Below are 144,179 nucleotides of genomic sequence, written 5' to 3'. Positions count from 1 at the left end.
CTCGAATTGATTCAAATGATCCGCGAAGCAGCTCCGAACTCCCGAACTGATTCAAATGATTTGCGATCCCCAAACTGACTCAAATGATTCGCGAACCCGCTCCGAACTCCCAAACTGACTCAAATGATTCGCGAACCCGCTACGAACTCCTTAACTGACTCAAATGATTCGCGAACCCGCTCCGATTTCTCGAACTGACTCAAATGATTCGCGAACCCGCTCCGAACTCCCAAACTGACTCAAATGATTCGCGATCCCGCTCCGAACTCCCAAACTGGTTCAAATGATTCACGCTCCATACTCAGAACTAGGAAGAATTAGGAAGCTTTGTGAAGGGCGCTCTGAAAAGCAGTAGTGAAGGCAAAGGATTCAAACCTCTATTAAAACAGATGTCCAAATGAACGTACAGGTACGCTAAAAGCATGTTCTGGGCGCACGGAGAGGTGGTGGTATGCTCAAGAGCTATATTTGGAAGTGGCGGTACTGAGTACTGGTGCTTACCGGCCCACTTAAAAGTAGTGCATGTTACATACTTTACTAGTTATTTAAGCTTAAATTAAAAAATAAATACATAAATATATACAACATTTTCAACATTGATAATAATAGGAAATGTTTCTTGAACAGCAAATCAGCATTTCAAAATGTTTTCTGAAGGATCATGTGACACTGAAGACTGGAGAAAATGATGCTGAAAATTAAGCTTTGTTGTCACAGAAATGTATCACATTTTTAAAAAGATTAAAATAGCTATTTTACATTTTATTAATATTTCACAGTATTACTGTTTTACTGCATTGTTATTCAAATAAATGCAGCCTTTGTGAACATAAGAGACTTTTTTTTTCAAAAACATAAAAAAAAAACATTACCAAATACCCCAACTTTTGAAAAGTAGTGTGTGTTACATATTTTCAGTCTAAGTTATTAGTTAACTAGTTACATTATTAGATCATATAATATCACAAGGCAAGCTGCCCACCCATAGCAGAGCTGGCCACTAGTCTGAGAGGTCTCTGCTTGGCTTTCTCTTTCTTAGTCACCAAGTCAACCTGCAAGAAAAGACACGTGATAAATCATGCAGTTACACCTTCAGCACATTCTGCACTTCTGAAATATGAGATTACATATAAAATAAAGAATTGAGATAAAAATACAAACTTTAGCCTCCTTAGCAGTATTTGCCATGTTAACAAACATTTGACAAAAAACTCGCACTCGGTCCCAGTCCAAGGTGAGGGGGCTGTCCTTGCCTTTAAAAACCTGTGTGCACAAAAGTAGAATATGCAGGAATTAAAAAAATATAGTGCAATATAATAAACAGCTGTTCTTTAAAAGAATTTGTAAAACTTGATTTTGCAATTTCAGCAGTAAAGGCCAGAACTGACCTTGGCCTGTACGACCCAGTATACGCTTCAGGTTTGAAGGACTGGATCTTGTCATGCAGTTCCACACAGAATCCCAGAGTGAGAGTCTGACAGGGACCGGACGAGATCAAGGAGGAGTCCAAATTCCCATATTTCCCTTGGAAGTATTGGTCTGGAAACTAAAATTTAGAGATAATGGTGTGAACACCCTATCATCTTTTATTGGAACAGTTTGACAAATGCACTACTGAGTTAAGTAAGATTTCTTTTTTTGAATGAAATTATTTTCATTCTGCAAAAACATTAAACAAAAGTGACAGTAAAAATATCTATAAAGTATACATGTGACCCTGGACCACAATTAAGTGTTCATTTTTCGAAATGGAGATTTATACATCATCTGGAAGCTGAATAAATAAGCTTTCCATTGATGTACAGTTTAATAGGACAATATTTGGCTGTGATACAACTATCTGAAAATCTGGAATCTGATGGCGCAAAAAAACAAATTGTCCAAATGAAGTCCTTAGCAATGCATATTACTAATCAAAAATGATTTTTTTATATATACATTTCTGGTAGGAAATGTACAAAATATCTTAAAGCAACATGGTCTTTACTTAATATTCTAATGATTTTTGACATAAAAGAAAAATCGATAATTTTGACCCATACAATATATTTTTGGCTATCGCTACAAACATGCCCGTGTAACTTAAGACTGGTTTTGTGGTCCAGGTTCACATATGTATTATTCAACAAAGAATCCTGAAAAAATGTATCCACAAAAATATTAAGCAGCACAACTGTTTTCAACAATGTTAATAATACACGTATCTTGACCACCTAATTACCATATTAAAATGATTTCTGAAAGATAATGTGAAACCATCTTCACTGAAAATTCAGATGTGCTATCACTTGAAGTAATTAGATTTTAAAATATATCAAACTAATACAGATATAATAATATAATAAAGATTATATATATATATATAAAGTTGTAATAATATTTTGTGATATTACTGCTTTTATTATATTATTATAACTTGGAAAAACCTTTTCAAAAACATTTAAAAAATCCTACCAACCCCAAACTTTTCAACAGTTGTGTATATTGCACACAACAAGATTGTATTGTAATGGTTTGAATAAATGGTTTGAATAAAAAATCCCAGTTGTTATACTTTCCTGCAAAACATTAAGGATGGGGAATAATACAACAAGTCAAGTTTGCATTGTCTTGCAGATACAGTTACAGATTTTGCCTGCATTTTCAAAGCAGTCCAACTGAAGACAAAATACTTGCCGATAAAGTCCAGACTCATGTTATGTCCACACACTGACGTCATCTTCAACCTCACATTTTGGCCAACGAAGCTTCCTGTGTACTCATGGACTGAACACGCTCCATTCAGGCCTTTTCGCGTCGAACAGCTACCTGTAAGTGAAAGGCAAAAAAAGAGAGAAGTGTTCAAGTATTTCTTCGGTTTCAGGTCCCACTGATTTTCATAGCATGGAAATAAGTGTGATAAATAAGAAAATAAGTCACTGAGACCATCATTCTTCAAAATATTTTCTTTTGTGTTCAGCAGAAGAAAGAAATGCATACAAGTTTGTGATGACATGAGGGTTTTGTGACATTTTAACATTCGGCAAAACATTTTAACCTAAAAATCATGCAAACATAAGCATACACTTTGCTTACTGCATTGATTGCATTGCATTCAGACTTTATCCTTAGCTTCAAACATCATTCTTCACACCTAGAACCACATCTCTAATGTCTGCAAAAGCAACTAATGTGATCACGTAAGCTTGACTTCTGCAGTAAGCGCTCCGTCAGAAACTTCGATGGTCGACACTGACAAACCAGCAGACTAAAAGCAGTCTAATTAGTGCTGGCATTGAGCGATCCATCATAAAGTAAAATGAGAAAGCTAAGAACAGATTATGCATTATTCTTTTTCTATTTTGTGCTCTACCAGAGTTAAACCTGAATGACGCCATCGGTCCTCATCAGGTAATGAGATGCTGTCCCAAGGCTGAAATCTGATGAAGGAGTTCATTGTGAATGAGATGATGATGATGATGATGTCCTCTCTGGCTCACGCTACAGATTTTTGGAGGTCTCCATTGAGATGGTGGTACATAAATATAGACCCAAAAGGAGGGGAAGGACACACTTGGACTGGAAGCTTTACCCTCTACAGGCACGGCAAGCCTCCAGCCTCTCGCTGCACTCCTCACCTCCGTTTCTCCAGCATGCAACATCTACAGGTTAGTATCCAACACCATTCTCACATGAACTGCCTCGCAAGATCAGCTAGGACCCAGAACTAGAGAACTGCAGCTACTTGGACTGAATCACTTTCTACTTCTGATACAGCCGAATACAGACAATAACTATCCTTCAAAACATTTGGGGTTGGTAAGGTTTCCTTATGTTTTTGAAAGAAGTCTTCTATGCTTACCAAGGATGCATTTATTCAAAAAAATGCATTAAAAACAGTAATACTGAGAAACATTATTACAATTGAAAATAACTGTTTTTTATTTTAATATACATTCAATGTAATTTATTTCTGTGATGCAAAGCTAAAATTTCAGCATCATTACTCCAGTCTTCAGTATCACATGATCTTTCAGAAATCATTCTAATATACCGATTCGGAGCTCAAGAAAACATGTTGAAAACAACTGTGTGAAAACCATCATTTAATCTTTTGATGATGTTAAAATGTTCAAAAGTACTGCGTTTATTTAATATAATTTTTTTTTCTAACATGACAAATGTCTTTAATGTCATTTTTTATCAATTTAATGATTCCTTGCCGAAAGTATGAACTTCTAAAAAAAGAAAAAAAAGACCCTACATTTTTTTAAAGCTAGTGTGCAAATAAATCTAAATAATACATAAATAATGCATATATATATAAATTCACCAAAAAACATTGAGAAATTGAGAAACCTTGAAAATTAAATTAACCAAAAGTGTCTTGGCTGATCACTAAACTAAAACAGATGGGGATCCAAACCTGAAAGTAAGCCGACACTTTAGATAAAATCCGTTTTTAGTATTTATTAGAAATTTGTTTAAAAATAAATAAATAAATAAAAATGTCTGAGATGCAAACCTCAAATAAATATAACTGAGAGCCCAGGACAAATTTTTAGTAAATATAGACTAAGGGACACAATGAATCTATAACTATTCTTTAACTTGAATGATGCCAATGTACACTGCTGAAGAGTGTCTGTGAATGTAGTTGTTATATTTTGGCATTAGCATTAAATTGGCCGCAATCCATAAAGGGGTCTACAACTAAAAGACTGAAGATGACATGAGCATGACATTATTAGTTTGTACCCGTCATCCAAAGCACACCAATGATAATGATGGTTTGTTGCCTACTTCTCATTCTCTCGCTCAGATTCTAGGACTCCTGAGCATTTTTGTGCTGGTCTTGAACCCCAGCCAGTGCAGTCCGATCATGACCCAGTGTGTGGAGCACACCTACTGCTCCTCCACGCTGAAAGAGTACCACACACAGCTCATCAGCCTGCCCAGCAGAATCAACGAGCGCAGCGTCGCTGCATGGAGCTACGAGTGAGTACAGCTGATTTTTAAGGCTTTTTTTAAAATATGGATTTACAGAAATTAATAGAAAAGACATTTTGATGCCAATTAGGACAATTTCAGACCATCAAATTCTGAATATATATATATATATATATATATATATATATATATATATAACTTATTTATTTATTTTTTGCACTAATAACAGTGAGAACATCGACCTGGACCGTGTGCCACAGGTCATCTATGAAGCAAACTGCCTGAACGGTCATTCCTGTAAGGGGGTCGACAGCTCTTTCAGTCTGGAGAGCATCCCCATTGCAATCAAAATGCCTTTTCTCCGAAAAAACCCAAGATGCCCAACTTATGCACTGGAATTTGAGGATGTGAACATCGCCTGTATATGTGCTACATCCAGACAGAATTAGCGCTGGGTCTAACAATCAAGCATTCTAACAATTCAACTATTATAATAGCGTCACTTAAATGTAATCTCAACCACAAAGAAGTCTACTGAATAACAATGCTTATCATCTTAAACAAACACCACCACAATGCATACTACAATATAGATGTCTTGAGTTGCTAAATGCTTGTAAATGTGATTAAATAAACTAGTTTTGTAACAAAATCCTCTTTCTCTCATTCAAGAAACAAATGTGTCTCCAATTAAAATGTATTAATTGAATTTACTGGTTAAAAGCGAGGTTGGCAAAAATCAAGCTCTGTGATTGTTGCCATCAAGGCCCCAGCGGATTTAATACAGATGTTTTTGTTATGTCCATCCATAACTTCTTTTTGGCTATCAGTCTGTAATAGTTTTTCTTTAATGACAATGAAACAGATCAAGTCTGGCCCTTTTTGGACTTCCCTCAAATGTCACTGGTTTACCTGGAAAAACTGCAAGACGTTTGCCTTCTTAACATTATTAGCTAGACGCCGCATTCTCCTGCTGTGGAAACAAATATTCCCTTCATCTTTCGATGACTGGATGAGAGATGTCATGAGCTTCATTCATTTGGAAAAAAAATGAGGTGTACGTTAAAGTGCAACATTGGTATATTTTCTGAGATCTGAGATCCCTTCATTATTTTTCTTTCTGAATATGTCAGTAATACTTCTTCTTAGAGTGTGTCAATCTAAGCATTAAGATTTTAACATGACCGTGGCCTGAATCTGGTTAGGAGTGTGTGATTTCAAGTGTGGATACTTATGTATGTATATGCATATTCATTAAAGCTGTAAAGTTTTGTTTGTGGAGGTAATATATGCATACTTTTGATAAACGGTCGAAACGTCTAAACTGTAATGCTCTGATATATATTCTATACTCGACAAATTAGGCTTGATGTTCTTTGTTTTATAATATGTATTGGTTTTTTTACGTTTTATTTAGTTATAATTTAATATTTTTTTCTTTTTTTCTCTTGTGGTGGTGGGTGCATGGGGAAAAACTATTTTGTCATGATTCTCCTGTAACTGTATTCGATTATTATTGTAAAAGTTCAATAAACAAGATTTTAAAAAAAAGAAAAGAAAAATAAACAAATGTTTCAGTCCTCATCGCTGCTGGGTTTACTTATCAGTCACAAACATCAACGCACCCTGACAATGAAATAACAAAAGAAGATATCTTACTTCAAAGTTAATAGCTAAAAATAAAAATAGAGTTATTAGACAAACAATCGACAGATGGACACACCTGCTGCAGGCACTTTTTGCGGCTTGTTCCTGTTTTTGTTTTTTCAAAATAAAAGCCCTGATTGTTCTAAGAAACATTTAACTAAATGTAAAATAGTGATTTAAAAAAGAAAGTAAAGGTAATTTTTTAAATAATAACAACAAATTAATAAGAAACAATATAAAATATACAAATAACAAAATAATATTAAATATATTGACAAGTTTGATGTTTATTCAAAAATCTATTATATTATATTATATTATATTATATTAATTCGTTCTTGCATTCATTCATTCATTCATTAATTTAATAATGTATTTATCTATTTACATATACATATAAATATATCTATTATGAGTAGGCTTAAATGTATATAAATTAATATTATAAATACACAGAAAATGTGAAGATGTTTTGTTTTAAAATAATCAATTACTGGCAACTGTCTTTTTGTTAAAAGGTTTAGTCAAAAAATTATACTTCATGCAAGTTTATCACAAATACATAAGATAAATTACTCATACAATGGTAATAAAAATAAAAAAAATTAATTAAATATTAATAGCATCACAGAATCTCATCTCATTTCCAGTCTCCACATGACATGGTAAATACATTGCACCCCGAAGGCAGATTAAAATAAAACTTTCACAAAAAAAACTGCTAGCTGTCTGTCACAATTTCCCACTCGCATCACTCCATTTATCCACATCACTCCAGTGAATATTTGGCAACAAATTGTCCAAGAAATAAAAACTTTAACACAAGCTGTCACAAAAGGAAACCTTTTAAAATTAAGAAGAATCTAATTTATAAAATATTAAATACCAAATCCACATCACATAATCCATGTGCAGTAAAAATTCGATTTCGATTTGGTATTTTAGTCGTATTTAATAATACAATAATTAGAAAACACAAAATAAAAATTTAATTAAATAACAAAAATTGTAAAATTAAAATATTACTATAAAATCATAATTCTGGCATATTGATTAAAAAAACATGAATAAAAAAATACATGTATAAATTATAACAAACCAAATAAACCATTATCATAACCTAAATTATTGCCTTGATATATGATATATCAGTTTCATAGCTGTAAGATACGTAGTATACAATACACCAAGATGTCTAGCAGAAATTAAGGATAGATAAATGTTATTTTATTTTATTTTATTTTATTTTATTTTATTTTATTTTATTTTATTTTATTTTATTTTATTTTATTTTATTTTATTTTATTTTATTTTATTAGGCAGGCAGGCAGGCAGTATTGACGCATGCAATTACGTTCAATGGCCACTAGGTGCCGACGTAACATTACGAGAATCTCTTGATCCCTCCAACAGATTGTTGCAGCATCTGAGTTCAGCTCACTGACAGCAACTGTTCATGTGAAATCCTGCCAATTAGAAAATACAGAACAGGACAGTTCAGTTTGTTCAGCCAGTTTGTTTAGTCCACTGTCCAATGCCGAATTGCTAAATTATAAGAATGAGTGGAAAAAAGGGGAAGATCGTTAATAAAAAAATAAAAAATAGGGGAAAGACAAGTCAGTGCACTGCGTTGCATTGCTAAAAATCAGCATGTGTCTGTGACCCCACAGATGGCAGAGGGAGGGTGGAAGTGAGTTTGTCTCCTTTAGGAGTGATCAATTAAACCCATCCAACCCACAATGACTGCCTCCTCCAGTATTGACTCATTCGGACTGTCTCGCACACACACACACACACACACACACACATACAGACACACACACAGATTACTGACACACATAAACCAAAGAAATTTAGATCCAGATTCTCTTCGTCATGGTTTTATTATGCAAAACCAGAACATATATGGTCATAGAGTACTTGGACCATCAATCCGCAAAGAGTTTTACATGTCCATGTGTGTGTGACACTGATACCATGAGATGAGTCATAGTTTCTATGACTGACCACTTTTCATCAGCACTCTTTGCCTTTTTCTGTCTCTTTCATCCTCTCTTACTCATAGACAGACACATAAACACATCTAAAGCAAGAAAAAAGCAGTGTATAAGACCAAGAGCACATGCACCACATTGAAGGAGGAGGACCATAAGGCAGTAGACAAAGAGAGAGACAAGTGAATGATTACAGGGCCTAGGGTGGATGAAATTACAGACATGGATGAACAAACTGCACTTATTTCTTTGCTGTTTTTTCTCTTTCTCTTTAACACTCATTCGCTTTTTCACATGAAATTAAAGAGGTTTTGATGGATTCCCTTTCAAATGTCTGATATAAACACCACAGTACTGTATATGTTGGATGAAAGTTTGAGGGAAGGAGGAATTGACTGGCAGGATGGGGGAAAAGATCTTAACCATTAAAAGTGTTGCCAGTAAAGATGGCTGACTCACTCACTTGATCTAATGTAACTGGCCAGAGATCTGAAGACTGTAACAGCCAAGATTTAACTTGTTGTCTTGTTTTTCTCCATGTCATTTTTCATCATTATCTTATTTTATTTATTTATTTAATCATTTATTTTTCAGGATCTTTTTCTACAAATGTGCAATAAAATAACTAAACTGTGTTTTCTTGCATGCTAAACTTCACAAATTCTTTGTCACCCTATAATGTGTCTTATTAGATTTCTAAGGCATCTGAATGATCAGTATGATCAAAACTTTGCTGAAAACCAATTGCACACAATCTATACCTGCTTTTTTAAATCTGATTGATAATTCAACCTTTTTTTGGTATTACCCTTTTAGTATCTTGAGCTCTTGGCACACTTTTTGTTGAGAAATCTTAAAAATAAGAGTAAATTATATTGTTAGTAATATTTCATGATGAATGCTTACTGGGCTGAAGCAATGTAGGTTTGTTTGATTTTTTTTAATATTGAAAAATCATGTTAAAATCAATATCTAATATAATCCATCAGGCTTTTGAGGAGCATTTAATTGTTCATCATAGCATTGCATTGCTTTACATGTTTTGCCCCCACAATATATATTACATCGCTTTGATCATAAAACTAAGCATTTTAATAACATTTTCTTTAAATATAACCAAGACATTTTATTTGGAGATATAAAGTGATACTGATATTTATATGCATTTTTTACAGTTCTGTTATGAATATCTCATTAATTTACTTACAAGCTAAGAATTTCATCTGCAACCACTTTTGCACCAAATTAGATATTTTTGGATCTCTACATAAATGGAAGGATTTTTTTCCTCTTCAGGTGTGAGCTCCATATTCTTATTATATTGTACTATATGATTCATGAAACCCTGATCTATTAAATATGATACAAACAATAATACACATATGCATTTTCTTTCTAAATATTTTGTCATAGGTTCAATGAAATGTTTTGGTTTTAAAAAATTAGATTCCAACTAGTATTTCATATGTAAGACTTAATAGTGTTAATATCTGGGTTGTTTCTCTTAGACAGCAAATGAATCTAAACAGAGAGCAAACTGAGAATTATTTCTATGTTTCAACAATCTGGTCAACAATAGATGCAAAGGTTTATAATCAAAATCAAGGGAGCTTAATATGACACTTCTTGTTTAATACTTCCAAAACCATGTAATCTATTAATTACTTGTTATATACATTTTTATTTCTACACATGAATTTTAGGAGAAAAATATTGAAAGCTAAATAAAACACGAGGGATATCTCCATTGACTCTCCTGAACAATACAATTGTACTCTGGGTTTTTGCAATACATTTAAACATAAAGGACCTAGAATCTAAAATGATTTGCTTTTGAATCGTTCCAAACACAAAATCTATCAGCTGGTTTAACATCACAATATGCTTTATTTCCGATAGTTTAGTCTCAACTCAAATTCTACTTGACTAAACTGTACTCAAAGTGCTTTGAACGGATGCTGTTTGAAAGAAAACTTTTTAGATTAGTGATGATTAAATATGAACAGGTTTATTCCCAATACATATAAGAAATGATTTATGCACATACATTAAATTATAACATTTGAAGTCTTTGCTTTGGTGCATATATGTACAATTCAAATATTTAAGAGAAGACACATTCTTAAAAATAACAGACACAAAAGGGTGTTTTCTCATTAGTGTCATGGAAGAACCATTTTTGGTTCCTCCAAAGAACCTTTCAGTGAACAGTTCTTAAAAGTAACATTTTATCAATTTATAAAGAACCTTTTGTAGGATGAAAAGGTTCTTCATGGAATGACTTGGTGCACCTTTATTTTTAAGACATGGCTTTTGCTAACATGTTGTGTCTTAATCATCTAATAATTTAAGTTCTGTTGTTCAGTTAATCAATATGGATACTGTTTCAGAGATCAGGTTAATAGTTCTACTCTTGATCATCATCATCATCTTTTCCTCTCTTTTATCACTCTTCTTCTCCCCTCCTACTCTCCTCTTCACATGTCTGAGATATGCAGGGAGTGAAGCATTCTGTCCCTCTTCTGTGAGGAAGATGAGGAGTGTGAAAGGTGTGATGAAGAGGAAGGTGGGGAAAGCAATTCCTCTGAGAAAGAAGTTGAAGAGGAAAGCTGTATTTTTTTAACAAATCTGGAATTGTATTGCTTTTCGAAACATAGATATTGAGCTAGGATACTGAATGTAAATATCAGTTTACACTCTAAGTTATATATATATATAATTACACATTACTATAATAATCTTCAAGAAAACGTCACATTTGTAAAAAGTGACAGCAAAGATGTTTCTAATGTTACAAAAGATTTATATTTCAAATAAATGCTACTTTCCGTTCATTAAAAATCAGTGGTTTCCACAAAAATTATAACCAAGCCGCAAAACTGTTTGAAATATTGATAATAATAAAAAATATTCCTTGAGCATCAAATCAGAATATTAGAATGATTTCTGAAAGAATCATGTGACACTGAAGACTGGAGGAATGATGCTGAAAATTCAGCTTTTCCACCAGAGGAATAATCACATTTTAAAACATAAAATATAAAACAGTTATTTTAACATAAATATGAACTTCTAACATGAACATTGCCAGATCATCTGATCAGTGAACAATATTATCATGAAGTGTAAATGACAAAAAATAATTAGCATTTAACATTTCCATAAATAAACAGAAAATCACATGAAGTTTTTGGGTTAAAGAGTGCCACTCTTTGTGTGTTTGTGTGTGTGTGTGTATATATATATATATAAATGGGCACAAAAAATTTGGAAATGAGCACTGCATGTGTAGCTCACCATATCTTCCTGATTCTTCTGATTGTAGATATCAAAACCACCACAAATGTTGAAAAAGGAAAGGGAGCTTTAGCTGAAAGCTTTAAAAAGAAAATTAAGATATGATTTACTTTCGATAGGCTTACAAACTTTTTAAGTGTCAACTATATTCATGTTTAATGTTTAAATGCCACCTTGTCCTCTTTCCCTGTCTGTTTCTCCTTCATCCTTCACTCGGTCTTGGTTGGGAACCTGGCATTCCTTTATTGTTTGAACAGGGTCCTCACATCAAGGCCATGCCTTCAGCTAGGGGCTGTTACCCTCTGACCTTTCCTGCATTAGGTATGTGCAGCGAGACCTCAAAGAGCTGGAATCCGTCTGAAGTCAAACCTGTGTGCTGACACACAAGGGAAGTACACACACACACACATCATGGAGGACCACCGAGGGGCTGGGAACATGTTGAAAACAACATGTTCAGGAACGCTGTTCATCACACACATGCAGAAAAACAAGGGACCTCCTCCATGTGCTGAACTCACCACCTCAAACAAAAACACTGTGATGGACGCTGGTTTTTGTTGCATTTTATGAAAATAAAATTGTTGTTGACCTTTTTCGATCAACATGCATGATCGGATTTTTTTTTTTTTTTACTATTTTCTCAACTGGAACAGGAGACCACAGTGGGACAGCCTCTGTCCGGCACCCATCCATCATGAGACACTTGATTAAAAACAATGATTAATTCCTCACAGCTCATTGGTTTCTCTTTGCTATCACTGTGGTTTTGTAATCATCCTCTTGCACACATCATAAAGGGGTTTTTGGTATTTAGAAATGAAAAATATTCTGTTATCTTACTGTCATTTAGATCCTAAATTATTGTTTGATATTAAAAAAATGTAATTATGTATTTCTAAGGAAGAATCAGGCATGCTTTATTCACTTAAAAATGAAGATAGTTTTTTCCTTTACATGGAAAGCATCACTAATCTTTTCCCATATATATACTCCAGTTGTTTCTGCATTAAAATGTATTTTTAATGAACTGCAATATTCTTTAAACATTCTCAGGAAGGTTGTGTTTGGATTTAAAATAACACATCATAGGTTTTTCAGATCAGCAACATTTTTTTTAAACACCAGTAGATGGTTTTCTAAAGAACTAGAGAATTTAAATATGATTTGTGGAACTAAAAAACTGTTCTCCTCCTATATGTATTTTGTTTCTAATTGATTGTAACTTTTACTTTTGGCATTTAACCTAAACATGAAAAGGTTAAGAAAAAAAAAATCACTGACATTTTTCACTGAGCAGAGTGAAAGTGTTCAAGTGTTCAAAGCTACTGTAATATTGCCAAGAAAGAAAATATTAATGATAATCAATACAAATTATGAAAGGAATATCAATTCTTGTAATTACTGAGATCTTAATCATTACAGAAATGGCCAAATTTTAACTAAAGTTCCTTTGTAACAAATAATTTGTTCTCATTTGGTCTCCTAACAATTAGTTTAACTTTTTGAAAGAATTATTTAAACAATTATCCAAGTCTATAAGGCTGTGAAATGTTTGAACATTAAAATAATGTTGTTATGAAAACAAATGAATGTGAAACAATTATTAACATTTAACAAATAATATATGCTTTTCTTCAATAAATAAAATAGAAAAATTGTTGTGGAAGGACACTTTATTAATTAATTTCTATTTTATTCGTTTAAACATCATTTTCAAAACACTTACATTTAGTAATTCGATCAAATAAAACTGTTGTCGCTTGCACAAACATTATTTTTCGTTTTTGTAACGATAGAACAAGCTAATTTAAATGGATTTGTTAAAACAGGCGGGTAGACAGACACTTAAACAACAGCCCGAAGATATTTGTCTAATTAAGAACTTAAACGTTTTATCGATGTTGCTGTTATTTGTACAATTTAAAGCGATTTTCCGTTAACAGCAGAGTTAGGCTATTTTTTAACTTCCCTCTACAAGCTTAAAAAGCATACATTTCCCTGTTAGATCACACATCACCCGCCAAAACACCTGGATCAACTAATAAACAGTCACATATCAACGAAAAAATCAGTTGCTTTTAAACGTGATGTCGAAAAACTAAAGCGCTCTTGAGTTTCAGAGATGTGACAACAAATGAGCACTTTACATAGACACGCCTCTCCACACACACACACACACACACACGCACCGAGCGCGCGCGCACTGAGGAATGTCAGACATCTCTGTGACCTTTAATCGCTTTTAAAGATGAGCTCCAATAGTTTTAAATGAATGAACCGTCAGTTTTACGTCTCAATAGGGCTCATTCATAAATTTAGCTGTTAAAAGACAAAGAGTAGAAATAACTTCATAACGTGGATGTTTGTAAAATCCATAGGTGAAGTTAACAAAGGCAACAAAGGTAAGCACATTCATAAAAATCATAATAACTTCAACTTTGAAGTAGAAATAGTAAATTAAATTATTGGTGTTATTTTTGTTTACAACAATATAATTAATAAAACAAACAAGCAAATGTTTTCCTTTTGATGTTAGCTACATTGTTTTTTGTGTAATATAATTTGAAATGTTATATGTATTGGTCATTATAGACAGTTTTAATGACTTGTAAACATGACAAAAAAGGGAATACAGTGGATGACTTATTGGTGTTAAATAGTTTTAAATTATATTTGACAGGAAATGACAATCTGAGATCCTGTCAAATAAATTATAGAAACATTTTTAGGCAAGGTTATGTTTGAATTTATTAAGATGCATATAGATGAATTAAATTCAATAATAACAATAATTATCATATTTATTTTTTGCTCTTTAATGTGAAAGTTTGACGAGTTAAATTATAAGAAAATGTAATGCTTTAATCCAAGTTAATTTGCTTTTTGGCTTTAGATATTTTTTAATCTTAGAAATTAAATCAGTTTCAAAGTTTTAAAAAGAAAATAAATTAATCATTATTACTATAAAATAAAAAAGAAAACAGACCAAGCACAAGTAAACACCAAATAATCCATTAAATGCATTGATCCAACAATGACCAATCAGCTCTTCTGTGACGTCACCAAACGGCAGTCTTTTGTTCATTCTGCTGATTCTTGGTCTGCTAGGCAGGAACACTGATACCGAGGCTGAAGGCTGAATGGCAGGTATGTAGTGGGATCTGGGTGGTGTGTATGGTGCGGAGCAGTGGCCTGGCGCCACATGGATATATGCACGAAACCTGAGACCCTGTGCAGTGGCTCTGAACTCTGACATCTGGGAATTCCGTGGATGTTGACCTTTGAGGGCCAGAGGTCACCTGGGGGTCCACCAGTTTCCTTTTTGAGAAGGGGAGAGCGAGCAAGATGGAGATCAAGGGGCAGGTGTGGGGGGGGGGGAACCATAAGAGAGGTCATTGACTAGTCTGAAGAGAGGAAAGAGGAAGGTTGATGATGCCTGAGCTCACATCTGGCAATAATGGTGGATATCTTATTATTTACATTTCCATTCAAGAAAGCATTTCCGGCACCTTGGTGAAAAGAGAGATTGAGTGTCCTGTGAGACAAACATTGGGAGTGTTCCCAGTCATTTATGAAGAGTTGATTCACAGTGTGTTTGTTCATTTTTTGACAGCAACAAACGTGAGGCAGATGGCAAAGATTTTTACAACGATTTAAAAAAAATAATTTTTAATGTAACATCAAGTAACAGTGATGATATATATATATATATATATATATATATATATATATATATATATATATATAGTGACCAATGTAATGCTTAATGTTAATGTTAGTTCATTTATTAACTGAAGTAACTAATGGGACTGAATTTCTGATAAAAGCATGTTTTTTTCTTTGACTTTTTCCCTCATTATTCTACTTTTCGATGCTGCTTAGAAATCATGCAATCCATGAATGTTAAAAAACAAGAACAAAAACAATTCATGCTTGAACAAATAAAAGTACATTTTTCCACACAGCTAAAAAAAACAAGTAAACATTCCTCAAGATTTTTTAATGCCAAATTTGTATTTATCCATAGCTATAAATACTAAGAATATAAAAATTTCTGTTTCAAGTATTGGATGTCGTAATTGCATTTACATACAATGTTGTCAAAGCATTACACACAAAATTACTAATGATGAAAAATACAGTTTAACGAATACCAATAATTAAATCATATTAACAACAATAATGGATGGTCTTTGATTATATACAGTACACTGACGAGGCAGTATTTTTTTAATACTGAAAATAAAATAAAAAATTAAAGAGGAATGATGCATGAGAGTTTACAGAGGTAGTGAAAGTGCATGACATGCTCCTGCATTAATGTGTCTGTGTTTGCATGTCACTCAACTCTAAAAAGCTCTCCAGTTCCTGCTATAACACTTTACAGTGTACAGAAGGCTCTATGCCACCCACCCAGCTGGAATGTCATGCATGCAATTAGGAGAGATTGTAGCAGGAGCTGGGGGGCTGGTACGGGATGGGATGGGGGCTGGGGCTACACTAAGGAGCTGGAGACTGCCTGAAGAGTCAGAGAGAGGGGGTGGAGAGAAAGGAAAAGGTGGAAGGGGCCTTCAGAAAAACAAGCGAGGTGAAGAGAGGCTTGAACACACCGGCTTCTCACAACCTCACAGTTCCTTCCCCTCACAGTCATCAATACCCATCAATAGCTATTGGCATCGAGTCAATAGCCCCCACACAGGAAAGATAGATAGAGAGAGAGAGAGAGAGAGAGAGAGAGGAGATAGAAGAGAGAGGGCAGCTACATGCTACATTAACAAACAGAAGGAAATGTATGAATCAATGAAAAAACAGAAAAAAACTAAAATCAAGTGAATGTTTGAGTCATTTCACCAAAATAGAAACAACTGCTAAACCTACTCCATTATATATTTAACACTTAAGATTAGCAAGCAAAGAGGAATGCATTGCAAAAAAATTACATAGATGTAGACTACAGATTCAATTAAATAAATGCTTCAATTAAATTAAACATTAAATTAAATAAATAATAAAAGTTTTTTAATTAAATACTTTTTCAATATCAGTTATATTTCAGTGAGTTGGATAAGTCTCCCTTGCACAATGCTTTGCAAATATGTTTTAAATAGTGAGATGTTTTTGCACAGGCACACATTCATTTTGCACATAAAATGAGATCCAGCATAAACCCGAAACCTATTTTTATTTTTAATATTATAATTATTTAATCATTAAATAAAAACACAGTGATCTATACGAGTTGGTTGACACATATTCACATTTCTGAAAACTGTACACAAATCAGGACTTTTAACTGTTTGTTTTGAACTGTTCACTTCTTAATTCACAGATTCTGATTGTGAGATTTATTCTAATCACACTATTTATATTTCATGTAATCCCAGTTAAATTCACAGACTACCCCTCTAAAATACAACAAGAGTTTGATTTATTTGTGATGATTTACAAGATTTGTTCTAAAACATTTGTGCGGTTAATATTGTTTTCTTTATCATTAACAGCTAAACTGCTGTTCACATGAAACACAAACATACTGTACATACATCTAGAAAGATGCATCAAAATGTTTCATTGTTTTATTACAAACATTTTATTTGATGTCAAATATTTAGTTCTAGCAAAATCCTACAGCTTTAAAAATGTTTTTGAACATACAGTAAAGTGTAAAGTGTATAACAACTTACACCACTGCAATTAAAAAAAGACAAATGCACCATGAGATTTTGTTACAAATGTTTACAAATGTTAAATGAGTGTAAACAACTGTATGCAATTGGTTTTGAGCTTAACTAAGATAAGTACAGTAAATGTATATTTAAAATAATCTGTCTGTATAAAAATTATCTTGGATCGATGTATTTGTAACATTTTGATTATAAAACATTAATAACAAAGCCGTGTGAAAGAACAAAGTATGCGCAAATTAAGCTAACTTTTATCAAACACATATGAGAGTTTACTCCATTTGCTGTGATGTGGGCGTGACCAACAGGGTTTGGGACGCGTCACGTGGTAATTAAAGAGGCGGAGATTTTCTATCTTTCCCCTCATTCTCTAACCGATGTAACAAGGATTGGATGAATAAGAATATTTTATTCATCTTTAGGAATATACACAGAACCAACATAAACGTAAAGTTTTTTTTTATGTTAAACTTGCAAATTTTTTTTTTAATATTAAAGCGAAATATTAATAGCAGAATAGATCAAATGCGTCAGTGATTTGTAGGCTATAATAAAATACTTAATTTTATTAAAATATCACAATTTATAAAAGAAAATCTATGGGCTTACGTTTTTCTTTACACGTTGTATTATTTCTCATTTAAACGTGCATAAATAATGTAATAAAACATTTAAAAATTACAATGCGTAAAAGTAGTTAGGCTAGTCGTGTAAACTCCTGATCGTGCGCATGTGTGTTTTGAAAGTTTGAGCGCGTGGCATTCCTCATTCCGCCTCGAGATCACACTGACACAAAGGGCAGCACGTGCATCATGAACAAAACAAGAACACAGGCTATATATTAACCATTGCATGCGAGCTCGGAGAAGAAAGTTAATGGTTCGTTGACAATTGTGAAGTGCATGTTATTTTGCTAATGGGTTCACGGCCAAAGGGTTGATGTTTCGTGATTTATGTTCCCAGCAAACAAACAACGTTCCTCTGACGTTAAGGGTAAATGTATTTTCAAAACCATTTCCTCACATTCTAAGGACATTCTTTTTTATTTGTAAGCCTTCGAAAAACACTCATCTTTTAATAAAGTGCATCATCCTTATCATGGCCTGCGTGTTCTGCTTCTTATTTGCTCTACAAACACACATTGCACTGAGAAGGTATAGCAGGATATAGGAACCTTTCATGTGAGTGTGTGTGTGTGTGTGTGTTATAGAAGGAGGGAGAGGAGGGTGTCCCTCTTGATACGTCCGCTGCATACTGAATTCACGCTCTGCTTTGGATCAAACGCTCTCTGCCGATTAGCTACACAATCAGCTCCCTGCAGTAAACGGGGGAGAGTAAGACAGAGAGAGGCGGCTCTTTTCCGCCGGACAATGCCATTATTTAAGCTCCATTGGTCAGGAATGCCGGATTTTACAGACCGCTGCCCTCCTCTAGGCGTCAACCAAAGGGCCTCCACTGAGGGCCCCCCTTTCCTCTCTCTCTCCTCGGGTCACCATATCTGTCCCGGAGACCTATAGCTTTCTCACTGCATTCCACAGTTGCTTCTCTAGCTGGCATCTCTGGGAGGCTATAAAAACCAGCAGGGCCGTCAAATTCTTACAAAGCTCATTACAGAGAAAACTAGAATCTGTTTTCATTTTCAAACTATTGATATAAAGCTTAAATAAGTTATATTAAATATATAGGCTAATAATTACATATTTAATTTGACTGAAAAAACTAATAGGAAACATACAAATATAAGGCTCTTCAATGAACACAAAAAAAAGGCAACATTTGAATTAACTAAGTCACATTTAACATTACTGATCCAACCTATATACCAATTTATAACAACAAAACATTTGTATGAGTTAAATCAGGTAGAATTTATTATTAACTATTGGTAACAATTGCGTGTTACCACTTTACAGTGTACTAAAATATAAAAGATTTGTCATAAAAAATATCATTATGGGTTTATTCTAGTGCGAATAATATGCAACCTTTTTTTCCTGCTTTGAAGTGGAAAAGCGTTCCCAGTCAAAGAATCCTCAATAAAAGCCAATGGAATGTCTATAATAATTTGTACATTAATTAAGATTCACTGAGCCACATAGGATTATTCTGGATAAATTACGAATAGATATAATGAAAAAAAAAAAAATCAATTTTTGTGTTTTATTAGTTCTTCGAGTTTGTGCAGGATCTTGTTTTATTCTTACACGATTCTCATTAATTATTATAGTTCTATTATGATAGTTCTAGTAATAGCTACAATTGGTTTTAAACGATGATTAAATTCCATTAGAATTATTTTAGGATTTTGACTAGTTAAAAGTATACAGTCAACAAAACGTTTCTAAAATGGACCTTTATTATTTTTCTTCCTGTGGCATGGAATTTAATAACAGTTTTCATGTAATCTGCTACTTTAAAACTACAAATTCATGTAGTGTTTCAATCTAGCATAAAAGGAAATTTGTGAATGGAGAGCAGAATTTGTGTGTTCATTGTTAAACTAAAACTATACGGTGACGTTTCCCTCCAAGTAGCCTATCGCGGGGTTCACAAGACAGTTAAATGCCTTTGACTTCAACCAATGGTTCTTCAAGCGGCAAAGACTAGCGCAGAAACGCGCCAATCGCGAAGACGCATGCAAATGAGGAATTTGCTTCAGCAAGAGCTGAATGTCAACTAGTCAAAGATGGAGTCTTGAGCAAGGAGGGCCATTGGCTTGCCATGGATAAATTACGGTTTTGATTTTTTAGACCAAGAGGGGAAAGAATGCGCGAGCGTGACGGGATGGCACTGTGTTACGCGGGATGAATGCGAAGATATTTGAAGAAAATTGCGCTTCTTGCCTTGCAACCCTTCGGTCCAACTTTTTCTCTTTTTGTCGGTGTCTTCTGCTTTCAAGGATTGTCCCTCCCTTGGCCAGGTACCATTCATGAAATTTAGGGGTTCCTCTTTCTGTTCGCAAGTAGCATCCGGGTGATTTGATGGAAATGGCGGGAGCTCAGGGGCAAAAACGACAACGTTGAGTCGGCTTGGGTGGGGAGAACGACGAATGGGGTGCCATAGAAGCCCCTTAACATGGCTGTAGTTAGAAATGTGAAGCGCGCGCTGGTGAGGATATCAAGAGGGCATCGCGCTTGAGAAGTCTTGTCTGTCAGGCTGTCATTCAGTCCGAGGGAACAAGCTCCTTTCTTTCTTTTCTTTTGTCATAAGTGTTGATCTGTTGCAGCCACCTGGTTGGTTATTTAGTCCGAGGAATCCATGTAAAGCATCTAACTTCACCATGTTCTCAAGAAGCCAATGATTAACTGGCAAAAGGGTGTTGGAAGCCTAGTCCGTATTTTCCACGTGTTTTTCTACACGGTCTAAATCAGTAACTGTAAGATAATAGGCTAGATTTGGGAAATAAAAGATTTTGCGAGCTCAAGTGAAATAGAGAAGTAGCTAGAAACACGATGTGCCACTTTCTTTCTCTTTTTTTCTTTCTTCTTCTTTTTTTTATATGCAGCTCCAAGTCTATATAAACGAAACAAAAATGTGCCGTTTCTAATTGCAAGAGTGTTATTTTGTTGCAAATGCTTTGTTTGTGGATAAATTCCTGAGTGCATTGAAATTCAAGCTTTTTTGTATGTGCGTTTACACTGCCATTGTTGTTTCGAAAAATATTCAGGGTAGCAGCAATTTCTATAAATAATTTAATGTCCGTAATTAATGCGTAAAAATGTACTGGTCGATTGCACGAGGTTGTGCATAAATGTGTGTGTTTTTAGCTCCTCGTTAAAGTATGATTTGTACAGTTCGGTTTGATATTTACATTTCAGCCAAAATATAAAGGTTTGTTTTAGGAAAAATTAAAACCTTCCGTGTTTTTTCCCCACCAAGTGTCCAAAAGCACTGATAATGTATGCATTGAAAATAACAACCTTACGGAGCCTCCGCCCCCTCACCTTGTCCCCTAACCAGGGGGTTTCAAATTGCCACTTTGGCAAAGGGGACAAGAATAATACGTATTAAACGAAGGTTTCTCATAGCCTACTGTATCGCGGAATGTGCTCTTTGCCCTATTTTTTCCTCTTCCTTCGTATCACACTCAAAGCAGTGTGTTCGTCGCTATTTGCTGCTGAAATTGTATGAAAAACATGCTGCTAAATATAAATGTTCATTTGGAGATTGTGCCACGTCTTGCTTAGTTTTAATTACATGCGTGTTTTCTCCCTCAGCTTAAGCTTTAATAACAGACAGTATACCCCAGTTGGAAGGTTTGGAGATTTTTAATTTGGTATAATTATTTATGCCCTCCAGTATCTTTATTTTTCTTAAATGTACCCTTCACGTAGGATTTATAAATTACATCAACTCTTATAATTACATCGCGTTAAGTTGATTATGGTCATCACCATTTTGACCAGTACATGGTCTAATATTTACATTAAAATTCCTGTTATTTTGGGGGATTGCACTCTGTGTGGAGCACGTGTCATTTTGATTAATCAGTTCAAAATATAAACCATTATTTCACACCCTGTGTTCAGTTTCTTTACTGTTGTTGTCCAGGGCCCTTTTTCTGTTGTACTACTGTGCAGTCAGATGAGCAGTGCAATATTAAAAGGGCATTGGATGACAAAAAAAAAAAAGAGGAAAGAAAGAGAAAAAGTAACCTTTACCCTCCCTCTATAAGTTTTCAAGTTCTCCCACCCTCAGTTCACTATATAACTTGTGCATCCGTATAAATTTCATGATTGATATAACAGGTGTAATGAATTTATTCTATAAAGGCGTATTATGGCGTTGCTACTCAACTATAAAGAATTATAAGACGACAGATGCTGACGCGCTCCAGTAAAATAAAATAAAGCGTAATGAGTTTAAGTTACCTATTAAAGCAAAAGTGTGGTTAGCGAAAACTTAGTCTACCTGTTTAGTCTTATATAGGCTATTGCTCTTTAATTAGCCTAAATTCACTTGCCTATATGCAACTATGACGGATGATTTCGCTCTGCTGGATTGAAGGCCTGTTCAAATGTGGCCCATGCATTGTGGCCTGTGCTAAAGTCAGTTGCTTTGACGATGTTGCACTACTGAACCATCTACTCAAGCAGTGCAATAGTATTGTCATTGCATACGGCTTTCGCCTACTCACCCACAAGAGCCTTTAAACATTGCTGTGGCGAGCGGTAGGCTAAATGGTTAAGGGCGTTCAACTACTATTTCAAATGGCGAAAATGGAGGTTCACACGAGTCTAGACCACCTAGATGTAGGGCCCAGATGTGTGCACGGTGTTGGATTCATTCCATGCACAACAGCATTGTTGTAGAGCACGCACCAGGCGTGTGAACCACAGATTTTTGACCTAAGGTATATCTGTGATACCAGGTTTTTCCACTTATTTGAAAATGCCCACAGACCACGCCTCCTTCGAAAGAACATTTTGTACGACGGAGGTCGTTTTCGTTTGCATTGAAAACCACGTGTTCGATTAAGTAACACTCCAACAATGCTTTGAAGTGAGTTTCTCAACCTTTTGCATATTTCGGGAACTTCTGTATGAGGCCTGCCCGCAGAGAGGTGCAGAAAAGCACGAGCGGACACAAGTAATCATCTAAACGCCATTTTGTATGTTTTTGTCCATTCCTAAATGTCACTATTATTATAGCTATTATTATTATTATATTATATATATTATAAAGTGTGATGGTCATTTTGCTGTTTTTAAATATACACCCTCCGTATGTTTGTTGTCAATAGGAACGTGTTGAATTTTCCTTATTTTCTTTTATTATCAGAAACACACACACACACACACACACACACACATACATATTAGGCTACTTATTTTGGGCTAAGATGCATTTATATTGCTTATGTAGGCTCAATAATTGTATCCTGCATTTTATTCTTTATGATTAAATAAGCCTATATAATTAAAATCTTTCTCGCAGGTAAAGTTTGTTTATTGTTTAATCGTTTTTCCTAATTCTTCTTAAATTGTAAATTTAAGCTATTCATTTTAAATTTAGTGCCAAAGCCATTTTTTTCTTACGCTTGAATATATAATGTATTAATCACTATTGTGGGAATTAAAGTGTTTGATGCAAAGTGCCACCAGTGCTTCCATCTCCTTGTAACTCTCCACTGAACAGAGCTGGTAGGTGTGTGACCATATATTTAGATTTTTATTTCTAATGAAGGAGCTCTTCCAGAAGGCAGAAGGAAGGGATGATTCTCTTGTTTGAGTCAGATCGGTGGGGGATGGGACTATTTGTAAGGAATGTAGGGGGCAGGTCCCTTTCCAAGATGGGAGGAGAGGGAGGGAATGTGAGGAGGGGAGGTCGCACGTATGACATTTACTCTGCAAGTCAAAATCTGCAAGGTTATGCAATTTGAACTTTTTGGTTGTCTCATCAAAGGAATGGACATCTGGCCAAACGAAGTGTAATCTATTGGTTGCTATTGTTGTACGTAGGCAGGTTGGTGTGTGTGTGAATACACTTTGCGCAATACACGCAGACTTTGCGAGTCAGTGTCGTGAAGCATAGTTTTGAATCAAATATTTTACACGCAATTAATACAAAATAGCCTACATCTTATATGACAAACGCGTTTTTAACTCTGGAATTATTTCAGTATTATCCTTATGATTGTTTTTGTGTGTGACTTAAATAGTCTAAATCTTGGTAGTGTAATTCCTGAAATTGTAAGAAAAATATATAAATATTAATATATAGTAAAAATCTAAAATTGTTAGAGCGAGAGAGATGAAAAAATAAAATTGGCCTAAGTAGTCAGTAGTCAGTCATAATATTTTATTATTATTGCTTTAATATTTATAAGTAGGCTATACGCGTTCTAACAAACATTCCGGAATTATTTTGTTATCGTGTGTCAGGAAAAACAAAGAACCATTGAAGACCATTAAGACTTGACTGTGTCGAGGTTTTAGGTAATAATAATAATAATTATTTATGAAAACGCACGCTTTATTCAAAAGAAATAGGTTAGGCCTTAAGTCCTAAGACAACTTTGTGATATTCATGACTTAAAAAAATAAAATCGTATTATTATTTGTTTTAAATTCATGTGGATTCACAGTAGCCTAAGGAATGTATTTAATAACTTTAAATTAAATTAAATAATTGTTTAAGCCACTGGACCTTTGCAAGTCTTTTGTAAAAAAATAAAATTAAAAATAAATAAAAGGAATGTTAACTTGGAACTCGGCACACGTGTTTTAAACTAGACCTATAAAAAGACTTCTCCTTTTCATCATCTCGAGCATTTGTTATTGACCCATGTATGTAGAGGCTCCACAGTGGAAGGTAAGCTTGAGACTCACAGGTCTGAACTGAGGAATGTTGCGCTATACCGCAACGCGCATGCGCAGCGCATTCATAGGGCACTATAGCATACTGAGGCCTACAGATTCTCTGTTCCCGTGATCTCGGTTCAGCTTTGGGCACATGAGGAGTGGTAAGTTTGCATTCATCTGCAGATTTGGTAGCGCGTTCTATATTCTTATGTAGAACCAATATAGATAAAATTGCCATACCCTAATTCATATTGAACTCGTATTTGCATAGGCCTACTACATTACTCAACAACGCGTAATGTTCTTCTACAAGACCACTATTGGTCAGTGTGCTCAGCTGATACACTACACCGGTCGTCTTATATCTTTTAGTGCGTCGTATTCTCGTCCTCTTGTCATGATTCAACATTTTCACTGTAAGTTCAATGCATGAAACCTGATTGGTAAAATGTTTAACGTGTTTTATTCACGAGGGGGACAAGTAAGATCATGCATGTGAATTCAATGTGAAATTCCCTAAGGAAGAAAAAAAAATCCTGTTGGAGCATGTCGTTAACTCCAAGGCAGAAGCTGGTATGCTTGGAATTGCAGAGCACCAAGACTTCTTTTGGACGCAGATAACCAAAGGGCCTACAATATGCTTTCCACTCAGTGCTTCTCATATTTGAATGCCTGAGTCAGTCCATTTGCGTGGTTTTGAAAGAATGCGTCTTTATTGATAGCATGCATGTATTGTTATTAGAAGATGATTGTTTTTAAGTAGCCCATTTAAAATGCCAGATGTGCTACAAATGATGTTTTTGAAAAAATGTCACATGGTTTATGATTCTAAATGTTCATGATGTTCCTTTACAAATGCGGATTAAATTATATGTTTGATTTAAAGATGAAATCATTCAAACTCAACCAACCTCAATAGTTTGCTCTATTGAACATAACATTTTATATTAAATGTTTTGTTTCGCAGGAAATCAACTAAACTGAATTCTGCTTAAAATTAATTTTGAAAACCGCATTTTGCCCTTCACTTTGGTTTGTTTGTAGGCTCTTCCTTGCTGAGAAGGGTCAGATGTCACAAAGAGGTTTGCATATCATGTGTTGTAGGATCCATTTTCAGTCTCACCATTCAGGGATTTAAACCTCTAGTTATTTTTGCACAGGCATGTTTTTTTTTTTTTTTTTAATCATGATAAATGCATCTTGCAGGCAAGACCCTATCAATATTGCCTCTGCTTTTTTCACAGTTTATGGAGTAGTGCAATATTGCTTATAGGGTCTTGACTTTAAGGGTAATCTGCAATTTCAGGAACATTCAGGGATTTGATTGTCCTTTGTCATTTTTATTAAAATGTGCAATGGTGTTATTCTAAGAATTGAAAATCTGTGAATCTTTTTATGGAGAAAGAATGGGGTGGCTGCTTTAAACCATTTCATTTGAAATGCAATAAATAACACCTGTTTTACATTAAAACGAAATGGCCCACAAATATTTTGGTGTGGTTGTAGATATAGCTTGCTTTTAGCTGTGCAAACAGCTATTACATTTAAACCTTTCCTAATATGAATTATAAAATTAAGTCATGGGAACAAGCTGTCCTTTGCACAGTCGAACAATGACACATTTTAAACAATAGTAATAGACCCAGGCTAGTTTATTCAGCAATTTATTCAGATACTCTTTTTGTTGACAACTGTAAAACAGCATTTCTGTCAACTCCATGGATATGGAGGGAAATATTTCTGCTTTTGATAATGCAAATTTTTCCTCAACATGCTCTCATATAGTCTTCCTCAACATCGTCTCAACTTTACAAGTCATTAGAGAAATAAATGACTACAGCACTGTCATTTCAATAGACTTAAAATTTGAGCTCTGAAACAACAATTTTAACTTCCTTTGTTTCTTTATTGACCATAAACAGTTTTTACCTGAATTTGTATTTGCAAATTGTGATTTTTGAAATACTATTGACAGCTGAACATTTTAACCGAATATCCTTTATTATAATGTACAATATGTTGGTCAAGCAGTTCAACATTAAATCAATGTTAAGCAAGTTAATTCAACATCTCATAATGCATTTTGTATGAAAATCTAGCTATCTAGATGTGGTTTCAAATAGTTGTAATTTTGTTCATATCATCATAATCCCATGATCAATAGCTTAACCTTGAGTTAATTGTATGTGGTATGTGGTAATATGGAAGCTGTATAGAGGTCTGAGAAATGGATCATGAAAGGCATAAGAAAACATTTCTTGTGATGGTCAGTGATTGACAGGTGTGTTTCTAAAGGCTGTTGAATGAGGGTTTTATTTTTTAGACCAACTGAAATGGCTGGAAAGCATTTGGCTATTTAGAAATGATAAAAATGTAGTGTAATATGATGTAGAACAACAACATACTGTTTGTGTGAGCATGTTCCTGGTCCCATTGTTTTTTCAGTTGCCTGACACTCTTTCCCTGTTGCACTACTGTGGGAGCTGCAGCTAGCAGTGCAATAATGAAAGGGCATCAGTCCACTGAACCAGACCACCAAACACACACCTATCCCTTCTTTACCCCAAACTACATGCTTCATGCTTCAACCAGATGAGCCGCAGAGCACTAATCTGTCCATATACCTTCATTAAGTGGTGGTTTGTATTTACATTCTTTTATTTAGCAGATGCCTTTATCGACTTTCAAGAGATTTTGGATCCAAATGAGGAATACAAGTGATTTTTGTTTTGGAAAATATTTCATTTGCTCTGTAGGCCTACTTAATCAGTCTTCAATAAAAGCAAAATGCAGTAAGCAAATCGTGTATTTTTATTATTATTATTATTATTGCTGTTAATTGCAGAAAAAAATGTATTTTGCCTGCTTTAGAAATTAAATGTAATTTTATTCTATATTGTTTTAAGTGTAGGAGTAAAATGTCATTGTATTTTCAGATAGGATGCTGTCCATAAATTGTATTTTCATTAATAATTTAACTTTTATAGGTTATTGTAAGAGATTTTTATTAGATTTATAGAAGTCTCATGCAGTAGCTCTGGTTTCTTGGCCATATTTAAGATTATTTATTAGGTTTATAGCTTTGTTCTGATTTTGAATCTCCAAATGCTTGTTGAAAATAATTATCTATCTATCTATCTATCTATCTATCTATCTTGAAGGTCCTACATGCCAAAAACTATAACTATAACTAAATTCTGCCCACACCTGAAGACAATAATGTGCTGTTTACTGTATATTCATGTGCCAGCATCTCTTTAAAAGCACGCACTCTTTAAAATCGAATGGAGTCTGACTGGTTGTCAATGTTTTATGCTTCATCAGCTGGAAAAACAAATGTTCTGAAAAGGATTCCAATGATATCATTCCTCTGGGCTATTATAGTATGGACTTTGCTATTCTTTAATACTTACAACTATTAAAACTAAATATTGTTATCTTTATAGTTATCGTCCTTGCTGTGAATGTTCCTTATTTTTTTGCATTATTTAACTGCTATTGTGACCAATTTATGTCTTTCTGTGTTTCTTAAATTGCCATGGGGACAATTTTGCATTCAAGGTGACTTTCTGAAGGCATATTTCAGATCCAGTCGCTCTGTTCACAGAAGGGTTCACACTATATTTCGAGGTCAGACACTTCGGTTTGCTGGTCACTCTCAACAATATTCGGCCCTCGATCGCATTTATGATGTAACCTTAATGCTTGTTTTCTCTTGAGTACGATGTTTTTTCACAGCTCTTCACTTGACCCTATGAGGACACGTGTTTTCATGACTACCCCATCTATGTGGATTCTCAGTTCAGCTATTAATTTGATTATGAATAGTGCAAAAGAAAGCTTTTAAGCTATTTACCCCATGTGACACTATAGGATCGCTTAGTGCAGTATGTGTCTCACATATGGTGACAGACCTGATGGGTAATACTGACAACCAGTTATCAGGTCTTTTTTAATAGCCTATGTTGCGTAGCAATAATTAATGTTGACAAACAGCTGCAATAAATGTGTAGAATCGACAAAGAAGGCACATTCGGTTCAGTTGTAGTTGATCTACATAGCCTTGCTTGGCACAAAAGGCCTATATGAAGAGAATAACACCAAGTGTCTTTGATACAGATGCAGCTCAGTTTAGATGAAAATACATTTTTGTACGATATTAAATGAGTCGCTATCAGATGATGTTCATAATTAGTACGCAAACCCTGTGTTATGTCGCCATCTTCTGGGAAGACAAAAAAACAAAAGTAGGTTTGACTTCAACTCACTGCCTCTGTGCGTTTTACCTCTCAAAGGAAGATAAAAATAGTTTATAAAACAGTTTATTAAAATTAAGTTTAAAATTAGTACACGTGTGTGAAACTTAAAATGAGCATTAGTATTAAAATTAAAATAACATTTGTTAAATATGTTTGACAACTCTTAATTTCATTTTAAATAGCGCTTAAGATATGCTAGTTCATGTAAATTGAAGTTTAAATAAGCAATATGAAAATGTATTTAACACACAATAAAACTTCATATGTTTAATCTACAAGTTTAATTGTCTGCTAATTACCCTAATATGTTGAGCATCATGTATTAATGATCCATAATGTTATTATAAGTCGGTCTTACCAGTTGTTTTACATGATTTTTCATTCATTGGTCTCTTCAATTATTTACTGGCTTCTGCTTCAACAGGTAAAGTGGGACATTGCTATTTATCTAATCGGTTTAATCATCATTATGTGCATTTTTCCATTTCTCAAATCCAAATCATCCTAAAATAGAGAGGGAGGTTATAAAAGAGATCCCATAGTGCGAACTACGGGGGAGCTAGGGGGAGCTCGGCTCCCCTTAATAAGACATGGGCTCCCCTGAAAACGAGAAATCTGAAATTTTGGGGGGTCTCAAAAAATACTGACAATGTGAATATTTTTAACTGCAATTTCAGTTTTGTAATGTGATTATGATGGCAAAAATATTATTCATTCATGCATGACGGCGATTAAAACCTAATTAACTTCAATAAAGATTACAGAAGGTGTGGGGGCGCTGCGCTGCAAATTCCACATGTTAGTATGTCATAGGTTCGTAGAAAAAATAAACGTTGGAGGCCATTTATCGTGCGCAAAGTCCTTCCATTATGCAGTTATAGCATCATAGCTAGGGCAAAAAGAAAACAAGGTAGTTCAATTAATTTTGGTTTTATTAAGAAATTGTGTAGTGATGACGCACGACTGATTCACCTGCTGCAAGCACTGGTAAACCTCAAGCCAAGCCCACTGTGAAAACGCATGAAGCTGAAGAAAAGTAATCTCTGGGATCCTAACCCCTCTTGCTTTCTTGCTTCGAGTCCTCTCTCGCGTTAAACTGGAACAGCCAGCAGTGGAGAGAATGGAAGAGCCAATATACATGGCTGTGTGTTAAGGATGGAAGCTTGGGGTGCATCACTTTGTAACGCGTTGTGTCAGGAGGGGGAAAAAATATGGGTAGCTCACAAAGTTATTAGGCCAGACAAAACTCACCGTCCCATGTTCCACCGTCCACAGCGTAACCAAAACAAAACAAACAAGATTAAAACAAAATGATTTCCAAACAGAGATTACCCGCATACATGGGGGATTCGAGTCGCGCTTGTATACATTATCATACAGAGTGCATACCGTTTTACAGGGAGCGCGCAGCTCTTAAAGGGGCCACATTTTTTTCCACTCGTTACAACTTGTAAGGACGCAAAAAACCTTCTTCTGTCTGAAAAGGTACCTGGCACGCACTTGTCTGAGGAGTGGATTAATGATTAATGCTCAGAATCAGTCGCGAAAAAATATATATAAATACAGGGACAGCATTGCACACAAGATGGCCATTGAAGTGGCATTGACTAAGCAAAAGGCGATTCTGCCAAATAAAGTAACTGAGGTGAATTCTAAATTAACGGAGGAGACCGCAACATCATTCAAGGCTGTCTTCCTGACCTATCAATTTGTGTCGATAAAGTATAATAGGGCATATTGTAGCTGTTATGTATCTTTGTAAGTCATTATATGTCCTTTTTTGAGGCACTCGTGTCGATAATGTATAATAGTGCATACACTTGTAGCTGTTGTAAGTCCTTATTTGAGGCATGCGCCTGTGCACGACCTCTAACCCCCCCCCCCCCCCCCCCAAAAAAAAAAAGTGGGCTCCCCCTAAGGACACGGTATAGTTCGAACACTGAGAGATCCTTTGGTTTTGACATCTTTCAGAGAGGCGAGTCATATTACAGCTCTATAACAGTATCATGTTTGATTTGATAGCAGTGCTGGGAAAGTCAAACTACAAAACCTACTGAGGCAAAAAAGTATTTGAATATAGAAATTTCTAAACAGTAAAAGGATAGTCACGGTATCAGTCAAGGAAGTTTAATCAGTGCAGTTTGAAAATGTACATAACTTCTTCAGTAAAAAAAAAAGGATTCCGTGATTTACGTGTTTGATTAAGCATTTTAAGTCTATTGTTTTCCGTTGCTGTTTACATTGTGTCATATCTACGAGGCTAAAACCTTTAGAACAACTTATTAAGAGTATCCCTCTTTAACTGTTTTCATTCAGTGAATAGCTACTACAGTAAAACCATAATAAATGAATATGACATCTGATTCAAACTGCGTAAGCTTACAGAATCTTGCATTTTGTTGAAATTTAATGACAGGGTTATTGTAAAAATATGTTTGGCGGAAACTGTGCTTACAATGGTGAATTTTTGTAAAGATTTGACTAAAACCAACCTGCCAATTTATATTAAGAGTAAATATATAAATAATACAGCATTAGATCGTTAGTAAGCTGTTTACTTGTTTTATAAAAAAAAAAAAATAATTAACTGTACGTTTAACAAAATACATTCTTAAAAACTGCAGTTTTCATTTGATTATATCAGTGTTCAGCGTTTCATTATTCCAATATAAAACGGTTAGTCATTTATTCTCACTGTGCATTATTACACATATTGTTTACAGTCCTAGACACATTACTGTCTATGCACATTTCACAGTGATTGTTCTTTCGTTTCAATATTCACGCACTATGTGCCAAACAGTAGCTGAATGCTGCCCCCGTTTGGATGCAATGTGTCATCTTTCATTTTCCAGAAAAGCGAGAGGAGCAGAAATAATCACTGTGAGAGGTGAATGCATTTGTAATTTTAGAGTGATCTTTAAACTCTAGACAGTGTGGAGTATTTATTGACTTTGATTCATAAATCTGGGCATCACAACAAAGCGTCTGCTTGTTAGTCATTTTTTTTTTTTAATGACATGGTTCTTTAAAACATATTACTTGTTCTAACTGAAATTAAAATGTACCTACAGTATGTTTTCAAAAAACTTTATTTTTGATTTCACCAAATTATGTACATATTGTGTCATATACAGTATGAGGTGGAAAACAACTATTGGGAATTACAGTAAAAGAAAACTTCAACCAAAACAAACGGTCATTTCATATTTCCCCCCACTGAATTCAGAAAGATTACAGGATTTCACAGGTGCAGAAACACTATTTTATAGTACAATGCCATTTGTTCCAGTAGTAATCCAGTCTAAATATAAATAATACAAAATACTCAGTTTTGAAGCCCAAAATCCTGGTATGTCATGTAATTTTATTCCCTTATGTACAAACAAACACATTCCAATCATACGAAATCTTGTCAAACAAACCGTTTTGCCTTTTTGTCCATTTTGTGAGTGGCTTTCGTCTCAAAAATTATTTGACCAATAAAACTTTATAGAAACTGAAGGTGTATATATAGAGAGGGTTTCACAGCATGTGTGAGTGGAGTTCTCAGTCGCTCTCACTACAATAATGAAGCGGCATCATCAGAGCTCATCATGACGCACTGGATCACTGCTGGGCTGAATAAAAACCCCCTCCATCACCTTCCAGTAGTTATGCTGATTGGGTGAAGGCATTCCATGGACCTCACGCTGGCCTCTGATTGGCTGACCATACTGCTCTCCGGTTACACTGAGGAAAACATCGGTGCCGACATGTTTGAATCGCACCGCGTCATCACGTTCCCAGTATGTTGCACTGCACTGCACACTCCATACGTCTAAATCATCTCCTTCTCCATTTTCACCAAACGCACTCACTTCCTGCAAACATAAAACAAATCAGCATGATGATATCATTCAAATCCGGCCCGTTACAGTCACCAGAACATGAAGGGTAAGACAGAAGAGGACCTACTTGGTGGTTAGACAGTGGGGAGCTGAAGTGATGTGAGTGTAGGTTGCGTCCGGTCTTCATGTGTGTAATCCGGATGGCCTGTCCGCATCGAATAGGCTCCCCTCGCTGACAAACTTTGTCTGGTTTCCCACGGATACGCCAGTAGCTGTTGGCATCATCGGCCGAATCCACACCGGTTACTGATTGCTGGCCACTTCCTGCAGGATATCATGCAAACAATGTTTAATTTCAGCATATATCATCTTCAACCTCATATTCATTTACTACTGTATTTATATAGTACTCTAAAATATTCAAAGAATATCATAATACCTTAATAGCCCATAGTACAATATATATATATATATATATATGTAAATAATGATTTAATATTGTTATAATTAGTCATATTAATAGCATCATATCAAAAATCAATATGTGTAAATAATGATTTAATATTGTTATAATTAGTCATATTAATAGCATCATATCAAAAATCAATTATACAAACATTTTTCCTAAAGAACTGCTAAAATATCTGGTTATTATTATTATCATTTATTTTCTTATGTGTTCTGGGTATTATTTTGTTTCTTCTGAAGTTCTTTTGGTCATTTAAACACAGACAATTACACAACAATTTTACCTAAACAACTGCTAAAACATCTAGATTCATTTAGTGAAATATCAATTTATCATCATCACTATTTTGGTCTACTTCTGTATAGACACATATAGATGATTAAACAAATATTTTAACTAAGCAATACCTTAAAAATCTGGATGACCAAGTTAAATATCACTTATCAATATTACGTTATTATTAGTTGCAGTGATTTCTATTATATATATATATTATTTTATTTAGGCTGGAATTATTTTGGTCAGTTTTTGTGTAGATATACAGATAATTGTACAAACATGTTTTGTTTGTACAATTATCTGTATATCTACACAAAAACTGACCAAAATAATTCCAGCCTAAATAAAATAATATATATATATAATAGAAATCACTGCAACTAATAATAACGTAATATTGATAAGTGATATTTAAGTTAAAATATACAAGTTAAATATAATTTTGTTATTATCAATAAAAATGATAACAACTATTCAGGGTTATTTTGGTCAGTTTCTGTATAGATATACATATATTCACATACTTGAATGTCTATTGTTAGACACAGATACAGTTCATTTTACAGATATTAGTAATAAATGTTAATCAAAATTCTAAAACATGCAAAAATGAAAAGCAAACACACACACACACACACACACACACACACACACACACACACATATACATATATATATATATATATATATATATATATATATATATATATATATATATAACAAAACCATGTAAGGAATTCACGCCACTCGAATGAATACCACAAGTATTACCATTTTACATTTTGTAGTGCACCTGTCATGATTCCTTGGATCGTTCAGGTAAACATAATACATCCTAACCAACAGAAATTAAGCCCCCGGGAATGAATGAGAGTCTATAATTGGCTAACGGACAGATAAATACTTTACTGTTTAGAAATATCACCAGTTGTTAGCTTCTTGGCTAATGCATGAATGCACCAGCTGCTACGACACAATGTTTTCAATATAAATCCATCAAAGACTACAATCGAAGATTAATCTGATTAATTAAACAACAGCATTCTCTGAGAGCTTCGCTGATCAAATTGCTATAGTTTATAGATTATAGTTAATGTCACGTCACTCTACCTGATCCGTATTTGACATCATGCGAGTGCAGTCTGACGCTGTGCCGAGTGTTCATCAGTTTGACCAGAGAGCCACACGTCACATAGCTGGAGTCCAGATCACGAGCGCCGCACCGGGCACACATCAAACACACTAAAACCAAATCCACAAAGACAGATATAATTCGAAATGGTCCCATTGTTACAGCTCGCGTCTGTGTACATCACAGAAAGATGGATACGGAGAGCCCCATTCAAACGCGGACACACTTTCTAGCCAATCGCATCATGACAAGTCCGAATCCAAGGAAGTGATCCACGCGCACACACGGAAAGCAGTGATTGGACGAGGACGCTGTGATGTCACGTCATGTTAATGAACGTCTATATGTGTGTGTGTGTGTGTGTGTGTGTGTGTATTACGTTAATAAAAAAATGTATTAAAAAAACATGAACGAACAAACACAAAATTATCAAACAGTAAATCAAACCACTGTTTTTTCACTGTTTTTTCACTGTTTTTTTTAATTTATTTTTTATTAAAATTAATTGCATAACATTTCAGTATATTTACATGGCAACCTGCACAGTTCAACCTTCGGTTAAAATCGTCCTCATATTTACTTTATTTATTTACCTTATTTATTATGTTTACCGTATTTAATTTATTTATTATTTTCACTTTATAATTTCCTTTTGATTAGCCAAGAAAGTGTAGTGCTAATTTAACACTTCTTTTGAAACTAACAAAGTAGAGGGAAATTGGACTTTAGCCTCTAAACGCCATAAATAGATACTGAGAAATAGTGACAACATTACATGTGACAGCTTGCCCAGGCCTCCACTATAACTTAATAAAGAATTAATGTTAACTTAGTGTTTCTCACTACTATTTGTAGCATTCTTTCATCGGGAGCAGCTTATGCAGGATGATGCATTCCTGTGTTTAACAAATGCTGATATATATATATATATATATATATATATATATATATATAGCAGAACAAGACATGCTTCTGGGGTTAAATAGTTTTAAAGGGAATGTATCAAATTTCTAAATGACATTAAATACCACTGTTTCCAGTAAACTGTGATGCTACAGTGTTATTCTAACACATAATGTAAGTGATGCCAGGCATATTATTGCTACTTCAGTGGCTGAAGTTGAAAAAACTTGAACATGTGCAAACAAAGATCATAAACATGATACTCTATGATGTTTTCCTTATTCCTAAACGAGGTTATGTGTCTTGGGAAAACATTCAGTAGCCTCAATAGACACGTAAGCAAAGTCACACCTGCTGCCAGAAGTCTGTGTACAAGGATAACATTCAGCTTAAATTCATAACATTGACAACAGCAAAATCATGGTTCTGGTGAGTATGCCTATAACCTTGTTTATTATTATTGTTTATTAATTATTATCTGATTAAAAATTCTATAAATGTTTATAACTTGTATCTATAACTTTTCTAAAACACCACACTGTAATCATTTCATTCAGTCTCTATTATTCCTAAAGTGTTTAGAAGCATATACTGTGTTTTTGCTTGCCAACATCTTTGAAAAAAAATCTAATTAATCATTTTATTAACAAATAAGAACACGATTCGATGGTATGCACTGATCATCTGGTATAAATATCTATATTTTTTCAATAAATAAAAACATCAAATATCCACTTAAAACATATATTTATAATTTAAAAATAGACTTTGACATAAATCAGGAAGAGAAACGTCTCATTTGTAAGTCGCTTTGTAATGTAAATGGAATGTAAGAAACTTTAAAATGGAATAGGCCTGTTTGTACATGTTTGTACATTCACATCCAGTAGAGGGCGCTACAACTCCGGAAAAGGAAATTGCAGTAATGTCATTGCCTTCAGTCATTCTATCCGCATAGTTGGTTACAATGTAATAAGAAACAATGTCAAAAACCTCGCTATAAAATGGGTAAGCGATTACTACATTATTACTGCTGACTAGGAGTATATCACAAAAAAGAATTAGTAAGACATCTTTGTGTTTCTTAATAATAGATCAAGCGGAGTAAATATATAACCGCTATGTTATCGAGCTGATTGTATAAAATATGTGATGGACAGAGAGTGGCAGCTGCTCATGTTTTATTAACGAGCCGGTGATTTCGCGGGAAGCGGCTCAGAATCGCGTTTCCTGTTGTGTGGATGACACTTTTCTGTCTGTCTTCATATTGATTTATTTTTTATTTTTAATATATAAATGAATTACAGCAAAGTTAGAAATGTTTATCTTAACAATTAGACGCAGTACTAAACAATTGACCTTTTTAATAAAATAGAGTTTAATAAATAGAGATGTTATGTTAGTAAATATATGGTAATAAAATATTTAAATAATCTATTTTCTAATTTTATCAATTTTGCATTAATAAAATGTAATAAAATGTATAACATGTAGTCTAATGATCCTTAAGTAATTATTAAGTCAAAATAGAATTAATTAAAATTCTGGTCAGCATAAAAATAAACATTATTAATAAATCAGCAATTATTTTTTAGGGAGGAAAGGCTTAGCTTCACAATTAGATCTACAGCCTAAAACAAAGATGAAAAAAGTGCCTTTTTAAGATAAGGTAAATCTTCATATAATGCCATAATTAGCATGAATTATTATTATTTATAATGATTCGTATTTTGTAGTGGAGTCTAAAGATCCTCATTATCTAAAAACAGGAAAAAAAAATAAAAAAAAATAACCAGTATTAATCCAAAAAAAAAAAAAAAAGAAAAGAAAAAAGCTATGGGTCAACCTCTAATCTAGTATTTTTGTCTTTCATCAGCAGGGCGAGGAGAAGATGCCTCAACCCAAGGTGAAGCTGGTGGTGACAGGAGATGATTTTGGGTACTGCGAGAGAAGAAATCAAGGGATTGTGGACTGCTTTAAAGCTGGTGGGATCTCTAACGTCTCTCTTCTGGTCAATGCAGTCTCAGCGGAGCACGCGGCAGACCTGGCCAAAAGGTACCAGAGCTGATTTTCTAACTACTTTTAATTTCATGCACAAATTTGATATCAAAGCTTGAGTGTCTTACATTTAAACATACTGTTTCAACACCCTCCCGTATGAAATGTAAGCCTTTTGAAACCTATTGCCAAAGATAAGACAAGGCCTAACTCTTTGCTAAGAAAAATAATAATAATTTAGTTAAACATGATTTACTAAAATAACAATAAAAAATTGACATAATAATAATAAAAAAAGAAAATCCAGAAACACAAAATAAAATGACTTAATCACAGTAAATAAAAAAATCTGATTTAAATTAGTACTAAAATCTCTAATAGTATCTCAGTGATATTAAAATAACAGTGCTTCTCACACACAGGAATCACATCCCCATTGGGCTCCATGCGAATCTTTCAGAGGGTCTTCCAGTGTCTCGGGATCTAAAGGGCTCCACGCTCCTCAACAAGGATGGATTCTTCCATGGCAAGATGGGCTTCCGGGAAGTTTTGCAGTGTGGTCATCTCAAGATGTCAGAGGTACACAGGAACACACACTCATAAAGACCAACAGAAAGTCACACGGGAGTGAATTCAAACCATAAAGCGTGTTTACATCACACTGTATAGGACTGTATTCATGTTATATGTGACCCTGGACCACAAAACCAGCCATAAGGGTACATTTTTAGAAATTGAGATTTATACATCAGATGAAAACTGAATAAATAAATAATTTATGTATGGTTTATTAGGATCTGACAATATTTGGCAGGGATACTAATATTTGAAAATCTGGAATTTGAGGGAGCAAAAAAAAATCAAATACTGAGAAAATCACCTTTAAAGATGTCTAAATGAAGGTCTTAGCAATGCATATTACTAATCAAAAATTAAGTTTGAATATATTTACAGTAGAAAATGTACAAAATATCTTCATGGAACATGATCTTTACTTAATATCGTAATGATTTTGGCATTCAAATTTTGACCCATACAATGTATTGTTGGACATTGCTACAAATATGACTTAAGACTGTTTTTTTGTGCTCCAGGGCCACATATATAGTAGTGTCAAAGGTTGCTTAAAGTAGAACATGAAAGGATTTTATTATCTTGCTTATAAGAGGGGATATGACATTATGTACTGCATTATCTGCAGCTGGTAAAATACATACCATTGTATAAATCCTCTAAATTAGAAAGAGTGACAACCAGGTGAATGGTGTTATGCACATACTTTACTAAAATGAAAAGTGTAAAGGTGTTGTATCTGATTTTTTGTTACATTTTGTTTGAAGTTCACTGTTAGTCAAGAGTGTTTTCACTAAAAGCAGATTTTACGTAACCATTTTTACCTTTTTCTTCTTTCTTTTATTAGAATTAAAAATGTAAAGGGGTTGTATCATAATTGTTCTCTTTTTCTTTTAACACACTAATTTTAGTTGAGTGTTTACACCAAAAACAGATCCAATATACTTTTACATAACGATTTTCCACCATCTCTCGAACCCTTTTTTTTTTTTTTATAAGTTGTTTAATAAAGCTTAGTTTCACTATATGGTCTTCATGGACTGTGGAGGAAGTTTTCATTGTTTTTGTTTTAAATTAACCTCTTTTATTTGCAAAGATCAAGAAGTAGTTTTCATTATGTGACTTCTTTAAATACATTGTATGAAACCTTTTTAAAGTTGTAGACTTCAGAACTAAGCACAGCGAACAGGTTTGTCTGGTTCTGTCATGCTGTTTGCTTAAGTTGTGTTTTCTGTTTAAAAGGTGGAGGCAGAGCTCAGAGCCCAGGTAAATCGATTTTGTGAACTTATTGGCCACGAACCCTATCATATGGACGGCCACCAGCATGTGCACGTGGTGCCAGGTAACAGTGGGTTCTTTTGAACGCGCCTTTTCACCAAATAACCAACAATTCATGTGCACTACTGTTCAAAAGTTTTTTATTGGGAAATAATTTGTAAAAATGTTTTTGATATCACTCACTAACGAAGGCTGTGTTTATGTAACCAAACTACTGTTAATATTGTGAAATATTATTACAATTTAAAATGTTTTCAATTTTAATATATATATTAAAATGTAATTTATTCCTGTGATGCAAAGCAGAATCACATGATCCTGCAGAAATCTGTCTAATATGCTGATACATTACACTCACCCATATACTCAAGAAACATTTATTATAATAACAATGTTAGAAATTAGTTGTGCTGCTTAATATGTTTGTGAACTATGATTCTATTATTAATAGAAAGTTCAAAATAACAGCATTTTTTGCAACATTATATATGTCTTCGCTGTTACTTTTGATCAATTTAATCTATTCTTGCTGAATAAAAATAATAGTATCTTTCAAAAAAAGATTCCTTTTTACCATGCATTTCAGAGGTGCGAGAGGTGTTCGCCCAGGTTCTCTCCGATTTTGGGATCACCTACACACGGGTCCCCATAGAACCCGGTCTTAAATTTTGCACCTTCCTCCCGCCACATCTGCGAGACTTCAATGCACAGGTTGAAAAAGATGCCCTTGAATCTATGGAGGTCTTTCATCGCTATGGAATTAGGTTTGTGAAGCAACATTTTAAATGATCAGCACCTGGTTGACAAGTAGAACGTTTTTACAAAATGTTAAAATATTGACTTCATTTACAATGTCATGTGTACTCATCAGAGCAGGTTTAGTTACATTTGAATGGTCTATAAATATGAATTCTGTCCTTAAAATACATTAGGTGCAGTATGTACACAACATGCATTAAATGTATTTTCCATTTTTGCTTGATGAAATACTTGTTTTGTATGTCCTCTCAGATGGCCTGATGTATACCTGGGCCTGAGCACCATGGGTAAAAACATGTCTGTCCCCAACCTGAAACGTGCTTTGGGCTTCACGCTGGACACTTCACTAGATGATGCTGTGTCCTCTTCATTGATACAGTGCAATGATGCTGTGACTGACTCCTATCGTCCGGTTACAGCAGAGCTTATGGTGCATCCAGGATATCCGAGTCAGCCTCACCAGGGCGGATGTGGAGAAGGACCAGATGACTTCTCACAGTCTGCAGACCGACTACATGAGCTTAACACTTTGAGTGACCCTTTTGTTCTTAACTACTACAGGCAACAGGGGATCCACCTCTGCGCCTTTAAAGACTTTTAAACCCTTAGGCCAGAGTATTTAAGGTTTGGCACACTGAATGTCTTCTGCTTTAAGGAAACAATATCTTACCCAAGCCAAGCACTTATATGACTAATTGAGGTATGGGTTAAGGCAGAAAATCAGAATTCGAAAGCCCATATAAAATGTGTTTTGAAGCTGCTTCTTCAAGAAGAGCTTAAACAACTGAATTATACTTATTCTTCAACAGGAACACAAGATACGATTAGATTGACCTCTTTTTAAATTTCTCAACTAGACTTTTTATTTAAATTTTAATGCAGCTAGCCATTTCAACACAGAGAGCTGTATCCTTATACTAGGAAACTGCAATTTTATCTGGACTTGTTTCTAAAAATGTTGCCTCATTTGTGCAAGTTTCTCTAAAAAGCCATATATTAATATTGTATAGAACTGTAAAATCCAACAACAACGCCATATTTAAGACTTTATCGTACTAGATGAAGATTTGAACTCAACTGAACATGTAGCAATTACTTTATTTAAAAATCAAAGGTATTTTTGGGTACAATGTTTTTAATGAATATATTTATTATTTTTTTATGAACCTGAAAAAAAAACAAAAACAAAAAAAACCTACTCTGGATTTCTTTCTGAAATGTAAAAATAACTTTGGAACAAGTATTACGATGGTTGAAGTGATTTAAGTTTAAAAAAATTATTAGATAATTATTATACGAGCACAGCAAATTTGCTGCCCAATATTTTGTGTGTAAAATAGGCCTACTAGTAAACACTTGTAACGATATTCAAACCGAACCAAAAAACACGTAGGCCAAAAGTCGGCCTACACCAATCACAGTATGTACCACGATACTCTCTTGATATCCCACCCCCTGCGTATGTTTTGGCACATATAACCATAAGTAATGTTGTCCAATGACTTGTTCGCATTATTTTTTTTTTAAGGGAATACCTTTTTGGTGAACTTTACAAAGCAACTAATTTTAAAAAGTCATGTGTTAATGCATTAATTAACATGGACCGAGAGCAATTATTACTATTATGAAGTTAAAAGTGAATCTTGTGTTCTTTAGCATTGCTGGTGTCATGCCATGAGCTCTACCCCCACAGCAAACAGAACCGAACCATGGATCCAAAACCATGATATGAACCGCATTGGTATATCGTTACACCTCTAGTAAACACTAGAACATGCTTAAACCAACCAGTTGCATCATAGGAGTACATTTGTACACGGAGCACCCATCCTATTGAAACATTCATTCAGAACTAGGTCAAAATAGCCTTTATTTGGAGAGTTCACCGTTTTGTCACATATTAGGTTTGACCGGTTTATAACCTGTATGTTAAATTCAGGCTATTATGACATTTCAGAATAAGCTGCAATTGAAGCAACAGTTTGGGGTTTAAGTAGTAGTCCTCATAAATATATTACTAATGCTAATATATTAAGGTTTAAAAATTAAAAAAATCACTAAATGTTCAAGCTCAGATTTGATTCCACACACAAATCCATAATGCGGTTTTAAAACAGGGAATTCCAGAAAAGCAACTGGATTGGTTCATTTTAATATGAAAACTCTAATCAAAAGTGAATTTAGCCAATGTTTGAGTATGCCTGGTCGTCCTTTTTTTTTTTTTTTTTTTTTTTGGTACACAGTGTGGAGCATTTTTAAAGTCTGATACTGGATGAAAATAAATTTTCAACAATAGATGAAAACACTGGGGCTTATTTGAGGCGTGTTTGCAAGAGACTTCACCCAAATCCATAAGCAAATATTACTGAAATATCTCGAACTAGAGAAAGCCCGCAGAACCTCTTTGCATCATAAAGAGTGGAGTAAAATACCACTTAAGATGCATTTTGAAAGTTTAAAATGATATACTTCATAAAGAAACTGTAGAGAATGTTCTAGAAAACTCACGGTCAACTACTGCGTTTATTCTGTGTCGGGAGAAAATGGGAATAATAATTCTCAGTAGCATACATCTCTGTAAATCTAGGGGCGGTTTCCATGATGAAACCCAAATAATCAACAATATACAAGAATTTCCTATGAAACATGTTAAAAGAGATGTTTAAAATTAGCCATCATGGAATTTACGTTCACTCACACAAAGAGCATTGTTTTCATTCTTCCCATTTTCATTTGTGAAACAAATATATTTTATACAAATATCTGCTCCTAAGCCACCTTTGTTACTGACTTTACAGTGGTTTTTGCCAATTCGAGGCTTGGTAAAGGGCTGAAAGTAGCCTGTCCTTTAGACATCCCGTGCAACCCAACAAGTGCAGTTAAAATAAAAAGGTTATATGAAATAATCTGTCACTGTCGTCGAAATCCTCCAGCTCTGTAACCTCAATTTCTCCTTAATATCTCCTTTTTGTTTTGTAGAAATCAAAGAGCACAAATGTAAGAAGAGGGAACAACAACAACAACAACATAATATACATGATAAATAACAATCCATCTTTGTTTTAAATGAACTGTCACTTCCAAAAGTAATTTCTGAAAGTTTTGTGTAATAATGCAATGATTCATTTTCTCATTACAAAAGGGTTAAACAGCATTCGTCAATGAAACGCCCTGTACAATTTTTCCAACTTCTTTTTTCTTAAGTTAGCCTCTAACCAAATTTTGATGCTTTCAAACTTGAGAAAGAAAAATAAACAAGTTAGTAAGGGCCTCAAGCTAACACCAGAAACTCAGATCGGATGTCCTCGCGGCGTCCTGCTTCAAGACGGAGGCTGCAGCTGCGCTGTACTTCTCCAGCTCGACTAGAGTGACACGTGGAAAGGAGAGGAGAAGGAGGGAAAGCGGGCAGGAGGGAGGGATAGAGGATATGGTTTGGGAGTCGGGAGGAAGGTAGTAGAGCGAGGGGAAGAGGATCAGAGGAGTAGGAGGGGTCTGGGGCTACACACTTGTCTTGTATTGTTAGTCCACTGGCCGCTTTTCGCCGTGTTTCTTTGTAAACTCTTCTGCATTCTTAAAGAATTTTTTACGGTCTTTTGAGTATTCTTCTGCTAGGTCGGCCCTCAGAGGGTGTTCTGGCTGTGGGTCATTCACCAGGGCAATGAGCGACTGAATTACTGTGAGAAGAAAGGGAAAAGAATGCACATTAACATTGGTTACAACAACAACAAAAAAAGTATTTATTAACTATTTTATATATACACACACATATACTGTTCTTAAAACAGTTGATTAATTTTTTTTTCTTATAGTTCTAAAACTCTTTTAAGATTTAAACTCTATAGTTTAGTGAGAGAACTATATAGAGAACTATAATATAATATGGATTATTAGTTTATCCCCCTATTTTAATTTTAAAGTTTTAGTTATTGTGTGTTGTCTTTTTGTCAATTTAGTGGTTTTATTACATATTCTTTTTACATTTTTGTTTTCATTAATTTACTTTAATTTTAAATAAATCTTTATTTCAGTTATTTTAGTACATTAAGAGAAATGTTGCACTGGCAACTAGCGGAGTGAAAATATTATGTTTTATTTCAGTTAACATTTGTTTTATTTTAAGTAATAAAAATTGTGTTTTTACACACTGTAAAAAAGTGTTTTTACAATTTTAGTAAAATATAATAACCCTCGCCTTCATATTTATGAATAATCTTTAGTATCATATCATATTTAGTATCAATTAGATACTATTGTAGTTTTTATTAGTAAGAAGTAAATGACCATCATCTTTATAAAACAAAAAACAAACAGAAAAAAAAAGATTAATCAAAATAAACCTGAATAAAAAAAATTTAAGATGTTGCCTACTATATAAATAGATGCACAATAAATACAAACATCCTCACAAAGCATTTGTTCGTGATTTCATGGTGTGTTTCTCCACCAGGATCAACCGAGCTTTAGCAGGCTGACTCATGTGGCAGTTTCAGGCATACTGCAACAACTGCAGCGCATCTCACCTTGGTCAGTTTTGGTGGCTGGTTTCCAGTTCTCTGCACTAATGACAGGCAGGCAGACCTGTCCCTTCTCGTCAATGTTGGGGTGGTAGATCTTCGTTTTGAACGTGATCTTGGGTGGTTTGAAAGGGTATTCTGCAGGGAAAATGATCTCGATCCTGAACGCCCCTTTATCGTATGGAGGGTTGTCCTGTGGGAGAATAAGGTAAATGAGGTGAGCCCAGCTCAGTCTATAATGTACATGATTACAAAAATAAATAAATGATGAAATCAGGACAGAAGTCTGAATGCATGAGGTATAAGAACACATAAAGCTGATGCATTGATATAGTGTAGGTCTAAATGCAGTCTAGCTTTAAAGTCCACAAGAAATCAGCTCAAAATTAAAATTCAAGCAATGTACAGAGGTGCCCAAATTGTTTACTACAAAGTGCTTGAATGAAAGCTGTCGACTGAAAGTAAATGTTGCACTTTATTCGACAGCAATGTTTTAAAACAACTATGGAAAAAATCACCTGTTCTCTATATTTGCAAAATTGCTAATTAATTTTAAAATGTAGAAAAAAAAAGATATCCTAAAGCTGTTAAAACATACCATTTCTTGTCATTATACTTTACACATATGCAAATCACATGTAAACAATTCATAAAAAGATGTATGAGCATTTACTAAACACCTACTGGAACAATGAGGCCTTGCCATGTCAATATGTTTGATTCATCAACTTGAATGTTACGGAAGTTTTTCATCCCAGATTTGCGGATTTCTTCAAGCTCCTGATAAAAAGGGTTAGAAACAAGGATGCATTAGACACTATTACTGGGTTCGCAACTTCTGCTAATCAAATAGAAACGTTGAGATATAGAGATATTATGCTAAGACAGTCTCTCCTAATCTCACAATGGCCATTAATTAGGCAACAAACAAAGCACAAACAAGTAACAGTTAACATCATAGGCCAAGACCTCCTATGTATGTTTATCATGGACAAGACATCATTCCCAAATGTAATGTGAGCCAGGTCTTGACCTAAGGAGTTGGAGAAATGATCCCCTGCTCAGCAGCTTACTGTAAATAACTGACCTGAAGTACAAGCGTGCGTGCATTAACAACAACAACAAACCACACCTTAAATATCTGAAGTGTAAGCAGCTTCATATTCAATAATTGCCCTAACATGTGCGGTTTACGAATAATATTTAGTCTTACATAGGAACTATGCAACTAATTTGATTATTCTGTCAATTATTCATTTTATTAATCAGATTAAAAAAATTAAAAGTTAATATAATAATTTTATAATCAAATTTGTTGACTACTTATTGCAATAAGTCAAATCAAACATCAGCAACTACATGTTCACTGTAGTATAGTAAAGGGGTGTTTTAGTGCCCTGTAAGAATAACCCATTTCCTTCAATCTCCACTGAGAGCTGTCTGACATTTACAGCCATTCTTATCAAACAAGGAAGTAAACTCCTTAAAATGAACACTGTGACATACAATATGTCCACTAACTGTACATAAACACCCTAAAACCTAAAATATACGACAGTTCAGAGAAGCTAAGCTACAAAAAGCATTGGTCAGACACATCTAACGTTAGGTGTCTAAACCCAGGTTATTCATGAGTTGTGAATGAAGAGACTTCGACAAGACGGAAGTTTAGAAAAACGAAAGCTTGTTGAAGACATACTTACGGTTTCGTTTTATTATTATTTTTTATCAAGGGCGTAACTACAGCTAATCACCTGAAACTAACGAAACCGTTTAAGTAGTACTCTACTTATTTGTTTTATTTAAAGCTTAAAATGTAAAAATAAATGCGTATATTTCATAGATGCGGCTGGTTTGGTTCGTTGGGGTCATAGCTAACGTCATTGCAGCGGGGATGAAACAACATTATTCGCTTAAAAACATCGATTAGTTATTGTAACAGTCGATTAATTTATAGTTTTTGTATTCCGATTTGTTTGAATCAACCGAATCCGCTGTGACGGAACTCGTCGTATTATACTCCTGTACGTTAAAGTAGATTTCTGTCATTTACTCTGTGTCAACGAAATATAAAACACTGCAGCCTACTGTAACGTGTCCTTTGACCATGTATCTCTCCGATCTGGACCCAAAAACCCTGTTCAAGCGTCCCGCGGCCTCCACCGGCGCTTTATCTCCTTCATGTTTGGAAACGCGAAGCTAGCCGAGTCATCGAGAGAGTGAGAACTGCTCGAACCAACGCCTATATAGCACTAGCGAACGATCAAATCGCCTTTTCTAGGAGCTAAACTTTATGTTTAAACCCTCATCGCGTCGTCGTGTGTGGTTTTTCTTTTTGCGATATAAAAAGTATACGGTTTGGACGTCTACCTTGTGTAGTCTCCTGCTCGCCGCCATCTTGAATCTTTCAACTACTACCAGAATGCACCGCGCGGCGCACATATGAGCTCGTCCGCGTTCTTAAAACTTCGGATGATCTGGGATCAGATTTAATATTCGCGCGCAACCGACGCAACAGGCGAAACGGGAGCGCGTACAATGATCTCAGGTCAGAGCCCTTGGGTACTTTCCATTACAAAACGAAACAAAAATGCCACTGTGAATGGAATTGATTCTCCCTTGATTAATCAAAACATAATTTAATTAGCCTTTATTTTTTAACGTTACGTATCTCGAAAATGTATTAACCTAAATTAACGACTAAATATAACGGTTTCAGTAAACTTCGGAATGTAGGTGTGCCCATAGCATGCAATAAACGTCCTTGGCAAAAAGTAAGTGAGTCTTCCGGATTTCTGTTTCCGTACTAGTTATAATAACCACACGATGTCACTCCAGAGTAAGGAATAATGCTTACTGTTAAGTGGATATTTGATGCAGATATTTATGTAATTTAAGAGTAATCCATCATTAAGCATTTTTAAGTTAAATATAAGAGAACAATAGGGGCCTTTTTCACTGGAGGAACTGTTGGGTTATGGACTTTTATTTTTGTCAGAAGTGCCGGTTTGAAGTTAAAACTCCTTAATAATGAATCTGAAATGGGTCTCAGAGGGTTTCTGCTCAGAGGGAACATGATTGCTAACAAGCACATCGTATACTTTGGAAAGAAATCAACTGGTCTATTATCTCCAGATAGAATAACTAAAATGAATGCGCTTGCCATAACGCCTGTGGACCTCTTGAATGAAACATGAGCGCAATGGATTTCTATGTTAAGTCCTATTTAACTATGTAAAAAAAGTCTTAAGTAATTGCATTAAATGTAAACTATAAAACATTTTCTTTTAATTTTAAATAGCATCCAGTTAGATGTATGGAAACATTACATTGAGTTTGCACTTAAGTATTTTTTTTTTAAAGTACATTCTTTTCATACTAAAGTGCATTTCTTTTTTTACAAGGTTACCGTCACTGTACTGTCCCAATCAAACAACAACTCAAACCAGCCTTAGATGGTTTATTGGTCTCCACACCTGGTGAGCATTTCCCAAAAGCATTGTGTGGGCTGTTTGTGTGCTTTTGAAATTGTTTATGCATTTGGGGTTTTGTCAGTTTGTTTATTTGTTTAATCTTTTCTCGTCACAGGAGCCCATACTACATCGCCATGCTTCCAGATATAAAGTGGACTTGCATGCTCCCGTGGTTTCCTGTAAACCACATGACTGAAACAACTTGTTCAGACTTGCTTCCCCTCCAGCAATTTCAGGTAAAGATGGGACGTTACAGATGGGAAGCACTAACTGTCTTGTTCCCACTTTTGCTGTATTTAGCTTTCAAAAATCTTCACTGGCTTTACTTAATACATTAATCCATGATTATTATGTCAAACTAATGCTTTACATTTCAAGGTGAGGCACTTTAGTAAAAGACTTTGACGTGAATGACTCTGATAACAGGCATAAACACAAGTATGCAATTGCATAGAAAAAAACTGTCAAAATACATAATTGATGCATATGATCTAACCTAAATATTGATAACAATAGCTGTATTTTCCCTTTATTGCATGACCTGCTTCATGCAGTTTTGGACTTGTAACTAGGTCAATTATTTCTTATACAGCTTAAAATCTTAAAGATGAGCTTCAGAGCACCATTGTAGCAAAGTAGGTTAGAGCTTCTTCTTCTTGTTGTTGTTCTTCCGCTCTGGAAGTCTATGGCTCCCCATTGAACCGCTTCTGGGAAAGTTATGAAATTTGGCACACTGATAGAGGACAGTCTCAACATTAACCACAACAAATTTGGTGTCTTTAATTCAAACTCTCTAGCGCCACCACTTGTCCAAATTTGCAGTCATGTTTATGCTAATAACTTTTGAACCATAAGGTCTAGAAGAAAAATCCTTTTCCCTCTGATTCCTAGGCTAATGCAGAGTTGAATGGACTCATTTGACTCTTTCGTCAAATTGGCTCAGATCATCTTCAGACCATGCTGGTAAAAAGTTATCAAAAGCTTTTTGATAGACCCATCAGTTCTCGAACACCGCACAAACAAATTTGACAAAAAGCTTGCCAAATCGGAGGTTATGTCTTTCCAATGTTTTGTTGTATTCAGACCAAACTTGGTGTGTGTTATGATAAACTTGACCTGACGTTACTTGCAGAGTTCTGCCTCAGTGCCACCTAGTGGTCTGGAGACTTGTCTAGTTAGATTTAGAGCAGCATACTGAGTGAAAAAATATAAAAAAATTTGTCAATTTGTTTTATATTTTATGAACGTATTGACCTGTCGCTTTTAAACTCTGTATGTGTCATCAGCACATTAAAAAACTCACTCAGAAATTGCTGGTAAAATTCACAAACAATCAGCAGAAACAGCAGTGTTTAAAAAAAAAAAACTAGTTGTGTTATATAACTTTCTCAAAACAATGTTGGGGCTCCCTGGAACACTTAAACTAGTTAAAAAAATATATTTTTATATATTTTGCCCACTAAATTTGTTTCACTCAACACCCTCTCTCATTTCCTTTGTTTTAAAATAATTTAAAATAAACATTTCATGCCTGAAGTTCAAGGCTTTCTCAACAAAATCAATATAGGGGTTTTCTATTGAACCTTTGTGGTTTGTAAGTGGTCATTGTTGGCTTTATTACTCTGAGATTACTGGAAGGTTTGCCACTTCCTCCGACATTGTGCAACTGAGAAACCAAGGGTATTTTCCCCCAATGAATGTACTTTTAAATTAATTGTTCTGCAGATAAAACTGCACATACATTTGTCCATTTTTGGGTTAATGCCTTAAGAATTTTTTACTTAACAAAAGTATTACCTGCTCTTGATCTTGTGAAATGTGTGATCGCATCATTGATTACTCTTGAAAAACTTAAAGATCAAGTAGACAACGAAAGAAAAATATCCAAACTTTTTCAGACTACTGTAGTTTGCACACACGCAGCCCACTGGTTCGGCTACATCATATAGTTTATCAGTAATAAGGAAAATCTGGCTCTGATCTTCAGTGGCACAAGACAGATTCTCAGATCTTTCTTTACTGCACATAGAGAACGATTTGACTGAAAAATATCAGAAGAGAAGAGATAGTAAAAGAAATATAGTGGCATCTACAGTTGCGGGTATACAGCTGTACCATGAGGAGATTTGCCCCAAAAACATTTCGCAGTTACTAGAGGCCTGTATGTCCAATGTTTTGTTGACTGAGCCAGCCATGCCATTAATTATGAATTTATCAGTCTTTTGCATGCAAAAGTCAAATTCTGCTTATTAATATTATGCCAAATATAAGCAGAAGATCAAGCTATATGCACTTTCATGACATCGGGTCAGCCTACAACAATTAATTTATTGGTTATTTTACTAATTGGAATACAATGAATTCATGACAATGTTTTACATTCAAGCTACCAATAAAATTTAAAGTGAAAAGTACTTTAAAAGCATCTGGAAAGCAATAAAGTAATATTTAAAGCTGTTTTTAAAGCATTTGCTGCATGGATAAAAAAATAGGCTAATAAATAATTCCTCATATCAGACACAAATTGTGTTGCAGCAAGTCTTAAGCAGTCTGTGGCACTTCTCAGGTGTTATGAGAGCCCAGGTTGCTCTGATAGTGGCCTTCAGCTTTTCTGCAGCTTTTCTTTGTGACGAGGTGGCCGAGTGGTTAAGGCGATGGACTGCTAATCCATTGTGCTCTGCACGCGTGGGTTCGAATCCCATCCTCGTCGTTCCTTGCTCTGCTCGTTCATCTGCTCTGCACATTGGGGAAGTCGTGGCCTAATGGTTAGAGGGTTGGACTCCCAATCGAAGGGTTGTGAGTTCTAATCTCGGGCCGGACGGAATTGTGGGTGGGGGTAGTGCATGTACAGTTCTCTCTCCACCTTCAATACCACGACTTAGGTGCCCTTGAGCAAGGCATCGAACCCCCAACTGCTCCCCGGGCGCCGCAGCATAAATGGCTGCCCACTGCTCCGGGTGTGTGCTCACAGTGTGTGTGTGTGTGTTCACTGCTCTGTGTGTGTGCATTTCGGATGGGTTAAATGCAGAGCAAAAATTCTGAGTATGGGTCACCATACTTGGCTGAATGTCACTTCACTTTCACTTTCACACTTTGCATTGTTGTGTCTGGCATATCGCATCTTCTTCTTTCCAGTACCCCACAGATTTTCTATGGGGTTAAGGTCAGGCGAGTTTGCTGGCCAATTAAGAACAGGAATACCATGGTCCTTAAACCAGGTACTGGAAGCTTTGGCACTGTGCGCAGGTGCCAAGTACTACTGGAAAATGAAATCTGCATCACCATAACGTTGCTCAGCAGCAGGAAGCATGAAGTGCTCTAAAACTTCCTAGGATACAGCTGCGTTGACCTTGGACCTCAGAAAACACAGTGGACCAACACCAGCAGATGACATGGCACCACAAACAATCACTGACTGTGGAAACTTTACACTGGACCTCAAGCAACGTGGATTGTGTGCCTCTCCTCTCTTCCTCCAGACTCTGGGACCCTGATTTCCAAAGGAAATTCAAAATTTACTTTCATCAGAGAACATAACTTTGGACAACTCAGCAGCAGTCCAGTCCTTTTGAAGCAAGACGCTTCTGACACTGTCTGCTGTTCTTTAAATAAATTTACGGAAGAGGGAGTTGAATGAGGTGGTGAGCAGACCAATGCTGCACAAAGTGACTTGAGCAGGTCACAGTTTGTTAGTGGGTGGAGGTAGTGGAAGGACCTGGGGATGTAGGAGCTTCCTGACAGCCTGATGAATGAAGCTGTCCTTCAGTCTGCTGGTCCTGACCTGGAACTGTGCACATTGCAGGTGCCACTCAGTTCATCAGGATGCTCTTGATGGTGGCTCCATAGAAGGTGCACATGGTGGGGGCCAGGGCTCTGGCTCTTCTCAGTTTGCAGAGGAAGCAGAGACGCTGCTGTGCTTTCTTGGCCAGTGCTGCTGTATTGTCAGTTCAGGAGAGGTCCTCTGTGATGTGCACACCCAGGAACTTTGTGCTACTCATAGTCACACTAGCAATCTGGTTAAAGTGCACTCTACTGAAGTCAACAACAATTTCCTTCATCTTCTCTATATTCAGAGAGAAACTGTTGTCACTGCACCGACCCAGCCAGGTGGCTCACCTTGCTCTTGTAGTTTTTCTCATCTCCGTTGCTAATGAGACCCACTACAGTTCTCCAGCTTCCTGTCATCCACATAATTAATGAAGAGGTTGGAGTTGTGTGACGGTGTGCAGTTGTGTGTCAGCAGATTGAAGAGGATGGGACTCAGCAGCACACATCCTTGGGGGTCCTCAGTGTTCAGTGTGATGATGCTGCATGTGTGCTGAGTGGACGGCAATGGCGATGGTGTCATCTGTCGAGCGGTTGGAACGATATGCAAACTGGAAGGGAGGTGGGGGGCAGACTTGATATGATGCATGACTAGCCGTTCAAAGCATTTCATGAGAATAGGAGTAAGTGCAACTGGATGGTAGTCACTGAAGCTGGATGGACGGCTTCTTCGGGACTGGAATGATGGTGGAAGCTTTGAAGCATGTTGGGACAACAGCCTCATCTCCAGCTCTAAATGCAGCGTTCCGCATCTTCAGGAGACCTCCCTTGTCAACCACGGCTTCTGGTTGGCCCAGAAAGTGACGGTCTTTGTGACTGTTGCATCATCAGTACACTTGTTGATGTAGGCAGTGACGGTCTCTGAGTACTCTTGGAGGTCTGTAGTGTTACTGTATGTGGCAGCCTGCTTAAACATTCCAGTCAGTGGTGTCAAAACAGTCTCGAAGTGCCTCTGCCTACCCTTCCGGCCAAAATTGTATTTTGTTTGTTTGATTTGGCGACTTTAACAAGTGGTCTGTATGCAGGCATCAGCATGACAGCAATGTGGTCTGAGGCACCAAGGTGGTGGAGGGGAAGGGCCTTGTAAGCTTATCTCTGTGTGGTGTAAACAAAGTCCAGAGTGTTGTTTCCCCATGTTTGAAAGTTTATGTGTTGGTGTATTTTCGGGAATACACTCTTTAAGTCTGCATGGTTGAAATCCCCAAGCATCAGGGTGGGCTGTCTGCTGCTCACTATTTCATGAGAATCTGCTGCTGGCTGCTTGGCTTGGTCCTTACATAAAAAAAACAAAAAAAACAATTACATTTAACAAACAAAATATGCTCAGAGCAATTATCCAAATTAACTTTCTAAAAAAAACAAAACGTAATATAATCACTTTTCCATTACATGTAAAACTGAACTATTTTAGTGAAATGACATACAGCCAAGTATGGTGACCCATACCCAGAATTCGTGCTCTGCATTTAACCCATCCAAAGTACACACACATGGAGCAGTGGGCAGCCATTTATGCTGCAGCACCTGGGGAGCAGTTTGGGGTACAGTGCCTTGTGCACAGACCCACACTGCACCAGCGCACCAACTACGAGGAAGCCGAGGACCAAACCGCCTCACATCGACGCCATTTCACCACCCAACCCTTAATAAAATCCACCATTCGGGGAACTTACCTTCATCCTCGAGTTGTGTCCTTCTTCACCCCGCCACAGCATCATTCATCTGTGAGCATGCTCTTGATATATGTATTTTACCATTTTGTTGAGTTTGAAACATGTGACACATTCATTCTGCTATCACTGATAAATTGGTCCCCCATAAAAAGAAAAAAGAAAAAAGATAATTACCTACAGGCGTACCTGGTCATCTACACTATTTGGAAAAAGAGGCAGCTTTTCTGTGATGGGTATGCTTTTAATTTTTTTATGTATTTTTAATGTTGAATAAATGTTATATAAATATATTAAATGTAGAACATATAAAAAAGTGTTTGTGGCTTGTCTGCCAGTGCACCCCAAGCATTAAAGTGAAACTCCACCTATGAGTACAATGCGCCAATATTTGCTCTATTGTGTTTCATGAATGAGGCCTTTTAACTGTTTTCTCATGCATGTGCTTTACATTAAGATATGATACCATTAGGGCAAAAACTGTAACCTTCCAGTGCAAATTACAGTTTACCTGTAAGATGCATGGTTTGCAATACCTATTATTTATAAGAGCAAAGAAAAATAGAGATGCAAATAAGTGATTGTAGTATAGTTATATGAAGTAAATTCCTCTGCAAAAAAAGAAAAAATGTAAAAATGTAAAATTTGGACCAAGTCAAAATTTTATTAATATTTAGCCTGTAATGGTGCATATTTTAAGTTAGATAGGTCAATGTAATTCCATTCAGTATTGATGGCTTCAAACAGATAGGAGTTAAAAAAAATATCTCCCAGTTAGTTGGAGTTTATGTGAGACCAAATATTCTTATTTGGTTCAAATCTGGACGCTGACCAGGCCAAAACACAAGCCTGATGGACTTGTTTTGAAGCCATGCCTTGGTTATCTTTGCAGCATTGGCAGGAGCATTTTCTTGTTGAAAAATAACATCCGATCGTTTTTTTTTTAGACAACAAATTTTCAATTGTGATAAGCCAGCTATTCTGCAGTATTCTTTTATGTTCCAAAGCATTATTTGACTATTGTGGTAGGTGCATTCAGATCTTCAAAGACACCGCTCTGCCTCTTCACCATGCAACTTTGTGTTTTATTGTGATGCATGTCTTTGATAGTTTGTTAAACAGAGATAGTGTGTTTTGCTTAATTCTTAATTGATCCCTTAACCTATGAATAAATCCATTAAAAGATTATATAGAAGTATAAGGAATTGAAAATCTTTTGATGCAGATGTGTTTTTATTTTTATTTTATTCTATTTCTTTATGTTTACTATAAAATCTCTAGCACTTTTTTGGTTCTTTCTAACATGAATATGATTGACATGAATAGACTATTGGCACGAATAGACTGTTGTTTTTGGAAAGCGACGGTAAATTAGAGCGGGAAAGGATAACATCGTGCCAAGTTATGCTTTTTAAAAAAAGAAACTGAGTTGTGCATAATTGGTTGGAGGGCTGTGCTTCTGAAAATCATCCAAATAATAATATCTTTACAATAGTTATGCTCTTTGTGTTGTTATGTGCTTCACGGAAAAGCACACACCCTTGAATCTGTGCCAAGCTTTCTGATACCAAAAGTCATTCAAACTATTCATTTTTAAGGTAATGACTTGTGTTGAAAAGGAAAGTTTGGAAAGGTCTAGAATAGATTATGCAAATTATTTCTGTCCCCGCTAAAGAGATTTTAGACAAATTCAGGGAAATTAATTTTGTCCATCAGTCAAATGGGTTTAAAAATGTTGAGCCCATTGAAAATCTGGGATTAAAAAATATAAAATGTGATTTAAAAATAAGCAGAATGTTTTGGTATATGAATCATTATAGATCAAATTATGACTAGCTAAATATACAGATAATTATGTCTATATAGGAATATGCAAAAACTAAGATATTGGAAAAAAAAATCAGTTCGCTCAAATTGTTAAACTGAAAAAAAAAACTAGTAATCTAGTAGCAGAAATCATATAAAATAATTTTTATAGTTTCTTTAGAGAAAAACGAAAGTTGTGTGCACCAAACCGTTATGCAATTTAAGAAAGACGTAAATATTTCTCTGAGAGTTCAGCAGAATTTGTGTGTCCGGTCGTTTATGAGCTGCGATAAATTGATGATCAGGTCATGCAGCCCTGCGGACAATTATACGGGAATAAGCGGGGAGAAAAGCCAGTAAAGAATGTGGGAATGATAAATAGTTTTGAAACTGATGCATTTACAAGATAGGGGTGGAGCAAGTACGGTAAGTCTTGGTGTGAAAGTGAAAGCTTGCTCATTTTTTGTGTATAAATACCTGCTCCTGATACCTGCATGTCACACCTGTGCACAATTGTCTGATGAGCTTGCAGCGATCAAACACAAAGACAAGAATGCAGACCACAGCAGTTACTCTCCTGGTCCTTACTGCAGTCCTCTGGGGCAACATAGAAGGTAAGAAAAAACTCATGGCATACATCTTGCAGCTTCTCAGAAGAATCCTGCAGAATTTCAAACTGAAACTTTTCCTCTGTTGAGAATTGGCTGCAGCTCAGATTGATTAAAGAAAGAAAGAGAAATGCTCTGCTTTCTCTTTGCTGGCTTGCTTTTCTCAAAGATTCAGTTATAATGTGGGAGCAAGTTCCCGTAAGTCAATAAATGCCCAGGAACAAGCCAAGTTTTGTTCTTGCATGGGGTCAAATGTGGATAGTAGAGGAGTTTCCTGTGAGAAGTGTTGCTTATGCTGTCCTTTCACTCTTAGCTTTTTCAGACACAGCTGTGGACTGCTGTCTGACTACCAAGGACACTCGCATTCCAATACAGATTGTTGCATCCTACTTTCACCAAACCACAGAGAGTGGCTGTCCCATTCCAGCTACTGTGTAAGTATCCAAGTATCCATGGTTCCATGAAAAACCTCTAACATCCATAAAATATAAACGGTTCTTTATACTGTTAAAAGGACCTTTAGATTAGTAAAATGCTCTTCCTATTTAAAAAAAGTATTATTTTTAAGAACTGTTCACTGAAAGGTTCTTTATGGCAACCGCCATAATAAAATAATTTTGACTTCATTGATTCTGAAATAGGATTAAATTAATGCATCTTTCTATCCCTATAGATTCATTACAAAAAAAGACAAGAAGCTGTGCTCTCCACCAGAGAAAAACTCCTGGATTTCCAAGATCATCACACACTTAGACAAGAAGAAAAACACTCCTCAGTAGGAACACAGGTATATATATATTAAAAAAAAACTTCCCCACTTCAAGCTTTTAGTTCTGCTCTCATTTCTCATCTCATAGACATCTTCAAGGCCAAATCAGACAATAAGCAGAAGTTGTGCAGTTCTGCTTCCTTGAAACCTTTTTCTGGCTAATGATAACAAAAACTGAATCTAGTTTTGTTTTCCTGCTTGACAGATGGGAGGCGTACATGATGACACTCTGCACTGAGCAACACTGAACTACACTGGAAATGACTACACTTAATCAGTAACTGTCACAGTGATTTTTAAAAGACATTTACAAAGTAATTTGTGAATCATGCAGATATAGGGAATGCATGATGGCCGAACTTTGTAAATGGTAAAAGCAGATATGCTATGTGTATATATTTGACTGTACTGTTTTACTGTAGCAATTATGAGTCTCACATTTGCATGAATTATCCTGTGAGCTGTGACTGTATTTTTAGCATACTTTGTGTGACTGTAATTTTTTAAGAATGTGAATAAATTTGCTTTGTTAAATCTCCCGTGCACTGAAATTATTTAATCTAAACTTAAGATTATAAAGCACACATGGATGCATGGATAAAAAGACATCTCTTATGCTCATCAAGGTTGCATTTATTTGGTCAATAAAATTTAGTACGAACATTAATTTTGTGTAACATGATTAGTATTTGAAATAACTGTTGTCTATATGAATATATATTTTAAAATGTAATTTATTCCTGTGATGCAAAGCTACAGTTTCAGTATCATTACTCCAGTCATCAGTGTGTCATGATCCTTCAGAAATCATTCTATAATGCTTAAAACACATTAATTATTAATATTGAAAACAGTTGTGCTGCTTAATATTTTTTAAGAGTTTTCTTTGATGAATAGAAAGCTTAAAGGAACAGCATTTATTTGAAATAAAACCTTTTTTAACCTTTTTTAAACCTTGCCCTCAGATGCTTGTGATGTCAAATGCTTGAGATAAGGTGATGATGGTCATTGACAAGCGGCACATGTGCAAAAGGTGTTTGCAACCTGAAATTGCATGGGAATTTCCTGACTTCTTCAAATTCACAATGGCAGTGCTGAATAGAAAGGCGTCTTTAAAACAATAATACTTTTAGATTTGCTCTTCATTCCCTAAGAGCTACACATTTAAGCATGCAATCAAACAATATATCAAACCCAATAAGCCAGTCTATCATTAAAGACATCAGACAGAACTTCTGCTTCTATATTAAAACCCAACATAATTTACTGTTTGCTTTCCAATCACACACACACACACAGTTGAATTCCCAGCTATGTATTGACAAGAATCATGAAATCGGTCTAACAGTTTGTCAGGTTTATCTGAACTGCTTCTTCATTCATAGCGAAACATCTGCCAGTCTGGTGGCCTTTGATTGCGAAAGTATGTGAGAGTTTCTATTTGGGTTTAAGCGGAGAAGAGAAAAAGAGCAAGGAACAGATACAAAGAATACTTTGTGCTGTAAATGTGTCCCTCCTTTTGTCCAGGCCACAACCTCTCTTTCAGCCTTTGCAGCCTTTGACTTTGTTTGTTTTTTTACAGGACAGGGGAGGGACTTTTACTTGTGTAAAAATGAAACTTAAGATTGTCCTATAAAGCAGGGTAGTGATGAAGCAGTGAGAGGACAGGGCTAGAGAAGTGACAGATATCTTCCAGCTGCTTCAGCAGGACAAACGCGACACTTGTTCCACCATTTCATCTCCAGTTGCCATGGCCTCAGCCCTTATCTCTGCCATGAGTCTGATCCTCGTTGCATTGGCATTCATTCTCTGCAGCAGTCCGGCAGGTAAGTCATGTTTTCTTCCTTCATCTTCATCTTTATCTGCTTCATGAATCCATGGAGGATGGGATTTATTTGTTCATTTATTTGTTCAGTTATTTCACTTATATGACAGAAGGTCATGGTTAGTAATCAGAGAAAAGAAAATCCCATCCATTTTTCAGAATGTTAAAATGCAAATATTATAAATATATTTATACATCATATTTTTTAAGCAAATTAATGTCATTTAATATAACAACTAATGATATACAATTAAATATAAATATTGACACTTGATTTACACTTGACTGTGTTTTTCTAACAAACTGAGACGTCTCTAGGGACAGACACAGGTGGTGCTAAACACTTGTTTTCTTGTACTTCCTTCTCTTGTCTCTCATCATTTTTTAATTTCTCTTTTGTCTCAATCTCTCTCAGAGGCTCAAGCTGACTTAGCATTGGACTGTTGCCTGACGGTTAGTCATAAAACCATCCCTAGACAAGTCCTCCTCTCTTACCGGAAGCAGCTGAGAGTTGACGGCTGCTCCCGAGATGCTGTTGTGTAAGTATATTATTCAAATGAAACGATTGGACTGAGACATGTGTGGGAGCCTTGGAGTGAATGAAACCATTTATGAGCACATTTTTAAACAAAGCAGATGTGAAAGGGCGCATTTAATGGGAAATGTCATTGTGCTTAACATACAATGCTAGGATTGTCTACTTTTTTGTCAAATAATGTGCAAAAATCTACTCTCTTTCAGATTCACCACCAGGAAAGGACTGAAACTTTGTGCCCCAACTGCAGAGAAGGAGCCATGGGTTAAAGAGACAATTAAATTTCTGGACACTAGGTTCAAGAAGTGCAAAGAAAACAAATTTAATGTATGTAATTCACCGTAGTTTTGTTTCCTCAGTCATGATTTTTATGTGATGACATAAGGCTGGTTGCACAACAAGTACATCACTGTTATTGCAGGAGCCGTGCTGCAGGTCACTTTCTCTTTTCTGGTTTTCATCTGACTCATGACAGTGTTTATATATAGTAAATCACAATTTGGATGTTAAGGTCTTACTCATGCAAAACCACAAACTATTAATGTGTAAAACCACAAGCCAAAACATCCTCCTATGGCAAGCTTAAACAGACCACCAACACTGAGGACTGAGTCAGACCGTGCTGCATGTTGCATTATACATGAAGCATGTGCAGAAAACTGTATTTTAAAAATAATTATGTATTTAAATAAAAGAAGAATTATATCAGTTGAACTCAAGTCAAGTAAAAGTGTAACATCTCTTTATAAGCAGGCTTTAACTAACGGTTTTCTCTGTGTTCTTTTATTTCAGGAGAAACGCTGTCATGGCCTGAAGAATTGAGTGAACACATACACATAAATATATGCATTAAATGGCAGCTGACATAACTCACTTCTAACAGTTTCTGTAATACATTTAGGTTCTTCCTCTTTCAGTATTTTCATTGTTGTTTGATCTTCCCATATTTGCTGTTGTGTGAACATATTATTCCTTTTGTGTGTGTGTGTGTGTGTATTCTATTCTGATATAATCTTTGTGGTGGTGGTGTTTTTTTATGTGAATAAATCTGATGAAAAAAAAACATAAATGTTGGTGGGATTGCATTCTTCAAAGTCCTGACTTTATACACATAAACACACATTCATCAAGCTAAACAGGCATCTCTCCCAAACCCTAAAAACAACTTCGATGATTTATAATGGTTAAAAAAGTATTATTTAATTAGTCTTTTTGTGAATAATCTTTCATTTTTTCTGCATCTAGGTCAGAAGGTCATGAATGTGAGCCTTTAAAAGTGAACTTTTTTTGGATCCTTAAAGTGAATTCCAATCATTAAACCTAACCTAAATTACAAATTTTGGCTTTTGGAAGCCCATGAAGACATGATTTAGTGTCTGCATTAAGGTTTTGCTTCTCCTTTAGAGATTCTGTCTGATTTTATTTCCTCAAAGCCACAGCTGCGAGGTCACACAGAGTGGCACTAATGAGCTGATCAATTCAGTTTAGTGCCAGCACCAAAAAGAGGACGCCACACATTATCACACGGTTATCGTCCTCTCACATCGTTTTTTAGTTTATATGCATAATTATTATGCTCTTAAATGACGGAATTATCTGTAATGTTGGTAAGTGAGATTTGAGCGAGAAAACAGTCCGTGAGCATCACAAAACAAAATCTGGATAACTGCTAGCAAGCATCTTGTTGACATGGAGAAACTCAGCTTGGCTGTACAAGCACATATACATTAATGATCTGAATTTAGCATGTATTAATAACTTAATAAGTATTTTTATAAACACTCATGGTCTAGAGGCAACAATAATGTACATCTGCAGTCAGTATGGGATAGTTATATGAATGTATGATTATTTCAGTGTTTCAGCCTGCGTTTATTCTGGCATCAGGTCAGAGAATATCATCCTTTCTTGTTGGAAACGTGTCTGGTGTTTCCTTCAGCCTCAGTGCTGTTTCATCGTCAAATGCAACAGGTAGATTATTTCTAAAAACATCTCGATGCTATAATAACTGCATTTAAACTGCTATCTAGTGTGCTGCCTTCCTAGACGTCAAGTTGTGTTTACATACTCAGAAGTGCTGTTTTGGTGTCATGTTCAGAAATAATTTATTGTGTGTAATTCTTTGGAGACTCTTTGTCTTTTTCTCATTAATCATAATTATTCCAGTTCAGAGCTTTTGCCCATGCTTTGCATTAGTTTAGCACTGTGTAATTATGTAGATTTACAGTTTTTAAGTTAGCAGACACTTTTCGAAACTGTATAAAAGTGTAATATGTGAATGTTGGAATGTTTGGACTTGACATTGTGGACTTCTTCAGGTAGCATCATCCCGTCATCACGCTGTATGCACAGTGGAATCTTTCATATGAATTACTTATGCAGCAGTAATGGTAGGTTTGTGTAAATCTCTGTCTTCATTCTTATTAGAAGTTATTTCGAATCAGCAACATTAAAATGTGAGCAACATGGAAAGAAGTAAACAAGCTGTAAACAAGCATCTACACAATAAACAGTTACTCTGTAAAGCCCCGGTTGAAATGACAGGAAAATAAAATCTGTGTTAATAACCTTTATTCCATACAACCTGTGTGTAATAAAGCAGGGTGTGATCACCTATGCATCACATTTTTGTGCATGACTGAAATTCCCCTACTGCTTTGCCTTATCAGGATATTGCTCTGTACATAGACTTATATGAGCTCTAAAGCACTTGCAGGGTGCTTTGTCTTTTATGGGTTAACTTAGTAAAATGAGAAACTACTTTCCTTTCTATTTCACCTCAGCACAGGTGTTTGTATTTTTTTTTACTCGAGTTTGCAAAAGAGTTGCTTTAGATTGCTTAAATCAGTACCACAGGTCCTTTTTACTGGGGATTTCCACTGATGTGATATGACACTTTCTTGTAAGCTGCTGTGGAAAGAAAGTGTCTTCTAAGAACATACATTATTTTCCAAAATGTAGGGTCAGTAAGGTCAAAGATGCATTAAGTTGATCAAAACGGATAGTAAAGACAATTATAATGTTATATATGGTTTCTGTTTTAATCAAATTCTGTTCTTTTGAATTATCCATTTATCAAAGTGTCCTGAAAAAAAGTTGCACAGTTTACACAGTTGATAATTATAAAACATGAGCAGAAAATCAGCATATGAAGGATTTTTATGGTTATACATTTATAACATTTTTAAATGGTTATATTAAATTGTAATGGTATTTTACAATATTACTGTGTTTTTGATCAAATAAATGCAGCTTTGGTCAGCAGAAGAGGCTTCTTTTTAAAACATTTAAAAAATCTTCTCAGCTTCAACATTTCAGTCCTTTTTTTAACTGTGGTGTAAAATGTATTGTACATTTTCCACAGTTCTTACACGATACACTTAAACAGACCAGTAGTATGAATTCATTTAATATCTTGTCAAGCAAGATATTTAATGAGACAGTTTTATTATAACATCCACAAGACAGGATAATAATATTTTTCATAATACTTTTTACATTTAGCAAAATTGTAATATTGTAATTTTGCATCAGCTCATAGTATGGAATGGATCCCTATTTTTTTTTAAAAACCTGTATGTTAACATCTATTGTTTACGAAAACTAGATTTCATCATAATTCATCCGGTTAACTTCTTCAGTAACATGATGGGAATATCCCTGACATTCAAGTTAGACAACCTGCAGTGACATACCACTAGAATAGAGGCGTTTTGAATTGTGATTATAAGGGGAATCGCCTACAGTAGAATCCTGACCAGAAGGAGTGGCTCAACTGTAGAATTTTACCACTTGGAGTGTTTCTCATCACACTAAATGTTGTGCGGTGGTGTTTTGTTTTTCCTGAGGCCTTCCAAAACACAGTCCAAGTCCTCAGGAATGCCACATCTAGACCTAAAAATGAATTAAGCCCCAAATTAATTTCACACTTAATTTCTGTCCTGACACCAAACATTTAAACGGCTGTATGTGTTCTAAGAAGACACTCCCTTACTGCAGCCGCTTACCAGAAAGTCCCATCTGACCAGAAATAGCACATATGGTACTGTTTACTTTTGATTACTGTCTGTCTGAATGCTCAAAAGAACAGCATTTATTTGAAATATAATTCTTTTGCAACATTATAAATGTCTTTACTGTCACTTTTGATCAATTTAATGCATCCTTGCTGAATAAAGGAAACCAGGCAATACACTTGCCTTACTGGAATGTTGCACTGAATGCCATTATATTCTCTCTTTTGAATACCAATAAATCAAAGTGGCATCCTGGTGTGACAGTGTCTTAATCGCCGTCTGCAGCTGTGTGAGAATGAAGCATCTGTCCCTGACTGCTGCTTGAAACCACTGTCTCCGGAGACTCTCTTGGTGTCTGCATGTGTGGAGGAAACTCCCAAAGCCTCACTCATTATACAGACCCAGATTTATGGCAAGATTGTCCCCAACAAACCCCCGTCCGGTTAATGTCTCTTTATATGCTACTGAATTCCTATGGCTCTGTGGTAGAGCAATGTGCTAGCAGCGCGGAAGGTCATGGCTTCAATTCAGGGAGCACACATACTGATAAAAAAATTTATAGCCTGAATGCACTGTAAGTCGCTTTGGATAAAAGCGTATGTTAAATGCATAAATGTAAAATGAAATGTACCATGAAATACAGTAGTTAATGAGTATTTATTCCTTTCCCTCAAACCTTCACATTTACATTTATTCATTTAGCAGAAGTTACTTCGAAATGAGGAACATCACAAGAGTATTGCTTTAGCCAGTGCAAGGTCATGGGTTCAGTTTCCAGAGAATGCATGAACTGGTCATGAATATTCCTTGAATGCAATGTAATTCGCTTTGATACCGTAATGTATAGCATTTATAGCGATAGTATAGCACTATACTATTTCATAGTGTAGTCATTTATAAATTAAATACCTTAATGCTTTTAGACAATATATAATAATGTGTGTGTGGGTGTGTGTGTGTGTGCACGTGTGTTTGTCATTCCCAGCCAAGTTTTTGCGCCTCTCAGCCGCTGCACGTGTGATGTTTCCCCAGGCGAGTGTGACATACGGTGCAGTCATGACTAGGTAATAATTAAAGCATACACAGCTGAACAGCTGTTTGAAATATATCAATACTTTTCATTGGCATTCTGATGTTCAGTCTTTGCTAAGCCCCAGTGGTCAGTTAACAAATAAGCTAATCGTCAGTCCTACTTAAGTAAAGTGTAACAGAAAAAAATTACTTGCAATTAGGGCTGCAACAATCGATTATTTTTATAATCCATTAATCTAACAATGATTAGAATGATTGATTTGATTGATTGCTGACTAATCAGAAGACATTTATCGATTATTTAGCTTTTGAAATTAGTTAAAGTATTGAGATATTACATTTATCTGACGCTTTCATCCAAAGTGACTTACAATTGCTACATATGTCAGAGGTCGCATGCCTCTGGAGCAACTAGGGGTTAAGTGTCTTGCTTAGGGTGTCTCACAGTGGATTCGAACCCGGGTCTCTCACACCAAAGGCATGTGTTTTATCCACTAAATTAATCACTTCAGCCTTTGTAAGTCATGTTATGTAATTACATTTATACGATTAATTTATACAAATAAATATATTTGGCACACAAAATGAGATGGCAGAGAAACTCTCTTATTCATCATTTAATTAGCTATATGAAAAAGTAGCTGAATGACAGCGCTCTGCCTAAAATCTTTATGGATAAGAACCAAATAAAGGCTAAATGATAAGACGTTTTATTTTTATTAACAATCTCTGATATAATCTCTCACAGTCCTGACCTAGATCAGACCTTTGATATCTGCAAACCAAACTATGACTTTAATGAAATATTTTTTCCCCACTAATGAAAAGATTTTATTATTTGCTATCTCCACGCGGGAGAGTTGCTTTATAACAGAAAATCAAGTTGTAATTTAATCTGAAAGCAACACAACTCTTGTTTTTCATGTTTAATACTGTACAGCTGCTGGATTCAAGACTATCTGTTGCATGAAGTACGATAGCTATATAAATAAACGTGACGTGCCTGGACTTTACTGAACTACTGAGCTACAGAGCTCATGCAAACATCCACATCGCTGTAATCAGATACGCTTAAAACTGCTGCTTTCCCATAGCTGTCAGTTTGTTATGTTTTTATTTTGTTATTGAGAGGAAAGCCTACATATTCATCCAAACGCAGCTCAGAAGCCTCGGGTTTGCCAATATTTGTAGACAATTTTTTTATTATACGTTTTATTATCGTTTCAGGCCTACTTGCAATGTCTCAATTCATTCCAGTCCCCATCAGAATAATATCCAATTTGTTTTTACCATTTTACATGCACATTTTACAGAAAAATAATGTTATTCATGGGAATCTCTGATTCATTTCTATGGGATGTTTGTGAAGCTTGTCTGAGCGGGAAACATTAACAAAGGGGATGCAAGGTTAAGGTTATTTATTAGTGTAAATTTTCTCTTTTCAGGACTGTACTCAAGAAGTTCTGGGGCTGTTTGTGACTCCTGGACCTTTCGGTGGAAGTTTCAGTCCTGTTCCAGAGTATCATTGCTCAGCTCATTCCTCTGAAAAAGACCCTGATTGGTTCTCCTTCCTCTGTGTCACCTCTACTCTCGAACAACAACCCCTTTCTGGGACTCTTCTACAATGGCGGGACAGTGTAAGGAGAGGAAGTGGTTCTGTCCTCTATAAAGTTTCAGTTTTGATTATGTCTAACTTCACGTATTATTAGACTTACAGTACTCTAAACTGTTCAGAAGTTTGTGGTTGGTAAGAAGGAAGTCCCTGCTCACCAAGGCTGTATTTATTTGATCAAAATGAATTAATATTGTGAAATGTTATTATAAATGAAAATAACAATGTTCTATTTTCCATTAAAAAATTTCTGATGCAAAGTTAAATTTTCAGCATCATTATCAGCATCCAGTCTTCAGTGTCACAAGATCCTTAATACTGCTTTATGCTGATTTAGTACTCAAGAAACATTTCTTGTAATTCATTAGGATTCTCTGATGAAAACACAATCCATTTGAAATAGAAACCTATAAGTGTCTTTAATGTTGATTGATTTAATTCACCCTTATTGCATAAAAGTAGCCTACTTAGTGACCCTGAACCTTTAACCAGTAGTGAAATATTTAGTGATTTTTCTAAAATTGCACGTATTTTTGCAGCTCTCCAAAGCCCATTCCATCATTGCAAGCTCTGCAGATGACAGCTCCTGTACCTCCCATTATCTACCGCCAGGGGGACCCAATATTCACCAAAGATGACTAACACTTCACCATCCCACAGGTTAGAGACAGTAACATTGTTAGTGCATGTATAAGTTTATATGAGTGTGCACATTCATGCATGTGGTATGAATAGTAATCCCATTTCTGTTGTGAGCAGAACTCTGGACTGGGTCAGTGTGTGGAAAATGCTCCAGTGGCATTTTTGGAAAACTCTCAGTGCGTGGGGAGGCTACCGTACCCACTTGAGAGTGGATGTTAAAGATGGATGGGGAGGTAGATATTTAGTATCACAGTTTTCTTTCTTTCTTTCCTTCCTTTCGTTAACACAACCAAACGTAAGACAATCAACCAAATATTGCAACATCATGCATTATATTTAGTGATATACAATAGATACTATTGAATCAGACATACCAACAGTGCTAACTTTTCAATATAAAAATTTAAGGTTCAAATTTATTAACAAAGCTTTTTAAAAAAAACTGTCTGTTTGCCTCTTTAAGGAGAATCAGTTTTGTATCTCCCAATTGTACGTCACTTTGTATAATAGCATCTGCAAAATGACTAAATGTAAATGTAAATATGTGTGCATACTTTTATACTTTACATTAAATAAATGTAATTTAATATTAATATTAAATATTTAATGTTGCAATAGAAGACATTTTTAAATTGTAGAAATATTTCACAAAATGTCTGATCTCGATATGTCTAGATGCATATCCAGTTTTGATACTTTGAGAACATTTTAACTTTTGAGAACATAGAAACAACATGGAGGACAGAGTGTGGCATGGTAAACCCATGTTTAAACCCAGAGCTAATGCAAAATTTCCCTGTGAGCTCTTCTGTGACCTTTACTGACAATTCTCTTATTACACAACCCCCTGGATCCAGGTGGGTCCTAAACGCACACATATAACTGAGATTACTGTATAGATGTAGTTGCATTTAATTTCTAAATTTATTTTTACATTTGAATAAATTCCTCTTGATCAAAATACAATAAAAGTCTTGAATTTCTTATGGTTACTAATATAATGAAACATAAATAGCCTTGAAAACAACACTTATCAATTTTGTATTTTTCTTTGTGTTGGAAACTATGTTGAAGTTGTAGCATTATGTTCTTAAATGAGTTTATCGCTCATGTTTTGGTATTTTTGGATGGTTGCTTTGAACATGAAGCACCTCCAGTCTCCCGCAGTGTGACATGTTAGACCTCATCTACAACATTGTAAACAACAGTTTTGTCATACTTGTGTGTGCAGTTGTTATGACTTAATATTTGGGGACAACATAAAATATTGGTGATTTTAAAATGTAATTATTCACACCGCAGAATTCTTTAGGTGAGCTGCAGGTAGGTGGTTTAAAAATGTAAATTAACTTTTGTTGGTCACATTTATTATGTACAGACAGAGAACTTTTGTATTTGTTTTAATTAAATATTGAATGCAAAATAAAAATGCATATATTTCATTTGTATTTTTGTTTCTTATACTCCCATACAGTATATGTAACAAACTATCACATATGATAATAATAATAATAGTAACTAATAATAATAGCAACAACATCAGTATTATTATTATTGAAATTATATTATTATTGTTTTATATGTAAAACAATATTTATTTTCATACACTATGATATTTCTTCCACTTAAATATTTGTAACGATGCATCAATAATTATCACATCATTAACATGCTTGAACATGCTTCTACTACTACCACTAGTGATAATAGTAATATGTTGCTGATGTGATTTGAATGGCTGTTCCTGCAGCGCCCCCTCGCGGTAGAGACGTAGCGCAACTGGTGGGAGGGACGTGAAACATCACTGAGCGCTCGCAGTCTCTCTCAGTCTCTGACTCCAGCTGGTTTTTTTAGACAGCTATTTCTGGTGCACTCGTGGCGACATGAGCGGAAGAGTCGGAGATCTGAGCGTGAAACAAGCCGACGCTTTGGCACAGGTGAATTATTTCCTTTCTGTTCCTCTAAAGAGTAGGTTGTATATTTAATTGCTCCGGGATTTTGGAATGTAATATTTTCCCGACCAGAGAGGCCAAACACACACCGCAGATAAAAACAGCCGAATCACGGTCGTTTAAAATTCAGAATGGATATACTCTTCTAAGAGTATAGAAGTGTTAGTTAATCGCTCTTTTGCTGAGTTGTGTAAATGACTTAAGTAGTGAAGCTTGCAGTGGTGCAAGCACGTGAATAGATGCAATGTTGCATGCATGTGTGTGCAACTTCTTACCCTAACATTGCATAATCTGTTTTCTTAAGTTTCGAGAAAATGTTAAGGATATTCTACCCCAGTGTCCATCCCAGAGTGACCACTTTCTGCTCCGATGGCTGAGAGGTGAGCTACTTCACTCACACTCATGATGCACAGTGGACAATTTGTATGTTAAATATGAATTTCCTAATTATAGATTATAATCTTGTGGAATGACACTATTAATCTATAATGACAAATATTAAATACAATTTTCTAAACTGATAGCACTTAAAGAATAGTATTTTATAAAATGATAAAAGATATAATTTTATAGAATGATCATACTTCTAGAATAGAAACAATTTTTTTTTCTTCAGTAAATGACCGTATTGTAATAAAGTTTAATCTTATAGCCTACAAAAAATAATCTAAATAGAGTCAAATATTATGGATCGATTCGGCTTATAACATTTTATCTCATAGAACAGAATCTTTTGAAAGGATACAGTCTATAGAATAGAATCATAGTTTTTTTTGCAAAACACAATTCAGATGAGATTCTAGAATGAGATGTCATGTTCAGACAGGGTAAATCAGTGTAATCGGATCAATTTCACGGGAAGGACGAGCTCAGAAAGTCCTGGGACTCACAATACATGATAGATTAGGCCTTCATGCATTGGTCTGGTTAGAACGGTTCTAAATTAGTTTGTTCGTTCACTTATTTTAAATTTTATGGCCGTTTTATTCATGAATAGAAAGCACACTCTGAAAAAGAAAAGGTTTGTAGATTTAGCTGGAGCATTGAGTATGTAAAATTTTTAAGTTCCTGTAAGTTTATCTGTATTTAAAGTTTTTAAGTTCCTGTAAGTTTATCTGTATTTAAAGTTTTTAAGTTCCTGTAAGTTTATCTGTAACATGCTTCTATTTAAAGTTTTTAAGTTCCTCTAAGTTTATCTTCTGTTGGAAGCTGTTTCAGATAAAGCATCTGCTAAATGCATAAGTGTAAATGTTCTCGAAACTTTTAGCTGACCCTTCAGAGTGGCATTTGGACACGTCGTTCTTGGGTTTTGACAAAGGCTGTTTTGTGTTTCTGAGCAGGGCTGAATGCAGCCAGTCTTCTGCAGGGATTTCTTGGCACCAGACAGATAGCAGTCCAGATTTAATGCAGGATTACTGATGTAATCGATTAATTATATTCAGATAAACAATGACACCATCTAGCATGCCTGATGGAAAAACATTTTGCACCCTCAGATTCCAGATTTTCAAATAGTTGTATCTCAGAAATTGACCCTTGTGACTGGTTTTGTGGTCCAGGGTCACATATGTACTTCTGCATACCTGTATCGTCATCTTTTGTGCTGCGTTAGAGACTGTTGTCATGGCACATTTGTTAATAAAGGCTGTAGTGTCTTGCAAGTGTTGATATGAAAAACGCTCATTCGTGAAATCCATCATTGAGGTCTGCAGTGATGTGATACGAGTTCACTGCTGTATAGCATTGAGTGCACAGGTACTGTTGTTCATGAGCTTACAGAGATGCATACACTACTGTTCAAAAGTTTAGGATCAGTAAGATTGTTTTGTAAGAAATTATTACTTTGCATGAATTGATCAAAAGTGATGGTAAAGAAATGTATAATGTTACAAAACATTTCTATTTCTAAGTAAATACGGTTCTTTTGAACCTTCTCTTCATCACCATTTCCACAAAAATATTAAGCAGCACAACTGTTTTCAGCATTGATTTATAATAACATTCGTGACACTTAAGACTGGAGTAATGGCTGCAGAAAAAAATCAGCTTTGCATCATAGAAAATGTAAAATATATTCCAATAGAAAACAATCAAACATCACCACCTGAAGTTGACCGCTGCTTTAAATGAATGAATTAACTTGAATGGCAATGTATGTAACTTTGTAACGGCTGTAGAGGTTTGGCTGATGCTAAATAAGTCAAATATCACTTCTGTTTTTGCTTAAACTAATAGGAATGTGAACAAAGCCTTAATCTCAAGATGCACAGCTCATCCTGCACTATTTGTGCAACAAACATGAATGAGCAGTATCTATTAATTTTTCCAAGCGATTAGACTTGTTGTCCTAATTGTAGACAATAAACTGGTTTCTCTTTGTCTTTGCTGCTGCTGATAAAAAATGAACTAAATTACTAACTAACTAAATAAATCTATTTAGTTTGATTAATGTTGTATTTAAGAAGAGAAGGCACTGTATCCACCGTTAAAATTCTTCATAAGAAAGCGATTGACATCCATTCCACAAAACACTGAACGCTTTTGTCAGTTGTGTCACATAATCTTCTTTATGTGTATTAAATACTTATGTATGACTTCATGTCTGACTAATTCTGGGTCAGCCGTGTCTTTAGGCCAGTCAGGTACAAACAAGTGTGAGTAGATGATAATAAAACTAATCCACTAACTGTGGAAATTAAATTGGGCTGGGTTGAATTTGCAGTTATTATATTTTTTTGGTAATACTTGTTTGAGAATAGGCTTTCCCCTCCAAAATAAATGTCTACCTGCGGATATGTTGAAGGTCAGCCGCACACTGTGGCTTACCCAGTCTTACCCAAACTTTCCTTCTTCTCAACTGAACAGTTAATCTGTTACCAAATAGTAACTTTTAGTGGCACATGGCTTCCAGTTATGTGCAGGTTATCTTGAGCTAGTTAAGTTACCTAAAAGCTTGTCTTGTGGAGTAAGGATACTGAGTAAAGTCATGCGAACTGCTTGTTTGCTCTTTATGTGAGTGTGCCAGTTTATTAATGGATTTTGTCTGTGTGCAAGATTTGTGGTTAAGGATTAGTGCTGGAAACTGAAGGTTTGTAAGTTCAAACCCTGCAACCCACTTAAGCTTCCAGTAATAGATTAGTTATAATGGATGAAAAACAGTAACGTTTAGTACATTATATTTTCTCTTCATTTTTATACTAATCTTCATTGCAACTTGCTTTTCTTGCTTTACAGCTAGAAATTTCAATCTACAGAAAGCCGAGGCCATGCTGCGCAAGGTATCACATATTGTTTTTCTTTTTTTTTCTTTTCTTTTTTTACACTAATGTTCAAAGTTTGAGATCAGTAAGATATAAAACAATATATATATATATATATATATATATATATATATATACACGGTATATTAACTATTTTAATATTTATTTTAATATTTCTTCTAATATGCCAAGCTGATTTTTTTTTTATTATTAGTTCAAAATAATTGTGCTGCTAAATGAAGTGTGAAAGTGATTTTTTTTTCAGGATTTTTTTTATGAATCAAAAGTAAATCTCTGGATTCATGAGCCTGTCCTCCAACAAAAAAACGACCATATAGGTCATTTATGCAAGCACCTTATTACGACCTATGTTTACGTTTTAAAGTAAAGCAGCCTCTAGCGGGCATAAAAATAATGACAGTATCGCATTGTGTCTGTCGTCATGAAATGACGTATAACGTCATTACCAATCAAAACGCACCTTTATTTAAATGCAATGTGTGGACTTTTCACACTGATCTCACAGTAATTTGTACATATTTTACTAGGTGGCTTATTCGTTCGAATGACCACACCTAACCCCACCCCTAAACCTAACCCTCACAGAAATCATGCTAAATTATGATTTATTGAGCATATATATTTTACATGCACATCCGTTCTCTGAGATTGAACCCATGATAGCATGATTGCATATCAAGGTATAACGCAATAATCTACCAACTGAGCTACATGAAACTAAGTCACATTGCAAATAAAAGAGTACAAATGACCTTTTGCGCAATGCTGATGGGTTGTATTTCAGGGATTTGGACAAACGACCTGTACGAGCGTATTGTTTGGAGGATGGTTTGGGATTCATACAGTGTGATGAATTTGGGTGTGACTGACCTTCATGATACCCGGCTTTATGTCAGTGTTTGGTGTACACTCCCCAGAGGCTTCAAACAACTAGTTGAATAACACTTTGTAATATGATCTCACTAATATAAGGCCCTGTTGAATTTCAAAGGGAGAATCGCTGATTTAGTTCATCACTCATAGCATCAGTTTATTGTTGTGTGATAAAAAAACAACCATATATTTTAAGAAAGTCTCTTATTCTCAAGAAGGATGCATTTATTTGATCACAAATACAGTAAAGAACAATATTGTGAAATAGTATTACAGTTTAAAATAATTGTTTTAAAATTAAACTTATTCCTGTGAAGGCAAAGCAGAATTACCAGTCTTCAGTGTCACCAGATCCTTCAGAAATTATTCTAATATACTGATTTGCTGCTGAAACATTTTATTATTATTATTAGTGTTGAAAACAGTCATATTGATTATTATTTTGTGGAAACCATGATACACTAACATTCTAAAGTTTGATGTAAGATTATTATTATTATTATTAATAATAATATTCATCATGTTTAGCAAAGACACATTAGCACATTAACCAAAATTAATGACTGTAAAAAGTGCTTTAGAATATTTTATTTCAAATAAATGCCATTACTTTACATTTTGTATTCATGAAACTGTCCTGGAAAACATGGTTTTCAACAGTGATAATAATAAAAAAAAATTTTGAGCAGCAAATCATCATTTTAAAATGATTTCTGAAGGATCATGTGACACTGAAGACTGAAATGATGCTGAAAATAAAATGGCATTTTTTTTTTTTACTGTATTTTAGGTCAAATAAATTCAACCTTGGTGTGCATAAGAGACTTCATTCTTTTTAGTTTTTATTATTGCAAACTTGGCAATATGTTTTTACTTGGCTTACAATTATATTATTAATCCATAGTAATAATAAGAGAAGTATTCATTTTCTGTTCAGTTCATCTTTGAACAGAACGTGGTAAAGATAGCAGTTCTGCAGTGAAGTGTGCTTTTCAGGTTTTAATTCAGAGCCATGAGTCACGTCACTGTCTAATCACAGCTAATGGGCGATAAAACTCTGTGCTATTGGGTGTTCAGAGTGCTGTTTGCTTTCCCATTGTGTGAGTGATGCTTGTGTAGTTCATGTTTTTTTTTTATTAAAGACATTTTCTTGCCATCTTGTATATCTGAACTCTGTAACAGTATTGATTGAACCTCAGCTCAAAGCACAGCAGTATCTAATACACAGAGACTCATGGTGGCAAATAATGTTCAGGCAGAACTGATAACACTGTTAAACTTTGCTGTGGTGAAGGTTATAGTTTTTGAGCAAAAACACTGGCATGTTTTTAATCCCGTGTTGTTTTTCCTGCACAGCACGTGGAATTTCGGAAACACTTGAAAGTTGACACCATCACTACAGAGTGGCAGGTGCCAGAGGTATGACACACTCATTTAATGATTACATATCTAACATATCTCAACTTTTTAATGTTTAGCAGTTACACTACTCTTCAAAGTAGTTTGAATAAGTAAAAATAAATTATTTTTGAAAGAAGATTTTTATGGTCACCAGTCAAAAACAGTAATATGTTGTGAAATAGTATTGAAATATTTATGTATTATTATATATTAATTACTTAAGATAAAAAAAAAATAATTATCTATTTTCTGTTTTAAAATAGTTTATTTTGTATTTTTTTTGCTGTAATTGCAAAGCTTAATTTAATTAGTCTTTTGTGTCTAGTAATGAACAGGTGTTAATGAACAGGTTGTTGTCCCTTTAAGACTTCTATGCATATGACCTCTATTATGATTGGCTGACCTACTCTTGCTCATTATAAACATGGCCATTTCTTAATGAAACTTTTTTTTGTTAGTTTTAGTAAATTTTTGGAAAAAAATAGGAAAGGATTTTGCAATGCTGATGTTGAATACATCACGCTCTCCTGTTTTCTATGATGTGTCCCAGTTTAATTCTATGATCTACTCTTGTGCTTAGGTGATAGCCAGGTATCTGTCTGGTGGCATGTGTGGCCATGACCGTGAAGGGAGCCCCATCTGGTATGACGTCATCGGACCTATGGACCCTAAGGGTCTGATGCATTCAGTATCCAAGCAGGACTTAGTCAAGTCTAAAGTCAGAGACTGTGAGATCCTGCAGAAAGAGTGTGACTTACAGAGCGAACGGGTAAGTGTGCATCTGTGAAAAACAGTGAGGAATAGTTTTGGGAGTGAATGTAAAGTTTCTTGGGGGAAAACAATACTTTTGTGAACAATTTTGAACGTAAAAGCATTGAAATATAATTTTTGCTCCCAATTGTTTTTTGTTGTTGTTTTTTTTGTATCACCATGTCCCTATAGACATTAGTTGCATGCCATGTGACTATTAACAAACATCAGAGAACAGTAAATATGTGAACCTATTGTAAAATTATTGAAACATTAGCCTAAATTCTCAGGGTATACAGCAAATAAACATTTTACTTCTAAAGACTCCGGGGTGTTGTTACAATCAAAACAAATTGGGGCAAAAATCTGGGCAAAAGTTGCATTGTTTATTCCAGACTCAAAATGAACCCTCACTAAAGAACTGAGGTTATGATGAATCATATCATGGCTTAATGTGTGTATTTAATAGTTTATGTCTGTCTGCTTTCTCTTTCCTCCCTCTCAGATGGGTAGGAACATTGAGGCAATTACTATGATCTACGACTGTGAAGGTCTGGGAATGAAGCACTTATATAAGCCTGCTATAGAGACTTATGGAGAGGTGAGGGTTTTTATGTTTCTTGATTTTTAATATATTGTTGGTTCTTTCAATTGCATTACACTCATTTATGTCTTTAATGTTCTTTCACAGGTTCTCACTATGTTTGAAGATAACTATCCAGAGGGACTCAAGAGGTTATTTGTCATTAAAGGTAGTATCCTCAAAACTTTGTCAGTTATTAATATGGTGTATTTGCACACTTAGGAGTTATTTAGTAAGCAACATATATACCGCTTTTGAAATCACAATCTCAAGACTGTTTCTGTTGCAGCACCCAAACTGTTTCCTGTGGCTTACAATCTGGTGAAACATTTTTTGAGTGTGGACACTCGCCGTAAGGTCATCGTACTGGGATGTAAGTGAACACGCATATCTTAATGCGCTAATGTCTTTTCAGGGTTCTTACACAGTACGGAAAAGTGTAGAATTTGATTTTAGTAATATCTAGGTCTGGATAAATATGAAAAAAAGAAAACAGAGATTGAAAAATATTTGTGTTCCCAAACTGTTGCCCCATATAAAAGTTGGGAATTTCTAAAAATGAATACAGTTTACACAGTTGGTTATGTGAGAGTAAACAGTTGAGAGAAAAACGGGTGTGTGCCTGTATATTAGATGTGTGTCTGTATATTAGATGTGTGTCTGTATATTAGATGTGTGTCTTAAAGTGACAGCAGACTAATTGTATTAAACATGCTGCTACTGGTCATTAAAGGGATAGTTCACGCAAAAATGAATATTCTGTCATTATTTACTCACTCTCATGTCGTCCCAAACCTGCATTAATTTCCTTTTGTGCTGAGCAAATCATTGCTGGTCTCCACTGACTTTCCTAGTAGGGAAAAAAATACTACGGAAGTCACTGGGTATCAGCAACTCTTCGGTTACCCACATTCTTCAAAATAACTTATGTGTTTAACAGAAAAAAGAAACTAACTTGCGAGAAAGTACATGACAGAAATTGCACTTTTGGCTGAACAATATTTCATAAATGGCTTTAAAATTCAACTGTTTTTATGAATTTTATATTCTGACTATATATGCTATTATGTTGCCAAATAATTGCTGTAATGATACATGCATTAGGGTTGGGAGATATGGCAAAAATATCATAACTCGATTTGTTTCAGGAAAATCACAGTTTATGATTTCATCACGATACTTTGTCATATTATTTTTAGAATTTTGCAAGTTTTCTGAGAGGTACAGCCAAACTAGTTTTCCAGTTGTATTCATCACACGTTTTCAGAGAAATTCCCATATAACCTGCAGTTTTCAGATCATTCAGCTAAATCTAAATGCATTTTGGTGGAAAATTTTGCTAATATCTTTAGCCGACAGATTAGCTGGGGTGTTTCCTAAAGCAATATTGTGTGTTTTTCATCTTAATCATTTTAATTTCAACTCATCATTTGGTGCGTATAAACAAAAAAACACACGTGTTTACAGTAAATTACTAGTAACAGCTACTTCGGTTAAAAAAATCACTTGCTAATTCTCCATTTGAATTATTTGCTGTAAGTGTGTTTCCCTGTTTTTGGGTTTAAATGATGAGAGTCGAAATACAGAAGTGCATATTTTTTAGATATTTGTTAGTGCCCAGAGCACAGCTGCCATCCAGATGTTTGACATAAGTCATGTTTTCACACAAATGCATTTTATCATTAAGCTTCTGTGTCTGTCTCCTCAGCAAACTGGAAGGAGGTTTTACAGAAATACATCGACCCTGAAGAGCTCCCAGCGCACTATGGAGGCAAACTGACTGACCCTGACGGTGACCCCAGATGTAGAACCAGGGTGAGAAAGAAACAAAGAGCTCGAATCATGCTAAGTGATGTTGACTTGTTAACGAGGTCATGTTAGCTGTAACTAAACCTAGATTTCTTCTTTCAGTTTAAGTGGAATGACGCTGCGAAAACCACATGAGAATTAGTCAGCAGTTTCCGTTTCATGAACCTTGAGGTCTAACCCATGTGCAAAACCGACTTTCTTGATTGACATAGAACATCCATCTCATACATTACTCTGAAATCAGCGGTGAAGTAATACAGGATTCTTGATTTTAGAGATGTGAAGTATTTTTAGTTTGATTGTTGATTGAACTGTTCTTACATCTAACATTGGAAATGAGCTAAAATTGGTAAAATACTAAGAGTTTTCAGAGAATGCATTTGGAATTTAGATACATTTTTAATATCCAGTTATGTTTATATTTTCAAGTAGTTTTTTATTTAAGCATAAATCTATAGATAGCAACATTAAGTAAGGTTTATTCTTGATACCATAAAAAAGGAGGAAGAAAAACTATAAATATTAACTGATTCTCTCTACGGTTTTACATTTCATGTACATTTATTTTTGTTTTCTATGGAAGCACCATTTCTGGCACCCAATTCAAAAAAAAAAAAAAAAAAAGAAAATTTTAATCTCACATCTGTCAACCTCAAGTTAACTTCTTGCAATTCTGACTTTTTCCCAGAAGTGTTTATGCCTCTCAATTCTGTATTATATCTTGCAGTTCTGAGTTTACATCTCGCAATTCTAACGTTCCTCTCAGAATTTCAATAAAAAGTATAAATGTTAAGACGTAAACTCATAATTTCAATTAAAAAAATTTAAATTGTGAGATTAAAAGTCACAGTTACATTTTGTTATCTTGTGATGGAAACAAGCTTCCGTAGTTTTCAGTATGTTTAGATCTTTATCTAAATATTTCTATTTAAAAAAATTAAAATAAAAAAGCTTAATCAATTTGACACTGTTATGCAGGGTCCAAAATTAACTCTCACCAACCATCAGCATGTGAGTTAAAAATGAGATGTTTTTAAATTGCTAAATAATTCATGGTTTTATCAACATTGTAAAAGAGATACAGTTGGAATAGTAATTCCAGTTACCAAGTAATGCTAAATCCAGTTTCATAGCCAAGGTGTTTTTTTTTTTTTTTTTTTTTTTGACTGTTTGTATGTTGCTTGTTTCCTGCTCATCTAGTGTCATAGAAAAGTGCTTAACAATTTCAACTCTGAATTTGTTTATTCGCCTATTTAGTTCAAACCTAAAGGAGCTTCTTGTCCTTGCATCAGTAAACCCACATCATTTAGCAATAGGAACATATTCAGCCTGTTGCCTCACAACCTCCTTCTAGATGTATTTTTAGTGTCTAATGGTGTCTCAAATCAACAGAGGGGTGGAATAGCTGTCAAATGGTTGTTTATATATATATATCGGTTTATGATTGCAAAACATTATATATTTCTTTATGACACACTTGATACCATGTGGTGTAGTCTGGACGAGAGCCCGTTGGATTGTTTCACTGGTTATTGCATAAGCTGATTATTCGGTTGATCGGCTGGCAAGGTTGCAGCTTTGGAGCGCATGACATGACTAATCTTCCCCTCCAATCTGTCAAAGCATTGTGGATATGATTCTGTTTGTGATAAATCCTAAATGTGAAGAGCAAAGGGCTGTTATGACACTGACACATGAAAAGCACCCTGTCAAACGGACATCCAGTGCTTATTTAACCCTATGGTACTGCTTACTTAGAGCACATTTGTGCTTCTTGGCAGTCAAAACAAATAATAATTATACTTTTTAATGAAATTATGTACACTATTTAATTTCAGTGCTATTTATCCTGTAATATTTCATTTATTTGTATGTAAATAATGCAGCATTTATTTCATTTAGAATTTAGTTTAATTTAATATAAGTGTGACTATTAAAGTATTTGCTGAAAATGTACTCACCCTCTGACTGTCCAAGATTTAGTTGAGTTTGGTTTTTCACTGGAACAAATTCTGGAGAAATGTAGCATTGCATTACTTGCTCACCAACAGATCCTCTGCAGTGAATGGGTGCCGTCAGAATGACAGTCCAAAAAGCTGATAAAAACATCACAATAATCCACACTCCAGTCCATCAATTAACATCTTCTGAAGTGATAAAAAATCAGCATTTTTGTAATCAACAAATTCATCATTAATAATAGCTAATACTGTATATACACCTATAATATTGTAATATTGCGTAAGGTTGAGTAAATTTTCAACAAATTTTCATTTTTTAAACTATTCTTTTAAGACCATTTGGCCATTTCTAATAATGTCCATGATTCGTTTTTTGTGTGTTTATATAGCAAGTGTCTCAAAATTCAATCTAAAATCATCAAAGACCACCACCGGGTTAAATTTCTGTTTCCAAAAATAAATCTGTGCTAGTGGAGATGTAGGATTTAAAATACAAATCGCATTCGAAGTTCTGAACTGAGGCATTTTTGTGTATCTATGTAGATACACAGATAAAGCTGCTGCCCCCTTCAGGACTGGAAGTGCTAAAAAAAAAAAAAAACCTCGGAAGACTTTGTAAACTCTCAAAGTAGACTGATATTTAGTTATTTAGTTACAAATATTCATTGGAGTCTTTGTTGGACTGTGATATCGCACAAAGCCAAATAAATGTTTGTCTAGACTAGAGAGCTGAACTGAAGATTGTTTATTTTGTCTTAAAGAGAGTTAGAGTGCTTGTTTTTCCACTGCTATGACAAATGGACGGCATTTTCATTGCCTATTACAACTGTAATTAACCTTAATGAAAACCAGAGCACTTCCTTCATGGGAAAATCGCTAAAGGGAGACAGATCAAGTACACAAGAAGGAGCTGTTTGTATGAATGAGCACAGATGGAGTCATAACATGTTTGAATGACATGTTACACAAATCACAGGCTTCCATTGGAATGTCTTTACACAAGACTGTTTTATTGAGAGAGTAAAGCAATTGTGGCTGAATCCCAAAACACATGCTTCTACTACACCTTCCAAAGATATGTGCTTTTGAGTATGTAAAAAGATGCTATATGCCAGTTTTGGGACATATACTGATAAAATTGTCTTTATTCAACATTTCAATGTTTTGCATGTAAATTATAGCATCTCAATATATTCCTGTACTCTAAAATCAACTTTAAAAAAGACATTCAGTACTCTTTTTATTTTCATTATGTGACATTTCTGAATGAAATCGAATATTCAACAATAACAAAAATAAGAAAAGACTAGATTTTATCCATCTTCATTTGTATTACATTAGTACGTTTTTTTTTTAATGTTCACCATTATTCACGGCATTTATTAAGTCTACAAAAGTACAGGAAAATTTGTATTGGAATATAATTTAAAATCAAATGTATTCCTTTGATGTCAAAGCTGAATTTTCAGCAGCAATTACTCATGTCACATGATCCTTCAGAAATTTGATGTCCCAGACACATTTCTTATTATTATAACAGTTAAAAACAGTTGAAGTGCTTTATAGCTTTGTGGAAACTGTGATATTTTTCAGGATTTGGTGCTTTTTTATAAATTGTAACATGATACATTTCTTTACTTTAAATTTAAAAAATTTAATGAATCATTGTTGAACTAAAGATTAAATTCCTTAAAAAAATTACTTGACCCCAAACTATCGAACATTATATTATATATTATTATATTATTTTATATTATATTATATTATATTATTATATTATATTATTATATTATATTATATTATATTATATTATATTATATTATATTATATTATATTATATTGAAATAACATTCCATCCATGCACCTTATTTGGGATGCACTAATAGTATGCGAATTGGGATTTAATACATTGAGTTACTGAATATGAAGTATTGTCTTTGATTTAGACTGTCTAAATGTGTTTCTGTGTATGAAAATAATAGTGCATCACTTTTTCTTTCTCAACCAACATCTTTATATTTGAGTCTGTGACTCCAGACAACGTGACCTTAACTCTTTATAAAGTGTCTGATGTTTTGTCAAGTTTGTTTTATTACTGGATTCAGTGATGATTTATTCTTATTTCTGTATTTTACTGGATTTTGAGCTCATGAAAATAAATAAAATACAAACACATCTGCAGTCTGTAATACTGCAAGATTTTTCTCTTTATTAAGCTTCATGTAGGATAATGAATCTCAAACAGTGCATGTAAAGGCAGATTGTGTTCCTTATTAAAAGCCACTTTGATTTGGGCTGCTTTCCTGTCTGTTTTTTTCCTGTTTCCTTATTTTCCACAAAATGCTTTACTAATGTTTAAATGTCAGGCTTTTATCTTTCGCACTCATGATGCTTCTGTAAGTTTCATCCTCTTTTGTGATTTATTTATTTTAGAATTTTCTGATTCATTATTACCAGCTCTTCTCAGCCAACTACATGTTAAACAAAGGTTTCTGTATTTATTTATTTTTTCAGATTACGCTCGGATCAGAGATTCCCAAGACTTACTATGTTCGAGACTCCATTAAAGTGGACTATGATCAGTGTGTGACTATTGGCCGTGGCTCATCTCATCAGGTGGAATATGAGCTACTTGCACCAAACTGTGCACTAAGGTGATCTAATACTAATACTACACAGAAGCACTCTCTGATACCGATAACAGACACTGATCAGGATTTGGATGTGAGAATGTGAGCTTGTGAGCTTTTCTGTACTCTATTCAATGGTCTCCTCATCAGATGGCAGTTCACCTGTGATGGTGCGGACATAGGTTTCGGTGTCTATATGAAGAAGAAGATTGGAGAGTGGATTAAGACTAGCGAAATGAAGGAAGTTGTGCCAAATCAGCGTTACAATGCACACCTGGTACCCGAGGACGGATCCCTCACCTGTCCAGAACCAGGAGTGTGTAAGTACAGCCTTACAGGCTTCATTTTATATCACTAATTTCAAATGAAAATTAAATGTGCATGTGGATTTACTTTATTTTGTTTTATCCAGATGTACTGCGATTTGACAACACATACAGCATCTTCCAGTCCAAAACGGTCAGCTTCACAGTGGAGGTCCTCCTGCCCAGTCAAGTCAACCAATCAGAACGTTAGATATTATAGCAACAAACAAGCGGACAACTAGGTTATGAAACAGTTTAGGAATGACAATATCTTACAAAGTTTATCTGCTGTGGTAAATGAAGGAAAATATTATAATAATAGTGCTCTCAAAAATGAAAGTATGTAATTGAACTGACCAATCAATTCATTAAAATGGTAGGATAAAATTACACTTCAGTGATTGACGTGCAATCAGGGGCGTAGCAGCCATTTTAAAAGTGGGGGGGACAGCTGTATTTGACCCAAAGCTGATGTTCATAATAAATTCTAAATAGAATACCAATTGGCATTTTACTTTTTCAAATTTGGGAACATGACATGATAGCTTACAGGAACCTATTTTTGTTAAATCATACTCAAAATTTAAAAATACTGCAGGACTTTGAGACCAATGGGAGACCATCTATAATTTTTTTTATTTTTTATGAAATAAAGATATTTTATGATATTTACAATATTTCAGTTGCACTACATTTGAACAATAACTTTTTTTTTTTAACAGTTGGACAAAAACAGGTGTTAAATGAGTATATAGATTACATCTACAGTAATTTTATACAAACATACATTTTATGAAAAATATGAGACAGATGATCTGTGAAAAAATCAAGCTCCTCTGGCTCCTCCCAGTGCTCCTATTGCCATTTGCAGAAATACATCACTCCCGGTAAAAAACAACCAATCAGAGCTGCGGTCCGTAACTTTGTGTGTTTTCAAAATGTAGAAAAATGTATATAATAAGCGAGTACACCATGAATCCATTTTCCAAACCGTGTTTTTGGCTTGTCCTGAATCACTAGGGTGCACCTATAATAAGTGATTATATTCGGACTATTTTAGATTGCTTCGGGGTACCGCGGCGGAGTAACCCAGTACCTTTGTGATTCTTCATAGACATAAACAGAGAGAAGTAGTTCCGGCTATGATGTTCTTCCGCAAGACGCAAGCAGTTCTGTTTATTAACCGCTAGAGCGTCAAAAGTTCCCTACCGCAGATTTAAGATAGTCAATCTGCTTTTTTTTATACAAATCTCACCTGTACACATTCTGGAGAGGTTGAGCAACTGACCCCTCTCTCTGCCAGTGACGTCACAGCCTGCCTTTCCTACAGACTAGTTAGGACATAAAGTAACAGTTATGAATTAAAAGAATAAAATTTGATAAAGTATTTTAAGATATTCGTTGCAAAACAAATATGATTTATTGTGAAATGATAATTTTACTCCGCGAGCAGCACGTAGACAAACAAAAGACAGCAGAAACCAATAACATTGTTACGTCTTATTTAGCAGACGCTTTTATCCAAAGTGACAATTAGGAGAGCATTTAACACACTGAATCCGGCGCGACGTGACGAGGTTCAATAGGTTAAATCATAACATGAAAACTTTATCGCGCGATTCGTGTCATCGCGACATACTGTAACATACTTACAAGGTGTGTTTGAAAAAAGGATGTAATCGTCCTTTGCTTTTTTCTGGGGTGCATTTTATCCCAGACGTCCTAAAAGCAAAGTGAACGAACGAACGAAAATTCAGAAGAGCAACAAGAGATTTGAAGCTCATAGCAGACGCGCCCAGGAGATGATTCGCTCTGTGATTGGCTGAATGTTACTTCACTCAAATCTAAGTAACAAATCAGAGAACACTACAGGAAATATTCACGCTGGATCCTAAAAAAAAAAAAAAAAAAAAAAAAAAAAATTAGCAGGGGTCAGAATCACCTGTTTCTAAAAGTGCGGGGGACGTGTCCCCCCCGTCCCCCCCGGTTGCTACGCCCCTGCGTGCAATAAGAGACTGTATCGTCCACTGACATATCTGGATCCTGACTCTGATGCCAGTGTGATTCTTTACATTTGTTTCTCTAAGATGAATATATTATCAAGTTCATTTATCATATATATTAATGAAGTGCCATTCATTTATCCGTGGCTTAAGTGTAACAACTGTGCTGCAGTTTACTAGACTGAAACTGTCTTGGTATGTACTATTTGAGCTTGCCCTCTTTATGATTGTCTTAACTCATGTTGTTCAACTTATTTTCTCTTTTTTAGTTTAGTTTTTTTTTTTTTTTTTGGTAATGAGTTCAGATGATGAGGCTGCACACATTTCCCTCAGAACGTGGTAAGAGGTTAAATTATTAAATACTTTTATGTTATTGACGCACACAACCGTTTGAAATACTTTGTTTACAAAGATCATTTGACTTGATACAAAATATGATATTGACATCATGGGTGGTTTGCCTTTTTGATCCTACTTTTTATTATAATTATTATTATTTAACTAATTGATGACTTAGTAAGGAGATTTTATACCTCAGGTCCTTGTGTTTACAGTAACAGTGCTCATATTTAATTCCAGCTGTATGTCAGTGTCTTTCTAGGATGACCACATTGTATTTTTTCTCATTCCCATGTCTCTTTTTGATTTTGTAATATTGATGTAATTTATGAGTGATATTATATTGATTTGAATTGATTTACTAATTAAATATATATATTAGCAAAAACTATCTCAGATTATTTTTTCTTGTCTTTCTGAACTACATTAATATCTACTTGTAAACGAATGTCTAACGACCAGTTACCATGCACAGAATAAATCTTATGTAATAAAATGATTTGGAATGTGGAGGATGTGTGATATAGCTGTAGTAGCGTTCATTTGTAGCCTGTCTGATGGCGCCACCTGTTGGTGAAAGCATGTAGCGCCATTATTATGAAGTCAGTTTTACATCTCTGTAAAAGATATCGAAAAGTTGTTTTATTTGCATAGCTAAAAAAAGCATTATATTTCCAAAGCATAAATAAACATATAGATTGTAATTAGATTTAACAATATTAGTTCTGAAAGTTTTTTTTAAAAATCATAATACACCCTTCGTGAGCATAAGATACCTATTTTTCTTTTGAAATTTGTACGGCTTTAATATGTCTATAATATTAATGTAAAAATAATTGCGTGTAATACAAAAATAAATAAATACATAAATATATATATATATATATATATATATATATATGTGTGTGTGTGTGTGTGTGTGTGTGTGTGTGTGTGTGTGTGTGTGTGTGTGTGTGTGTGTGTGTGTGTGTGTGTGTGTGTGTGTGTGTAAATCTGATGAAAGCTTCCAGAATTGAGAACATATTTGTTAGGAAAATGAAGAAATTTTGTGTTGTGTGCATCCATCAATGTACTGTTATGCAATATATATTCATAGAATATATTTTAGTTTACGTTAATTACTGTATGAACACCAGAAAACATATCCAAACTTTTTTATTGTATTTTATTTTTAATCAAAAGTACAACAAAAAAGTTATACTGTGAAAAGTTTTATTACAAATTAAAATAACAATTATATATATATATATATATATATATATATATATATATATATATATATATGTATATATGTATATATGTATATATGTATGTATATATATATATATATTCTTGCGATAGAAAAGCTGAAATGGCTCCACCTTAACTGTTGAGAAATACTGTTCTTCCTTAATTTAGCAAGCAAACTCGTTCTTCCTCATTAGGTGACGGTCTGCACGCTGATTGGAGTGCCACATGCGATATGTTAATGGAGGGCGGGGCCTTGGGAAATGAGTAGGTGACGTCAACTCTCATTCCGCAGAGAGCGAAACAAACATGGCGACGGAATGGAGTGGGAAAGGGTGCACGCTGACTTTAATGCTGTTCTTTTGGAGTAAAATCTGTGCGAATAGAGCGGAATCCCTGGGGAGCGACAGCCGGATCCTCGGCATGCGGCTGGAGTGGAGCGACAAGCCCGCCACGACCGCCGACAATGGGATCATACAGGTAACAGAGGGGAGCAAAATCAAGCTCCGGTTCTACGGACTGCAAATCAGTAATGACACCAAGCAGCAGATTAAGTTCGTAGAGCAGGGCGAGGACAGCAGCTCTGACTTCAACAGGACTTGTGCTGATTTCACCAAAGACATCTCCATCGAGACTGAGATGGAGGTCAGCAACCAGGGCACATCTGGGGTGCTGGAGTTCAGTATTAAACCACTTAGGAAAAGTGAGTCCCAGAAGGATTACGGGATGTGCATCAAACGCAGCCAGGATGGGAGGTGGTACCGCCTGGGAGAACATGATGGAAAGTTGCGTGTGGTGGAGGAGAAGAAGTCTCTGCTTCCCATTTGGTTCCAGGTGATCTTGATCTCCTGCCTTCTGGTACTCTCAGGTATGTTCAGTGGTCTAAACCTGGGACTCATGGCTTTGGACCCCATGGAGCTGCGAATCGTCCAGAGCTGTGGCACGGAGAAGGAGAAGAAGTACGCACGAAAGATTGAACCCATCCGGAAGAAAGGAAACTATCTGTTATGCTCGCTTCTTCTCGGGAACGTGCTGGTCAACACCACGCTGACCATCCTGCTGGATGATCTTATCGGCTCTGGTTTGGGTGCTGTGGTGGCATCAACCATCGGCATCGTCATCTTCGGTGAGATCGTTCCTCAGGCGCTCTGCTCTCGCCACGGCTTGGCGGTGGGCGCCAACACCATCCACCTCACCAAGTTCTTCATGCTTCTGACCTTACCACTTTCGTTCCCCATCAGCAAACTGCTGGATTGCATTCTTGGCCAGGAGATCGGCACCGTGTACAACCGGGAGAAGCTGGTGGGTATGCTTAAGGTGACCGCGCCATACAACGACCTGGTGAAAGAGGAGATGAACATGATCCAGGGTGCTCTGGAATTGAGGACTAAGACGGTGGAGGACATCATGACTCCACTCAGCAACTGTTTTATGATCAACAGCGACGCTGTGCTGGACTTCAACACTATGTCAGAAATCATGGAGAGCGGATACACGCGCATTCCGGTTTACGAGGACGAACAGACCAATATAGTGGACATCCTCTTTGTGAAAGACCTGGCGTTTGTGGATCCGGATGACTGCACTACGCTGAAGACCATCACTAAATTCTACAACCATCCGGTCCACTTTGTGTTTCACGACACTAAGTTGGATTCCATGCTGGAGGAGTTTAAGAAAGGTTAGTCACTTTTTTTTTTTTTCCTGGAGCATTTCTCATTGTCACTGTCGGTGATGTTCATCTGGTTTAGCGAGGAATGGTACAGCCGGAGGGAGGTGTGTCAGCAGTGATGTCACTTTTACAGGGTTTGTGGAGAAGTCTATTGTTAAATAGTTCCATTTCTGTCAGGTAGGAAAACACACATCCTAACATCCCTATGGTCATTTCTCTCCTCCACTGACTGTCAAGGTCAGCTGTTGGGAGTCTGTCTTCTCTTATTTCCTAAAGCCCATGAAGTCGACATGAAATCACTATTGACCTCGTGTGCTTTCCTAAAACACATTTGTGGTCTGACTGTGAACAGTCATCAGAGCTTGTTATTTCAGTACAAAACAAAATAATAATAATTGTTTTCAATCTTTCCAACTGTAATGATTCTCTGAATTTTTATTCCACCCCTTAAAAACCTGTTATAGTGTTAGTTATATCCTATAATAAATTTGTATTCATATTTTGAATTTGATTAGATTTTTTTTAATATTTCTAATATTTTTAGTTTAATTTTTGGGGGGTAATTTTATGTATTTTTTAACATTACTATTAATTATTTTTATTTATTTGTATCTCTGCTTTATTTTAATTAACCAAACTGAATTCATTTAGGTTAATTAATACATTTCACTTTATTTTTATTTCACTAATAGCTTCAGTTAATGATAATAACCCTGATATAAAGAGCTTATCATGATCCAGTCAATTATGTAATCAAGTCCCGCCCCATTTTTTTTTTTTTCCATTGAATATCCGGTTTCACCTAAACATTGACACAGTAGAGAAGTAAAATGACACGTTAATGCCATTTCATGTTGTGACAGCAAGTCTTTAATTCAGTAAATCCTCAGTTTATTAAATTGATCTTAGTTGATTAACCATGGGTAAAAATTGTACCATGTTTTTACTACAGGCCCTCTGGAAAATCTGTTTAAGCAGGCATTTGTAATTCATTTCTAAAGCCTTGTATAAATACTGTGCTGAAACTTAACATTGCAGAGCTATTTGACTAATCACATGTGTTTGTTGTCATCACAATATCCATGACACTAATGATGGGACAAAACCTGCTATCTAATCACTGCTTGCACAAGTTTACTGTCAGCAGGCTTTGACTTGGGGTTAAGCTACATTTCCAGAACTTGAAATGTTCTATTGCTGACATTTTAAGGAAGTGTGTATATTCTTCTAAATCTGGCATTAATTTAAACAGCCAAACCAGTCAAAATTGTATATTAATTAACCTACAATCCTTAAGTCTCATTGACTGGTATACACTAAAATCCTCAAGTTTGGGATTTATACTGTGCTCACATTCCCACCATATTAGTTTTTAGTTTTGAAAAAACTGAAGTGGCATTATAGCTCATTTGCTATAAGTGATAGTCACACAATATGTTGTGCTCATGTGACTGGTACATGACTGTACCAAAGGACATTAGCACTAATAACATGATCAATTCATAATGTTGAAGCTGGATAAAATGTTTGGTTTTACTGTTGATCTTTTTAAACCTGGTTCCATGATGCATTGAATATCTCTGAAATGTTTATGGTTATCTGAAAGGTTCCATAAAGACTATGACTCAGTTGATATCATGACTTGCACCTTAAAGGGATAGTTCACCTAAAAAAAAGAAAAGAGAATTCTGTTATTATTTACTCTCCTCAAGTTGTTCAAAGATATGTTAAAGAATGTCTGTAACCAACCAATCAAGTCAATGGATAGCAGCAACTGTGGCATGAGGGTGAATCAATGATGACATTTCCATTTTAACTGGAGAGCAAAGAGACAGTCAAGACCTAAGATGTATGCATTCATACTGTCCTTTGGACTTGGACAGGTAATACATTACTTAGCAGTCAGTAGTGACTACTGGTTGAAAACTATTTAGCCACATTTGATTTAGAATCATTAGGCTGAATGAGTTTGTTGGATAATATATGAAGAAATGAACTGAAACATTTGTTTCTTTAGTTGCATAATTGGTTTCAGCTGTCTTTTAAATGTAGGAAGTTTTATTGAATTAACTTTTGGAGGTCTGTGTCTCCTCTATGCACATTCAGAATTCAGTGTATTGCATAGTACATACAGTATATTGCCTACTATTTTTAATAACATGCAAACCTACTCAGTATGTGACTAAACACATTTTTTAATTTTTATTTTGCATTTAATAATTAATAATAGTGGTCACACTTTACATTAAGATCTGATAATATTAGCTCACAAATTAGCTAACATGAACTAACAATGAACAACAGACACTGAAAAAATTGGCAGGATGAAGTATGTTTGCATTGCCGTGTTGTCTGGTTTGGTTTTAAATCAAAACCGCCGTTGCTGTGCTATCTGTTTAAGTTCATGAGTTTGTCTGTTTTGAAGCACTTCCTCTTCTATGCAGAAGGCTTTTCTTACTTCACTTCCCATGCATGATACAAACCCAAACCATTATATTTCTTTCCTCATCCACTTGTCCTTTTCTACTTAAACATGCTGATACTCAAAGATGGCATTCACTGTGGCCCAGTTTTGGGATAGGCTTCTATCACGTGGTACTGTGGCAACTGGTTTTGGTTATGTGTTGGATGAAGGAGTACAGGTCAATAACCACCATAAATGGCTTATTCTCAATGGCTTAATGACTGGGTTTCCCCTGGCAGATTTTGGCCCCATATCCACCTTATTTTTTAACAAAACAGCAGGTGTGTTTTTTTGTAATTGGGGTGTGCAAGAAAGAGTGCTGAGTTGTGATATGAGAGACGTAAAAGTCACACCGGCCTCAAATACCTGGATGAGCGGTGTGTTATTAGCCATCATTAATAAACGATGGTTGTTATTTGTAAAAACCACACCTCGGATTGTTGAGACCGACCAATCAGAAAAGAATCAAGAATCCCAGGGACCCCTGTAATAAGCTGCTTTTTATTGGTGTTATTTCCTCGTTATTTTATTTGGGATTCAACGATACAATTTTCGATCCAATCCGATACCAGCGCAGTTTATTTTAAATCAATGTAGAATTTCTATACTTCTCTGTGTTGACCTGATCATCACTCTTTTGTGGGTTAAACACAATCAACTACATATAGACAACTTAATTTTAATGAAAAATAACAAATTAAAAAATATATAATCATAATCTGTGCTAAATACTATTATAAATTTGGTTAGTGGATAATTCAGCAGCAAAATGTACTCTAGAAAAATCATGGGTGCACAATAATTTTATTAAATCTAGTGAAATATTTTATTTAAAATTAAGTGAATAAGTCTAAAATCTGGTAAAATGTTAACCATTGCTCTTTGTATCGTTATAAAATACATTCATGAAAAAACAAGTATATAAATTTTATATAGAATTCTAAAAGTGTTTATTTTAAATGTATAACACAATTATAAAGGCAGCAACATGTGATGGATAGGACAATAAGAAAGGCGATTAATAATTTTTTATTGCGCAGGAAAAGTATTATAATACTAAAGGCGACCATACAGAGTGACACAGAGTGCTTCTGCACATCACATGCTCAGAATGTTGAGTTTGAAACTGGAGGCGCGAACCATTTCAAACAATTCAGTCCAATTTGGTGAACTGGTTCAACCGGTTTACTAAGAAGAGCCGGTTAAATCAAATGATTCGTTCGTGAACTGGACATCGCTAGTACAAATGGAAGAGATATTGATATGTAGTGTATAAAGTGTGTGCGTTAGTTTGAGGCTTTTATTTGAACAGTTTAAACCTCAGTTACTATGTGCTCTTGAAGAGTTTCATAGTTTTGACTGTAGTAACCGAACGCAACACAAACTTTGATTGCTGAATGGAGGATGACAGACAGCCGCAGCTGAAGAGTTTATGTGAACTTGAATTTAATGACTTCAATATTAATCTGTACCTCACATTGAACTATGGAACAGCTTCAGAACACTTGAAATGTTGTGAACGAAAACGTTTTGATGCTTTATAATTTTTTTTTGGTGCCTTTCTTGGGGCTCAACAATAACACAGAATAGTACACGCACAATATCGGATTTGGATCGGTCTCGTCTGACCGATACCCGATCCGCAGAAAATGTCAGTATCGGAGCCAATACCAATCCTGAGTATCCGATCAATGCATCCCTAATTTTATTTCAGTTGATTAGCCATAACTCATAATCTTAAACACACTAATTTGTAGTTCAACTAGTAGTTCAACCATTTATTGCATTTTTTATTCTTCTAGTTATTTTACCTATAGTGCAGTCCGCTATTGAATAAGGAGTTCAAGGAAAACGGCTCATTTCTGCATCGCAAAATATGAGGAATAAGGGCAAGTGCAATCAAAAAACATTAAGAGAAAAGAAAAGACATTTCTGTCAAACCTGTGCTTTATTTGGTTGTTTTGTAGTCTGGGTTTAGTTGTGCTAAGTGGATTTGGCGAGCTCTCTGACGGTATTGTAATGTCATAAGCCTCTCCGTATTCTAATAGGATCACAATCTCTGTGTTTCTCTGTTCATGCTTACAGTGTCGACTCACAAATATTTCTCTCTTCCTGTTTTTTACTTCCTGTCATGGCATTTGTTTATCAGGAGTGCTGACCAAGCATTATGTTGTGTGCTTATGCATGTGTTAGAGCCCAAGAAGAAGGAAAGGCTCTGCTGATGAAGGTGGTTTGAATGGTTTTAGATCTAGCACTTTCCATTTACACTGAACTACACAAATATGGGATATTTTTCTCACCGGATTAGATTAAAAAAAAAAAAAAGTTAAGAATAGTTTCTTGTGAACATGAGAATTTTGTTGTCAAAAGATAAATAATATGGTATTTTATATTACATCTATAAAAATATTTTAAATCAGTTGGTTTAAACAATAGTAAACACTGTTGTTAAGAGATATTTGAGTTTTTCTTGGAATATATTTGGATAACCATGCAACAAAGAAACACCGGCCATGTATTTTATAAAAACAAAAAAAGATTTCAAATCAAGTGGTTATAGTAGTTATAGGTTATAGTTAAGTGTATTAACTGAAATAAAAAAAAAGTATTTTCAGATTTTTAAATCTATTTAAAAAAAAAAGATACATCAGTATATTTAATTGATCTAAATATGTATTTCCACTTAATCGTCCTGAATCATATTTGCTGTATTAAATCCAATAATTATTTCTTAATAATTTTGGGGTGCTGACCCCAAAAACAGTGCTTTATTTGCTATACCACAAATAATGTTATGAAGAGTTTGTAAGGTGAGGAAGTGTTGTTTAATTAATTAATAACGCAAATAAATGATTCCTGTCTTGTTCTGATCCAGGTTACAAGTATTTGTTCAGTTCTTAGCTGATTTTCACATATATGATGATTCAAAACACATGGTTTATTATGCCTAATCATGATTTCAAGGTTAGAATTATGGCCCGTGACAGAAAAAAAAAAAATGAATACAAACATGGCCCAGATCTGTTTTACTACAGTACATCTAGACCAGTGGTTTTCAACCTGGGGGCCGCGGTGGTATTGCAGGTGGGCCGCCAATTATTTTCTGTTCATTTCCAGTCCATTCTAGGGCTGTGCGATTAAAATAAATTGTCATAAAATCACGATTTGAGTGTGCATGATTTCTAAATCGCTTTATAGCATGATTTTCCTCTGCCCTGACCTCCCGTAGTATGCTATCCTATCCAATCAGAATGCATTGCGCCTAGCGCGAGAACAGAAAGGGCATATGCCTAACTCCAGGTTCACACAATGTCTGTATCTCCACCCCAACTCCTCACTTCTAATCTATTTATCCCAAATTAGGGATAGGGGGAGTTATTTGGGTTCGGGCTATGCTCCGGGCCCGGACCCCTCCCTCAGGACAGCACGCCAAAATATGACTACTATTCGCATTCAGATTAGATGTAAGGGTTAACTCGTGGAATGAGAATAGAGAGAATTGTGAGTGCACAGGACGCATGTTAAAGTGAGAGGAAACACGTTTTAAGTGCGCACACTCTCTCAGCACAAAGCAGCGTGTATCTGAGCAAGTACGTCTGGTTTTGTGACAGAGCAAAGGAAATACGTGTGCGAACAGAGAGATTCTGCTTTCGAGGTTGTATTTATGCACTCTCGCTGCTGACACATACTGTATACAAACTGAAAACACCTGAGGCACCGCTACAATAAATGAGCTCTATGAACAATGCATGGCAAAAAAAGAAAAGCTCTAATTGGTTTTCTTTTGGAAATATGTTTCAAATTAATCCTGAATGCATTTATGACTGTAAAAGCATATCGGTGTGTGTCACAATCGCAAAATTGATCAAAGAAATCGTGATAGTTTTTTAGTTGTTGTTGTTTTGTCCATATCGCACAGACCTAGTTCATTCAATAAATACAGTTAACAATCTAGCTTCTGAGTACTAAGTTATTAACCCAAAAATAGCGGGGTCAGTTAATTATTTTGAAGTGGGCCGCGCAAACATATTTGTGTGGGCCGCGAGTTGAAAAAGGTTGGGAACCACTGATCTAGACTATGACAGAACATGGTGAATGTTTCTTTGTGTAAAAGAAGTTTTCATTAAATCAGTATCAACCTTATTTATTTGCTCTTTCTCTCAAAATGCTTTCCTTATCAGATGACATCCCTTAATGTCATCAAGGAGCCAAATAGCTTGACCGAATTTTAGCAAAGTCCTCATTTGGTCTCCATTAATAGTGTAAGGGGCAAATTATGTTGACTTTAAGGTATTTGTACATGGTTCTGAAGTTGTCGTAATGAGCATAAAAGTTGCAGTAACTATTTATAGTTTATAGAGTAGAACTATTTATAATTTTTTAGTTAAAAACAAATGTAAACATGTAGAGATTTAACAGTGGCACATACTTACACGTCCACAATGCTGGCTGCATTCAGATGTTTGATTTGCATAGTCCTGCAGTTATGTAATTGTGATGAGTTTCAGAAACTGACCTTCAGTGAAACTTCAGATGACAAACCACATATTTAACTAAAGACGGCGTGTGCAATTACAGATGCAATTGCTTCTTTTACTCATCTCCTGAGTAAAGAAGCATTGGCGTCTTTAACTGCATATGACTCAGATTAGCCAAATGTGTCATTGTGACGAGATCAGTAGTAATGTCCTGTTTTTTCAGAAAGCAATCTTTCTGTGAGTTCACTTGCTAAAAACATTTCATAATGTTGCATAATAAATCTGATTAGATGACATCATTTGTTGGGATTTGTCTCCTGATGTTGAATGTCTCCTCGTGAATATCAGCATGTTCATGTTTTGAACAATAGTCAGGCGTTACATACGTCAATAAAGGTGTGACGGGCTCAATCAGAAGTGACTCGACAGTTTTAAATCCTCAACAATCACATTTATATGTTTGACAAGCAAGACCCTGCCCATGTAAACGCCAATGTTCTGATCTTGTAGTTAACGTTGTGTGAAGTCGATTAATTTGTAATTTCACTCACCAGAGTTGTTTACTCTAGAAGCTTTTTCTTTAAAATGTTGCTGTTTTTGAGAATGTAGCTTCAAGTGATATATTAACTGATATATTAACCAAATTCTGAGAAATGATCCAAATTCAAAACAAGTTTGTCTGACGTCTACTGAATCAGATGACACACCTGTATTGTGACGCATATAATTGTTTTGAAAATGTTATTTATTCCTTTGACTCAAAGCAGAATTTTCAGCATCATTACTCCAGTCTTCAGTGTCACATGATCCTACAGAAATCAATCTAATGTATGCTGCTTGGCTCCTCAAGAAACATTATTCTTATTATTATCAACGTTGAAAAGCATTAATATTTTTCAGGATTCTTTGATGAGTAGTAAGAACCCGCATTTATTTGAGGGTTTGTAATCGAGCGTGGTGGAGCGCAGAGCACAGAGTGTGTCAGTGAGTGAGCCGGTTCAGTGATGCAGAGAGACGGGGCATTGTTTTAGCCGCAGGGATTGATGACTCCACAACACACAACTGTCTAGTGAAATACAGAAGGTACAGAGGGTATATGCATAGTTCGTATTTTTATGAGAAATTAAATAGGATTGGAAGTGAAGTATTTTATGTGTCTTTTTCTGGCTTTGATAAACCTGTGTGTGGCATTCACGTTCACAAGCCTTTTTAAGGTCAAGTCGACTCTGGGTTGATCAGTTGCCCATAGACAGCATAAACAAAGTGCAGTAAAATAAAAATTTACTTATCCAAAATGTAGATTTGTAGTTTTTTTTTTTTTTATCTGAACAGTTTTGAAGTAATTTAGCATCACTTTCAGCAATGGGTCCTCTGCAGTGAATGGGTGCTTCCAGAATGAGAAGAGCTGATAAAAACAGCTGATAAAAACATCACAATAATCCACACCACTCCAGTCCATCAGTCAACATCTTGTGAAAGCAAAAAACTGTGTATTTAAATTAAACCAATCCATCAATAAGACCCGATGCTTCATCCAATGCAAAAGTGGTCCCATCTGCATCAGGAGGGAAATATGCATAGATCAAGATTTTGATGCAAGAGGATAACAGGGAATGATCTTTAGCGATGTGTTATTATGGATTATAGACTTGATCAACAATTTAAGGTCAGAACACCAGAGGTTATTTCACCAAAAAAAAAAAGAAAAATCATTATAAGATAGTTTCATTATTCTGTTATACACGCAATAAAATATTTTCAAGAAAGTTGGTAACCAAAAAGTTGCTGGTAGCCACAGAGTTCCATAGTGTGGGAAAAAAATTACTAGAAGTCAATGGCTACCACTTAATATCTAAACATCAGAATATCATCTTTTGTGTGCAACAGAAGAAATTCATAGTTTTCTAGCTGCTTGAGTAAATGATTTAAAAAAAAAAAGCATTTTGGGGGAACTTTTCTTGAATGATGAAATCTTTTTTGTTTTGTTTTAACTTCACAAGATAGGTAATTGATGGACTGGAGTCATGCAGATTACTTGCGGATTATTGTGTTGTTTTATCAGCTGTTTAGGCTCTCATTCTGATGGGACCCATTCACTGCAGAGGATTTAAGATGTTTTGAGTTTACAGTGGAAATATGGGAGGCAGTGGCTAAAAATATTTTATTTTCTGTTACGCTTGTGTGGTGTAGTTTTGGCAGTAGATACATGAAATAGTTTCTCATGTTGTCATCATGATATTTGGCTCAAGTGTTCCTCTGCAGCATAATGCAGGCCCGCTGGGACATCTGCTGTCAGAGATCTGTTTTCCAAAAATGTCCTGAACTAACTGTATGCTTTTCTCAAGCAAAGACACTCGTTTAGTCTGTTTAGTCTGCATGAACCGCACAGGCTTTATTAGCTACATCCTGTCACATTACAAACACGGGGATGAGAGATAAGCAGGCAAGTTTTAACTCTTCATTCTCTGTCCACAAAGTTAAAATTACCATAATATTACCATGTTTTGTTTAGATGTGGTCCATTGTTTTTTGGACTTTTACCATATTATTCATGGAAGTAGGCTACACTTTCTTTGTTCTTGTTATGTTTGACTCTTTTAAAAAAACATTATTTTGAAAATATAACATGATGTGAAATACAACATTGAAATACAAAACTGAAATACAAACTGACTTGAATCGTCAGATTTTTTTATTGATTTTCAGTCGGCATGGGGTGCATTGTTACATCTCTAAATATATATATATATATGTGTGTGTGCATATGTGTGTGTATATATATATATATATATATATATATATATATATATATATATATATATATAAAACTGACTATATATATACACTCTACACATTTGAGATGTAACAAAGAACCCCATGTCGACTGAAAATCAATAAAAAAATCTGACGATTCAAGTCAGTTTAGATGTTGAAAGAATTGATACATTTATATGAATGTATCTCTGAGGAGAAATGCCTGTCTTCAGAAATATTTAGATTGTATTTTCTTTTCATCTTAACTCTGTATATAATGCATATTTATAAGCGCAGCTCCCAATAATAAAAGACATCCTTTCATTTATAATTGAATTCATGTCTTAAATCTTATTTTGTAAAAAAAAATTTGTGCGGAAATCATAGCTTGAAATCAGTGAAGTTGAATGAATTGTTATATCCACACGCTAAGAATACGTTTTTTTTTTTTATTGTTCACCAAGGCAGCATTGTTTGATCCAGAAATACAGTAAAACCTATTCTGATGCAATATTAGAATTTAAAACTGTTCAAAAGAATGACATTCATTCGAAATGTAAGTCTTTTATAACATCATAAATGTCTTTACTATCACTTTTGAACAATTGAATACCATACATTTGTATGGTAGTGCATCTTAAAATACCTCAGAAATATCATGCCGCATTAATTTTAGTATCATGACACATTGCAGTGAAATCTAGTGATTGTTTGACCGTCCTAACAATTGCAGTCAAAACGTCTGTGGTAGAAAATAGGAAGTGGTTTTGGACAAGACATTTATGTTGAAATATTTTGTAACTCAAGATGCTAAATAATATTTTGCAGTTCACTGTTGTGGATATTTATGTCAGTGCAGCAGTGTGTTATGTCTACACGTAACCACTGGATTTAGGCTTTTTGTTTTGATGAGCAAACGCTTTAGGATTTCCTGGGTCTTTGTGTGCTACATGGCCACAACAGACCTTCCTATAAACTGTGTTAACCCTTAGCTTCTACCATTTGTTTATAAATAACACTGTTTATAAAGAAACAAGATAACTACAGTACTCTTTTGTCTTTTACTATCTCTAAATTGAGCAAAAACGTTCACTGTGTATGTAAGCACTTAGAATTTTCTTTTGGAAATGTACTTTGGTCACTTCAAGTAAATACCTTGATATATGGATGTAGACGCTCATCATTCAGTACAATGATATTCATCATCGTGCCATCATTTTGCCATCATTTTGTAAGGTTTGAGGACTGTATGTATTTCTCTCACACTCTTAGTTGCTTAATTTCTGTTATTAAACATTAGCTTTGAACTCACTGTTTGTAGTTGCAATCTCTGATTTAAAATGTAAAATGTATTATAAATGCAAACTCAAATAATTATGCTTTAGCAAGTGAGTTGTACAATTAAATGTATATTTATCATTTTATTTTCTGACTTCTGTGCTTTTGTATAACTAAAATGTGTAATTTCTGCAACATTAGTGTCACCAAATGGAATTGCAAAGACAATGAGTATTTTCAAATTGGTTTTCCAAACACTGCCATTGGTCAGGCAAACTTTTAACCTGCCCTAAAACTCATGCCTTTGGCAGAGCATTGTTTTGTGCCTCAAAACCATAGTTTTTAGACTTCTCGGGAAAATCAGAAATATTATGTGAAATATTGTAATGTATAGTATTAGATATAAAACAATATTATTAATTATTATTAATTTATATTAATGATAAGATATATTGTGTAATATAATTTATTATTATTATTAGGGCTACACAATCAAATTTCTAATCACGATTACAATTATGGATGCCACAACTACATAATCGTTCAAAGTGGCAATTAATCATTCATAGTCCACTTATGTTATTCTGCGTGCTTAAGATGTGGTGGTTGTTTTTCTACGTTATCTTAAGGTATTTTCCAATTTTTTAAATTTTAGTTTTAGTATAACATTATATGCTCGGAGCACCCCTAATATTTTAACTTTTTTATAATTTAAAGAAGAAACCAATCAGATTTATAGTTCACATTAGAGGCTTAAAGGGTTAGTTCAACAAAATATTAAAATTATGTCATTTATGACTAACCCTCATGTCGTTCCAAACCCGTAAGACCTCAGTTTATCTTCGGAACACAGTTTAAGATATTTTAGATTTAGTCCGAGAGCTCTAAGTCCCTCCATTGAAACTGTGTGTACGGTATACTGTCCATGTCCAGAAAGGTAAACCTCATCAAAGTAGTCCATGTGACATCAGAGGGTCAGTTAGAATTTGTTGAGGCATTGTAAATACATTTTGGTCCAAAAATAACAAAAATGACGACTTTATTCAGCATTGTCTTCTCTTCCGGGTCTGTTGTGAGTGTGACTGCTGTGACTATTGATGTACAACGCTGGTGACGTGTTATCTTTGTTACTGGGCGCGCCAGAAAACACGTCAGCAGCGTTGTATGTCAACCGTCACTGCAGTCGCGCTCACAACAGAACGGACAGTATACCGTACGCACAGTTTCATTGGAGGGACAGAAAGCTCTTGGACTAAATCTAAAATATCTTAAACTGTGTTCCGAAGATGAACGGAGGTCTTGCGGGTTTGAAACGACATGAGGGTGAGTTATTAATGACATAATTTTAATATTTGGGTGAACTAGCTGGTGTTTTCAGCTTGTTTATTTTCATATAAAAATATGGTATGCATCAAACAATGGTATAAACATAATTCAATGTAAATTGTGATAATAGTAATTAGTAATCACAATTACAATTTCAAGGGAATAATCGGCAATTCCGATTTTTTTTTCGTAAACGTGCAGCCCTAATTATTACATGAATTCATGAAATATACAGTTATATATAATATTATCTTTATAATTCTTTACCATTATTGCTTGATTCTTATTTATGAATATATTTTCTGTTTAATACTAAAGAGTTTTGAGGAGTGTTATTAGATTGCACAATAAATAACAATTATATTACATTATGAAATATACAGTTATCTTATATTAGAATATAATGTTATTTTTATGCAAAGCTCTACCAAACCTTATTCATGAGTGCATTTTCTGCTTTAATACTAAAGGTCTTTGAGGAATGTTATTTGACTGCATTATTGTCTGTATTATTATTATTAACAGCTGTTGACTGAAAGAGTAACACAAATACTCTTTTATGAATGAGTATTGTTAATTATTTGAATGACTGCAGTTTTTGTTCAGTCATAACTGATTTGACTGATTGGAAGTTTACTGTATTGATCTGATTAATCGTTATCTTCTCCTGCAGGTAAATCACACTTGGCGATAGTTCAGAAAGTTAATAATGAGGGAGAGGGAGATCCGTTCTATGAGGTGCTGGGATTGGTCACTCTGGAAGATGTCATCGAGGAGATCATCAAATCAGAAATCCTGGACGAGTCGGACCTCTACAGTGAGTGGAATGTGTTTTTGTGTTGTTCGTGTGTCTTGTAATGCCTGTCATCTTTTAAATAAATCCCCAAAGCACTCAAACAGCAGCAAATTCCCCAGAATGCACACTTTTTACTTCCTCTTGCTGGCCTGCATCATAAATCTTTTCACATATGGTTGCGTGCATACATGCTGCTTGCGAAATCACAGACACATGCGCTGAGCATTTTTGGAGAACAGCACTGTCATCATGGAATTATAACTTTGATGTAAAATCCTCTGTGTTTTGTTCCCGTTCTGCACAACGCAATTTCTTATGAATGAGATTTTTGTGCATTTCTTTGCAGCTGATAACCGTACCAGAAAGAAAGTGGCACACAATAAAAACAAGCGAGACTTCTCTGCCTTCAAACAAGAGAGTGAGTCTAAAGTCAAGATCTCTCCTCAGCTGATGCTCGCCGCTCACCGCTTCCTTGCAACAGGTAAACAATCAGTCAGACTCACTGTATCTGTACGTGTCCACTGAACAGAAAATATCCTCTCAATTGTGGTCAAAATGCCAAAAGTGTCCTTAAAAATCTGCTTCAGATATGTAATTTCAATCAAATCATCAATGCAAATTCTCTTTATGAAGACCCATGTACCTGCATATCAGTTTAATACACTTACATTTACCTGATCCCAGTCTAGAGACACATTGAAAGCATGCAGACTGTATTTAATATGAACAAAAATCTGACACATTTTGAACCAGTTTTTTTACCCTTTTATTTGCGTAAACTTCAGGTTTTCTTAATCTTTTGATGCCATCACCACTTTAAAATAAGGTTCAGCTTTAGTCAATGCATTATGCTTCATGAACCAACAATGAAAATCATTTTTAAAGCATTTATTACATCAGGTTAATGCTTAATTAATTAAATATGCTAATGCTATTTGTTAATTTGTGTTCAGAATACATAAACTCACGTTAATAATACAACTTGAATTGTTAAAAATGCGTAAGTATATGTAGAAATTAACTTTAACTCAGGATATTAAACATCTTATGTTTTTTATGTTCAGCCTGTTTTTAATGCCATGAAAATAGCCTTGAATGCTGGCATTGATCAAACAAACTATTATCATTTACTAATATAACAGATTAAACAAACGTACATATTAATTTTTATTGTAAGTGCTACCGGTTTGTCAAAAAGAAGGATATGCATTTCAAATGTGCTTTAATTTTAACGTCTGTCTGTTTCTGTCTCTGTCTCTGTCTTCACAGAGGTTAATTTGTTCAGTCCGTCTCAGATCTCAGAGAAAATTCTTCTGCGTATCCTTAAACACCCCGATGTGATCCAGGAGATCAAATTCAATGAGAGTGATAAGAAATCGGCGCACCACTACCTCTACCTGCGTGGCAAACCCGTGGACTTCTTCATCCTCATACTGCAGGTAACAGCATAAACTGATGCCAATTACCTGATCTTTAGCAGGGTTAGGGCTTGGATGGCTTTTAAAGCCAATTAGCCAGACAAGGTGTTTTAAGCAGTTTAAGCAAACAGGCTTTAGCTCTCAGCATGAGCGTGTGCTTGGCATTAACTTCTGTTGACGCATGCTAAAACTGAGGAGTATAAATGAGACTTCCTGTCTCACATCATGGCTATATGGTGATGTTTTGGAACATCTAAATGTCTGTAATCTCTCCAGTCCATATGTTGTGCATTATGGTATAATTTCAGAGGACCATGTAAGTTACTTTGAGATATAAACTACCTTTCAGAAGTTTTGGATTGTTAAAGGGATATTCACCCAAAAATGAAAAAAATGTGTTGATCTGCTCAGCCCCAGGGCTTCAAAGATGTAGATGACTTTTTGTTCTTTAGCAGAACACAAACTGAGATTTTTAAGTCAAACCGTTTATGTCTGTCAGTCTTATAATGCAAGTGGATGGGAATCAAGGGTAAAACAAAAAAGATATATACACAAAAACAAAACCAAATTAAACCCTGTGGCTCGTGACGATACATATTGATGTGTAAAGACACAAAAGGATCGCTCTGTGCAAGAAACAGAATAGTATTTGTTGTTTTTTTACCTCTGATCCATGATAAGTCTGAACTGTCAGAACTCTTCTAAGCGTCCTCAGCAGCAGATGCAGGAGGCGTCTTCTTCTTCTTGCTTTACAACGGACAGCAGACTTAAAAGTGCATTACTGCCTACCTATCCTTCTAGTGGATTCTTGATACTCCTAGTTGAGATTGTAGATAGTGTGTCAATGGTCCATTTGAGAGATAGGTGGCAGGAATGCACTTATAAGTCTGTGATTCCCATGCACTTCCATTATAAGACTGATAGACTGCAATGGTTTGAGTTAAAAAAAAAACTTGGTTTGTGTTCTACTGAAGAAACAAAGCACCAACATCTTGGACGCCCTGGGGTAAGCATATAAACATCAAATTTACATTTTTGGGTGAACTATTCCTTTAAGATAATTTTGGAAAGAAGTCTCTTTATGCTTACTAGTTTGGTCAAATATACAGTAAATAATTTTGAAAAATTATTATAATTTGAAATTATTTTCTTTTTGAATATATTTTAAAATGTAATTTATTCCTGTCACAGAAAGCTGAATTTTCAGCATCATTACTCCTGTCTTGAGTGTTACTCAGTCCTTCAGAAATCAATGTGGAAAACAGTAATGCTTAATATTTTTGTGGAAAGGATTCTTTGATGAATAGGAAGAAAAACTTTATTAGATGAGAAAAGACGAGAAAAAAGAACCACTGTTGTCTGACTTCTGCAGCAGTGGAGCTGGTGTGCAGGTCTGTGCAGGTCTGAAACCGGTCTGTGGTTTGTCCCAACAAGATAACAGAAGATAAAAGATAAAAGTTGAAGATTCAAGAAACTTACCAGTAAAAGTTGCATCAGAAAGAATTCAAAACAAAGAGAAACTGCAGTAAAATATGTCTACTTCTCTCTCAAGAAACGCATCCCCAAAATATGTCTGAAATGCAATAAATAATTTGTAAAAAAAAAAAAAAGGGCCAAAATTCATTGTAACTGTTGCACAACTCTAGTTAATTAGCAATAAAAAGCATGTGATGAAAGTTTTTGCCAGTAAACAGGTTTAATGAAATATGTCTGCACATTCTTTCCCATCCATTAGCTTGGTTATTTAAACCATTTGTTTAAAATATGCCACCATGTTAAATCATTATCACCTGGATGAAGCTCATCTCATATTTTGGGGGCTTTTAGCATGCAGAAATCCATATGATTTTTTAAGAGTAGTTATTTAGTTGTACTTTTTCCCACAGTGGTACCATCATCCATCACTTATTCCTTCATTCATTCTCTCCGTCTCACTCTTGGGTTTGTTGTTGTTATTATTGGCTTCTAAACAATCATTAGACCATTCAGCCCATGCTGGTTAAACATCACATGCCCACCTCAGCCTTTCAGTGATTCAGTGAATTACAGACCCCACACATTCTTTCCTCTACAATGGGTGTTTAGAGCCATGATAATCCTAAAAATAAAAACGGGGGAAACCACATAATAGGAAAAAGAAATCTGGGTTTCTGCAGATTTTATGAAGGTAGATTTATCATAATTTACTGACGATCAAGTTGTTCCAAACATGTATGGATTTTTTTCTTCTGTTAAATGTAAAGAAGATGTTTTGAAGAATGTATGTAACCAGACAGTTGCTGGTAGTCTTTGATCTACCTAGTGTGGGAAAACAACTGTGGAGATCAATGGCTACCTGCAGCTTATGTTACCAATGTTTACCAAGTATCTTCTTTTGCATTCAACAGAAGAAAAAAAAATTCATTATGGGTGACCCTTTTAAGATCATTTGAAGAAAATTTAGATAATTAATTAAAGGGAACACAATACATCAGTATGTTCGTTAAATGAAACCATACACAAAGTATACATTGAGTTGTATTAGCAACAAATTTGAAAAATACAATAAGTTATTTTTGTATAATTGAGGTTCGATTTTATTTTTTTATTTTTTCATTATCTGTTTCCATTTAATGTTTTTTTTTAAATATAAATATATATATATTTTTTTTTAAATGGGTATGTATAGTTTTTATACATTATTTCAGTTGAAGTTTTAAGTTAAAGTCATGTTAAGCTAAATTTAAATGAGAATTATTGGCAACCTACTGAAATATATATATATATATATATTTATGTTTTCATTTTATTTCAATTAACACTTTTTTTTAAGCTCCAGTTTTCAGTTTCTAAGAAAACAAATCTTAATATCTTCTTTTTGCCTCTGAAGTAAATATCTCTTGATTTAAGGATGTTTAAAATGGGACAAAAATAAGAAGATACGTATTTTTGGAGCGCAAGCAACACTTAATGCCATGACTTTATGAATGTAAGATTTTCTGCTCAAATTTCAGACCTTTTTAATGCCATCATTTCTGGAAAGGGTGATTAAGACTATTTAAGACCCGCATAAATAATACATATAGACACATCTTAAACTTGTGTAGTTTGTGGCTCGTAATAATTCACAACACTGATCTTTGTTCCTTGAACTGTCATGGATTTAACTTGTCAAGTTCAAGCGCTCCGGTTAAAATGTCTGAAGTCAGTACACCGGTGTAGATTATTCACAGTGAGAAGGAGATTCATTAATAGGTTATGAAGTGCACACTAACAGCAGTTTGAGACTGTTAAATATGTCGTGCAGCTGTTGGTGCGGCTTTTGTTATTTATTATTTAAAGCGTCTCAATGATAGGTTTGAGGGAGCAGGATGTGCTGTATTTATTATGATTATTATTTAATGCATTGAGTGCACTTGCAAGTAGACTTCCCAACATGGAGACCTTTCTTTCCCGGCACCGGTTGAAGACGGCCTCAAGCTGAGAGCGGCCGAGTGACCTTCATCAAAGATTAATGCTGCTTTCTCTGAGGTGTCAGGCTTTGTGCTAAAGATCCATAGCACTCTCTTCGGCTGCACTCCTGTGTATATGTGCTAAAATGACTAGTGTCTTCAAATATTTTAAGTTGACTTTAAAATTGGGTTTTAGATATTCATGATAAACATAGCTCTTTAGATTGTGTTTTTTCTTCCTTTGTTTTTTTTTTTTTTTTTTTTTTATAGAAGAAACGCATTTGGTGGAGTGACCAGCATAATTGTACAGGACATTTTCAAGAGCGACTAATCGTTTGGACAAACCACTGTCTAACTGATTTGGAAATATGTAGTTTTGCACATCCCTATTTAACTCTGTTTTGTGAAGGAGGGAATTATAACTGTGCACAAAGAGAAGCTGTGATTGTCTCTCCTGTACACAAATACTTGAAGTTTGCTTTTCTTCACTGCACATGAGCACTGTTGTTAGTTACTCAAACAAAGACCTGTTAAACATACTCGTAGCAATTTTACAGTGTGTGTTTGGCCACCCACATTATGTGTTTGTGAATGATTGACAGTGCTGAAGCTGAGGAGAGGTTACTGAGTGATGCAACTTCCCGAGGCCTTCTGCACGTACACACACATATAAACAAAAATGATCTCTTCTCAACACCTCCATTATTTACAAAACCCATCTGCTGGCATTGCATTATCAGTGTGTCATACCATGAATGTATGAGACAAATTGCCATGACACTTTGTGTTTGGGATATCTTTTTTCTTTTTTGTTATTTATTGTTCATAAAAGTATTTCTTTAACTATATACAGTACAGACCAAAAGTTTGGATTACTCTCTTTAATGTTTTTGAAAGAAGTTTCTTCTGCTCATCAAGCCTGCATTTATTTGATCCAAAATACAGAAAAAACAGTAATACTGTGAAATATTATTACAACTTAAAATAATAGTTTTCTATTTGAATATATTTAAAAAGAAAAAAATATATTCCTGTGATGCAAAGCTGAAGTTTCAGCATCATTTCTCCAGCCTTCAGTGTCACATGTAACATCCAGTGATCATTTAGAAATCATTGTAATATTCTGATTTATTATGAGTGTTGGAAACAGTTCTGCTGTCTAATATATTTGATGAATAAAAGGTTAAAAAGAACTGCATTTATTAAAAAAAAAAAAAAAAAAAATTCTAATAATATATATTCTAGTAATATATTTTCTTTACTATCACTTTTTATCAATTTAACACATCCTTGCTGAATAAAAGTATTTTATTTAAAAAGAAGAAAGAAAAAAATTACTGCCCCCAAATAACCGACCAGTGTATATTGTTATTACAAAATATTTATCTTTTAAAAACATAGTTTTTTTTTTTTTTACTTTTTATTCATCAAAGTATCCTTAAAAAGTATCACATGTTCTGAAAAAATATTAAGCAGCAGAACTGTGTCCAACTTTGATAATGAATCATCATATTAGAATAATTTCTAAAGGATCATGTGATAATGATCCTAAAAATTAAGCTTTGCATCACAGAAATAAATGATAATTTAAAGTATAATAAATGTAAAAACAATTATTTTAAATTGTAATAATACATCACAATCACAATATTAATTTTTTTCTGTATTTTTGATCAAATAAATGCAGGCTTGATGAGCAGAAGAAACTTCTTTCAAAAACATAAAAAATAGTAATGTTTCCAAACTTTTGGTCTGAACTATATATATATATATATATATATATATATATATATATATATATATATATATATATATATATATATATATATATATATATATATATATATATATATATATATATATATATATATATAGAATATAGAAGTCAATGTTTCATCATCATAATAATAATTATGCAGTAATTGACTTTGCCATCATTTATTCAAACTCAAACCCTATTTTCATGAAAAATGAAAAGGGAGATGTTTTGAACATTCTAGCTGATTATTTCTATACAGTGAAAGCATACAGTGGCAAAGAAGTGTCAGTTGTCTATGTATGCAAGATTGTTTGTTGTTGACATCTTAAGGTGGGGAATGCTGTTTTAAGTGTGTTTATGATTGATAAATGTGAACTTTTCCCTTTGCCAGCACACACATACACACTCTGCCCACCTCACAGCCATGGATTTGTGTATTAAGTGGCACAAGGACGATCAGGATGGGCTATTAAAAGACCTTTCTTCTTTGTGTTTCTTATGTCTGTGTGTGTGTCTGTGCATGCTTTTTGTCCTGGAGGTCTTTCTCATTAAGGTCAGTTCATATATTTGTAAAACGTGGTTGATCTGATCTTTCCAGAAAAACCGGATTCATGCAGCCGTTGCAGTCCCCTCCCTGCAAACAGTCTCACTCCATTGATTCTTGCAAAGGCAAATGTCTGTGTGTGTGTGTGTGTGTGTATCAACAATGTGATCATGCTGCATTGTGCACCTCATTGTGTGGACATCAGTCACTCTGTGGTATTCGGCCCCCTTGTGTGTGTGTGTGAGCATCATTATTGTCTCCGTGGATTTACTGTGCTACAGTTCTCACATTCCTCTTGACCAGAGCTCACATTTACACACTCCTATCGCTGTAATTCACTCAGAGCCTTCTCAGTTTATTTGACTGCAAGTCTTTACCTTTGTTCATTTATGTGTCCGTTCACCTTCCAGAAAAAAATTACTCTCATTTTCCTTGTGTCTGGGAAACTAGTCGTGTGGAATGTTCACCATTCAGATTGGCAAAGGCTTATGGCCCTGTCTTCAATTGATTTAAAGGATTAGTTCACCCGAAAATTCGAATTTGGCATCATTTATTTAAACTTAAACCCTGTTTTAATGAAAAACAAAAAGGGAGATGTTTTGATTAACAGTCTAGCTGATTATTTCTATAAAGTGAAAGCATACAGTGGCAAAGAAGTGTCAGTTGTCAATCAAAGTCAAAATTCTAACTGAATAGTAAACTAACTATTGACTGTTTCTTACATTAAGCCATCATGGGGCTAAATTTTATTTATTTTTTAAATAATTTTTAGAGTTTGTCAGCCAGTTTGGCAGAATTTCTTTAAAATATTAGTAAAAATATTAGTAAATCATGACAGTTTTCTTACTGATCAGATTTTAATGTACAATATTGTCAGTGTATGTTTTTTTTAATACAAACTAATTTTTTTTTAAGTTATTTTGAGCATAAAAGACTTCTTTCAGAAAAAAAGAAAAGAAAAAGCAATTCCGAACGTAATTTTGTTTGTTAAAAGCCACCCAGAGTAATCTTGCCTCTTTGTACACAGGGCCGTGTGGAGGTGGAGGCTGGGAATGAGAATATGAAGTTTGAGACCGGACCTTTCTCTTTCTATGGAGTCAAGGCTCTCAGCGCTTCAACACCAGGTGAGACAAACACACAGAGAATACAACATACATCACAAATAACAAATACATGCAAACAAATACTCATCTTATCCTGCTTGATTAAAAAACTTCAAAATGGGATTCTATATGAAAGTCTAATACACATGCACATACAGTATATACCTCTATATACTACTACATATTGTGTTGCCATCCCCTTCACAGCTCTGGGTTCATATATTAAGTGACTAAGATCAAGATAGTCTATTTAAAGTTCATATCCTACACTCTCCTTTCAGATTTGTGTATGTGGATGAGCAGTAGGTGGTCTTGTTTGTGAGTCTGTGCATGCATTATGGTAAATACGACATTATTAAAGGGTTCAACAGCAGAAGAGAAAACGCTTTAAAGCACTAATCACTCATAATTATAATTATCTCACGTGGGTTATTAGGACTTTTCCAGACCACCCATCTATCCTCATCGGGCTTTGGAAAAGCAGTCGATCATTGCCCTCTAGTGCCACATCTAGAGGATGCCATTATTCTTTTTTTTTTTTTCATTTAAAGGGATTTTTCTCCCATTATTGGAAATGATCATAATTTGCTCAGCCTCATGTATTTCCAAACTTGTATGACTTTTCAGTGTTGTACAGACAAGACTGCAGACAGAATGTGGATTCTGCTCTTTGTTATGGAGTATAAATAAAAAGTATTTGTGGAAAATAAACATCATAAGTATTGTTTACTACTCTTGCAATATTGCAAGTGTTTTGAAGCCATATGATAGCTTTGTGTGAGGAATAGACACACTGTGCAAATTTTATTTATAACAGTCCATGACCCACATTCTCTCACTATAATGTTAGCTAGCAAACAAAAGCAATATGTAGCATTAGTTTTGTTAAATGAAGACAAGGCGTTTAAACATCCTGCCCCTTAATAAATAAACTGAATAAGTTTTTCTTCTTGTACGGTCCACCTGACTCATTCAGAAATTTTTCACTGAGGTGTTTGAAGTTGTCTCGCTAATTGCATTATCAGGTTCAGCGCTCCTATTGGTTCTTGGTTTGATGGTCTTGGTAGCAGTCACACTACGGGAAAGTGTCGAAATCATCTGAATTATTGATTGCTACGGCCATTAATCGGCTGTCAGTGAACATGTCAAATCAGTGATCAAAGACAACAGATTTTAGCCTAGGATTATAGGAATCTTTTAGGATTTCCAAAATTCTGGTCTCAGACGACCAAACCGCACAGTGTGAGCCTGGCTTTATTCTCACACAAACACAATCCACAAAAGAAGGAAAGTCATATCTGTTTGGAAAACCATCACCAAATTAACATTTTTGGGTCCATTATCCCTTTATTTATAAAAGATGTCATGCTGCGTTTTATGTTTGTCTGTCTGTGCTCATGTATGTACACAACCGTTCAAAGATTTGAGGTTGGTAAGATTTATATTTTTTATATTCATATTATCTCCTCTGCTCACAAAGGCTGCATTTGTATGATTAAAAATAGTTAAAACTGTAATATTGTGATTTATTAATATTATTTCAAGTCACTGTTTTCTATTTGAATATACTTTCAAGTGTAATTTATTCCTGTGATGCAAAGCTGAATTTTCAGCACCATTACTCCAGTGTCACACGATCCTTCAGAAATCAATCTAATGCTGATGCAATATATATATATATATATATATATATATATATATATATATATATATATATATATAATTATTATTATGTTGAAAACAGTTGTGTTGCTTAATATTTTTGTAGAAACCACAACACTTTTTTTTTTTCAGGATTCTTTCATGAATATAAAGTTTAAAAGAACAGCATTTGTCTGAAATAGCAATATATTGTAGGTGTTTTACCATCATGATCGGGCAACATAATGCATCCTTGCTGAATAAAAATATATCATTTCTACTGCCTACTGACACTAAACATTTGAACAGTAGTGTATGTCTTGTGTTTTTCCTGTACCTGTACTTCCCTCTTCCCTCATCCATGTCTTACCCTTCCCATCAATCTCTGTCTTTCTCTCTCGCTCTCAGTGAGAGTGTCTCGTCCTCGTCACCTGTCTCTTAAGAGATGCTCTCTCTTCTCTCGTTTCCCAGGTAACTGCCGGCATGTCTGGGTTCTCTAACCACTCACTGGGAAGGGTCGGACTGATTAACAGCAATAGTTTTCACAGAAATAACCCTTAAGTGCTAATTAGGGAGCAGCCTTTTGCTTCTCTTACACTAAAGTAGATTAGATATTTGTACACAAATGTCAATAACGTAACAAATTTTAGAATATTTTAACTGACCTAGAGTTGAAAAAATTCCTCTTATCCACCTCTAAACGAGTCTAAACGATTAAACACGCTTTAAGAAATATTTCAACAAAAAATGTAAACTTTTTTTCTTTAATCTTTCAGAAAAGCTGCTCTTATGTAAAAGTAGACTCTGTCAAGCCACAAAAAGCGCCATAAAAGTAGTCCTTATGATGAACATGTACAAGCGCTAAATAGATGTAGGAACTGGTGCATTTTCAGTAGATATTGGATTCAATCACGTAAAGTTTAGATAATGTAATGCACATGAAATATAGATTGCTGTAATGGTGATTTTGCTTTCTGGGGCTTGACATTCTTCTAAACGAGCTGCTGTACTGAGAATGTGCCAGTAGGTGGCGAGATCTGAGCGGCGCATGTGTGTGTGACATCCAGCACTTCTGTCTCTCTCTGTCCTTATCCTTCTGTAGCTGATTCTTCACTTCTGAATCTATGTACAGTCTTACATTTATACTGTGTAGTGTTGTGTGTGAATATATAGCCTCTAAACACACTTACATCACAAAAACCTGACTTTATACACATGAACACTTGTTGAACGGTTTGGGGTTGGTAAATTTTTATGTTCTGAAATAAGTCTATTACTCTTCAAGGCTTTATTTATTTGAAAAAATGCCATTGTAACAGTAACAGGAATAAATAAGCTTTCCATTGATGTATTGTTAGGATATGACCAATATTTGGCAGAGATACAACTATTTGAAAATATAGAATCTGAAATAAATCTAAATATTGAAAAAAATAGCCCTTTAAAGTTGTCCAACTTTTTTATTTGCAGGATCTAAATAAGTAAATTTAAAAAAAACAATGCATCCCAATAATTTCAGCACATAAAAACACTGGATTACAGGTGCATCTAAAAAAAAATTGAATATCATGGAAAAGTTCTTTATTTTTTGTAATTTAATTAAAAAAGCAAACTTTCCTATTTTCTAGATTCATTGCACACAAATAAAATATTTAAAAAGTTTTTTTTTTAATTCTGATGGTTACAACTTACAGCTAAGAAAAATAAAAAAAATCAGTATCTCAAAATGTTTTAATATTTTCTCAAAGATCAATCAAAAAAAGGTTTACAAAACAGAAATGTTCAAGATCTCCAAAGCAGGTTTAATTATGCACTCAATACCTGGTTGGTGCTCCTTTTGTATGAATTACTGCTTCAATGCGGCGTGGCATGGAGGCGATCAGCCTGTGGCACTGCTCAGGTGTTATGAGAGACAGCAGCCTTCAGCTCCTCTGTATTCAGGTCAGGTGAGTTGGCTGGCCAATCAAGCCAGTAATATCATGGTCATCAAACCACTTGGAAGTGGTTTTGGCACTGTGGGCAGGTGCTAAAGTCCTGCTGGAAAGCAAAATCAGCATCTCCGTAAAGCTTGTCAGCAGATGGAAGCATAAAGTGCTCCCAAATCTTCTGCATCGACTTTGGACTTGATAAAACACAATGGAGCAACACCAGCAGACGTCATGGCACCCACATCATCACTGACTTCAGAAACTTCCTTGATTTCCAAATGAAATGCTAAATTTACTTTCATCTGAAAAGAGGACTGTGGACCACTGAGCAACAGTGCAGTTATTTTTCTCCTTTTTTCTGGTTCAGGAGTGGCTTAGTTCTAGTAATGTGACAGCTGTAGCCCTTTTCCTGAAGATGTCTGAGTGTGGTTACTCTTGATGCACTGATTCCGGCTTCAGTCTCCTGAGTTCTTGAATCGGCTTTTCCTGACAATCTTCCCAAGGCTGTGGTCATCCCTGTTGCTTGTGCACCTTTTCCTTCCACTTTTTCCTTCCAGTCAACTTTCTATGAATATATTTTGATACAGCACTCTGTGAACAACCCGCCCTTTCAGCAATGACCTTCTGTAGCATACCCTCCTTGTGAAGGGGTGTTTATGATTGTCTTCTGGACAACTGTCAAGTCAGTAGTCTTTCCAGTATTTGTGGTTGCATGTTCTAAACTAGCCCAATTGGTACCCAGTATTTATAATCAAAATTAATCAAACTAATCAAGCTTAAAAATGAATATTCTGGAATATTCTAATTTTTTGAGATACTGAATTTTTTATTTTCCTAATATGGAAGTAGTAAACATCAGAATAAAAAAAAAAACTCTTGAAATATTTCATTTGTGTGCATTGAATCTAGATTATTACAAAAAAAAACTCTATGTCTGGATTATAAAATTGCCAGAAATTTAATATTTTTTTTGGTCGAGACACTACATTTAATGTCTCTGTCACTTTTTATATATTTATGTATATTTTATTATTCTTATTATTAATAAACTATTCTAAAGACCTCAACTGTAGGTAAAATAGAAAAAAATGAAAACTAGGGAAATAGGAAAAAAAAAAGATTGTATTAATACCATATGAATCTTTTAGGATATAATTGTTTTTTCAGATGCATTAACCCATACAATATACATTCACTTACCAGCCTCAGCACGCTAGCTCACTTGGTTGCATTATTTTATTTGAATAGCAACCTGCTCATCATATTGCAAAGTACTATTTATTTATTTCTACAATACCATTTATTTATTTTATTTAAAAAAACAGGTTTAAAATAGCTGTTTTTGTTTTTTACTAAATAGTAAAATATAATTTATTCCTGTGTTGAAAAATCTGAATTTATTTTAGTGCCATGTGACTTTTCAATAATAATGCATCCTTGCTAAAAGTATTAATTTCTTAAAGAAAACAAATGGCATTTTGCACAGTGGCTCCTGAAGACATTGTATTCATTGTGTATCCTGCAGATATACGTGTCATCATGTACTCACCCTCCTCTCCCACACCTTTTCCCTGTTTTTTTTTTTTCTCTTTTTTTCAGAGTTCCTCTCACCGTCTCACATTTGCGGGCTCAACCGATCAGCGTCTCTGAGCTACACGGATCGCCCTGAACCTCAGTCCGTCAGCGGCAGCAACACGCAGCTCAGCAGTGCTGCCTTGCCACAGTACACGCCAGACTTCAACGTCCGAGCTCTGGAGGACCTACAGTTTGTGAAGGTAAAGGTATATTTAAGTGATGCACTGAAATATTCGGCTGTAAAAGAATTTCAGCTTTGGTCAAAATGGTATTGGAGGGCCGAAATCATTGACCGAACGAAGTTTAATTATCGTTTCTCCAATGGTGCGTTTTGACTGTGTCTGCGTCTATTTTGTCAACACAAAATGTCAGCTGTGTGGACACCAATGGGTTGATTTCTCGTTTTTGATCGAAAAGTTTTGATTTGAAGTTTTTTTAATCTATGCTGATTCATTTGTGGGGCACTTAGTATTGTAAAATTACATTAACGGAACGTTTCACCCATGAATGAAAAATTGCTGAAACTTTTCTCAGCCTCAGACCATCCAAGAAGTAGATGAGTCTGTTTCTTTATCAGAACAGATTTGGAGAAATTTAGTATTACATCACTTGCTCACCAGTGGAGTGAATGGGTGCCGTCCAGAATGAGAGTTCAATTTTAAACCATTGCTTCTGGCTAAAATACAAGTCCTCTGTCCATATATCCACACTGCTTTCTTGTCTGAATTAGGAGAGAAGTATGCACAGATCAAGCACTGTTTACAAGCAAAAACTGTTTTAAACGAATATGTCGATGGATTTTAATGTGAGAGGACAACAGGAGATGTACTTTTCACTGGAGAAATCCTTTGTATAAGATTATGGACAGTTCAGAGTTAAAACTCCTGAATGATGGATTTGTTTCTTACAAACACACAACTTTTCCCTTTAAAAAATGTTAATTGATGGTCTGGAGTTGTGTGGGTTATTTGTGGATTATTGTGATGTTTTATCAGCTGTTTGGACTCCCATTATGATGGCACCCATTCACTGCAGGGGATCCATTGGTGAGCAAGTGACAATGCTGACCTTCTCCAGGTGTTAGTTTTTTACATACTGGTAAATAAAAAAAAATTATAGCCTGAATGCACTGTAAGTCGCTTTGGATAAAAGTGTCTGCTGAATGCTTAAATGTGTTCCCACGAAGAATGAAACTCATCTATATCTTGGATGACCTAAGGGTGAGAACATGTTAAGCAACTTTTCATTATTGTGTAAACTATTTCTATAAACTCGACCAAACTTCACATGTTGAAAGAAACATCCTGTAAGAGACGTGTTTCTGTAAGTGTTCCAACTACAGAAAGACATCAATTAAACACACATGCTATTTCTTCCACTTCAGTCGGTTGGGCAAAGCACCACCAAAGTGCGAAAGTGAGGGATTTTTTATACACATTCAGCCACAGCTGTCACTGTATTAGACTGTTTGTTCTGCCTCTGGTCTGGATATATATAGTCCAATCAGTGTTAAGTCACATTATGTGGAGAACCACCCCTTTTTAGGCATTTTCACTATGGTTCTCATAGGCAATACAAATATTTTATTTTATAAAACTGCAAGCACTGCAATGTAATCTGTATGAGATCAGTGAGGGCTAGCACTAACATGTTTTTGTAATCCATATATAACTTTAACCCTTGTATGGTGTTTTGATCTGTGGGACCTGTTTTCATTTTTCATGAAAGGAAAAATTAATTCAGCCTCATTCGCCTTGGCTCATATTCTGTGAAGAACACATATCAGAACACATTTTCAATGACAACACCCCCTACGCATGTATATTACATAAAGTATGTTCCGGTTCACTGGACCCAGGCTAATAAAAGTGAAGAAATTGTCACTCTGTCCCCTCCTCCTGCCTGGGCCTGCTATGTGTGTGTGTGTGTGTGTGTGTGTGTGTGTGTGTGTGTGTGTGTGTGTGTGTGTGTGTGTGTGTGTGTGTGTTTGTGTGAGAGTTAGAGAGAGTGTGAGTGTGAGTTATGTGTTTCTACCCTTGCCGTTTCTGCACAAGGTTGTAGCACTTTAATTCATAAATGTAATCTAACAAAGGTAAAGGGTATATATGCTGATTATTGCTTGTAATTGATGAAGTAAACATCTATTTAGTATTTCAAAACAAAATATTTAATTGCATTGAATTAAAAACCCAAAAATGCAGTAGGTCCACCAGACCTATGAACACTGGCTGAATAACAAAAATATGAACACCACGCAAGGGTTAACTCGTGCAGCCATTGATGGGAACAAACATACCTCTATTATTAAATCCGGTCATATGGTATTAAATTAAAAGTAAAGTGTCCTAATTTTGTTCTGCAGTCCCCTACAACAGGTTTTAATGATTCTAAGGCCAGAAAACATTGTAATGTTCTCAGAATATACATTTAATATAAGAATAATTTTTCAATGACAATACGATTTGTTCAAAGCCGTTCTTAGTTTAAGGTCCGTAAACTCTACCCTTCCATAAACCTACTCTGCTCTGATTGGTCAGCTGGCCAAGTCTGTTGTAATTGGTCTTTCTGTATACAATGCGTGTCAGAAACTAAATGGCCATTACCATAATTAAGTTTTGCTCTGGAGGGTAACTTGTAAACCATAAGGTTACGTTACAAAAATGGCATCAATATTACCTTATCAATTCGAGCCTGTATCCAAGAATGATACCAATGCAGTCACTCAAGCTCCATCGCAAGCACAAATAGATCAGGCCGTTTCTCAGTGGTAAGTTTAAACTTATATGTGTATGTGGTAATTTACATGTGGTGACAGCAGTTTTATTGCATTCATTATTTACTTTATTTGAGGTGCACATGTGGAAACGGTGTTCGAATGCCCCCAGTGAGGCTGAAAACAGCATCTTCTCGACATGATGTAAACACTTACTATTGGTAGTGTTTGTGGGAAGGTCAGAATGTTCGTATTTCGTGGGCAGGCGGGGATTGTGTAAATGTGTTACCTTGTGACGTATATAGGTGACAGGCAAAAGATTTGAAAATGTCGACTCGTTAAGGCGGATCAGCGTTGACTCTTTCTTTTGAGAGGCAATATCTTTATTTATTATGCACTTTTATGATTAACAACTTTGCAGACGGTTTACATTAAAGGATAGCGGTGTTACAAAACCCACTGTGCTGAATAAAGCAAACAAATAACTTACCAGTAAAGTTTAGATGGTAAAGACGATTACAGCAATCATACATCAGATGAGCACGAGTCCGTGATTATTGCTATACAAACAAACCGAGTGTGTGTGTGTGTGTGTGTGTGTGTGCTCTGATAGCTTTTTGCACAAGCACATTTCAGTATGGTCACATGTCTGGCAAGTGTTTTATAATGGACTCGCTGAAGAAGCACGTTATTATAGGAGTTTGCAGCGGTCAAGGGTGTTTATGCAGACACTCAAACACAGACACGAACATTCACTCTGACAGAGGAACTGACAGCAGCGTTATTAACATCAAGTGAAAAAAAGTCAATAATAAATAGTATAATAAATATGTATATATTTATTTTTAAATTAGTCTCTAATTTAAATGTATTAAATTAGTCTATTTATTTTGGTTTTTCGTCACAATTCGAATATAGCTGTACATGTCAAAACGGGAAGTGTCACCGGATGTATCACTGAACATGGTTGTCCGTCAGATGTGATGTCACGTAATGTTAATACATATAATATAACTACTATATGATAGGCGAAAAACAGTATGTGAGGCGAGTAGTTTGTCTTAATTCATAGTACTCGAAAACTATAAATGTCCCCGGATGACCTACTGCTTCCCACTCAGATTCTTAAGTCTGTATTCGATTGAAACTTTAAAGTCCAGTGAGGCCACGGGAGTTGATTTATGAATTTCAGTGAAGTGATGCAAATGACATGATGATGACTGTAGTACATCAGAATTTAATTAGCATGTTTCTCAATATGCGTTCTTGTTTGACTTGTGTTCTTGTGGACCTCATAGATTTTTCTGTAGTAATTCGCTTTATGTAAATTATTAGAAATTTGAAGACTGCTGCTGTCAGTTCCTCTGTCAGAGTGAATGTTCGTGTCTGTGTTTGAGTGTCTGCATAAACACCCTTGACCGCTGCAAACTCCTATAATAACGTGCTTCTTCAGCGAGTCCATTATAAAACACTTGCCAGACATGTGACCATACTGAAATGTGCTTGTGCAAAAAGCTATCAGAGTGCACACACGCACACACGCTCTGTTTGTATATCAATAATCACGGACTCGTGCTCATCTGATGTATGATTGCTGTAATCGTCTTTACCATCTAAACTTTACTGGTAAGTTATTTGTTTGCTTTATTCAGCACAGTAGGTTTTGTAACACCGCTATCCTTTAATGTAAACCGTCTGCAAAGTTGTTAATCAAAAAAGTGCATAATAAATAAAGATATTGCCTCTCAAAAGAAAGAGTCAACGCTGATCCGCCTTAACGAGTCGACATTTTCAAATCTTTTGCCTGTCACCTATATACGTCACAAGGTAACACATTTACACAATCCCCGCCTGCCCACGAAATACGAACACTCTGACTTTCCCACAAACACTACCAATAGTAAGTGTTTACATCATGTCGAGAAGATGCTGTGTTTTCAGCCTCACTGGGGGCATTCGAACACCGTACTCCATACTTCACTTGCGATTTGATATGATACCTCTTTATTCACTGCTACAAACTGATGGTGGTCATATAAGTATGATTAGAACCATGCTAATGCACTTCCATTAATGCTAACAAAACTTCTAGTCTGTGTAAAAGAATGTTGTGGTCAATTGAATGCAGTGCTAAGATCCAATAACACTTATAGAGAGATACAACCACGGTCAGGGAATAAGAGCAGGTCATTTTGTAACTCCAAGGAAAGCAGTCTCAGTACTATGATACAGTCTAAATCCTGACTGGAAATCCTCACAGATACCATTTTTCTCGAAGAAGGAATAAAACTTGATATTGTAGATTTAAAATTTACTGTTGATTATTAAAGAAATGTAATTGATTATTTAACCTCTTTTTCATCAATATTAAAACTTTTTTTTATTTCAGTGCATCACAAATAGGATTTATTCTCACATCCATCAAAAATATAGAAGAGCTCACCAAACAACGTTTCCATCTTTCTTTTTCCAGATCACACGCTCTCAGTATCAAAACGGTCTGATGGCGTCTCGGCTGGACAGCTCGCCGCAGTCTCCAGACAGCGGACACGGCCGTGTGGATAACAGCATATCATCAGCTCCCCATCCGTCTTCAGAAAACATCATCTCGCTTGCAGACGCCACTGATGAGACAACCTCGCTCCTCAATGAACAGAACAGCCAACCTGCGCGCCAGGCCAACCACAGCACACATAACGACAGTGCCATTTGACATACTCACACACGATTTACCCATATCTCACACTCCCATTGGACATTAAGCACTTTTCCCAGAACTTTTAATCAGACCCCTTTTAGCACCAACTATTACAGCTCCCAGTATAAAAGTGCTGGTGTATGAAAAGCAACCATTTGCTGAGACATCCAAGGAAAACATTGTGTAACACATTGTGCAAGATGAAGACCGAGAAACCAAAGGGTATCTGGACTGAGAAAGTAATCTGTTTCAGACAGACACATAGTGGTGTTTTATAGACTGCGTGAATAGAGACATTTATATATTCAAAGATGTTTATTTTGTCATTTTTCTATTGAGGTTGATCACAGAAATGCGAAGGAGGGAAACTGCGGATGCCTTTTTATTTTGTGTTAGTCCATAGCTAATTCATCATTGTACCAAATTGTATTTGTGTCTGTGTGAGTGAGTGAAGATTAGAATGAGTTTGTGATAGAGATATACATGCCGGTGAGTGTGTTTGTACATATGACAACGCATGAGTCCAATTTGGTCGTTGCAGCCCAAGCAACAACTCAGGGAGACGCTGAGCTTCACATACTAACTGCATGTTCAGTAATTCCCCGTTCATTTACGTGAACCCATGCGACAAGTGGTCAAAAAAAGTGAAGCATGCTTTCGTCAAATGCACCAAATACTAAGATACACATGGCATCCACTTGTCATTTTTGTCACATAGTTCTGCTGGTTGTCTGTGGCAGTGTTCATGTGTGATTTTAGTGTTTGTGTATGTGTAGAATTGTCCTTTTCAAATGAATGCATTGACTTTTTTTTACTCCAAAGAGAACAAGCATTTGTCGTTGTAGTGCAACTGTAAACAGAGTCACTTTTCTGCACAATGTTTGTGATTAGAGCTCTTGAACTTTATCTGTTGCTCCCATTGGACCAGAGGTAATCTAACCAAAATAATTTAACTCTTTAAAGCTGTATTTATTTAGCATAAAATTGAGGTTGTATATTTTTTATTAATGATTTTATTTCTTTGTTTTTGTGACTTCTTAAAATTGTGTTTTCTAAACAGGTTGACATGGTACAGACTACAATTTGTAGAAGCCTAAAACTAGGAAATGGCGGGTTCAGGAAGTGACTTCAATGTTTTTTGCCTTTTTCCCCCCACTGTGCACATCTTTTGCTTTTATACCAAATATGTTTAAACTGATAAGGACAATCAAAGTGAAAAGTGTCTCATTTACACATTGATACTAAGATATCATCACATGCATAGTCAAATGGACACACAAAAGCCTCTTTTATTCTGTAGCATCTCTTGAATATTATAAAATGGGGAGCAAGAACTGCACTGTGTATCTCAATTTTTTTTGCTGTTGACAGCCGTTCAGTTTTTTAGAAGACACTCCCTGTTCATTCAAAGTGTTCATCGAATTATATCTTGTCCTTCTCAAATTGGTCAAGAAATACATTGTGAAATTACGCTTTTTTTTCTTTAGTGGAAACTGCAGTTTTTGTTTTCGGGGTAACAACTTAATTCTTTTTATACTGTATTTTTCCAAGTTATTTTTTTGCTTTGGGAGAGGTATTCCTTAAGTTGATCTGAGTTTGGCTATTAAATTATTTATTTAATCAGTGTAATATGTTCCATATTCTTGTAATCATTGCCGGTGATGTATTTTGTAATAACCCTCAGATTGTGTAGGTGTATAAATGGACTAAAAGTAATCTCTACTTAATATGAAAAATTTCCTGTGCAAATAAATTGGGTGCATATTAGAGAATGTAATTGTAATTTAAACCATTAGCAGATCTACTGGCTAATATTTATGTTCACAGGAAATATTTTAGTTGCATTTATTTATATCTGAAATATCATACAGTAATATTAATGTATTAAAAAATTAAAGAAACCTTATATTGTGAGGCCCAAAACAATACAATGCTACAGTACATCCCTGCTTTTATTCCAATTTTATTAAAATAATAATAATAAATTTTAAATATAGTCATAATATCTATTTCATTCTATTCTAATCTTCATAAAACATATATTTAAATATTTTGTAAAATGGTTAATGTCATACATTGTCACTGCATGTCTACATGTTCTTTTCTAACTTTATTCTTTTATTATTATTATTATTATTATTATGTCATAATATATTGACCTCAAATTCAAATACATAAAGCCACGTGACAGTTATAACAAACAAAAGTCATTTATAACGAATCATCAAATCATAGGAAGCATCAAAACTGACTAACCAATAGATGGGCTTTAAAGTTTTGAACGAACCAATGGGAATTGAGCGTATCCCTGCGAAATTCAAGCGACGGTTGTGTGGAGAATATGGGCGGTGTGTTAACAACAGCATTATGTGCTAATGGACTCGTATCGGTGTTATAAGCAAATGCTATATTTATCTTGATAAAATATTTATGTGGATCATCTCATAAAGCGATGGAAACCGTCACGGACGAAGACGTATCTAAACTCTCTAAGATAGGTACGTTAACGTTAAAGCGCTCCCTTATAAGTGTACACCAGGCTAGTCCCATGTAACGTACGTTATCGTGTAACTTGCGCTGTTAACGTCAATATTTAACGTTACTGTTTCTATTGATAATATGTGTTTATTTTTATACAGTCGATTATATTAAGCTGTGTCATGTTTTTATTTTTGTAAATCGTCTATCAATTTTGTTCAAAACACTACAATACGACACCGATGTGTATATTATGCGTGACTGTGAAAGAAGTATGTTTTTGCTTCAAAAATTAATTATATTAAGTTAATGGTGGTGTCAACTCGTATTTCCCTCATGAAAACAGCTTTATAATGGTAACGTTACCTTACAATCTGTCGAAAATATTACAGGTGCTGAAATAATGTCCCGTCGTGCCTTATTGCTAATGTTAAACGCTTATAACGTTATTTAAAACATGTGCTAGTTAGATGGAGTATGCACGACAGTCAAATGTTAAGTAACTTTACTACGAAACCTTTTCGGGACGGTTTAAAAGAATTCAAATGGCTCATAGAGACTGTCTTCGTTCACTTCACTTCATTCAAATGGCAACGGTTCTGTTATTCGGGTCACTTGTTTCATTTTGCAATAATGACCATATGACTGTTCTGCATATTGCACTGCTATTAAAAACAAACACACACACACACACACACCTTAATTTTATAAATCAGAGATCATACTAAATGCATGTTATTTTTTATTTAGTACTGTCCTGAGTAAGATATTGTACATAAAATATTTTAACATTTATTCCACAAGACAAAAACAATGCTGAAATTATTAAAATAACCCCACTCAAAAGTTTGGGAACCCTTGGTTCTTAGTACTGTGTTCTGTTACCTGATGATCCTCGGCTGTCTTTCTGTTTTGTGATGGTTGTGCATGAGTCCCTTGTTTGTTCTGAACAGTTAAACTGAGCAGCGGTCTTCAGAAAAATCTTTAAGGTCCTGCAGATTCTTCAGTTTTCCAACATCTTTACATATTTGAACCCTTTCCAGCAGTGACTTTATGATTTTGAGATGCACCTTATCACACTGAGGACATTTGAGGGACTCAAACACAACTATTTAAAAAGATTCAAACATTCACTGATGCTCCAGAAGGAAACAAGATGCATTAAGAGCTGGGGGGTGAAAACTTTCAGAATTTGAAGATCAAGGTAAATTGTACTTAATTTGTGTACCAGGAAACATACAAGTATCTTCTGTTGCTTACGAAGGGCAGAACTAAATGGAAAAAAATTATATTTCAACAAAATAAGACAAATTTGGCCATCTTCATTGTGTTCAAAAGTTTTCACCCCCAGCTCTTAATGCATCTTGTTTCCTTCTGGAGCATCAGTGAATGTTTGAATCTTTTTAAATAGTTGTGTTTGAGTCCCTCAAATGTCCTCAGTGTGATAAGGTGCATCTCAAAATCATAAAGTCCCTGCTGGAAAGGGTTCAAATATGTAAAGATGCTGGAAAACTGAAGAATCTGCAGGACCTTTAAGATTTTTCTGAAGAACGCTGCTCAGAACAAACAAGGGACTCATGCACAACCATCACAAAACAGAAAGACAGTCGAGGATCATCAGGTAACAGAACACAGTACTAAGAACCAAGGGTTCCCAAACTTTTGAGGGGGTTATTTTAATAATTTCAGCATTTTTTTTGTCTTATGGAATAAATGTTAAAATATTTTATGTACAATATCTTACTCAGGACAGTACTAAATAAAAAATAACATGCATTTAGTATGATCTCTCTTATTTTTTGAAAATTACTCATATTTTCACAGATTCTGCAAGGGGTGCCCAAACTTTCGATCCCCACTGTATATGTGTGTGTGTGTGTGTGTGTGTGTGTGCGTGTGTGTGTGAGTGTGTGTGTGTGTGTGTGTGAAGAAAGTTACTGACCAAAATATACATACATGAAGCACACATTTCTAACATTTATTATTACATGCATGCAATGTTTTTTCAATGCTTTTTTCTCTTTCATTTACAGAGCAACGCAAACTGAAATTGGCAGAATATCTTGCTGCAAAAGGAAGACTGAAAATACCTAATCCAAAGTAGGTGGTCTTGAGGGTTCTTTCTGTTTGTAAGATTTGTTGAAATTACTTTTACCATAAAATAAAACACTTTCAGTATTACTACCATTGTGTGTTTATGTTTTGAATCAACTGTTTTGTTTTTTCACTCAAGACCATATCTCAAGGAGAAGCCTGTTACAAAGAAATATGCTGAAAAGAATCAAACGTTTAAAATTGTAAGTTAAATACATTTCTTTACATTTTGCATTATTCTAAGTGTTGAAAGTGCACAAGGTTGAAATTATGTCTCTCTCTTTTTTCTCTCTTAGACAGGTGATGGAAAGGAAAATTGTGGTATCAATGGGGAAAACATTCAAGTAAAGAGAGTGAAGACATTGGCAGAGGTTGATAAAAACACATCCTCGAAAAAAGGACTTCACATAAATTCACTAGCCAAAGCCCAAACACAGTCTTCCAGGAAATTGCAGAATCCTTGCCGGGAAGGCATTCGTGTTTTGAAGACACAGAGCAATAGAACAGTCTGTCTTCAAAATCCAAGGAAACCCCACAAAGATGAGAAAAACTCCAGGTCATTCAATGCCGCTAAGAGGAATAATTCACAAAGCATTCAGAACGCCCAACCCAAAGCTCAGCCAGCTTCCCATGCTGCAAATAAAGCACAAATGTCAAGAAATGTCAATTCACAGTCTGGACGTGGCATCGCAGCCCAAAGCCGCACAGATCAGTTTCATGCCAAGACAGATATTCAGTCAGTGAAGCCTTTGGCTAAGAAATTAACAGAAACATACATCAAAACAAACTCAGTTGCTACTTTGAAGAGTCGAAGAACAATGAATACAATCGAGACAAAAATGCAGGCAAACAGTGTTTCTAAAACCCAACTGCAGTTCTCACGCAACTGCAGTTCTCAGAGCAATAAGCCCGTAAACCAGAAATCTAATTCAGTGATAAACAGGTCAGATGTGAAACAGAGGAAAGATATTCCGTCCATTGTTTCGAAAGTAGATGCCATAAAAATTAAGTCAAATAGTTCTGTCACAAACAGAGTAACAAGAGCAAGTGCCTCCACATCTAAACCCGCAAATAGAGAAGGATCAGTGATCATCAAAAATAAACAGTCTGCTGCTGTTAAACATACTAATCTCACTGCTCCTACCAAAGCACTCGGTCGAAGCACCAAAAGTTGTGTAGAATCCCGAGAGCTTCATCAGCCCACTCGGACGTCCAGCCAGGCCAAGCCTGCGGTACAGTTGCAGACTCCTAAATCCAGATTCTGTCCCAATACTCATGGTGTCCGAACAGCTCCAGTAGATGGAATGAAGAAGCCCACTGCAGCACAAGAGGAGAGACTGTGAGTAGACTACTGTATAAAGCAGGGTTTCTCAGACTCCCACCCTGATTAATCTCACATGTATGCAACTTTCTTGTAATCCTGAAATCCTTGATTGGCTTTTTCGGGGGTGTTTTGGGTTAGAGCTAAACTGTAATTGACAGTGAACCTCGAGAGCCTTGAGAAACCTTAAACTAAAGATTTGATGCTTTTGGAAACTACATGTTTTGTAGTGCTTTAAAGCTGTGGTTCACAGCTGGTAAAATCTGGTATCAAGATACAGATCTTACACCAAACAACAGTTGAACAAAATAATTTTTTGGTGGCAGTTAAGATTGAATTAGGATTTTGTTCATATTGATTATGTTTTAATTTAAACAGTTGATTTGTAAAATTGTTTATAATTAATAACTTAAAATGTAAAAAAAAAATTAGAAGGTTAAAAATTAAAGGAATAGTTCACCCAAATATTTGCTGAAAATTTACTTAACCTCATGCTAATGTAGATGAGTTTGTTTAATAGAACAGATTTGGAGAATGTTAGCATTACAACTCATGCTCACCATCTGCAAACTGAATGGGTGCCGTCAGAATGACAGTGCAAACAGTTGATAAAACATCATAATAACCCACAAGTAAATACAATGATTAAATGAACAGAATAAATTTTTTTGAGTGAATTATCCCTTTAGGTAAATAAGTATAGGATGGGCCAAACGGTAACAGAAATGATGTGTGTGCAGGCGTAAGCTCCAAGAGTGGCGGGAGTCGAGGGGCATCACATATAAACGTCCTCCCATGCCTGTCCATCTGGTGAGGAGGAAGACGGTCTCTGCTATTCCGCAGCCATACTGGACTTCTATGGAGAATGAAGATGAGGTTCATGACATTGTCTTTGCTGTGGACCGATCACTAGATGACTGCATTAAATTATTACAGCAGGTATTATTATTATTTGAGGTGTTTTCATTTTATTTCTATTTTTTTAAATGTGTAATTAAATGAATGTGCGTAAAAAGGGTTAATGCGATAACATAGGTTCTTCCATGGAAATCTGAGTTTCTGTTTGTGCCAGTTAGCAGACTGAAATCAGACTGAGAAATAATCAAGCTCCACATAGCTGATGAAAATCAAATATATTCTCAGCTTGTGTCAATGTTTCCCAATTTTGCTTGTGGTCATAAAAATTCTTAGTCATTTCCTTGGTCAAGACATGAAACTGTTTTGTTGAGTTTGTCATGTATTGTGTGTGGTCATAGGTGTGTGTGGTCTCCAATAGACCATAAAGTTTACCATTCTTTTCTACCAGTCTCATGACTCTTTGAGTTTATGATTTATGGGTATCCAAATGGTTGTTTGACTTCCATGGTATTGAAAAAAAAAAAAAAAAGTTCAATAGCTGAAAGAAGTTTATACACATTTGGAACAAGTTTAAGGGGAATAAATGATGACCATTTTCATTTTTGGGTGAGCAAACCCTTTTAAATATGAGCTATAAATCACGTTGCAGTTTACCCCTGTATTTATAATACAATGTTCTCGGCAACCGGGTATATTGCAGAACATTTTTAATGAATACAAATATCAGTCAGTTTCAGCGTTCCAGACCTCAACCAAATAGTCGCATTTTGCGACCATTTTCCTGCTGGTGCGAAGGAAATTTCTTTTTAGATGTCGCACTGGTGCAACTGCTACCTTTTTATATAACTATATTTAAAATTAATGCACAAGCGATTTCTTTAATGGTGCATCCAGTCAGTCTCTGTTTTTATGAGAAACGTCAGATGGCAAACCAAACTGAAAACATAACGAAACTGTGCTACACGTCTGAACTGCACTGCGCTTGGAGTGTAGAGCCTTGTTTATACTCGCCACGTCAGCATGAGCGTGAAGGTGTGCGCAATGATGCGAATATTGAGGAGGCCATAGAAGGTTTTCAAGCCAGAGTAAAGTAAAAGACCAGTTTCTGAGAACTGATTCAATGCTGTTTGTGCTTTTATGTGACAGGGTTTCCCAGTTGAACAGGTCAGAGATGTGCTGTCTCGAGTGCCAATGGCACAGAAGTTTGCTAAATACTGGATTTGTCAGGCCAGACTAATGGAAAGAGAAGGAAACCTGGAGGTGCTGCCAATGTTTCAGGAGGCCATCCGTGTAGTGAGAGAGGTCAGTATCTCTCACACATAAATATCTTTTTAAATAGTTTTTACTATTATTATTGATGTTGTTGTTTTTACTATTATTATTAAATAGTTTTTCACAGAATGTAAGCAATTTCCAATTCCACAAGATTATACAATTACAGGAAATTACAGACTCTGGTGCATGTGTAAAAAGAAATCCAAATGTCACAAAGCTTATGAGCAACCAATATGTTTCTTAACAGCCGGTGGATGAACTACGATCTGTGGTTTTTGAGATCCTTAAAAAGAGACAAATTCAAGGTAAAGTGGGTAATCCAGGCTTTTTTCCTTCTTCTTTTTTTTTCATTGCCGGTAAAAAGTTGGATGGATTAATTCAAATTTCTTATTTTTTTGAAAGACGACTCTTATCAATGCTGCGTTTATTTGATCGAAATAGTGTGTACTAAAATATTACTACAATTGAAATAAAAAAATGTATATGTGTCCAAGTACTTTATACAAAAAGGGAGGTAAATACAGATGGTTTTCTGAGTCTGAAAGAACTTGGCAGTCCTGCAAAAAGCCCAAACCTAAATCCCACTGAATATTTTCAGCAACAATTGCAACATCAGTGTAAGACTATGCTGGATATTTCAGATTAATGATAAATAAATAATATTTAGAATTATTTATTTTCTTTTTTTACAGTAAAACTTTTGATGCAACTTCTCATTCTTTGCTTTTATGCTCATGGCTGCTTTTTTTGTATAGAAAATTACCCTCCCCAAGCTGAATGCCATGAAGATTTGTTTTTATTGAACAGAGAACTAAAATCTCTCATAGATATTCTTTCTTCACGAGTTCAAGCAATAAGTCTGTTGTAGGTAGCTTTGGATAAAAGCTAAATGCATAAATGTAAAAGAATAATAAAAACAAATCTTGCAATGTTTTTTTTAAATCATTCAGGTTTGTCTCCAATGCCAAAAGAGTCAGACGCAGTAGAGACTAGAGTGCATGATGAACTGGAAGACATCATGTGCACCCCAAAACCTGTTGGTGCCGTCATATGTGGAAGGAGGGGAGACTCGTCTGTTGTCAAATATAAAATTACAGCAACACCAGGGTATGACACTTGCACACACTTACACAATCCAACTTGAAACACAATCTGCTCTGAGTCACAAATGTTCTTTGGAATAAGTATTATAGGACTTTTACAGATGGAAAATCCATATGTGTGATTGTGTTTATATCAGGGCTGTCACTAGATTAAGATTTTTAATCTAATTGATCACACCCTTTTTCTATGATTAATCACACACTTAATGAAATTAAGCATGGACTATTTATCTTGTTTCAAATGTTAATTTTGTCATCATTTGCTATATCCAGAAATGAAAGATTTTTTCATGATAAATTTCGATGCCTCGCTTGTAATGTGGCTGAAGCAAACACTCAATGTATTATAGGTGTACTAATAATTAGATGATAACTGCCATCATCTTCAGTCGAGTTACAGTATATTCCACAAAAAGTTAGCCTGTTGAACATGAATTAAATACAACTTAACAAAATACAAGTCACCTCAATGGAAAAATGTATCCAAATGACCTACATTTGAAATTAAAATTTTTCAGCTGCCAGGATAATTTTCAGTTATTTTTGATGTAATAAATAGTGTATCATCCTATAACCAGTCCCTCCAGAAAAATGCAGATTATTTTTGTGATTGTTGCGGGCAAAAATCCTTGAATTTGCGGCAGGTTTTCTTAAAAAATACAATGGAATATGCGGGATATTTTTGCAATCTTATGCGATGAAATTGCGGGAACTTGCAAAAACTGCGTTTGATGAAAAAGAGAAAAAAAGGTGACCCCCAATACCCTGTTCTCACTAGGCTACTACCTTACTGTATTGAGTCATTTCTTATGACTTCCTATGATAAGCAAGCATACTAAATCACTTAATATTTAAGTTCTCATTCTGTTTTATTTCAGACCTTAATTAACACATGGCTCAAACTTACAAAACATTGAGTCAAACAAGTTCTCTAGCTTTACAAAAGGAATATTCAACAACTTCTGTAAAAATGAATAAATAAAATATACACACTGTAATAATAAAATCTCCATATTCATCCGGAAGAAGGAGGCGGGAAACGGCGGACAATCCAATAACATTTTAATAATTCAAAATAAACACAAAACAGCGCACCAGCCCTTCACGGACGACTGGTGCGCATAAATAAAAAGCAAAACATAAAATATGTCCCAGCCCTGGTCCTCTCTCATCCTTCACGGTCGTCGCTCCAGTTTTATATCCTTCCATCTCCTACGTGGGACTCAAGACAGGTGGTGGGTCGCAGGTGTAGCTCATCTCCAATCACTACACCTGGCCTCACTCCCACGTCTCTCGGCCCCGCCCCACTCGTCACACACACAAATATACAAATGCTGTTTTACAGGAATTGCAAAGTGCAATCTCTTACTGCTACGTAAATTATTTTACATACTACTAATATACTTACAACTGTAAGGTTTTGGTAATATTCTGTAACAAAAAAGTACAATCTTACAACTGTAGAGGTGCATCAACTTCTGAATGAAACTACTACAGTCCACTGTGAAAATGAAAAATAACTGCGTAGCTAACACTGGCCTATCATTCGCCATCCTCATCCCTCTGTCAAAATAATTTGCCCCCACTGTCATGTAACACACCGGGTAACTGCTTCGCGTGGTCTTTCGCGCTTATTTTTGTTGGCAGATAAGAATGATTTGCGTCCTTCACCCTGGTTTCACCGCGGGCTTCACAGATGATGTTCACGTTGCGCAATTATGTCACTTCATAAGGTTCCCATTGGAAAATAATGGTGATTTATTCGTGTGAAGTAAACGCAACATTTTTCAACTTTCTGCTAAGATATATGTGACTTTTTTGCAACGAAAATTATTATTATTATGAAATCATGCTGCCTCCGCATATTTTGCTTCCTGAAATCGGCAATTTATGCGGCGAAAGTGCGCCGTGTTTGAAAAAATGCGACCCCCGCATAAATATGCGGCCCTTGGCTGATTGTGCATTAAATCACGCGGTCGCATAATCGCGTTTTCTGGAGCGACTGTATAACAATTTTTTCCTTCTTCTATGTTTTAAGGGGTAAAAGGAGTCAGCAGGGAGCAGAACCAGGACAAGTAGACGGTCATGAAATCCGTTTCTTTACTCCAGTGCGGCGTTCGGTGCGGATCGAGAAAACCGCTCTGCGCTATCCGACTGCTTTGCAGGAACATGACCCCTGTGTGACCTCTCTTTGTGACCTCGCAGGTGAGAGTAAGGAAGAGGTCAAAGAGGAATCACGACCCCAAAGCTCTCCTGTGTATGTGTACCGAGAGAATGAAGCACTGAGAGACCATGTTCACATTAAACTCGTCTATCCAGAGGAGGATGAAACTTGATTATGTTTATTATCATTCAGTGACCTTAATTTCCCACATAGAAACAATGAATCTTTTTTATCAATTTAATTCTCTTCACTATTTCTCAGTAAAATGTATTTTGTACAATTTTAGTCAATCTTATATACCAATAAAAACATCTCTTGCTAGAGGTTTTGCTTTGGCTCTCACAGTTAGATGCTACCTAATTGGTTCATAGCTTCATTGCTATGAAGAATCTAAACATTAAGTACTGCTACATGTACAAATAAGATGATAGCATTGTCTTAATGTGGTGTAAAATTCTGAAGCTGTCCATACTGAAAAATATACAATAGAAATGTCAGTAAGTCAAACTTTAGTTGTAATTTATGGGTCCGTCTCGATCTGTTGTGCTTTTCTGAGCAATAGCATTCATGTAAGAAACTGTATTTTGCATGCTAATTAAACTATATTTGAGTAACTGATACTATTATTTTGTTCCATTGAAATCTCTAGATGTCAGGAAACATCTCAAAGGTCATTTCCCACTGATGTAATATGACTTTATCTACATCTTCATTGTTTTTTAAATCTTGAAATGAAGATGCATGTTACTTATTAGCAAATAATGTGAAGTTTTTAGGTTAGTGAAAATTTCAAGTTCATGTACTACTGTATATTAGCTTTTTTGGTGCACTGAAGGATGTTGGCAAAGCTTGCACTTCAGGAAGGGGAGGGATACAATTTTCCCAGCCTAATAGTGGATTTGAATAGGAGTAGAATGTCTCAGTTGTTTCTGGTAGACTATTGTGTGTGGTCTCAAAACATATGGTCCAGTAAACTGATGATTCAAAGGGATACTTTAACCAGACAAGAAAATAACCATGACTTTCTTTTTTAGAACGGAGAAGAAGATTTAGGTTTTTTGCCTTCTACTGTAAAGACAAAAACAGTGAAACACTATTCAAAACATCATCATTGTTTTTATTTCTTCATTAACTGTGGAATATTACAATAAAATAACTGTAATCAGTTTTATAATGTTTTACTGTTTTACAAAAAAAAAAAAAGGTAAAAACTAATAAACACTTTAGTCAAAAGCTTCTTGGTACAACAGCTTTTCTGAAAAACCATTAGGGACTGCAGGTGGAAAGATAATTGATTATTATAAAGTATTTTTTGGTTCTTATCAGAGAAGGATTTTGTGCACTTGTACACTTTCCTTATTAAATAAACTACAAATAAGATGTAAATATATGATAAACTAAACCAGTTGCATAATCACATTAAATTACCAGTTTAACTTAACTTCAGGGTCTTATGGTGGGGCAAGTTAAAATGCTTGCTCACTTTGCCCCACAGCTACCATTTTTAAATAAACCAGCTAGTCTACCAATACCAATCTAAATGATTTGCATGGTTTTATAGGTTGCTTAATCTCCTTAGCTTTGATATAGCAGCCATTATATCTGATCTGTTTTTAAGTGATTGCTTTCCACTCCTCTCATGTGAAATGGGTCAACTTACCAGTCCAGATACATGCTGTACAAGATGTGGCAAGTCTGAAAACGAGAAAGTGCGTATTAGATTTCAGTCAGTACAAAGGGTTCCTACGGGGGTTTGGAAAAGTATGGAATTTAAGTATTGCAGGTCTGGGAAAGTATGAAAAATATTTGTGCTTCCAGACTTTTGCCCCAATCAGCCCATTTCACAGTGTGGTTTTTAGCCTCCACAAAGTACACGTTAAAGACACATAAGGCCTACGGCATACTGCACTAACGAAAGCCCAATTTTGAACACCTTTTTTATTTTTTTGTGTTTTTCATAGACCATTGAGGTTGGCAAATTTTATGCCATCAGTCTATTTCGTGTCATGCTTTCTCCGCCGCCACAGAGGATGTGTTCAATTGGACATTAGGCCTTTATATTAGAAATACTACCATAAGAAAAGCCTAATTTTGAGCAAGTAGATCTGTTAATTCATATGCATCCATTCTCTTATTTTATTAGTAAGATAGCAATGATGTACAAAGTAAATAGATTATATAAAACTAGAAATGGTAATAAGCAGTGTTGTGGGTAACGCGTTACAAAGTAACGCGTTAGAGTACTCTAATTACTTTTTTCCGGAAATGTGTAACTTAACGCGTTAGTTTCGTGCGGAAGTAATCAGTAACTTCGTTATTTTTTAAAAAAAAGTAATCCGTTATTTTAAGGAAAGGAAAATCCCGACTGCAGCCTGCTTTTTGTCAGACAGTAGTCCTAGGTCTATTGTGCCACCTGCGGATGTATCAGCGGAGCCGAAGCTCTGTGATCGTGAAGTCAATGGCTGTGATACGTCTGTGCCCTGCGCCTGACCCTGTGTGTGTGTGTGTGTGTGTGTGTGTGTGTTTTTTTTTTCGAACTCCCGTCTAGATGGCAGAGAGGACAGCGTTTGGTTTATGGAAGTACGCACATTATTTTCAATTTGTCAACGAAAAAGAAAAGAACATAACGGTTAAATGCACACTCTGTGAGTGACACTTTAATAATAATTAGTTCGGCTATTAAGCTATTTGTCATTTGCCTGTGTGGCAGTGAAGGATTTAATTCGGTCGGTTTGTTATCATTTTTGTTTGACAGGCAGCTGTTAATTTCTGTTAGATCGTTGGCTGGCTGGTTGTTCATCATTTCTAAATGGATTTAAATCTGCAAGCCTGTTTAAGGTTGTGTTTACAAGTAAGCATACTTGTACTTTGATAACTGCATTATTTAAAGTTAAAGAAAAATCAGGAGTTATCTTGTGGTGCTCATAATATACAGTAGCCTAGGCTAACCGGGCTGGGTAGGTGCGAATTTTGATTAATAATATGTTCTGTGATAATAAATAAATAAAACGCCATGTGGAATAGCCTATTGCTGACTGTCTTTCCTGTTATTGTTATCCTGCAGTGTTAATTTAGTCGGATGACTGACGTTATTCATTGTCGGGAGTCACGATTTCTAGGTGCATTTAAAGGGGCCGGGGGCTGTGTCTGTCATGTGTGAGCCGCTGCGAACTGCTTTTAATTTTTGGTAACGCATGAGTACTCTAACGCGTTACTTTTATGAATAGGTAAGGCTGTATCATAACTGATTACTTTTAATTGATGGTAACGTTGTAACCTAACTAACTACTTTCCAAAGTAACTATACCCAACACTGGTAATAAGCATGCAGTAAATTCCTATGTACGTGAAGAGTTTATCGAAGGACACAAAAAAAAGTTTGTTGTGTGCATGTAAAGGCTGTTTGTTGTTTTATTTTATTTTTTATTTTAGGGGATCTGTATGTTATCACTTAGAGAAAAACCTTGAAAAAAATCAAAATATTTACAGATCACTTTACTAGTGGGGTGAAAGGTGACAATTATAGGGGTCCATGCATTCATGTTTAAAGGTTCAAACACGAGGCGGAAAAACTCAATGAGAGTTCAGCGCACACAGAGACAAACACTGACAGCTGAGAAAGAAATGGAATGTGTTTAAATATATTGTATTGTCTCTTAAAACGACAGCGCCTAATTTACTAGCTGCTGTCAATGTCCTTAATGCTAATCCAAGAAATAAAATGGGAGGAAATAACGCACTGCTCTTTTTTTTATCTATATTTATTTGACACCCAGCAAAGACTATGCAATGCTATTTACATTTTATTATTCAGTTTCTGCACCTGGACACCTACAGACTTGAAAAAAATTGGTTTAAGTTGTTTATTCGTGCTATTTACACAATTTCAAACAGGGCCCATGGGTATAACCTGCACCAGTGCCCCTCAAACTCCAGCTACGGCCCTGCTGAAAATAATGCTCTATAAACCATTTGTTAAATATAGTATGAAAATCTATTAAGTCGTTTGGAAATTTAGTTTGGAAAAGTATTTAATTTTGAAATGGAAAATGTGTAAGAATCATGTGTACAATATGACAGAAATTTGTCCCTTGACAAATGACAATTTTTGCAGTTCCCAGCAGCTGGGTATCTAGTGCAGCAATACATGTTTTGCCAAATACTATTTGGTCCAGATCATAACTCCCAAGAGTATTTCCCTTTTAAACAGGTTACATAACATCAAAATATTGCTTATCTTTAATGGGACTTTAAAAGCTCTTGTTTTTGTGACATATCAGGACTCAACTCTGTATAATAACATGGGTATGACAGAGGTATTACCGTATTTTCCGCACTATAAGGCGCAACAATGAATGGCCTATTTTAGAACTGTTTTCATATATAGGGCGCACCGGATTATAAGACGCATATAATAGATGGAGCTGTGCTAAAGGGAATGTAAACAAAACAGTCAGATAAAGACGCCTTGAGCACCTTGATCCATATATTTAAGGAGCTCCGGATTATAAGGTGCACTGTCGTTTTTTGAGAAAATTAAAGGCTTTTAATTGCGCCTTATAGTGCAGAAAATACGGTTAAAGGAGAGGGTGACTTATGAGGACATAACCCATGTCCCCATTTTTCAAAATGCTTATAAATCATACAGAATGAGTTTTTTTGAGAAAGTAAAAATGCACAAAGTTTCCTGTGAGGGTTAGGGTTGGTGTAGGGCCATAGAATATACAGTTTCTACAGTATAAAAACCATTATGCTCATGGGAAGTCCCCACTTTTCACAAAAACAAACTTGTGTGTGTGTGTGTGTATACATATATATAAAAATATTCTGTAATTCAATACAAAATTAAACTTAAGCAACAGCATTGGTGGAATAATAATAATAATTTAAAAAACAATAAAGCTCACATTAATAAAGCACACATGGTTAAACTGATCTAGTGATCTAGTTGTGCAGCAACTGCAACTTCCAAAGAGTACCTTTCTGTATCAGACAACTGCTTCAATGAACCTGACAAACGTGGATGACAATAGTTGACAGTTGGCAACTAATAAACCACAAAGTTTTATTTCACAATGTTTAATGCATGTGCTCCACTCCATGCGTGTTAACATTCTTTCAGTGGGCAAAATTGTGCATGCTAAATCTTGTCGGGAGCATAATCACATTAAAGTACCAGTTTATACTTAAGAGATTTAACTTAACTTCAGGGTCTTATAGTGGGGTAAGTTAAAATGCTGGCTCACTTTGCCCCACAACTGCCATTTTTAAATAAACCAGCTAGTCTACCAATACCAATCTAAATGATTTGCATGGTTTTATAGGTTGCTTAATCTCCTTAGCTTTGATATAGCAGCCATTATATCTGATCTGTTTTTAAGTGGTTGCTTTCCACTCCTCTCATGTGAAATGGGTCAACTTACCCACAAGCTCATCTTACCCCAATCTTCCCTAAAGAAGTCGTTAAAATGAATGTAGTGTCGCAGACATGCTCTGGCAGATTAGACTAGGTAACATAAAGCTGAGGTGGAACTGGATTTCCTGGATCAGTTCTCAATGTGCTGAGAAGCTGATTATGACCGGTCCAGATACATGCTGTACAAGATGTGGCAAGTCTGAAAACGAGAAAGTGCTTACTAGATTTCAGTCAGTACAAAGGGTTCCTACGGGGGTTTGGAAAAGTATGGAATTTAAGTATTGCAGGTCTGGGAAAGTATGAAAAATATTTGTGCTTCCAGACTTTTGCCCCAATCAGCCCATTTCACAGTGTGGTTTTTAGCCTCCACAAAGTACACGTTAAAGACACATAAGGCCTACGGCATACTGCACTAACGAAAGCCAAATTTTGATCACCTTTTTTATTTTTTTGTGTTTTTCATAGACACTTGAGCTTGGCAAATTTGATGCCATCAGTCTATTTCGTGTCATGCTTTCTCCGCCGCCACAGAGGATGTGTTCAATTGGACATTAGGCCTTTATATTAGAAATACTACCATAAGAAAAGCCTAATTTTGAGCAAGTAGATCTGTTAATTCATATGCATCCATTCTCTTATTTTATTAGTCAGATGGCAATGATGTACAAAGTAAATAGATTATATAAAACTAGAAATGGTAATAAGCATGCTGTAAATTCCTATGTACGTGAAGAGTTTATCGAAGGACACAAAAAAAAGTTTGTTGTGTGCATGTAAAGGCTGTTTGTTTTTTTATTTTATTTTTTATTTTAGGGGATCTGTATGTTATCACTTAGAGAAAAACCTTGAAAAAATCAAAATATTTACAGATCACTTTACTAGTGGGGTGAAAGGTGACAATTATAGGGGTCCATGCATTCATGTTTAAAGGTTCAAACACGAGGCGGAAAAACTCAATGAGAGTTCAGCGCACACAGAGACAAACACTGACAGCTGAGAAAGAAATGGAATGTGTATAAATATATTGTATTGTCTCTTAAAACGACAGCGCCTAATTTACTAGCTGCTGTCAATGTCCTTAATGCTAATCCAAGAAATTAAATGGGAGGAAATAACGCACTGCTCTTTTTTTATCTATATTTATTTGACACCCAGCAAAGACTATGCAATGCTATTTACATTTTATTATTCAGTTTCTGCACCTGGACACCTACAGACTTGAAAAAAAATTGGTTTAAGTTGTTTATTCGTGCTATTTACACAATTTCAAACAGGGCCCATGGGTATAACCTGCACCGGTGCCCCTCAAACTCCAGCTACGGCCCTGCTGAAAATAATGCTCTATAAACCATTTGTTAAATATAGTATGAAAATCTATTAAGTCGTTTGGAAATTTAGTTTGGAAAAGTATTTAATTTTGAAATGGAAAATGTGTAAGAATCATGTGTACAATATGACAGAAATTTGTCCCTTGACAAATGACAATTTTTGCAGTTCCCAGCAGCTGGGTATCTAGTGCAGCAATACATGTTTTGCCAAATACTATTTGGTCCAGATCATAACTCCCAAGAGTATTTCCCTTTTAAACAGGTTACATAACATCAAAATATTGCTTATCTTTAATGGGACTTTAAAAGCTCTTGTTTTTGTGACATATCAGGACTCAACTCTGTATAATAACATGGGTATGACAGAGGTATTACCGTATTTTCCGCACTATAAGGCGCAACAATGAATGGCCTATTTTAGAACTGTTTTCATATATAGGGCGCACCGGATTATAAGACGCATATAATAGATGGAGCTGTGCTAAAGGGAATGTAAACAAAACAGTCAGATAAAGACGCCTTGAGCACCTTGATCCATATATTTAAGGAGCTCCGGATTATAAGGCGCACTGTCGTTTTTTGAGAAAATTAAAGGCTTTTAATTGCGCCTTATAGTGCGGAAAATATGGTTAAAGGAGAGGATGACTTATGAGGACATAACCCATGTCCCCATTTTTCAAAACGCTTATAAATCATACAGAATTATTTTTTTTGAGAAAGTAAAAATGCACAAAGTTTCCTGTGAGGGTTAGGGTTGGTGTAGGGCCATAGAATATACAGTTTCTACAGTATAAAAACCATTATGCTCATGGGATGTCACCACTTTTCACAAAAACAAACTTGTGTGTGTGTGTGTGTATACATATATATAAACATATTCTGTAATTCAATACAAAATTAAACTTAAGCAACAGCATTGGTGGAATAATAATAATAATTTAAAAAACAATAAAGCTCACATTAATAAAGCACACATGGTTAAACTGATCTAGTGATCTAGTTGTGCAGCAACTGCAACTTCCAAAGAGTACCTTTCTGTATCAGACAACTGCTTCAATGAACCTGACAAACGTGGATGACAATAGTTGACAGTTGGCAACTAATAAACCACAAAGTTTTATTTCACAATGTTTAATGCATGTGCTCCACTCCATGCGTGTTAACATTCTTTCAGTGGGCAAAATTTTGCATGCTCAATCTTGTCCAGTAGAGAAATGTATCACCTGTCAAATATTCATTCCATATTTCAGTGCTTTCATTTTTCAGTAATGTCCAGGTTAAAATTTCCACTGGCATTGTCAACATGGTTAAAGGTCCTATGACATAAAAATTTCACTTTCTGAGGTTTTTTTAACATTAATATGAGTTCCCCTAGCCTGTATATGGTCCCCAAGTTTCTAGAAATTTGAATCGGTGTAAATTGAGATTTTTCTATCTTTCTCTGCCTTTGAGAAAATGAAAGCTCAAACGGGCTGATCTTGAATCTCCTCGTTGTGACGTTGTAAGGAGAATTGTTACCTCCCCTTTCTCTGCTTTGCTGCCCAAATATTTACATATAATTCAGTCGCAATGTCAGCATAGGCGTTTCAAACAGACTTTTATGATATGGATTCGACAGCACCGGCACAAACAGTGAGTAACAGTGTTCATTAATGCCTGATCTGTGATCAGTGATTTCTGATGGGTAGCTAATGGGTTGACGTTATTTCTCTTAGTAGCATGAAACAAATCTGTTATTTAAATTGTGATTTAACTACAGAGAGCGATCAAAGAACGCTCGCTTTTTTTCCCGGAGCTGTTACACATCGCGAGTATATCTGCACACTTGCCCAAACTGCCGTTACAATGAATGACGCGGTTATGCTGCACAACGGAGCTCTTACTGTATTCATGTGTTTGCTGTTAGCTGTGGTGAAAGCATTTTGTGAGAGAAAACGTTTTGCAATAATGACGAGATCACTGCATCCACGCGATAAACAGACTCTGTCTACTCAATGCTCATCACTGCAGCCTTTCATGTGATGGGGAAAAGATCGAAAAAATAATTATATAATCAACACTTCCACGATTCGTTAATCTCGACAGCTGTAATAGTAATATATATATATTTATTTATTTATTTATTTGAGTGGGGTTTCACATGTAAAATGGATTTCGAATGCAAAGATGTCAGCCAATCACAACAGTTGTGGTTTACTCGGAGTCTCACAGCAGACACGCCCCTTCAAACAGAGCATTCAAGCCAGAGGGCTAATGTCAGGATATAAAAATGCTTTTTATTTCAAAATTTTAAATGTAAAAATCATACTAACAATATAAATACACCTAAGGAAACATTAAAAACGATTTAAAGAAAAGGAAATAATCCATGTCTTGGGACCTTTAAAGGGGGGGTGAAATGCTATTTCATGCATACTGAGTTTTTTACACTGTTAAAGAGTTGGATTCCCATGCTAAACATGGACAAAGTTTCAAAAATTAAGTTGTACATTTGAAGGAGTATTTTTGTTCCCAAAATACTCCTTCCGGTTTGTCACAAGTTTTGGAAAGTTTTTTTCCAGTATGGCTCTGTGTGACGTTAGATGGAGCGGAATTTCCTTATATGGGTCCTGAGGCACTTCTGCCGGAAGAGCGCGCGCTCCCGTATAGCAGAGCACTGAGAGCAGAGGCATTCAGTGATCAGAGCGAGAGCGTCACAAAAAGAAGTGTATTTTTGGTTGCCAGGGCAAGACAACCCTGCACAGATTACAAAAAAAACAGCATTAAGGGACCAGTGGATGGAGTTTATTTTTACAGAGCATCAACGGAGTTGTGCAAGTGTTTGTGTTTGTTCCCTGCATTTCGAAAATGCTTGTTTTACAAACATGGCCCAGTTTGACGACGGATTTGCGTATCGTTTATTTCTTAAGGATGATGCAATCCCAATGAAAAAGGGCCACGATCGTGTGTTGGAACCGCAGGCGGTGAGTAAAACTGCTTCAAATATCTCTGCCTCCTTGTTAGTGCGTACCCTCCCATGCCAGAGACCCGGGTTCGAGCCCCGCTCGGAGCGAGTCGTTGCTGCTGCTGCTCTTGTTCAGTTTCAGCCTCGGGATCTGATTCTGGATCATAAATAAACGGCTGAATCTGACTGTAAGCCATGGTTTGTTTTGGTTGGTTTTTTCCTCACGGTGTCACAGCTTCCAAACGCTCTCAACGCAAAAGCCTACTCGCGCTCGTGATTCTTTAGCTCCGCCCACACGTCACGCCTCCTGTCGGTCGTGGTTTTCCGGGAAAAATCGGTACAGACTATCTTTCTCTTATGAATATAATAAAACTAAAGACTTTTTGGAGTTATGAAGGATGCAGTACTACTCTATAGGTACTCAAGATTAACAGGATATTGAGTGAAAACGAGCATTTCACCCCCCCTTTAAGGTTATAGTCCAGTCAATACTAAAAACGTACTCACTCTCAGGGCAGGCCTTTCAAGATGCTTATATACAGGTACATGTCTTTTTTGTGTTTGTTCATCAAGTTATTAATCAATATTTAACCTTTTTTAGTTGATTGAATAAAGGTATGAGTTTTTGATCTTTTAGTAGTTAGTCACTTTGGTGTATTCTGTTGCTGAGATGTGCTCTCTCCGTGGTTTTCAGAAAGTTCTCTATATTTAAAAGATAACTAAAATAACTTTATATGTTTTTGGAAAGTACCTAAGATTACAAGCCTGAGGAACTCTACCTTGAAGAAGTTGTGAATTATATGTGTGCATGTAGGCTATTGGTATTTGTGTTCACAAGACTAGGCTTGATTGAGGTGAACAACACCTTCTCTAAAGGGGGGGTGAAATGCTCGTTTTCACTCAATATCCTGTTAATCTTGAGTACATATAGAGTAGTACTGCATCCTTCATAAATCCAAAAAGTCTTTAGTTTTATTATATTCATAAGAGAAAGATAGTCTGTACCGATTTTTCCTGGAAAAACACGACCGACTGGAGGCGTGACGTGTGGGCGGAGCTAAAGAATCACGAGCGCGAGTAAGCTTTTGCGTTGAGAGCATGTGGAAGCTGTGACATTACCGTGAGGGAAAATCCATCATCCAAAACAAACCATGGCTAACAGTCAGATTCAGCCGTTTATTTATGATCCAGAATCAGATCCCGAGGCTGAAACTGAACGAGAGCAGCAGCAGCAACGACTCGCTCCGAGCGGGGCTCGAACCCGGGTCTCTGGCGCACTAACAAGGAGGCAGAGATATTTGAAGCAGTTTTACTCACCGCCTGCGGTTCCAACACACGATCGTGACCCTTTTTCCTTGGGATTGCATCATCCTTAAGAAATAAACGATACGCAAATCCGTCGTCAAATTGGGCCTTGTGAACAAGCATCTTCGAAATGCAGGGAACAAACAAAAACACTTGCATAAACTCCATTGATGCTCTGTAAAAATAAACTCCATCCACTTAATGCTGTTTTTTTTTTTTTTGGTAATCTGTGCAGGGGTGTTCTTGCCCTGTCAACCAAAAACACACTTCTTTTGTGACTTTTCGCGGCGCTCTCGCTCTGATCAGTGAATCACTCTGATCAGTGAAATGTCTGTGCTCAGCCTCGCTATACAGGAGCGCGCGCTCTTCCGGCAGAAGTGCCCTCAGGACCCATATAAGGAATTTCCGCTCCATCTAACGTCACACAGAGCCATACTCGAAAAAAACTTTCCGAAACTTGTGACAAACCGGAAGGAGTATTTTGGGAACAAATGCTCGTTTAGCATGGGAATGTTTAGCATGGGAATCCAACTCTTTAACAGTGTAAAAAACTCAGTATGCATGAAATAGCATTTCACCCCCCCTTTAAAGACAAAGAGGGGCATTTTTCAAACAGCTTGGCACAAGTAGAGCCCGACCTCGTTTCTCACCTAAATCTTCTTAGGAGATATGCATAATACTTTCCAAGTCCTTGGAGATTTTCTAAGTTCATCTAAGTTTTTAATCACCTAGAATCATCTAATATAATGTGATTACCTTTAATGACCTTTTGTCAGAGAATAAATGCTGTTGTATTGAGTATGTACACAGATCATCCTAGTTCAAGACAAGTTGTATAAATACATAACAATAGAAGAGAAATGACAATCCAAATTTATATTCCATGTTAATTCAAGTAAACTTTGAATAAAAATAATATAAAATTAGTTTTGGCAAATTAGAAAAGAATGTGATAATTAGATATAGGAGTGAACAATTGTTATGTGAATAGTGGAGACTCCTATGACATTTATGATTTTACATTCTTGACAGTCTTACAAATCATGATGGAAAGTATGGTCGAGACCTTTCTAGTTGTTATAGAGCAATGCAAAACATTTGCCTTATTCAAGTCACTTTTATTTTTATAATGCTTTATACAATAGAGATCTTTCAAAGCAGCTTCACAGTATTAAACAGGAAAGTAACAAATGCAAACTTCAAAATACAAATTCTGCTCTAAAATAGCTGTAACAAGACAATAGTGTCTTTATTCAGCTCCAGTAAGTTCAATGTTGGTTTAGTTCAGTAACTGTTTGGAGTTCCTTCATTATGAATCCAGTTCAGTTTAGCTGTTAAGCAGATCATCCGAAAACAAAACTGACATTGTTCAGCTAGAGTTAGAGCAGGTTGAAACATGAAGGCAGAGCTACTGTCTGGACAGCTGTAGGCAACTGGCTTACTGATGGCCATAAATAAAATAGATTTTTGTTCTAACTGGTCCAACTGGCATGAAATGCTGCTAGCTGTCCGTAGAGATCTGTGCCCAGAACTCATCTAGTTGTTGGGTTTATTGCTGAGGATCCTGTCCTTCACTGACTGTGAATAGCTGTGTTGTAGCCGTTCCTGGGTGCAGGTCCAACATCTGATCTTATTTCTACTATTTATTCCCTTTTTACTTTGTTGTTTTTTGCCAGAGTTTCTCTAGAGGATTTGCAGATGCTTTCACACATTTCACAAGATCCACTTCAGCTGTCACAAGCAGGGCTGAATATAAAGGCTTGTGTACTTGCTTAAACTAAATACTGCATCACACGCCAAACTCAAGGCCATTGATTCAAATTGCCTGTCCAACCCAGCCAGAAATGAAATCCACCACATTTATATATATATAGCCTATTTGTTAACTTCCTAAAGCAGGGCAATAAGGAAAAGAGAGTCCTCTCCAGTTGAGAATCATTCACATCTTGCGAGGATATGGCCCTTAAATAATTAATTTAGCTCAACTTACTTATATCCACTAAAACAAAACAAGATAATACAAATAAAATGATCAAATGTGAATTCTTTCATTTTTACATTTTATTCATAGCTAGGGTGACCATTTTTTCCAAAAAGAGGACAGTGTGGGGGTTATCACTAAACAGGGTTTCATTTTTGTGTGTGTGTTTATTTACTTGTTTTTATAATAAATAAAAACAAAACAAGTAGATTGAATAGACAAGGAAAAGGGAATGCTAGTCGTAGAGGGTCAGTTCTTATAATAAATGAAAAGGAAAGAAGTAGAAAGAAAGAATGTCTCAGTTACATATGGTAACCCTCGTTTCCTGAAGGAGTGAACAGAGACATCTCGCCAGATGACAGACGAATTGGTATATCTCTTCGATTGACCAATCTACTTTGAGTGTAAACAAAACAAGCCAATGCACATTGGCATGCAATTATTGCACCCAGCTGCAGCTGATCACAGTATGAGCATAAAAAGGCAGCAGGTGCAATGCCTACCAGGTTTCTGCTGAGGAGCCAAGCCGGTGACCGGGCTGCTCAGCAGAGGTAC

General features: G+C 35.3%; 10 protein-coding genes, 1 non-coding gene and 1 pseudogene across 12 annotated transcripts; 9 read left to right on the top strand and 3 right to left on the bottom strand.

Annotated features, from left to right (window-relative positions):
- LOC113087220 (DNA topoisomerase 3-beta-1-like) overlaps positions 1–1,767 on the bottom strand; it is a 5,427-nt pseudogene extending 3,660 nt beyond the window's left edge.
- Positions 1,768–3,407: 1,640 nt separating this feature from the next.
- LOC113072000 (uncharacterized) lies at positions 3,408–5,581 on the top strand. Its single transcript, XM_026245202.1, has 3 exons — positions 3,408–3,647; positions 4,802–4,977; positions 5,159–5,581. The coding sequence occupies exons 1-3, from the start codon at positions 3,423–3,425 to the stop codon at positions 5,376–5,378; spliced, it is 621 nt and encodes a 206-aa protein (XP_026100987.1). The 5' UTR covers positions 3,408–3,422; the 3' UTR covers positions 5,379–5,581.
- Positions 5,582–32,191: 26,610 nt separating this feature from the next.
- LOC113071984 (stromal cell-derived factor 2-like protein 1) lies at positions 32,192–35,096 on the bottom strand. Its single transcript, XM_026245201.1, has 3 exons — positions 34,806–35,096; positions 33,075–33,271; positions 32,192–32,980 (listed from the first exon to the last, which is right to left on the bottom strand). The coding sequence occupies exons 1-3, from the start codon at positions 34,981–34,983 to the stop codon at positions 32,702–32,704; spliced, it is 654 nt and encodes a 217-aa protein (XP_026100986.1). The 5' UTR covers positions 34,984–35,096; the 3' UTR covers positions 32,192–32,701.
- A 974-nt stretch (positions 35,097–36,070) lies between these two features.
- On the top strand, positions 36,071–42,694 carry LOC113071902 (carbohydrate deacetylase-like). 2 transcript variants are annotated; one of them, XM_026245189.1, is made up of 6 exons: positions 36,071–36,159; positions 37,607–37,785; positions 38,151–38,307; positions 39,544–39,643; positions 40,166–40,343; positions 40,591–42,694. In XM_026245189.1, exons 1-6 carry the CDS (start codon positions 36,151–36,153, stop codon positions 40,937–40,939), a joined length of 972 nt encoding a protein of 323 aa, XP_026100974.1. In that variant the 5' UTR covers positions 36,071–36,150; the 3' UTR covers positions 40,940–42,694. The 2 variants fall into 2 exon arrangements, with proteins under 2 accessions (XP_026100974.1, XP_026100980.1); XM_026245195.1 differs by lacking the exon at positions 36,071–36,159 and adding an exon at positions 36,671–36,738.
- A 148-nt stretch (positions 42,695–42,842) lies between these two features.
- On the bottom strand, positions 42,843–47,360 carry LOC113071921 (ubiquitin-conjugating enzyme E2 L3-like). Its single transcript, XM_026245196.1, has 4 exons — positions 47,223–47,360; positions 45,537–45,632; positions 44,859–45,045; positions 42,843–44,012 (listed from the first exon to the last, which is right to left on the bottom strand). The coding sequence occupies exons 1-4, from the start codon at positions 47,292–47,294 to the stop codon at positions 43,858–43,860; spliced, it is 510 nt and encodes a 169-aa protein (XP_026100981.1). The 5' UTR covers positions 47,295–47,360; the 3' UTR covers positions 42,843–43,857.
- On the top strand, positions 47,258–67,038 carry LOC113071969 (tectonic-2-like). The gene is made up of 6 exons (XM_026245200.1): positions 47,258–47,400; positions 48,257–48,331; positions 48,441–48,561; positions 65,857–66,048; positions 66,563–66,683; positions 66,783–67,038. The coding sequence occupies exons 3-5, from the start codon at positions 48,460–48,462 to the stop codon at positions 66,659–66,661; spliced, it is 393 nt and encodes a 130-aa protein (XP_026100985.1). The 5' UTR covers positions 47,258–47,400; positions 48,257–48,331; positions 48,441–48,459; the 3' UTR covers positions 66,662–66,683; positions 66,783–67,038.
- Positions 50,954–51,035, top strand: trnas-gcu (transfer RNA serine (anticodon GCU)). The gene has a single exon. It is a non-coding gene; the product is annotated as a tRNA-Ser (tRNA).
- LOC113071953 (C-C motif chemokine 3) lies at positions 56,093–57,537 on the top strand. The gene is made up of 4 exons (XM_026245198.1): positions 56,093–56,240; positions 56,548–56,668; positions 56,908–57,021; positions 57,209–57,537. Exons 1-3 carry the CDS (start codon positions 56,147–56,149, stop codon positions 57,011–57,013), a joined length of 321 nt encoding a protein of 106 aa, XP_026100983.1. The 5' UTR covers positions 56,093–56,146; the 3' UTR covers positions 57,014–57,021; positions 57,209–57,537.
- LOC113071937 (C-C motif chemokine 19) lies at positions 58,644–60,439 on the top strand. Its single transcript, XM_026245197.1, has 4 exons — positions 58,644–58,829; positions 59,244–59,367; positions 59,570–59,690; positions 60,156–60,439. The coding sequence occupies exons 1-4, from the start codon at positions 58,754–58,756 to the stop codon at positions 60,183–60,185; spliced, it is 351 nt and encodes a 116-aa protein (XP_026100982.1). The 5' UTR covers positions 58,644–58,753; the 3' UTR covers positions 60,186–60,439.
- A 1,427-nt stretch (positions 67,039–68,465) lies between the features above and the next one.
- LOC113071893 (SEC14-like protein 2) lies at positions 68,466–82,729 on the top strand. Its single transcript, XM_026245177.1, has 12 exons — positions 68,466–68,602; positions 68,922–68,997; positions 71,852–71,895; positions 74,128–74,190; positions 74,753–74,941; positions 75,428–75,523; positions 75,614–75,674; positions 75,795–75,878; positions 77,214–77,320; positions 81,790–81,929; positions 82,056–82,225; positions 82,318–82,729. Exons 1-12 carry the CDS (start codon positions 68,549–68,551, stop codon positions 82,419–82,421), a joined length of 1,188 nt encoding a protein of 395 aa, XP_026100962.1. The 5' UTR covers positions 68,466–68,548; the 3' UTR covers positions 82,422–82,729.
- Positions 82,730–85,912: 3,183 nt separating this feature from the next.
- Positions 85,913–120,986, top strand: LOC113071879 (metal transporter CNNM4). The gene is made up of 7 exons (XM_026245172.1): positions 85,913–87,460; positions 100,425–100,568; positions 100,894–101,028; positions 101,817–101,986; positions 108,727–108,823; positions 113,971–114,146; positions 119,133–120,986. Exons 1-7 carry the CDS (start codon positions 86,089–86,091, stop codon positions 119,370–119,372), a joined length of 2,334 nt encoding a protein of 777 aa, XP_026100957.1. The 5' UTR covers positions 85,913–86,088; the 3' UTR covers positions 119,373–120,986.
- Positions 120,987–121,668: 682 nt separating this feature from the next.
- On the top strand, positions 121,669–131,268 carry ckap2l (cytoskeleton associated protein 2-like). The gene is made up of 9 exons (XM_026245166.1): positions 121,669–121,855; positions 123,869–123,935; positions 124,069–124,132; positions 124,226–125,268; positions 125,991–126,189; positions 127,255–127,410; positions 127,631–127,688; positions 128,334–128,490; positions 130,525–131,268. The coding sequence occupies exons 1-9, from the start codon at positions 121,810–121,812 to the stop codon at positions 130,820–130,822; spliced, it is 2,088 nt and encodes a 695-aa protein (XP_026100951.1). The 5' UTR covers positions 121,669–121,809; the 3' UTR covers positions 130,823–131,268.
- Positions 131,269–144,179: the final 12,911 nt, after the last annotated feature.

Source organism: Carassius auratus, chromosome 5, assembly GCF_003368295.1.
Source record: "Carassius auratus strain Wakin chromosome 5, ASM336829v1, whole genome shotgun sequence".
Lineage (NCBI taxonomy): Eukaryota > Metazoa > Chordata > Actinopteri > Cypriniformes > Cyprinidae > Carassius > Carassius auratus.
This window is presented reverse-complemented; position numbering and strand designations above follow the sequence as displayed.

What these genes read in the sequence shown, in the direction of transcription:
- LOC113071969 (XM_026245200.1), top strand. Translation starts at nt 48,460, where the DNA reads ATGCTTCCAGATATAAAGTGGACTTGCATGCTCCCGTGGTTTCCTGTA. An exon ending in TTCCCCTCCAGCAATTTCAG is followed by an intron (nt 48,562 to 65,856) that starts GTAAAGATGGGA and finishes TTCTCTTTTCAG; the next exon opens with GACTGTACTCAAGAAGTTCT. An exon ending in TTCTACAATGGCGGGACAGT is followed by an intron (nt 66,049 to 66,562) that starts GTAAGGAGAGGA and finishes GTATTTTTGCAG; the next exon opens with CTCTCCAAAGCCCATTCCAT.
- LOC113071937 (XM_026245197.1), top strand. Translation starts at nt 58,754, where the DNA reads ATGGCCTCAGCCCTTATCTCTGCCATGAGTCTGATCCTCGTTGCATTG. An exon ending in TGCTCCCGAGATGCTGTTGT is followed by an intron (nt 59,368 to 59,569) that starts GTAAGTATATTA and finishes ACTCTCTTTCAG; the next exon opens with ATTCACCACCAGGAAAGGAC. An exon ending in GCAAAGAAAACAAATTTAAT is followed by an intron (nt 59,691 to 60,155) that starts GTATGTAATTCA and finishes CTTTTATTTCAG; the next exon opens with GAGAAACGCTGTCATGGCCT.
- LOC113071984 (XM_026245201.1), bottom strand. Translation starts at nt 34,983, where the DNA reads ATGGGACCATTTCGAATTATATCTGTCTTTGTGGATTTGGTTTTAGTG. An exon ending in TGATGTCAAATACGGATCAG is followed by an intron (nt 33,272 to 34,805) that starts GTAGAGTGACGT and finishes GATATCCTGCAG; the next exon opens with GAAGTGGCCAGCAATCAGTA. An exon ending in CCCCACTGTCTAACCACCAA is followed by an intron (nt 32,981 to 33,074) that starts GTAGGTCCTCTT and finishes TTATGTTTGCAG; the next exon opens with GAAGTGAGTGCGTTTGGTGA.
- ckap2l (XM_026245166.1), top strand. Translation starts at nt 121,810, where the DNA reads ATGGAAACCGTCACGGACGAAGACGTATCTAAACTCTCTAAGATAG. An exon ending in GCAGCACAAGAGGAGAGACT is followed by an intron (nt 125,269 to 125,990) that starts GTGAGTAGACTA and finishes ATGTGTGTGCAG; the next exon opens with GCGTAAGCTCCAAGAGTGGC. An exon ending in TAAAAAGAGACAAATTCAAG is followed by an intron (nt 127,689 to 128,333) that starts GTAAAGTGGGTA and finishes TAAATCATTCAG; the next exon opens with GTTTGTCTCCAATGCCAAAA.
- LOC113071953 (XM_026245198.1), top strand. Translation starts at nt 56,147, where the DNA reads ATGAGCTTGCAGCGATCAAACACAAAGACAAGAATGCAGACCACAGCA. An exon ending in CCTCTGGGGCAACATAGAAG is followed by an intron (nt 56,241 to 56,547) that starts GTAAGAAAAAAC and finishes TTTCACTCTTAG; the next exon opens with CTTTTTCAGACACAGCTGTG. An exon ending in TGTCCCATTCCAGCTACTGT is followed by an intron (nt 56,669 to 56,907) that starts GTAAGTATCCAA and finishes CTATCCCTATAG; the next exon opens with ATTCATTACAAAAAAAGACA.
- LOC113072000 (XM_026245202.1), top strand. Translation starts at nt 3,423, where the DNA reads ATGAAGGAGTTCATTGTGAATGAGATGATGATGATGATGATGTCCTCT. An exon ending in CCAGCATGCAACATCTACAG is followed by an intron (nt 3,648 to 4,801) that starts GTTAGTATCCAA and finishes TCTCTCGCTCAG; the next exon opens with ATTCTAGGACTCCTGAGCAT. An exon ending in GTCGCTGCATGGAGCTACGA is followed by an intron (nt 4,978 to 5,158) that starts GTGAGTACAGCT and finishes CACTAATAACAG; the next exon opens with TGAGAACATCGACCTGGACC.
- LOC113071893 (XM_026245177.1), top strand. Translation starts at nt 68,549, where the DNA reads ATGAGCGGAAGAGTCGGAGATCTGAGCGTGAAACAAGCCGACGCTTTG. An exon ending in CAGAGTGGCAGGTGCCAGAG is followed by an intron (nt 74,191 to 74,752) that starts GTATGACACACT and finishes TCTTGTGCTTAG; the next exon opens with GTGATAGCCAGGTATCTGTC. An exon ending in GTGACTTACAGAGCGAACGG is followed by an intron (nt 74,942 to 75,427) that starts GTAAGTGTGCAT and finishes CCTCCCTCTCAG; the next exon opens with ATGGGTAGGAACATTGAGGC.
- LOC113071879 (XM_026245172.1), top strand. Translation starts at nt 86,089, where the DNA reads ATGGCGACGGAATGGAGTGGGAAAGGGTGCACGCTGACTTTAATGCTG. An exon ending in GGACGAGTCGGACCTCTACA is followed by an intron (nt 100,569 to 100,893) that starts GTGAGTGGAATG and finishes ATTTCTTTGCAG; the next exon opens with CTGATAACCGTACCAGAAAG. An exon ending in TCTTCATCCTCATACTGCAG is followed by an intron (nt 101,987 to 108,726) that starts GTAACAGCATAA and finishes CTTTGTACACAG; the next exon opens with GGCCGTGTGGAGGTGGAGGC.
- LOC113071921 (XM_026245196.1), bottom strand. Translation starts at nt 47,294, where the DNA reads ATGTGCGCCGCGCGGTGCATTCTGGTAGTAGTTGAAAGATTCAAGATG. An exon ending in GGCAAGGCCTCATTGTTCCA is followed by an intron (nt 45,046 to 45,536) that starts GTAGGTGTTTAG and finishes ATTCTCCCACAG; the next exon opens with GACAACCCTCCATACGATAA. An exon ending in AGCCACCAAAACTGACCAAG is followed by an intron (nt 44,013 to 44,858) that starts GTGAGATGCGCT and finishes TTCTTCTCACAG; the next exon opens with TAATTCAGTCGCTCATTGCC.
- LOC113071902 (XM_026245189.1), top strand. An exon ending in GCGGCAGACCTGGCCAAAAG is followed by an intron (nt 37,786 to 38,150) that starts GTACCAGAGCTG and finishes TCTCACACACAG; the next exon opens with GAATCACATCCCCATTGGGC. An exon ending in GCATGTGCACGTGGTGCCAG is followed by an intron (nt 39,644 to 40,165) that starts GTAACAGTGGGT and finishes CATGCATTTCAG; the next exon opens with AGGTGCGAGAGGTGTTCGCC.